The following is a 116,477-nucleotide window of genomic DNA, read 5'->3' on the forward strand; positions in this document are numbered from 1 at the left end:
TTTTTCGGGCTTCGCTTCGGGTTTCCCCGCTCGTTGCGGAAGTTTGCGCAATTTCCAAAGCGGAAATGCAATTTTCGGTTCAGCTGCATTTGTCTCGCAGTGCCACGCCCTCTGCCCGCGGTCCGCCGCCAACTTGGGCGGCTTGCCAACACATCGTATATCAAATGCAGAGTTGGCAGCCCCTGACAATGACATGCAGCGAGCGTTCAGCCAAACCAGAAAAGGCCGACAGCTTTTTGGGGGTTCGGCAGGAGGTGGGTGGTGGGTGGTCCAATAGGTGGGGCCTTCGAAGGCCGCCAAAAAAGCCAACTCCTGGAAACGGCCGTTGTAGCGTGTGTCACGCCTTTTGTGGCCAGAACGGAGAGAATATATTTCACACGCTTTTTGCTCGCTTTCTGCCAAAGCTCTTTGTGCCGAAAGTACTTTTATTTATTTGCATATAAATTATTCAATTGTTCCCTTGCTTATCTTTCTTGTTGGCTGGCTCCGCTTCTGACCCCCCGGCGGGGAGTCTATCGAATGCATTTGCAATTGCAATCGCAATTGATTTTTGATATCTGGGGGCGTGGCATTGAACAATTTTTGATTTACGATACTGAATTTGGCTAAAGTTGGCCTGAATTCACAATTGGCAGTGCAAAAATGGGTGGAGTTTAAAGAGAGAGAGAGCTCAAGTTGCTGTTGATTATTTCAAGTTTTTAGAATTTTGCTGAGTTAACTTATATTACTTGAGATTTATGGCTAGAATTATTTCACAAAACGAATAAATATGATGTTGAGCAAGGTTATAAAACTAATAACTTGATTTTAAATGATTTCAACCGCACAATATGAAAGCATATTAATAAAGGCCTAAGCACTATTAAACAATTAAAATAAGTAAGGTATCTCCTCGTTAATGAGTATTTATTTTGTTAATATAGTTTATTTTCCTTAAGAACTTGTTGAAAAAGTGGTTGAAAATTTAAAAATTACATTAAATTATCTAAGATCATAATCTACACCTCACAAATTTTTGACTAAGTTTCTTCTCTATCTTTTGGCTCCTCGAAGTCACCGATTGTCTGCCGAGTCTTGGCTTCCGTTTCCGTTCGACACGTGTGCTAAACTGTTTGTCGGCACGCCCCTCCACATTATTTTCCCGCCCGAAAGCCTTTCAAATGTCAAGTGTCAACTGCAGCCTCGCAGTTCGCAAAAACGTGCTTTTCCACTGGCTGCGCAAACATTTGCAAGGCTGTTATTTTTCGCCCTGCGAAAACACGCTTCAATAACATTCAAAACTCGAGACGTGCGAGGCCTTCGCTTGTCACCGAAAAATACTCGTATCTCCTAATATCTGCTGGGCGCTACATGTGTTGTGAATTTATTAGCTGTCATATAAATCTTTGCACTCGGGCACCCTTATGCGAAACGTGTGTGCCCTGTTCGAGGGCAGATAAGGGATTCGGGAGGAACCCTTCTACTTAAGTGCGGGCATTTTTCATTTGCATAAATGTTACTTAAGGAAATTTGTAATTTTTACGCGATGCCTAGCCCCCTAATTGGGTACAGTCTCGTCACCGGCTTAATGCCAGGGTTGCCACTGTCATTTGTTTAATTAATATTGTCCCTAAGCGGGGGCCGTATGTATTTGAGTTAAGTATTTACTTGCAGACAGCCACATGAGCACTTTTCTTGGGGGCTGCCAGCAATTTGCAAAGTGCTGCGTAGGTTAGGGTACAGATTATTTCAGACCTGCAAAGTTAAAGTTTAAAAACCCAATGCTCGCAAATTGAAATAGACATTAAATATGAAATAATACATTTTAAAACATTTTTTTTAGGGTTTTATAGTGTGTAATATAATTTTATTAAATGCATTGTTTTAAATATGTTACATAAATAGACAATAATTACTATAGCTGTATATTTTGGCACGCTTTTTCCTCTGCTCTTCTCTCTTTGCTATCGTTTTTACTGCGCCTCCGATTGTTCGGCCTGCTTGAGGGGATTCCCCTTGTCGTCGATTTCCATGGACGGCACCAGAGGGGGCTTAAATCCGTACTCCAGCTGCAGGTTGCGCCCGAAGTCGGGGCTGCGTTTAAGGGAGTGCCCGTTGCGCCATCGCTGGAACTCATCGAACTCGTTGGTCAGCGGGGCCTCCCCCTGGCCAGAGTTGCCAGATGTCGTGGCTGGAACCGGGCCAATGTACGCCTTGACCATTTGGGCGGGGGCGGAGGCGGCGGCGGTGGCCAAGTCGGCGGGCAGGGTGTTGTAGATGTAGCGGGCTCCCTGCAGCCAGGGCGATCCATGCGGTGGCGGCGGCGGTCGAAGGTCGAACTTCATGTCCGCCAAACTGAAGGTGGCCACCTTGGGCGCCTCCCCCCTCACGGGCTTCACTGGCTGCTTGACAGCCGCCACTGGTTTGCTTAACTTGACCGCCTTGGGGGACTGAGGGGTAGGGGTTTTAGCCGTGAACTGCGGCAGCAACTTCTTCAACATCCTGGTGTAGTAATTCTGCAGCACCTTCGGCGGAATGTGGGCCACCGAATGGGACCAGGGAGTCAGGGCATTAGGATGGCCATGGTGGGGGAAGGCAAGCGAGGAGTGACCCGGCGGCATGGGCATGTGAATGGCAACGGGGACATGGATCGGAATGGCCATCGGTCGGTCCACGAACTTCTCCACAATCTTCTCCACATGCACGGGCTTCTCCACGATGCGCTCCACCTCCACGGGCACGTGCTTCTCCACGATCTTCTCCACCACCCGTTCCACGGGATAGGGAACGGGGTGTTCGACAATGGTCTCCACCGGATAGGGTCGATCCACGTAGTGCTCCACATGGACGGGCACGGGCACAGGTTGTGGAACGGCATAGGGAATGGGTATGTGCTTCTCCACCACATGATGATGGTCGTGGTCCACTGGCTTTTCCACGTGATAGGCTTGCAGAGGGGAATGATCATGGTGTTCTGAATGAGGGGAATGATCGTGGTGTTCTAAGTGTGTAGAATGATCATGATGTTCTAAATGAGGTACATGATCCACCTCGTGAAGCACCTGATGATCTTGATGGATCTGATGCACCTGTTGGTCCACCTGATGCTCCTGCTGATGAATGGGTCCCGGAGCTGAAGGCTCCGTATCCAAGTGTATGGCTGCATGTGAGATGGCCACCTCCTGGGGCGAACTATCGTACTCCACGTGTATTGGGTTTTTGGCCAGCGAAGCATAACTCTTGGGAGGATCAGCCGGGGCAGCCTGCGGCAATTGATTGTGCAGATAGGGCTGGTGGTAGATGGTCTCGTGCTGTTCCACCAAACGTCCATCCTTCTCGGTGATCAGTTTGTTGTGGATGTTGACCGACTTCTGGACCTCCACAAAGGTGTAGGGACTGGATTTCTTGGGTGCCGGAGCCGGAGCCTGCTGGATGTTGTGCTGGGAGGGCTCTGCGGCAGCCTCCGCCACGTAGTTGTGTGGAGCCGGATGGTTGACGGTGATCTGGACTCCTGGCTCAAGGGGCGGATGAGCGACGGCAGGTGCTGGCGAGGAATGCGGAGGACTAGGGGTGTTCAAGGTGACAAACACCAGGCTGTTTGGAGTGGCCGATACAGGAGTGGGTCCTGCATAGCCGGAGTATTGCTGAACCTCAGGGGATGGCGATGGTGAGGAAATGGCCTTGGTGTGCAGAGTTTCCGGCTGCTGTTGTGGATTCACCTGGTTGATCTCCTGTTGGTAGGCCAACTGGGCAGCAGGTCTCACAAATAGTCCTGAATAGTCTCCACCCTTTGGCGGCTGCGACGGAGGACCCTGCACCTCGTAGTGGAAACTGCCCTTCGGAAGGGGTCCGTCGCCACTGCCCGAGACAATGGGATTGAAGCTCTTGAGGAACTGGCGCGAAGGAGCCTCGTGACTGGGATGATGCTGCTGGAACCTCTGCTCACTGTGCGCCTGGAAGTGATCCAGGGCGTGCTGGGGTGGTGGCTCCAAGCTCTTCTCCTTAGTTGCCTGGATATATAAAAAAATCATTTAAATTGGAATATCCTCCGTTATCCCTTTATATCCCATTTACCTTTCCCTTGCCCTGCTGCGGTTTTCCCAGGCTTTCATCGTGCACTATGTGCACATTGATCTCCTGATCCTGGCCAGGACCCTTCTGGTTGGCATAGCTCTCGATGCCATTAAAAGATGGAGCTGGCACTCGCTGTTGATAGGCCTCCCTGCCCACTTGCCGTGTCTCCGCGATCTGATTGTCGTTGATCTCCTGACCCTCACCCTCCTCCAGCTCGGCCTCGTGCTCGCCCAGGATCACAATGGGCGAACTTTCGGCTGCTATCAGCGTCTCGTTGTCGTCGCTCTCCGGTTGGAGCAGTACGCTGGGCAGGACAGGAGCCGCCACTGCAGCTCGATTGATCCGCAGAAGCTCATCGCGCGAAATGTGGTTGCTGCCGTCGCGGAAGCCAGGATCTCGGATCTGCTCTACCACGATCTCCGTGTGTCCTGGCCCCAATTCCCGGCGGTACTCCTTCGTAACGGTCGTTTGGTAGCTGTAGTAGGTGGCATTCGGTGGGGGTGGAGGGGGTGGTGCTTCAGTGGTTACCGTCTCGGTGGTGCTGGTCACATCCACCACTGTGGGCCGAACCACCGCCTTGTTCGTGGTAGTGGCTGAGGATGTGGTGGTGGTGGTGGAGGCCTCTGTGTTGCCACTGAAGCGGAAAATATCTGAGAATCCCTTGGGAAATAGATTGGAGAACACCTCGTTGACAGTTTCCGTTCGCGAACGCGTCACCGTCTGCTCAATTGGTCTTTGGCGACGAGCCACTTCCACTGGCAGCTCATCGTTGATCTCAAACTGGATGTAGCCGTGTCCGTTGGTGGGGCTCTCCGAATCCCTGGGAGGCAGCACAGTGGGCAGAAAGCCTGGAACACTGCACATTACATGATTAAATTAAGTAAAATATGTAATACATTTAAAACATATATAATTGCATGGTTTAATTTGAATAGTTTGAATAAAAGGAAAAAAACTTTAAATTTACTTTAAATACTTTTCATCATAAAAATAACTTTAACATTTCCATATTTACTATATTTAGTAATTTTAAAATTTTTCATTTTAAAAATATTTTAATAATATTTACATTAACTATTCAATCTTTGGTATTTCTACGTTTTGTATCAGTGTGGTAGGTTTTCAAAACGGATTTTTAAATTAAAAATTACTCTCTAGTTTTTGAATTTACAAATATGAAGACCAATAAAAAGATGTTAAATTAGCTAAGAATAAGGAAACAATTAAGAAACCTTAATTTTCAGTGGCAGCACAACATCTTTACTCTCCTGCTCTTTGGAGCCTTGACTTACCCCACGAACTCTGTTTCTTTTTCCGCGCCCTTGGCTTCCAGTTGCAGTTCCCCTTCCAGCTCCGCGTCCTCCTGCAGTTCGCCGTCCAAGCCGGGGCCTTCGATGACCTCGCGGATGAGTTGCCCGGCTGCCTGCTTATTAAGCTGTCAAAAGCGACGCTCATTGCCTGTCAAAATCTTTCACTAAACTCGGAAACTCGGACTCACCTCCTTGGCTGTCACACTGCCGTCACTCAGGGCTTCAGTTGCCGTGGCCTCGTCCGTCGAATTCTGTGGGCCGGAGGATGTGGAGGTGGCTGTGGGTGGCTCATCCGAGAGGGCTGGCTGGACGAGGATGGCCAACAGACAGCAGAGCGTGGCTGCCGCCGTTAGCAGATGTCGTTGGTGGCGGTGGGGCCACATGGAGCTATTACGGAAATGGCCAAAAGCAGAAAGAGTTAGCTTCAGCTGGGCTTTCGGTGTGCGAATGGTGGTGTGAATAACCCCGGCGAGCCACGACAAATTCCAAGCGACAAATGGAGGAGTCGTCAAGCCAGTTTGGGCCCACTCCAAAGGCCATCCACTAGCCTCCACTGCGCTCCACACTCGAATCCGAGCCACTCGACTCTACGACTCCACTCCTGACGACTATAGCCACTCACTTGTCGGGCTGTTTGATTTTAACCGATACGTCGCTGGATGATGATTTTTCCTAAGTGGCTGCCTTGGCACTTTGGCGCTTTTCTTTCTCTTTCGCCGAGAGATTTTCCCTAAAACGTTTGTCGCTTTTCCAGCCAAGTTGTTGAACTTGAGCTGCGTTTGCTTGGGGCTTATGTCATTGCTACTGGCAACGTAATGAATTATTAATTAACCCCCCTTCCCCCACCCCTTTCGCTCTTCAACCAAGGAGCCCCCTGCACCACGCATTTAATTTGGAAAATTGAAATTGATGGCGTTTAAAATGGTTCGTACGGGTTTTCACATAGTTTGGCCGCTGCCTGTATTTTGATGGGCATTAAATATGCATGCCAAAACATATTTCACCTGCAATATTCATGGCTAAGTGGCCCGGGGCGCTTTTAAGCCGGTCCCCACTGTTCGGCTGTCTTGTTGGCCAAATAGCACAAGAAAGCGAGGCTTTCGGTAGGGAAATTGTGGCTTTAATTGACTCTGGATAATGATCTGAACTGGGCTATTAAAACGGAGACAAATATCGTATTCATGGCTGCCTTAGTCCTTGCTGACTACCATTATACATTCAGGTTTGCCAGGACTTTATTGAACACCGAATCACGAACCAATTGCAGCCGCTTCTAACTCAATTTGCACATTCGAAATGGCCCAATTACGCCCACAGAGAAAATATTAATTTGCACAGTTAAATGGGCATTTAAAATATTCCGTTCGCTTTTGGCATTTACCTGCATCCATTAAGTATTGCGCGACGGGATTTTTATTCGTATCGTTCCGTAGGTTTGGGATGCAGCCAAATGAAATGAAAACACTCAATTATTTATATTGATTGCCGTCCAATTAAAGCGCACTTATAATCACTTTTCTATTCGATTAAAACAATTGTAATATGCTGAGCTGCAAATGGCACAAAGGTGGAATATCGGGTAGATATATTTTTGTATTTATATTTATTTTCTCAGGCGCTCTTCCCGGGCGAACCTGCCAGTTGCGCGTGCGCGTTGCGAATGAAAGTGAAACCGTCGGGCACTGAGCATTTCGTTTTCTTTTCATCGTCGTGGGTCGCAAGTTGCTTTCGTCGCCGATGTTGCTGTTGCTGCTGCTGATGTTGCTGATGTTGCTGCTGTTGCTGCTGATGTTGCTGCTGCTGCTGCAGCAATCCTTAAAGTGTAGCATAAAACTTGTCCAGCCGGCGATTGCGCAAGCTCCGCCGTCTCTTTCGCTCCTTCATGGCAATGACAATTTTGTTTTTATGGCTTTCTACGGCGGCAGCATTGACCCTGCCGAAAAAAAGGCTGGCGCGGGAAAACTTTGGAACTGGTTTCGCGTGGAAAGGCCAAAGGCATGTGGCTAAATCCGCTGAGAAAGCCCTTGTCATGCCTAAACGCCCTTTGCCACCTGTTTCACGATCGCCGCGGCTCGTTGACACAAATCTCTTGCCGCATTTCCTTGCCCCATAACACCTGATGCCATTATCGCATTCGTTTTACACCTGTCGGTTCGATCACCTGCGAACGCATTGTTTTCATACGCTTTTCCACCGCTTTTCCACTGCTTTTCCTCCGCCTGCCCGCAGTGTTTTCATTAATTTTTAATGAGGCGGTATTCGCGACGCCTTTTGTTGTTGCAGAGCGTTTGACGTTTTCGGCTGATTGATTAATGTGGATGCGGTTTTGCGGGCGGCGGTGGAGCGGTGCACTTGTTTTTTTTACTTCTGTCTGATTTATTAAAATGCGACTTTTTTATTTATGCTTTGGTAATTCATTTCATTTATTGCATATTTAATGATATCGTGTTTCTTTTTTCCCGTGAACGCTTTGAAGATATTTATTTTTATGGCGAAATTGTTAGAGATGCATTTAAATGGAAATACATTTTAACAATATTTCAATTTGTGAATTGCAACTATTGCAGCTAATTTAAATGGCTGAAATACAACTATTTATGATTGTTATTTGGTATTTAAAATACTTTGACTAAAATTCCTGTGCAACATAATTTGTAAATTAATGGAATTTTATTTGCTACACGCAAAATATAATTAAGATTGATTGATATTGATGATTGCCTTTTAAATGGTTAAAAAGCTAAAAAAATTCTCAAGAAATAAATAGTGCTTCTTGGACATATTGCTTCATATACTAAGTGGCCAAATGAGTTCAACCACAAAGTATCTGTCACATTAAAAAGTGGGGAAAGTGGGCGTTCTGCCACAGCTAATACTCCTATTACACACAGATATAGATCCAGCGATCATTTTGGGTGTGATTTATGCCTTCCATAATCGGTTAGCTTCTTTATCTGCTTGCATCTCATTAAAGACATGTTGCATGCCTCATGCACACACATCTGACTTTCACCATTGGCGATGGAATGGCGAGATGGAAACTGGAACTGGGACCGAGATCGCTTTTTCGGTTGGCATTTCCTCCGGCGTTTTCCGCACCAATCGCACCGAACCTCAGAGACAATTATGATGAAAAGCCAGGCAGGGAGATTGCATAAGCGAGGCGGGTCTGGCCGAGGAAATCCAAAAATCCCCAAACGAACTCCGAGGAAATGCGAGCCATAAATTGCCGTGACCAGCAACTAACTTGGCTAATTTTCGCCGGATCAGCATTTGGTAAAAGTGTAACAGAAGTCACCTGCGGTCGCTCGGTTGGCTTCCTTCCGCTGCTTGCATTGCAAAATCATCAAAAACTCGGCAAAGGAAATCGCTGGGATGCCTTGACCGCAAATGAAATGGGACAGAAAAAAGTGAAACAAAATAAATCACAGAAATTGCGGAAAAATCTATTAAAAGCAATTCGCTTAATTTCGTTACCGGACCGGCATCGCTCATATATATTTACTTATTGTACTTCCCCAAAAAGCGCAGTCAGCCGGAAAAGGCGGAAAGGGGCTGGGGCGGGGGGCGTGGCAGTCGGCTAATTAAGTGCGCAGGGCAAATGAAATATAAGAGAGGAAAAAAAGGTAATTACAATCAATGGGACCAATCGGTGCGGCGGGGCCTCAGACCAAAAGCCAATTTCATGCAACAATCAATCAAAAACAATTTTTAATTTTGCGTTAACAATTTTCAGCCCGATCTGTTTTTTTCTTCCATATTTTTCCACGCTTTTGCCTGTGTCCATTTTAACTGTGTGAAGTAAATTGGAAAATAAAGTTAAAATTAAAATGCATTAATTGAACTGTGAAATTTCGTGCAAGCGTATTGGCGGTGGGGGGAATTATTGGCGCCCAACGATGTGCAATGAAAACGATTTTAATTGTCAGCGTTTTAAGCGCGCTTAAAGTCGTCAGCGGTAAGTTGGCATGAATGGCAAAGGGAATATGACTGGCGATTAATCGACGTCTGGAGCGTACAATATATTTTACAACTTTCTTTGTGAACTTAAAAAAGTTAAATTATCTCAAGGCAGGAATAATAGACTGCAGGTGCTATCTGCTCTCCATTTGGCCACTTTTGCTTCCCCAAAGCCCAATTAGGAGATTTCTCCAACCAGTTGCGATTGCAAAACACAATCGCAGGCAAAACCCACTTATCAGGCCGTACGAACATCTATCCATACATAAACTTATCAGTCGACTCGCCCATTTTGCGACTGCATTAAGCCCGCAATTTTATGGTCATGGCCAGGCTCTGGATTTTCGGTTCCTCAACGTAGGCAAATTGAAATATGTGTGTGTGGCTTTGGCTCCAAAAGGGGTGGAGGATCCAATTGCCAGTTTTCGCAGCCGGTTTTGGGTGTTCATATTTGACTTTGGCCAAGGCAACAATTAAAGCAAAATGCGCACAGTAATGCCAATTGGCGATTGCGGATATCTCTGCAGGCCGGTCCACTAAAGGGGAAGAGGGGTTGTAAGGTGGTCCGGGGTCCGGGGTTTATCCATTAGTCGAAGCACCTTTCGCTGTGGCGCGTGCGTCGACATTAGCGACAGAGTCACCATCGCCATAACATTGCCCCTGCGACATTACAAGTTTATTCCACTCGATCACTGTTCGGGAATTTTGATTGATAAATTACACAGCGAGAATGAAGGCAGTGAAACCGCTATTTATCGGCTTCGCGATTGGCTGCAATCGAAGAGGTGAGTACCAGTTTGTTACAGCGTAATTAAATCTGAGATTCATATTTATTTTTTCTTCACTGAAGAAATGTGCTAAAAAAAAACTACATTATAATATTCAACAAAAATATTTATAAAATATATATAGATTAATTAGTGAGCTTTAAAATATATACCTCGTGGACTTTTATTTGGGGGAATTTATTTGGCGTATTCCACATTCCACATAATTTTCTTTCGGTGGCCGCGTGTTAATGCAACCATTATCCTCACTGTACGGTACGCCCCCGCTCGCTGAAATCTCGATGGCGCCTCCGAAATCGAAGGCATTTCACTGTCATTAGCGCCAAAAACCGGCCTGGTTATCGATGGTTTGTGCGGGCACATAAGGCCGCGGTTGTAGCTGTCGGCAAACAGGTTGCCCGACTCTTTAGGCCAAAAAGTGTAGCAGCCAGGTCCGCAGTGTGGCCATTTCAATCCTGCGGTGTCGATGTACTTTTGATTTCCAACTAATAAACAAGAGCCGCGCTGCTGCTGCTGTTTTGGCTGCTCTGGCTGCCTTTACTGCTAGTGTTGACAACGCAACTCTGGTACTTGGATTGGGATTGGGCCAATGCACCAAACCAAACCGAACCAAACAGTGAACCGTAAACCGGAATCTCCTTCACACAAACTGAGCCGAGCCTGCGGTCACCCAAAAGCTGCATTCGGCTGGCCTTTCCCTTTCGTTGGCCCCTGATTGATATTGATGCAACTGCCACTGAAATGCTGAGTGCCAAAAATGATTGGCATTCCATTCAGGTTGGTTGGTGTTCAGCTCGCCAACGACGGGGGAAACAAATGTTTGGTCAAAGTGCGCGGAATGGAAAGTATTCTTGGGGTTCCATCAGCTTATTGTTTTTACATGGGGGGCTTTTGAAAGAAAATTTAAGATTTAATAAATGAATATGATTTGACCCTATAATCTACCTTATTTCATATCAATAAAACGCCGATATCATGTAAATATCATTTAAAATACCAAATGAAGTATTTTTTGATCAAATAATGTAAAAAAATATAAACATAATCATCTTGATATTTTAAAAATGTGAAATTTACCAGCACATATTAATTTGATCTTTTGTCAATTTTTTTTCTGTGTAAAGACCGAATTTATAACTGTGATAAATAACTCTACAAAAGAAAATATATAATCTTTAACTAACGCAGCGGGCAATTAATTGGTTAAACCTATTTCGCGAAATAAAAACCAAAAGTCTTCCTACTTTTTGAACTGCTTAAAATTAACCAAGCTATACTTACTATTTGTATGGCTATTTAAAAAATATAAAAGTAATGCTGTTACTTAACTTTTTACGTACCTACATATTATTCACTTAAGAGTATCTGCAATGTCGACTGCTGGTGGTTTTTTCCCAAGTGATTTCCTCATTGCAACTTAATGACGGGCATAATCCCGGCTGCTGATTGATTGTGGCTCATTCCACGTGAAACGTGACAGGCCAATTTGGGTCAAATCTCAGAATCAATCGAAACTTTTTTTTCGATAGAGGATTGAAATATAAGGATCGGTTTTTATTTTTTTTTTTTTAACACTTACCGTTTATTTTTAAAAAATAATTTTCTAATTAAGCTCCGATTTTTCAGTTATGCATCACTTGAGACTCGTTTGAGTTATTTCAATATTTGGTATGCAACTTTGTGGGATATGTTCATGTCTTTCAGAAAAAAAATTTTAAAAATTTTTAATTTTAAAATTAAGTATTTTTTAACAGAATTTAAATTTTAAAAAATTCTGTACGCCGGAATACACGCGGTTTCCGAATAAAAAAATTATCCTCATATTGCTTCATCAATTCTTCACGAAGTGGTAAAATAAAATTTTTGTATTTGCAAGACCTACTAGTAAAGACAACGATTTTAGTTTAGCAACTTTGCATCAAGCAACAACAGCGCAACGTGTAAGAAGAGAACAGCAATACGAACACGGGAGAGCAGCAATAGGGCTTTCCCTTTCTTACACGTTGCGCTGTTGTTGCTCGATGCAAAGTTGCCAAACTAAAATCGTTGTCTTTACTAGTAGGTCTTGCAAATACAAAAATTTTATTTTACCACTTCGTGAAGAATTGATGAAGCAATATGAGGATAATTTTTTTATTCGGAAACCGCGTGTATTCCGGCGTACAGAATTTTTTAAAATTTAAATTCTGTTAAAAAATACTTAATTTTAAAATTAAACATTTTTAAAATTTTTTATCTGAAAGACATGAACATATCCCACAAAGTTGCATACCAAATATTGAAATAACTCAAACGAGTCTCAAGTGATGCATAACTGAAAAATCGGAGCTTAATTAGAAAATTATTTTTTAAAAATAAACGGTAAGTGTTAAAAAAAAAAAAATAAAAACCGATCCTTATATTTCAATCCTCTATCGAAAAAAAAAGTTTCGATTGATTCTGAGATTTGACCCAAATTGGCCTGTCACGTTTCACGTGGAATGAGCCTTGTGCATGTGTGCTGGTCCCTCCCTGGATGAGTTTCCCCACTTTACCAAAGCTTGGAATCTATACAGATACCCCGACGACGACCACCCAGTTAAAGTAATTTTCTTTGTTGCATTTCTCTGCTTTTAAATTTTATTTCATGTTCATTTTCATTTCTGTGTGTTGTGTGTTTGGTGTCTGCTTTGTTTGCCTTCTGTTTGCCGCTCCCCTCGTCTTTCATTTTTATCTGCATTTTATTTGCATTCTTCTCGGCTTGTGTTTTACTTTATGCTAAATTGGCTATTTTGTTTTGTTGCTTTGTCACTTAAACTTGTAAATTTCCTCGGCAGGCTGCCCTTTTGCCCCTCACCTGGCCACTTGTCCTGCGTTGCTGTGATGCTTTGTTGCCGGCTTAAATGTAACAGTTTGCTGGGTTGACCCTTGCCAAGAATTCGGAGTTATTGCATTGCTGGGCAGTGAACAGGATCGCTTAAGAGTTAGCTTTTGATTCTGTTGTGTGGGGTCGGCTTTAGGCTGCTCTGCTATCTGCCATCCGCTACTATCTTCAAGTTCCTGGCCATCTCATCTCCGAGGCTTCGTTTACGGCTAAAAGTGTTTTTCTTGTGGTTGTTGTTGTTGGTGGTGGTTGCTTACATTTCTCTTGGGCCTATGACTTATATATGTAAACCGTTTCTGCTTATTGTAACACGTATTGTTGTATCTCGTATTTGTATTCGTAGTCGTATTCGTAATTTAATGGGTTATTAGTGTCCCCCGCTGTCGTCTCGCTTATCCAAACATTTTGCACTACAGATGAACGTTCTGTCTCTCGTATCGTAATTACTCATTGGTTTAAAATTAATTTGCCACATTCGGTTTGTGTTGCACTTAGGAGCTAGTACTTTCTTTAGTTATATATGTCTGTTTGTTGTTTGTTGGCTTTGTTTCATAAATAATATTTTGTAAATATTACCAACACATTGAATCATAAATACAGTCCGCACTGTGACCATTCACTTGTTTAGTAATTTATTTGTTAGTTAACATGACGACGTGTTTGTTTGCTTGCTTTGTTCTTACAATTCGCAATTTTTTGCTGACAATAAACCCAAGGAGCGAAATCACTAAATCACTAAACTGAACTATACATAGGGTACACACATATATGCATATTCGTGTTAATGATTAATTTAATCTCAATTTAAACTTATCATTTTACAATGCTCTTCGCCAGAATTCTTGGAACTCTGCAAATTCAATTTTGCTGCGGCTTAAATTGGCGTTAGGTTCTTTTAAGTATTTCTGGTTTTTACACTGATCTCTTAGCCTAGCGATATATATTTGTATGTATTGCGCATAGGATATAGAATAATCTGAAGCTTAGATCGTCTAAGAAATAAATTACAAAAGCTTGGGCTTTGTACAAAAAATTCTGTGGCAAGCAAACGATCTTGCTGGCTCTTTGTTGATCTTCAAACTGAAATATGTTACAATAGCTGGAAATCGAACGCTGAAGTGGCTGTGTGGTCTTTTATATTACATACAATATTGTTTAATTTACTCGTGGAACTGCTACATATGATACTATAATGGCTTTACTTTTGCTTTGAAACAACATTTAACACTTTTTATATGGTATTTTTATATTTTTGGTTTCCTCATTTTTGGGTTGAGCAATTCTCTACTTGAACATTTATTTATATACAATAATCGCCTATGTGGAGGGTCTCTCATTTGTTTTCGGGGCTATAATTAGGTATGTTTACTTTTGAGTTATAAAAATATTCGTAGTAAATGGAAACGATTTGTTTTTGGTCCTTTCAAACGATTGGAAAATCATAAGAAACGATAAGGTGCGATTAAATGCTTAATAGAACCCAATTACTTTAGGTTAAAACTCTTTTGATCATTCGCTTAATTTCATTTCCCAAAATATCTTACAGTTTCTTTTGCTCGGGGGCAAACTTTTCAAATGGAAGGAATTTGTTCGTGCCTGGTAAGTATTACTTCGTCGTTCTCGTCTTCATGTACAATTTTAAACTATAGGTTCTTCTCCTCGTGCTTTTAGTTCTAAACATTTTCAAAATATTTAACAAAATCAGTCACTTTCTCGATCTCTCTTTTTTTTATCGAAAAGGAACTTAAAGTATTCGTAATAATCAACTTTTAACAATGTTTTTTCCAAAGAATTGTAAACTTTTCCTTACGATATCTGGCTTTGGCATTTAAGTTAAGCGCACACTCATACACATTGACATACAGCGATAGGGTTACAGTTACAGTTATAGTTACCGTTACATCTAGGGGTTACAGTAAAAATATTCGAAGAGCTTAGGGTTAAAGAGTCGATACCTTTTGGGGTTCTAGAAGAGTGTTTTTTTTTTGTTAGGATACTGATGGGCCTGGGATCTTAGCCTAGGGCAATTTTGATGCTTGGCTAAATCGGTTACAGATGCACATACGTATTGCTATATAGAGTAGTAGTTGTGTAGCATAGTCCACGTGGTAATGTCGAGTAATTGGGTAAATCCATACATATGCCTAGCCATAGGGGGTTAGATTACATAGAACATTCGGTGTAGTAAACGCGTCTCAGTCACTCCCAAAGAAATCATTCATTCAACTCCCTTTCGCACACACGATGCTGCCTTAATCTAATGACTGTTACTAAATATCGGGGCTAAAACCAGGGCCAAAATCAACCAGACGGGGCCCCAGCCACGCCCATTGGCGGGACTGCTATTAAAGACGGGGAAGTGGATCTGCTCTGGTCGATTCAGCTCCTCCTCCTCGTCGTCGTCGTCGATGGAGTTCGACAGCTGCCGATGGCGCTTGGTAAAGTTCACATTGAAAACGGCCTCGGCAACGCCACCTGGCGTGGAGACTACGAAGTAGAAGGTCCTCGGAACCCTCTCGTGCATGCTGACGTAGGTCAGTCGCGCCTCCTTGCAGTATGGCGTGGGCAGATCCTGCGGATGGGGGAAAGTCGATTACATTTCCGTTGCGAATTACCCCGGCGCCACCTCACTCACCTTCACCGCGTAGGCCAGCACCGTGCTGCCATACTGATTTCCGGGCGTGAAAACCCGATCTCCGTGCAACCAACGGGCGGCATGAGCCGGCGGATTGGCGCAGAACTCCACGTTGAGGTGCAGCGGCGATCCCGGGTAGGCGATGGGCGTGGCATTCAAGGCCGTTACTGTGGGGGCGCCTGAAAAGGGGAAAAAAATAAAATAGGGGGTTAACTAGGCTTTTTCATAAAAATAATAGCAATTTGAATATATTTTTTTATTTTTCCAGATTTTTTTTAATCCACTCCTAAACCGTATAATAACCTACTAATATTATCTTTGCGAGATATTTTTCTTAAACGGCATGAAAAACTACTAGGATTAGTAGGGCTGAATCGCTCTTGAAAACTTTAGTGATTTCGCTCCCCCAGTTTGGCGCTGCCTTGGCTCGTTAGCCAGGTCCCCTGCAACTTTTCGCACCGAGATTCCCTAAGCAAACTTCTGTAAGCCCTCTACGTCGCACTTCACACATGCTAAGCCAATTCCGGCGCAACTGTACCCCGATGCCAAGTTTGTTTCGCCTCGCATCAGCTGCAATTAAAGCCAGGGCGGAAAGTTTACGGCCACCGTTACCGCCACCGCCATTGCCATCAGCATTGCCATCGCCACTAATTAAAAGCGTATCACCCGACAAATGTGCCACTTACTGCCACAGAAGCCCAGCAACAGCCCTACAAGGACGATCTGCACCTATGGCAAAGTAAACGCTCGGCTTGGAGTGGGAAAAATCAAAATAAATAGAGAACAACATGTCGTGGGGGGCCAAAAGGAAAAGTTGGCCCAAGAACGCCGAAACTTCATTAAAAAGTTTGCGCCAAAGCGAATTTTGTGGAACTTATGTGGGCCGCGTGCCCAGAGTAGGGGATTATCTCTGTGAGATGCTAAAGCCTGAAGACGTTGGCCAACACTGCGACAATCCAATTAGACACATGTGCCAACCCTTTCCCCGGCGTCCACCTCTTCTGTTGTACCCCAGCATATTTAATTATCGAGAGGCTCGAAATTTTGCAATTTTCCCCATCATCGCCCTGAGACAGAAGAGACTTATAGAATGGGGCTGGCGGAGGAGGAGCAGGGTTGCCAAATAAACTTCTGCCGCAATGGCGAGCCGGGCAAACAAAATGGTCGAAAGTGTTAAGTGCAAATGAGTGTTGGGCGGACGGGCAAACGGGCAGGCGGCAGACACAAACAAAAACAAATCGAAGAACCCCGTTCGACACTCGCAAATTTATAACCAGAAAAACCCCCCATTTTTCCCTGGGACCTGGGCGACTAACTGTAAAATCAATTAAAGCAAGTGCGCCAGGGTTGTGTCTGCCTGCCAAATTATGCGTTCAACGCCATTTTGTCGAGCACCGGCTCAGCCTGCCCACCTCTTGTCCCCGAGGAAAAAGTGTAATTTATTTGACAGCCAAAAATGATTTTTGCATGAGCCTGTTACCCATTTAGCATTCCATTCAGCGGGCTCTCAAAGAGATTTAAATTCTATTTTGATTTGCAGCCAGCGAACCGTGTGCAAGCATTTTACCCCAGCGCCCAGGTGGATGGCTGTAGACGTGCCCCCAAGGTCAGTGCTTTGGTCATTGGTGCGACTTTTAATTTGATTTCCACTCGGTCCACCCGGGGGCGCCAAATAGAAATGAGTTTTAAATTGCCCGCAGTTTGGGATAGGCAATGGAGTGGGATTCGCTACAAATAATCTTTGCGTGAAATACCAATAATAACAGGGAAAAACAAGGCAGCCTTAAAAGTCTCAGTTTATTGAGGGGAACCAAGCCAAAACAATAACAAGGCGGAAACAAGGGGGAAGTAATTGCAGCTCGCGAATGAATGAAAAAATCAATTATTTTTTCAGTTGTTGTTACTTATTTTCCTGTTTTCGAGGGCACTTCCCAACACTGTCCCGTTCCCAGCGATGCAAACGCAATTTACGCAGTGACGGGGCAAAAGGACAACAGCTTTCGGCGACGAGCAATCAATGGGGTGAAGCCCTGAGCTCCAAAAAGCATCTACCACTCCTCAACCAAAGTGTTGTAAAACGTTTTCCCCTCCTGTTGTTGCCTCACCTCCTTGCAAAGTTTTCGCACAAAAGGCAACTACGAAAAATTAAGTTAACTTTTTCGGGCAGCGGGAATTGAGTAATTTTCAGCCGTAAAACTTTATTATTTTGGACTGCAGGACTTCGCTGCGTCTGCCCCCCTCTCCGTTTTCCTTTGCCCATTGTTGTTGCAACAATTGTAGAACATGCAAAGTTGCTGTTATTGTTTAAATATTTATTTTCAGCTGTTGCAGCTGTAAATGCTGGCAGGAAAAGATGTCTAGTGCCCGAAAGTGGGCAAAAACATGCAAATTTCATTGGGCCAACGAGGAAGGAGGAACCGCCAAAGCAACTCTTCGGGCAATGGACCAAAGCAACGTGTAATTACATTAAGCCAGCCGAATTTAGCAACACTTTTGAATGGTCTCAAACGCGAAAAGAGAACCAAGTGCTGGAATGCTGGAACTTGTTTCGAAAAGTGGCCTCCAAATTAGGGAATAAAATAATATTATTAACTATAACAGTCCACTCCCGTCTATTTTAAGCCATTATGTTTGCTTAGTTTCTAATCTAAATTAAAATGGTTGAGTCTAGAAGTCGTCGTAGGTAGTGGTCCTGATTTAAATCCCTGGGTATTATTTAAATGGGCAGTTGTATGTGCCAAGATGCCAAAGAAATGGCATAACGGCTCAGATTAGAGCCAGCAATTACAGGTGAGCGGCGCCAGAAGACCTAAACAGCTTGCCAAACATGCCCGGGGGGCATGGAATATCTCTCCCTCTCTCCCTCTCCATTCCGGCCCACAGTATGCAGAGCTCCATGGATAAACGCTAAGATAACAGCAATCCGACAGGCAGCAAGTGAAAATAACAATCATAATATTAAATTATGCAATGGCTGCCCGAGGAGCATTACGAACTGGACGTGGATCCGTGAGTCCGGATATGGAGGGCAGGGGCAGAAGAACAGGACTTGCTCCATGTTCTGGCCCTGAATAATTAATAAACATTGTGTGCACTTAATGCAAAAAGCTGCAAATAAAATTACCAACTGCCCGGCTCGTTGTGTACCGAAATCATTGCCGGGCGTTGAAAAAAACAAAGGAACACAAAAACAAACCGGGTCCGAGGCTCAAATTGAAATTACGTGCCCGGGCTGAGCAATCAAAGAGGGATTAGCGGGTTGTTTCTGCTTTTAGTTTGCCATTTGTCACTTGCCAATTGCACGGTAGCCACCACCTTTGGGCGCTTTTAATTGAATTTATTGTCGACGAGGCGGTTGTTGAATTATTGATGGCCGCGATGACAAGTTAACCCAGTGAAGGATGCGACTTTCAAGCAGGTCCAAGGCTTTTCGGCATTTATCTTAAGTTCGGCAACTTTTTGGGGCCCAGCATAAGCTGCTCAAAAATTAATGAGCCAGCTGGGCGGCCCCGTGTCGCTTGTATTTAGCCAAGAGGTTGAAAAACTTCACCGGGTAATCTTGTGTTTGTGCGGTTTGCTCGGCTTTTGAAAGTCGGAGCACGCGTTTTCCGGGCGATTTTAAGAACCGCTGCCCGGCGGCATTAGGAATTTTAAATGAAATGTACTCGGCTATACAGACAAAGAAACCTTTCCATGGGTTAAATTCCATTTGATTTAAAAGTGCTTTTAATTACGTTTTAAACAATTTAAGTTTGGGTTTAAAAAAATTTAAAATAAAATTTGTAAAAATATAATTATTAAATTGTTGTTTTTAATTTTGATTTTTGCTTTACTTGAATTAATGATATTTTTCTAACTTTCGACCGCTTATTTCTCTGTGTAGCCATAAGCATCTCCACCGTTCTAAGAACACCTATAGGATACTTTACTTTTCCTAATTGAAATCCCTTCAAGTATGTCGACTTCAAAGTCAATTGCTCGGGGACAACTGCACTGCTCTACAAAATCCGAGCGAGGAGAACTGGGCCATTAGGAGTGACCAAACAAACTTTGATGCTGCGATGACCTCTAAGTGGCGAGAGGACCGGACCGAGATCTAGACAGAGATTGATATACGGTGGAGGTAAAGTGCAGCTCTAGTTATATCAGGGTTATCTTTTCACTCTGCCTCTTTTCAGATCCTGTGTGTGTGCTCGTCCGCACACTCGGGTAAATATCTGTAACCCAAATCTTGGAAATTTACAAAGCGCGCTTCTATGGCTGGCAACGTTGTCAACACAAATTAAGCTAGCATGTAAAGTTGAATGGGATGGTGTGGGATGGGAAAGTATGGTATAGGATGCTTTAGGATGGAACCCCATCCCGCCGTAGTTTACGTATTTAAATATGCTCTTTCACTTTCAATATCAAATGAGTGGCTGGTTGGCAACTTTTGCCTGGCAGCAAGATTGCAACTTGCAGATACACGGATACGTAGATACTTTGGCCGGGACCGGCAAAGTTTGCCAAATACGTATGAACGTGTGAGCGCATGGAGCCGAACTTTGAATGAACAGCTTCGTATGAAACAGCAACCCAATTTGAGACAGTCCCCCCGTTTTCCGCCCCCTCCCCGGGAGCTATTGCAAATTGCACAAGTTGCCAAAAATCGCTTCACATGTGCCACTTAAAGTTTTCGGTTTTTGGCCCTGCTCTGTCCTGCAGTTTGCCAACTTGCAAGTTGCCAGGACCTTTTTCCCCCCAGCATCCGACCGCACTATTTTCCAGGCTACCTGCCACTTGTAAATTTAATAAATTTTTGCATTTTTTGTTTGCTTACGCCGGGCCGTGAAAGTGAGATGTCAGAAAAGTTTTAAGTGATGTTGGTAAACACACAGAATTATGGTTAAACAAGATGAAAGTGAAGTCAAGGGGAATGACAAAGTTTGATGGAATCGAACGTTCATTTAGAGTTGGTTTGCACAGAGTGTAACTAACTAACTAACTAATGTTTGCTAAACAATGACACAAATATAATGACATTTTTAAGTACACTAGATGAGATCCAATATATTCCTGAATATCACTTCGTTTTCGCTCTTTATAAGAACTTTTCTCGTAATTTAATCTGGAAAACTGGAAAATTTCCAGCTCAAACTGGCTAAGCACAGTTTAACCTTTCAATGACGAAAATAAGTTGTTATTTTATAACATTATAATAGTTTTTTACAATATGTATTTATGATATATACTTTGAACAGAATTTTAAAATATGTTGCTTAGAGCTCTCTTTATAGCCTTCAATACGTTCCATTCGTCTATAGACTCTAGAGTAAGACAAAATATTCCAAAAATTCCGACTGGAGAGTTGGGTTTATGAAATGGAACGTTCATTTCCGATTGTCAGCCTGAGTAACTAAGGGGTTAAAGGACCCAAGGGAGGCTTCAGACCCCGCCCGCTGGAAAATCAGCCGCACCTGGCGCCAGGACCCCTCGGTTGCCCCAATATATTTGCGTAGGCGCCTGATAAAATTGCCTGTCCAGTGGCGAACGGTGCTCCAATGTTTGCGGTTATGGCGATTGCCAACCAGACACCACGCCCCCCGCTGTACGCCCCACGCCCCCAAATGGGTGTCGCTGGATGTGCGTGGGTGTGCGTGTGGCAGGCCTATGCTTTATCGTCTGACATTTGACATTTTTATTAGCTTTGCGGCGACGGCGTTTAATTACTTTCCACACTGCGAACAATGTCCGGCATTTTTATATGCACTTCCTGCCCGGCGAAATGCAATTAAAATATGCATTTGAGTTAAACGCCAGGCCATTGACCGGCCCAAAAAACACGCGTGGACAGCTCATTATCCTATGAAAGGCGAATGGTACTAATTTTGACATCGGTAATGAGTCATTAAACTCCAGCTGACTGCTCAACCCATTAAGATCACTGCCTGGTACATATTTTCCCCTCCCCCTTATCCATTATCCACTTGAGGCTGAGTGGCAGGGGGTTGACATCGTTGTAGGGCAACTCAGCAGCCCGCTTATTAGTTTGGCGCAAAACCAGCGAATGTGGCTGCCGCTGGGCACAATTGGTGGCTGCGATTTCAGAAGGGGTTGACATCCACCCGACCAGCCAATCTCCTCCTGCTGGCAACACTCGACGTCTTGTGGCGCGGAATTTGCATGCTCGAGTGCGGAAATCAAAGGCATTTTGCTAATGTTTTCGCAAACCAAGTGTGAATCGGTCAAGTGGCGGGAATTAGTCTTGATTTTGGCCCCTGAGAGGTCACACAAATAGGGCTGTCAGTTTGTTTTACTGCCCGCATCCGGCGGGTCTGGGTTGGGTTGTTCGGCTGGACCGCTGGCGACATTGCGACGTCTGGTGGCGTCTATTTGCACAACTTTTTCAGCTCATTTCCGCTGCAGCTGCAGACAGCCCGAAATCCCCACAAAAGTTACCCACCAGTGCTGCCAGTTACCCAACTCAAAAACAATACAAATTAGTCAGATGGGATAAAAACTATGAACAGAAGAAAAAATTGATTTTATATGTTTTTATTTGCTTATTTTGTAATATTTAAAAACAAAAAAAAAGGTTATGTTTTCATATATACGTTTATTAAATACAAACAGAAAAAATGTAATAAAAACGTTTACCTAAAATTATGGCCCTTCAATAATATTTTAGAAAAAATGACGTAAAAAACTATTATTACACTAATTAAATATTTCATACAAAAAAACAAAAAAAAAAAATGAAGAAGGATTTAATAATTCCAGTAGGATATTTTCAGCCAAGTTGAAAAGGGGACATATCTGTCCGAAACACGACAAATTGGCTGAGCTGCTGCTGCTATCCCTGTCCCGTTTACACTTTGCATGTCTCACTCGCTCTCTCTGCTGGAAATGGCCAAAAATGATTTCTGCAACTGTCTGAAAAGTTTTCACATGCAGCCTTGGCAGCCATTTTTTAGCTTTCCGGGGTGTTTTTGATGACAAGTTTCTGACTTCATATTTTAACTAACGACTCCAGACAGCCACCCACACAGAGATTGGAAAAGAGCCGGCAACACATATGGAAAATTATAATTTAGTCAACAATTTTTTAGCTCCAACTGTGTGTGTGCCTGTGTGTGTTCTGTAGGAAAATTGAAGCGTAAAAATTAAGCTTGAGTGCGTTCTGTGCAAAAGACAACACACCGAAAAGGACACAAAACTGTTGACAACTTGCAGCCAGGACGACAGTAATGAGTCAGGGAAAGTTCTGGCATTGCATTCGGGCAAATGTTTTTCTTTTGCCTTTCCAGGAAAACTATTTCGAATGCACATCCCCTTTGTGAGCAGGAAACTGAGCCATTTGGCTTGCTTATAATTAGGAGAAGTTGGAATATTTACCCAGCAAATCAATCGGAAATCGAAGTGAGGGCTTTTGCCATAAAATTGCCGGGCTGAAATCAAATTATTTTCGAGTCCCAAATCGTACTTCAAAGTATTTTTCAGACGGCGGTTAAACTATTTACCAATTTATCAGGCATTCCCCTGGGTTTCCTTACCGAAAGACTTTGAAGTTTTTAATTCATTTCAACCCTCGGCCAATCCATTTCAAAATCGTTTATCTAATGCTCAAGATCGTTCTTTGGGGTGGGGCTGAGAAGCATTTAACATGCAATTTAGCGCAGCTGCTGTGAAAATTCCAGGCTGTCCTTAAAGTCTTGTCGCAGGGCGCAATAAATTGCCATTTAAATGAGGCACAAATGAAAAGCAAGGGGAGGCCAAAAAAAATTCTCATTCGCATATTTTATGAAAGGGAACACCAAAAAAAAAAAAAGAAGAGAACAAAATTGCCAACCCCGAACTCCAAACCTAATGAGTAGAAACAAAGCAATATTTGCTGGCAAACGCGCCAAATTCCGAAAGCAAATTTGCCAAGAAGAAAAATTACGCATGGAAAATGGAAAAATGCGAAAATATTTCCTCCTCATGCGTTGATCAAAAGCGAGGAACATGCATATTACAAATTAGCATGCATAAAACAGGGCCGAGAATGGAATGGCCAGAAGTGGGCGGGGCTACTCGAGTGTGCCAGGGCATAAAGCAATATTTATGTTCTCGTATCGCTTGAGGGGAGCTGCGATGGGTTGGCCCGCGTTTCTTGGTCTAAATTAAGCGTGGAATATGCGTGGAAAAGCTTTTATTAAAACAGGCCGAACTCGGGTCTCATTGTACTTCAGACAGCTCTTCCGCTTTTGGTTCCTTGGTTTCTGGGGTCTCTAATAAAAATTCCGCAAATAATCATTAAGAGCAAGCTTGGCATTAAGCAAAGGGAATGCAATAAGGTTGACAAGATGGATGCTATAATATAAGTTAATGTTGTAGTCAATGGGATTTAGAAAAAGAAAACTGGGATTAAAAGGAGTTCGTTCTTTAAAATAAGAAATACCTAATTCGGGTTGTTTATACGATCAATAGCGCTATCGATACTTTCGATAGTTATACTCGTTACTCGTAGAGTAAAAGGGTATATTAGATTCGTGCAAAAGTATGTAACAGGTAGAAGGGAGCGTTTCCGACCCTATAAACTATATATATTCTTGATCAGGATCACTAGCTGAGTCGATTTAGCCATGTCCGTCTGTCCGTCTGTCTGTCCGTCTGTCTGGCTGTATGAACGCTGAGATCTCGGAAACTACAAAAGCTAGAAGGTTGAGATTTTCCACGCATATTTTTGGGCTTCCTACGCAGCGCAAGTTTATTTCAACCGAGCGCCACGCCCCCTCTAACGCCCACAATCGCCCACTAACGATTTTAAAATGTGTCTGGCGCCCAAACCTTTAAAGATTTCCGAGAAGTATAAATGCAATTTTGTTGTGCATATTTATACCTATCGAAATGTAGAAGATATTTTTCAAATCGGACCATTCATTAAAAAGTTATACGCAATCAAAATTTCTATATCTATCTCCCTCGCACTCCCTTTAGCTGAATTTCGATTATTAGTCGGGACACCAACCCGAGTACAGCGTTTGCACTCCCGTTAGCTGAGTGACGGTATTAGATAGTCGGGACACGAACCCGACTATAGCGTTCTCTCTTGTTTTAAAATTAGAATGGCTTTGTCCCATTATCAATAGTATCGCTCAGCTTTACATTTTTTATTTAATTTAAATTTTATTTTACATGTTTTTGTTGATAACAAGACGGTATTTTACGAACGTTTTTTGAATATTTTTTTTATTTATTTTATAAAGCCAAAATGGTCGATGGTTTACACAACCCTACACCTACTCTTAGTTTATCATGGTGTCAATCTTGGGAAACGGTCGACTGCATGTCAGCTGGCTTTAATGGCAGTCCATTTATGGTTATTTCTTATTAAAATCTACTTTGCCACAACTTTTCGCAGCATTTGTTTAAATTACTTAAAATTGCAATGCATAACGGGGAGAAAAAACGCTGGCGAGCAGGCAAAGTCGACTACTGAGCTACTTTTGCCAACTGCCAGTTAACATATGCATAGCCGGCCACGCCTTCTCCGCCCACACACACACACTGTCAACAAGAAAACGCCCACATAAAGTTAACGACAGTGAACGAGGGCAAAAAGAAACCAAAAAAGATGGCGAAATTGTGAGAGAAAATTGTTATTTAATTTGTGTGAGTGCTGAACATTTTTGCAGCTGCTGTTGCTCAAGTTCTTGCTGCAAAACTTTTTGCCCAGCACACGCACTAAACTTTAACACAAGCATAAATTTGGGCGCACACAGATACTCCGTAGGGGTGTGTGTGTGTGGGTAAGTAAGTGCACTTTGCATTGGGGCCGCCGCGAATCCTTTGGCTTTCTTCAAAATTCATATGCACATTTATTTTACTCACAGCCCGCTTCTCAAGTAGCTGCATATGCAAGTAGGTGCAGGCAGCTTCGCTTCTTATTTGTTGCATAATTTCCGCCCACCGCCAGCTTTTTTCTTGGCTTAAACGAAGCGTAAAGGCAACACAGGCTGCAATTTTAAGTCACGAGTTCATTAGGAGAGCCGAGGAAAACAATAGGGGGTGCATAAAACTTTCATATGCATAATGAAGACCCCCAGACCCCCTGCAAAACGACCGCCCTGCGCTCGGACTAATCAAAAATGTCAACGAAGCAAATGATTGAGGCCGTAGTAATCCCTTTGTCATCGCTTTTTGGCCTTCTCCATTTGACTTGGTAATTATGGACAGGTAATCAGTGCAGCTCACGGGTTGAGGAGCGATTATGAGGTTCTATTGGTGGGATTCTCATGATGAAGCTAAAAGAATTCCCTTCTTTTATGATGGGTTGAAAGAAATAATTGTAGATTTATAAATTTTCAAATGTAATAAATAATTTAAAAAAATTAACAATTGATTTTAGAAAATGTTAAAAAAATTAACGAAAGCCAATATAAAGTTAACCCATCTTTAAGAATTTAAATAAAAGTACTAAGAGTATTATTGGAAGAGATTCAAAGAATACTTAAAGAATTTGTGTAAGTTTTATTTCTTGCTTTATTGAGCCCATAAAGTTCCAGTTTATCTGTAAATAGTTCCTGAACAGTTTACGATAGTAACAATTGTAAATGCTATTATTAAAAGCATAATTTTGTCCAGTGAGCTGTATAAACGACAATCGAGACATTTTTTCCTGTGCTTTTTTTTCGTTTCAAAGAAATGCGAAACTTTGCAGACAGTCGAAGACAACTTTTTCGTAGTTGCTCTTTGTATTTTGTTTAATTTTACAAGCAAACACAAATAGTGGAAGTAACTAAAGCATCCCAAGCTATCTTGGCAGACACACACAACTCCTAAATGCGGAGTACTTTCTTCGTTCTTTGCTGCTGGGCTTTGAATTTAATCTATTGTATGGCTGCCCTATCTCTGCAATTTTTTCTCTGTATTCAACCCTCTCGCTCGCTCGGCTTCTCTGTTATCCTGACGACTTTGACTGGAAGCCTGGGAAACCGTTTGCAGTCTGCCTTTTGATAAATATGACTATTTCACGCTTCCCATCGCAAAACCCCCTTCGTTGTTTATTTGCGTTAAGTGTTAGCAGCCACGCTTGCTCCATTCCGAGCACCCTTACTCACCCCCACTCACCCTCATCCCAGTTTTCCACTTTCCCGGCTGCCTGGTATTTTGTTTATCTAGCACTCAATTTCGCAGTTTTAATGACAAACTGTCTTACCTTGAAATTGCATGCGGGAGCATTATAAGTGTCTCCATTTCGTGTAGAACACAGACATCCACATCGACTATCCCACGCCCACCCACCACCGCCCCCTTTTCGGTTCTCGGGCAAGGACTTTGTTTGATTGCTTGGCTTCGCTCGTCCGGAGATCTAGGAGCCACTGTGTGAGCCGAGCTGAGCTGTTTCATGTTTGGATTGCACTCGAGGGTAAGCTTGGCCAGGTCCTCAACTCGTCCTGCTCCTGGCAGAAGCCCCTCGATCTCCATCTCTATGTCCACCTCCGAAACCCCTCGACCACTTGGCAAGTTTTATTGTCTCAATGTCCACTTGGCTTTTGCCTCAAGACAACTTAATGCGCTTTGCTGGCAGTAGACAACTGGAGGTGATGTGAAGTCAAAGCAAACGCATTTTCCTTAATTTCCGGCAGCATGATTTCCAATTTTTCTCTCAAATTCCCGTACACTCGTCTATCGTATACTTAATACATCTGGCAGGAGGCAGGAGGAAGTGCGCAAGCTGATTGGAATTGCCTTTCGCAATGTCATCAATCATGCGTCGTTTTCCACACGCCCAGGCAAAGATTTTGACAAGTGTCAATGCGACAAGAGAACGACCGATAAGCCCGACTATAAAAGAGCCCGAGAACAGAAAGCTCAGGAGCGGGGAAAGCTGAGGAAAGCGGGGGAAAACGGTGGAATCGTTGGGGAAAATCACATGCAAAGTAAAATGTCGAACTTCTGACAGCAAGAAAATAAAACTTTTCATTTGTTTTCCTTGGCTCTGCCGTGTCCCGAAACTGCTGTCAAAGTTTTTAATGTTTTTAACTCCTCGCTGTCACCTGAGCAGCCACCCATTCGGAAAAACCACCCATCGCCCACAAAAGGACCCCTCCTCGAAAAAGTCAGCCGAAACTGGGCCACACCCAATTTTCAGGAGCTGCAGCTTCACTTCGTTGATTGGACTGCCGGGTCCCTCTGGTGACCTAGGGGATTCTTAGAGAAGTGTGACTAACTCTCAGGTGACTGAAACGAATTATGAGGCCAGCTATATCTTTGATTTTAAAAAATACCAATTATATCTAGCTATTCAAATGCCTGCTTTAAACATTTATGAAGCTTTTGCCGTTCACACAACTTCAATACAAATAAAAATTAAATTTATATTTTACATCAACTACTTATTTCGCCATTTTAACGTTGACTATGAGACGTTCCAACAAGGCCCCAGTACAATCTTGATTGCAAAGCAATTCGATTCCAATATTTATCCTTAAACATATTTTGACAATATTACCACTCCTTCGGCATATGTTTATTCGAGTTAAAAACCAAGTACATAATATAATTTATCAGGCCATAGCTTAAAGAGCGTCTAAATAGCGTATTTATAAAAGAAAGAAATAGTAATATAAAATATTCGGATATGCTTTTGAAAATAAAACATCGTAAAACATCTTAGAGGCTAGATAAAACATCGTAAAACATCTTAGTGTCTAGATAGTCTCTCATTTCACTTACCCTTCACGGAGACCGTGACGCTCTGCAGGACCTCCAGCTTCTTCTTGTTGGTGGGCGATTGGCCCACACACTTGTACATGCCCGCGTCCTGGTACATGACGTCCTTCAGGGAGAACTGGCCCGTTGGCTGGCTGCTGCCATAGCCAAGGCCACGCAACCGGGCCGAAATGGGGTCCAAGTGCGACCAGCAGCCGAGGGAGCCTAAAACGAGGTAGACGGAGGGGAAGGATGAAAGCCAGGGCATAATTTAATTAATTGACTTCCAGGGTTCTCGGCACGCAAGTTTTAATTTCTTTAATTGATGCGTCACTCCCACGGACGCCGAGCCATTTGTCTATCTTCGCCATTTGGCCAAAAGTGAGCAAAGTAAATTGCACGCATAATTAATTTCCAATTGCGCTAATTAATGAAGAGGCGTTCAAAAGGCCACCACTCGTTTCGTTTCGTTTCGTTTGGATCGAACGAAAGTAAAATGTAAAATGTAATTACGGCCTAGACGCATTTGTCATTCTAAATGGGCCACGAGCTCCCGCCCAATAAGCTTGTTTCCTTTGAAGTTTTTGGCCAACGGTAAATTGGTAGTTGGCCATTCATTCTGCCTACCTTGAGGACACTGCAGGGTTACCGCTCCGCCCAACTGCACTTCCAGCTGGCCCTTGTTGGGATTGTGCGAGGCAGCTGCCACGGAAACATCCTGATCATCCGGCTCCGAGGTCACATCCACCGAATCGACTGAAAAGATAAAGGACACAAAGCAGAAGCCGTCAGTTAGGGCTGCAAACTTCAGACCACATGCGGCCTAAGCGTACACGGAGAATAATACTGATAGGTTTTAATAATGTATTATTTATGTGATTATATTTGTTATTCAAAAGTTCGTCGATTTATTGCTTATTTTGTTTTATTTTATTTTCTATTTGTATAATTCAGTTTATAAAAGAACATAAATATAATTTTCTCTTAAATTTTCATCAAAAAATATTTTAAATTGATGTATATTTCGAATATTAAATATTGAAGGCCAAACCATTGAATCGTTTATTTTCAAACCGCCATTTTGGCGCTGTGCGAATCCCAGGACTGTTGGCAATTGTCAAATGTGACAATATTTCAATGACAGAGCCAGCAACAAATTGCTGACGCGATGCGAACACCTGAGTCACTCCGCAATGAGTTGTCACTTCCGTTTTGATGCCAACTAAAAGTGAAAATCGCTGCTCAGCTAGCTGGAAAATTGCCTGCGCTGCAATCTTCTTTGCCGCAAATTCATAAATACATATATTTTATGCTCGTTTCCGGGGGCGGGAAGAGGCCATAACGATGCTCCATTCTAATTTTCAAGGAGGATGGTGAAGGGGGAGGGGGCTGGAGGACGCACACACTCGCATATTTTCCACTTTCCTTGCCGGGGGCTGGCTTTAAATTTCAGGGCGTCCTTTGTGCGGCGTACTTTATGGCGCTGTTCATGTTACGGTATAAATAACAATTTTCCCTGACATGTGCCCAAAAGTATGCGGCCAGGTAGCAGGTCCTTTGTCTGCCACCGGATATCATAACAATAAGTTGCCAAGTGGCGACCAGGCTGAAGAAAAATGCGATGATGATGGAGACAAAGGCGTTTAGCCTTACAAAGTGTAGGAAGTTCGGAGGGAAACCGGCGAACTCCTCGGGGCAAGGGCAATCGTCAAATTAGCAGACCCAAAAGTGAGCCGCACAATTAACAGAAACTACTAATTACCGGGGAGCCTCGGGTACGTTTAATCGAAGCGAGGCGAAGCCCCCGAAGTTCCGCCACTGAGATTTCAGAACGGAGACAATTAGTTGTAAGCTCCTTTCGCCCCGGAGACCCTTCATCGCGTGTCAATCAGCCGGCAGCCAACCCTCGACAGGGGTTTTATTGCTGACAAAGGCAAAAGTCCTCCCCTCGGCGGACGGGCGTGTTACTTAGTCAAAATCACGTAGTTATAAAATTTTTTATTGCCCAACACAAAGGCGGACAAAGGCGGCGTCGCTCAAATTGACAACTTCAATGGCCAGCAGGGAATCCGAAGGGGGGTTGGGTTTGAGTACCAGTACGTATTATTCGGGTGCAGCTTTGAAACGGACTGAAACAAGAACCCTCTGCGCCGGAGTCCCAGCGAAAATGTCTAATGAGCTCAGCTCGTCTCGGCTCAACTGACAGACATTTGTCATTTGCCAAAAGCTGGCGGCGTGTTTTGGGGCGATGCGATAAGAAAAGTGTCTATAAGAGTCTAAAGGGGCTGGGAAAAATTTCCGAAATTGCCCATTAATTAGAATCATATCTAGAATATGCCAGCTTCACGTTTAGAAAAGTTTAAATTGTTTTATTTCGCCAATGAAAATGATATTTTTAAGGTTTTTGGGTAAAAAAAGAAATGAGGTCACTAAACCTCGTCTTAAAAAGTCTGCAAATTGTACATTATACTTTTATCTATACAATACAATATCCTTTCATCTAGATGACATATCGGACAAAGGCCCGAGTAAAAGTATGGGTGACGGCTGTCAAAGGAACATTATTAAACGATACATTAGACGCTCGAAGTACTCGGCTTAGAAATCGATTCCTTTCCCCGAAAAACAAACTCTTCAATATTTTCCCAACTTTTCCACACACGCTCACATTCATAATTTCGGCACTTGTTTCACGCATATTTTACTGAATGGCCATTCATAAAAGAGTCCTCCCACTCCGGCTGCCATCTCGAGAAAAGGGAGGGAAAACAAATAAACAAAGGCAAACAAATGGGCATCGAGTACCGCCCATATGGCGACACTGAAGGAGATTGAGAGGCAAAGGTCCTCGAGAGCGAAGGGAGAAAGTGATTCTTGCAGCATATCTTTGTGGGACGAGGCACACTCGAATAAATCCCAACTCATAACAATGGCAAATATGAAGGGCAAACAGCAAACACTAATGCAAACAAGGCGAATCAATATGCTGGGGCAGACTGAAGACCGAGAAGAGTTGCCCGCTTCTGGCCACCAATCCATTAATCATAACGCATCATCATCAGCCACGTTGGCGTTTTGCCTTCAAGGACCTTCGCTGTTCGGTGGATGGTGTTCGCCTGTCACTTTCAGGGATCCCATGAGAACTGCCGAACCCTCGCAGAGAGCGAAGTGTATCGATGTGTCGACACATCCTATCCCCTGTCCAAGGTGTGAATATGACGGGCCGGCATGATCCATAAATCCTTCAACAAACTGCAAAGTTTCACTCTCGCTGGCATAGTGCTGTGGGTGAAAAATTAAATTCCCCAACGGGGGGGCTATTTCAGCTGCTTTTTTCGCCTGCAATTTTCATTAGCCCCCCCCCGCCAACCCGGCAGCAGGATTAATTTGCATTTTTTCCGCTGGCTCTTCATCTTCGTAGTTAGTCATGAATATGAAGGAGGCCGACGAGAGGCGGCATCATCATCATCAACTCCAGCGCAGGATACAATCAGCTTAACTTACAAGCTGCATAAACAGCCAGCGGAAGCGGCAGAGAGCGAGCTCGGGCTGCTGTGATTGCATTTGTGTCTTGGTTATAAATTTTAATTCTCCCTGCAGCCCGAGGATTTTTCAAGACTTTCAGCGAACACGCGATTAATTTGCAATGAGTTGAAATTGAAGATGATTGCACTGGATGCACTGGCTGGAGATCCCAGAAGATAATAGGTTCATTTGGGGAGGGCGGATGCAAATTGGTGGGGCGCCTTCGAAGACACTCTGTTCTGCTCCACATCCATAAAAGATAATCTCTCGACAAAATTTACGTTTATGCCAGCGAGGCGAGGAGAAAAGTTTGCGGCCATAAAAAATACTTTACTCGAAGACATTTGTCCGCAATGAGTTTTTAATATTTCCTTAAGTTGCCCGGAAAAAAGGGACCCAGTCGAAATGAGTTTCGTTTCGGTTTCATCTGAGGCAACGGCAAATAAAATTTTATTGAAAATCTTTGCACAAGGACGAGGGACTGGGACCCTCGACACATACACATACCGAAACATAATCGCCTGCTATAAAAACAAAGGCAGCAAACAAAAAACTAATAATCGTGCGCGCCGATAAACACAGAAATTCAAGTTGGCCAAAGGACAAGGAGCAGGACATGGGACATCTCTTAGAGGGGTGGGGTGGGGAAGAAAAAACAATAAAGTTAAACCGCGATAACCAGCATGACAAAGGATAAAGGATAACATCGCCAAGGACTCTGCCAATCGGCGTAAGAAATGGCTCCCAATCGAAATGCTTACGACGGCGTGGAGAATTAAATTTTATTGTAATTCGCCAGTTCGGTTAGGAAAGGCTCGAATGTCCTGAATGTCCTGTATGTCCGCTGGGACTCGTTTCACAAGATGTGTGGCCTTCTGTTTGTTTCCCTGGCGGCGGAGTGGTTGACAATGTCCCAGAGTCCTTGTGGTGAGCTGGTGGTGCATTTTCTTGACAGTTGGCTGGGCAAATTAGTTCAGTGCGAGGCGAATGCAATTTGCACATGGATTTCGGTGGCCTGGTTAGCCGCAAAAGTGACTCTTGAGAATTGGGGGCGAGTTGGGTGATTTCTCTTGTTCTGTGACTTAAACAAAACCACACGAAAATCAAAGTCTTCGATTAAGGAGTTAGCTCTTAAGGGTTTTCCCTTTTAATTGATGAAATTGGATAGGTGTGCAAGATGAAAAGGTCTAATGAAAAACGGAATAGTGTAAATTAATATCAACAAATGGATTTAAAAACGTATTAAGCTATTTGATTTTATCAGAAAATATTTATAGCCTCTACACTCGGATGATAATTTTTAGTCAAATTTAAAATTACTTCAAAATATGTAATACAAAACTTTAAATCCAATCACCTTACATTTTACTAGAGTTTAAAGGTAATTTTGCTACATTTATGCCCATTATTGCCATATTATCGGATTACACTCAAAGTCTAAGTAATAAATATGTAGTTTAAACAACTCTTGATTTTCTCCCACACACTCCATATACTCACGTTTTTGAAGCCTTGTTTTGCCATAAGGCTCGGGAAACTTTCCCTAATTGCGCATTGTTCGAGCGAACGCCGTGCAGGCCACTCAACATTAATTAGACCCAATGAGAACTTTAACTCATTAATGAGGCTGGCAAACAGAACTTTGGTCAATGGGCCTGGCTTATGTTATACCTGAACGTGGCCCACTTGCGGAACTTGGATGAGTCCTTGGCTCCCCTTCCACCTTCTCCTATACGTCACGCTCGGCGCTCCTGTTGACGTACGTGTCAAATTAGCGACGTTTCAACAAGCTCGCCTGTGTCCTGCGTCCTGACTCCTGCGACCTGAGTCCTGCGCCCTGAGCCACGGCCATCGAAGCCTCCAGACGGGCGAATCAATCACGCGAAAGTGGCCAAACCGGCGCAGAAAACTTTGAGCAACTGCGTCAAATTGCCTACTTTTGCGGGCCCTCCGCATTCCGTTTTTTTTCGCTGTTTCTGTAGCTTTTCTCTGGCCATCGCTGATTGCTTTTTCATTGCAGTTTGTCAGCGGTGTCCTCGTTGTTGTCGACAGAAAAGTTTTCCCTTACCTGTGCTCTCTGAATCTCCACCTCCATTCTGCAGCTCAATGGCGGGATTCGGAGGAGGAAACATACACTCAAAAAATTATTTTTTCTTAAATATAGAAAAAAAAATTTTTTCTGTGCTTCAAAAAAATATTCTATAAAGAGGAAAAATTTTCTAATCTTCAGAAAAATGTTCTAATCTTCAAAAAAATTCTGAATTGAACGAGTTTTTTTAGAAAATATTTTCTGAAATACAGAAAAATCAATTTTTTTCTAAATTATAAGGTTTATTTTTCTAATCATCCTTTCTTTTTTTGAGGGTTAAAATCGCCATTGATTTTAGAAAAAAAAAGACTGAACTTTTCTAAAACTAAAAAAAAATTGCCATTAAAATTATAAATATTTCTACATAATAGAAATATTGTTTTTCTAATAACAGAAAAATTTTTTGAAGATTTTTCTAACATTTTGAAAAAAATGTGTGATATTAAGAAATATTTTTCTAGAAAATAAAAAATTTAACCGTATTTGATCGATTTCCTTTCTTATAGACTTTTTAGAAAAGTTTTTTTTAGCCTAAGAAAAAATCGCTATTAATCGAAGAAAATTTCCGGGATTGGTAGCCTAGGGGTCTAACGCGTGCGTGCATGCATATGTTATTCAAGCTTGCGGCTGCAAGAGTGAGTTCAAACCCACGTCGAGACGAAAAACTCGTGGTGTCTTTTTGTTTTTTTTTTAACACTAATAGTTACATATTAATAAAAAAAATGTATTGCATTTTGTTTAAGTTTTTCAAATTTGAAACATTCAATTACTGTTACTATTGAACCATAATAAATAATAAATATATAAATATTAATATTAATCAATAAATATTTAAAAGTAAAATTAAATGATAAACTAAAAGGAATAACCAGAAGAAAGCCAGATCAATTTGAGTAAAAATAGGAGAACAAAATGTGAATAGACTTTGTACAGCGCCTCACGTGATGCTTCCGTGGCGTAGCTAGTAGAGTGCTTGACTGCAAACTGTGAGGCGCGAGCGGTTAGCGGTTCGAATCCCGCGTGCGGCGACCAAGATGTTTTTCTCAAAATAGTAAGTTATTGGGTTTTTATATTTATAATTTGTAATTTGTACACTCATTTCAGTTCCAATTTGAAACCACCCATGTGCTCAATTAAAGGAAATTAAAATAAGGTGACAAACAAGAACGAAAAAAAAAACAACACAAAGGCCGTGGCGTCACAGAAACAACCGGGTATAATTCCGAAGCCCGAAAATAGATTTTTGTATTTTCTGAATTTGAGAAATTTTTTTTTTTTTATTTAAAAAATATTTGTCTATATTTAAAAAAAACCGTATTTCTATTTTTTAGAAAACCTTTATTTCTAAATTCTAAGAAATAATTTTTTACTTTCTAGCAAAATATTTCTAAATTGAAGTCTATTTTTTTTTGATTTTTAGAAAAAACGTCTTTGATTTTAAAAACCTACTTTCTTTAATATAGACAAAATCGCCAGTAAAGCAAATTCATAGGCGATTTTCTAAAACCAAGGGCGATTTCAGTCGATTTTTTTTTTGGGTGTATCGTCAGCAATTAAGCCCGCATTCAAACGTCTGTCTGGGATTTTGGAGCAGCAGATTTCACAGCTCCCCTCACTTAAATGCGATTTATCAGTTTTTTCGACCCCCCGCCAGAACCGACTTAAATTTCGTGCCTTTCTCCCTCAAAATCTTCTCCGGCCGCCATTTATCATGGGTCGGGCAGCTGTTTTATAGTTTATGACAGGCAAGTCGTGTCTGTGCTTCTGCCATATCTTATAGGTACACATATATGCTGGGGGAAGGACGCCTGTTGTCGCAAATGGGGTTTAGATGCCGACTGCCGGCAGTTGGATTTGCCATTTCGGCAGTTTGCCCCGATGCGATCCGTTCGAGTTCGAGTTCGATAAAACGAAAACGTTTTACAAATTGATTTATGTGCTTAACATGTTGCCAGCTCAGCGTCTCTCACAATTAGATTTCGCTGGAAAATGCGGAGGAAAAGTTTGCTTTTCTTCCTCCTCCTGGCGGCGGCCCCCATCAATCATCGATAATGTCGATGGGGCGGCCGACTCCGTCACTTCTTGGCCTTTTCGTCCCATTTTTTTCGTTTTCTTTGCTATTCTTTTTTTTATTAATAAAGCATTTGTTTTCCCTATAATGAGCAACGACAGGCGGCTGTCAGGGGTGGCGAAAAAATCTCTCCCCAGGGACGATGGGCCTGCTGGCAGGGATCATACAAAAAAGTGGCAACACTTTGTCAAGTTGTTATTACCAATATTTTATTCCTCTTTTCCTTTTTGGCCATGATTGATGAGCGAGTTTGGGGCAGGACGATGGATTTTTTTAGAGCGGCAGTGCAGTTTTTCGTTTTCTCTTCTCGAATTGCATTTGCCGCCTAATGAGGCTGCAAATGAGTTTTCTCGAGACATATAATTCGATTCGGCGGTTTGATGGCTGCTTTTAGGCCGCCTGTCAGAGGCACAAATTCAATAAAAATATTTACCAGCATTAACACGCGTTGAGCGCATAAAGTGCCGAATACCTCAGACCCCTCAGCATATAAAACCCAACCCGCAAACGAGAAAATATTGACAGCAAAATGGCGCGTAAGCATAAATAGTAGAGGAAAAGCGGGGGGACACCCACTCAATGCCAATGCCAATGCCAATGAAATTTGCCACATTTTGCATATGACAGAGGGTGGCGCCACAAGGCGCCTCGCAAAGTGCCGGGAACATCCCCGAAAAAATCACACCGAATATTGTCCACAGCGCCATGTGCGAGTGTCGTAAAATGCTTGCCGATTTTTGTTCATTTTTTCGAGGGTTTTCGAGGGCTTTACAGGGTTTCGCGTGCTTTCAGGGGGTGGTGTTACACGTAATTTTACAGGCACAAACTAATGGGCAAAATATTATCACGCGCCATTTTTAAGGCAATTTCACGCATACGCGGTCTAATTTACGGCCTTACTGGCTGAAAGTTGGAAGTCTGAGTACTCACATCGCACGCTGAGGTAATAGCCAATCGACGAGTACTGAAAGTTGAGGTGCCGGGACGTGCACTTGTACCAGCCGGAATGCTCGCGCCTTATCGATGTGAAGTTGAGGAAACCATCGCCCGTTTGCGGCACCTGCAATAATCGAGAAATGGGAAATCAGAATGTTGGCGAATCACTTTGGCGGCGAAATGGGAAATGAGTTTGGCTCGTTATGCGTAAACAATTTTTGGTAATTAAGGCAAGGCAAATAGTTTCGCGCAAGTTTCGGCCTCGCCAGGTAGCGACAACTGCACGAAAATCCATTTAAAACTTGCTCCTTAGCCAAAAATACCACAAAAGGCCGAACTCCGATGGGCGGCCTACGAGTGCACGCATTTCCCACTTTTCCAGTTTTTCGCAAGTCCAAAGCACGGGAAAAAAATATTTGTAAATACTGGGAGAAGGAAAAGTACTTTAAATTTTAAATACTTACAAATATTTGATTAATTTAAACAGAAACTCTTTGTGATAAAACAAAGTTCTTTAACAAATATTTAAAACTGATTTATTAAATAATAATTACAAGTATTACAATGCAATAAATATATCTTTATAAAACCTTATAAAATATATTTTACGCTTTATTAAATAAATTAGTGTTAATAAATTATACACATATCTTATTCCTTTATTAAAATAAGACTTAAAAGTGTGCAGAATTTTTCCCGTGCACTTTTGTGATGGTCCCAAACTTACCGGCGTGTCACCGTCGTCCTTCTGCCAGCGCGGAGTGCTCGGGGGATTGGAGTCTACGTCGCACTTGAGGCTGACTTCGATGCCCTCGCGCAGCGGATAGCCGAAGCCAGGTGTGCGGGATATGGCGAAGGAGGGCGTGTCTGCAACGGGGACAGATGGTTATTTCGGCTTGACTTTTCCACAGATTTTTGGCGCTATCACAGACTAGACTGTGGCAACATCAACAAAATAGTTTTTTAATTAAAAAATTACTCAAAAGAAGGCGAACGAACTGAGGGCAAGAAAAAGAAACTTTTATAATTAAACTAAATGCAAACGGTGGGATCAGAGTCAAAGTATTGGGCCGCAAGGTAAATAAGGTTGTGTTAATTCAAATTACGAGTGGATTTCTTATTTAAAATGTTAATTACAAAAAATAACTGATAGCATATTTTGTTTTATTAAACCCGTTATACAACATTTCGAAGAAGTAAAAATTATGTTTGGATGTCCTTATTAATACCTATTGAAATTTAGAAGACTTTTTCAAATCAGATCATTCATTAAAAAGTTATGAGCAAATTAAATGAAAAAAGAAATTCAAGCAGTGCAAGCCTCACTGCATGTGTGTATGTCTTCATCTCTCTCGCTTTTCTGTTAACTGACTAACGGGTTTCTGATAGCGTTCTTTCTTGTTTTTGTGTTCTATTAATATTTTTAATATGTGATAGAAAACTAAGAACCAAACAATTAAATGCTTGCTTTTTTCGATTTGTTTAGACTATAATGCCCTGGTAATTGGCTTCCCTAATTGACTGTGAAATAGTTGCTGACTAATTAAATGTCAATTTCAAGCTGACAGCATTCAATTATCAGCGAACCACGTGTCAGTTGTTTCAGCGTTTCATTTAGATTGACCCCTGGACTTTACTTAGTTAGCGGCATTCTATTCATACTAGCATTTCCAATTTGGCGATTCTGTGCTCTTTATTTCTGCCGCCACAACTCAGTACGGTTGGCCCAAAAGTAATTCGATATGCGATTCAAAGTACAACTTCGATTTCAATCCCAAACTGCCAATCACAAATCCATTCAGTGCATGTCAAAAAGCCATCGACGAATTGTAAATCTAAATGTAAATGCAAATAATGGGATCGCTCCCGCCCAGTCGGACATGTGCACTCCCATTCAATGCATATTCATAGGCATAAATCAAATGTTTTTTAATTACTGCTGGCCATTTGGCAGGACTGCCCGAAATATGCTACCCAAATGGGCTTGCATTCATTTCAATCTTTTCAATTTTTCGGCGCACCAGTCAGTCGCCTTTTGTGGCCCTTTGTAACTAATACAATTTGATTAGGCGTCCGGAAAGTTTCAGCAGGGGCCGAGGGACAAATGAAATTTGTTTGTCGGTTGTTTGCCAAACTATTCAATTCAGCCTCGGATCCTCTTGATACACAAACATTGTGTGTCGACCAGCAGACAGCCGTCAGTCGTCAGACATCATACATATTTATGAATGGGCTGTATGTGCCGGTGGTCCATCAATTTGTTTACTCAAAGGGGGCTAGGAAATTGTTTAACTCTTTGGGCATATTGTTTTCGGGCAAAGAATCTTTTACTACTGGCCCTCTTTTAAATATGCACTTTGGCATCTTCGCAAATTGCTCAAATTAAAAGCAAAACGTTGGCCCAAAAAGCTCTAATTTAAATGGAAACCTGAATATTTGCCTTGAGTCCTTTGGAGTTCAGCTTTTTGCAGCTTAAATTGTTCAGCATTTTTCGGGCGGGCAGTGATCCCTGTCCCCATGTCCTTGATTTGCCTGTCAACTGTCTGCATAAAAATGCGCAAATTAAACGCAGCAGCAGCCATTACAGATACAGATACGGATACTGGGATGCAGGAATACTGGGATGCGGATACAATGTCTATGGCCTGGGCAAATGCTCTCATGTGTGTGCATTTTAATTTATACAGGCGCTAGAAAAAAGGGAGCGGGAATAATAAAAGGAAAAACAGGACGAATCAGGACGAACTTGTTCCTTCTTTTGTTGAACCCGGAAAACGTTGCGGTTGTTCTTGTTGCTGCTCCCGTTATTATTGTTTGAGGCCTTGTGCTGTTGTTATTGCGGTTTTTGCAATTTTCATGCCTGGCCAAAGCCAAAGCCCACACACAGAAACACACACAAGCGCACACCGACGAACACACACGCAAAACATCAAGGACTCTCTGCCATGCAAATCCCACACGGCTTTTCTATATTTTCCAATCATTTTCATGGTCTCTCCACTACCTGGGCATTTGTCAGGGCATTATGCGGCTTCACGGACATTAATAAAGCAAATAACTGTGGTCCGTCCCCGGATCCTGCGCTGATTGAGACCCTCCTCAGGGCGAGGACCCTGGCCAGGACGTGTGTGCGGCTTTTTGCTGCCAATTAGTGCTAGTCTTCCAATTGTCGCCTCGCTTCGCCTCATCCAACTCATCCAACCGGCCATTGGACCATTGGCATTGATTCCCAATTCCATGTCCGGTTGCGTCACTTTTGCGGCGTCCACAGGACTCGTATCTTTATTTCCCCGTTTTGTTGTGGCTGCTGCTGCCGGCATGCATATTGTCCACCTCAATTGGTCACGAACTTGGCAGGGTCCCATTTAAAGTGATGCTATTGTTGAGCGGTTGGCATCATCTCAGGTGGAATTCGGTTGATGGGTAAGAGGGTTAGGGGATAAACCCCTGAACGACCAGCTCACCATGAGCATTTTCTGTAATAAATTGTATTCAAGGATGTTGGGGTCACCAATCAATATCCTGAGCGGATCATAACTTGCCTTGAAATATTTCCTGGCTCTACATTATTATTTCTTGCGAACTTCAAGTAAAATAAGTTTAATGGGTTTTATGGAAATTAAAGCTCTTGTTTTCCGTCCACTTTTTTTTTGACACCTCCTTATTTTTAAGCTAATTGAGAGCCCGGCAATCCTCTGGGGCCCTGACTTTCCATTAATTCCCTTCTTTTCGCTGCTGCTTTTGTTCCCTGCATTTCAATTGTACGTAGGCGTCCCTTTCTCAACTGTCGCGCTTTTCTTTTTTTTTCGCCCTCCTTCGGCCAGTTTCATTGCAATTTGATTTCGTTTTTCACCCGCTCCCTTTTTGTGCTGTTTCAATTAATACAATTTCACCTTTGCTTTCAGTTGCTCCGTTGACTTTGTTCACTGCAGGTGCATAATAATTTTCCCTGTTGTTTTATTCTCTGCCCAACTCGCCCTCAGCTTGAAATTCTGGCCGTAGCTCTTGTCCCGGCTTGTGGCGTGTGTTAACTTTCGCAATTTAACTTTTCAATCAACATTTACTTTTGGTTTTCACTCTTATTTACATCATTCCACTCTCGTTTTTTGCCCTCCTTGGGGTAATTAAACACGGGAGATTTACGGCCTGTTTGGCATTTATTAAAAAGTTTTTGTGACCTTAGCACGATGACTCACTGAAGCATTAGTTATTTCTGGGATAAGTGTAGTTATTCCGGTCTAAAAAGTCTTGGAACTTTTTTTAAATTGGGTCTTTAAAATATGAAGTATGGGCATTTGTTAAGAAGAAGCATTTGACAAGTGCTTGTGGGATTTTTCGTTATAAAGAGATAAAAAATCTCCTTTTAATAAACGAATTCTCGTAAATTTCATTTTCCAGCGCCAATTCATACACACAAAAAAATTTGCTTGGTAAAATTTACCAACAAAGATAGTTACGTAACTATTAAAGTAGTTACGTGTATTTTGTTTTTGCTTTGGGTGTGTGTCTTTGCTAATTGTGTGTATTTTGTTGTTGTGGAATAACTATTTACTTAGTAGAGTTGACAATTTTGCTGGTTGGGGCCTGTTTGACAATTATTACAGTTGATTTTACCAAGTTTTTTTTTTGTGTGTTGACCACTACAATTTTTATCTATTCTACCATATTTCGATTAAACTTTTATTTAATGTATACAAAAATGTTGTAAGTTAAAAAAAATGCAAGAAATTATGTCAATAAGAAATTACTAAGGGAAAATAACGTTAGAAATCCTTAGGAATTGTAAAAGGCTGTACTAATGATGTACTTTAATATACTAAATACCAATCCAAAACTTACATTGCACATCCAGCAGAAGCGAGGCGTTTTGGCGAATCTTCAGCGTGGGATGTTCCATGACGCACAGGATCCGAGCGTTGTGATGGGCCCTGTAGACCGCTGGTAATCGGGCCTCGCTCTTCGCGCCACTGTTGATTTTGTAGCCGTCTTTGTCGACCTGCAGGGGAAGAGGATGGTAAGCCTGATAAAATTCGCATTCAAAATTTATGCTAAACACTGGCAAATTGGGCCAAATGACAGACAGGCGGCTGTTCGGGCGGCCAATTAGTCAGGCCTGTTATCAGCGCGACATCATTAATTTAAATTAAAGTCCAAGGGCAAGGGCGCCCACCTCATGGAGTAGTGCTCGACTCACCACCCCCCCAGAGCCGCATGGAAATTTTGTTGGCACAGTTTTCAATCAATCATCGGGGGGCCATGAGGTTGGGTTTGTGACCAGCCGAACACGCAAATTTGTGGCATTTAGGGTCCGAGCGACAAACATCTACACACAAACACACACACTCACTGTGTTTGACAGGTGGAAGTGGGGGAGGTGGAAGTGGAAGTGGGAGTTACGTACGCCGAGCTGACTAAACTGCTGCATTGCTCAACCGAAATGTCTGCTTTTCATTATGCTCGAGTGCAAGACAAACAAATTTCGGCCCAACCGCAAACTGGGCTCACTCAGTCGTCCGGAAGAGCCGTTGTTTGTGCCGGCAGCCGCTGTTGGCCACACCTAATGTGTTTGCAGGCCGGCGAAGCTGTGGTTTCTCCACTCCACCAGCAGACAGCCATTACCAATCCCAGTCGAGGTGGGACCGCCACTTGTCACTCATCGGACTCGGTGCATTACCCCGCCGGCTTACCTTCTCGCCCTTGATCTCCTCCAGCTCCAGGACCTCGGCGGACACCTTTTGGGCATGCCGGTCGACGCCGGGACTGAGCAGGACCTCCCAGGTGAGCGAGGGTCGCGGGTTGCCGCCCTCGCTCACGCAGGCCAGGTTCAGCTCGGAGTTCTCCTTGACGGGTACGAACAGGTTGCTGGCGTCCAGGCGGCGGGAGTCGATCAGCAGATACGGCGGCTTGGGGCGATCTATAATTGGGATGGAAATAAAGATCATTAGTCAGTTTGCTTTAATATACATGGCATTTCTTATCACATAATTTCGGATAAATTTTATATATTTAACAGAGGATATTAATTAAACTAATTTAATACCACTAAATAATAAGATAGTTATTAAGAAAAACATTATAGAAATATGTGATGTATTTAATTTTGTCTTAGTGCCGCAGTTAGTTTTAATTTAATATTTTGAAAATTATTTTATAAGTAATTAATGATTTAAATGAATTTACATTTATTATTTGAACTGACTCTATAGAGTAATAATTTTAAGATATCCTGAAGGATCATAGAATCTTTATTGTACGTGTTACAGTTCGTTATTATTGATTTAGAGATCAGCTTCATTTATAGAATATTTATTAGTACAGTTTTTAAATTCTACAAACATAAGAATTCTAAAATGTCATTGAGGTATTCAATTCAAAGGTTAGTGTTAAGGCTTACATAAAACATAACATATAAATTCTATGAATTCATCTTGTGATAAAAATGTAGCATAAATCTTACGAATAATTCTTAAATCAATAAACGAAGCCTAAGTCATGTACCCTCGAAAGACAAAATTTCGTTAGATTAAAAGGAGGGAATCCTGATGTTTGCCATTTCGAGAGCATGACCTTATCTTAATTTCGTGAGCGCTCCTTGCTCCCAGTGATGGCTTGGCCATAAAAGCGAGCATTTTGCCAAGAGCCAAACCATTCCCGACGTGGCCTCGTTGCCGGCTAATTTGGCAAATGGAACGACACGAAGACCCCTTAATATTTGTCTAAGCTGTTGGCCAAGTCGTGACTGGCCCAAGGAGTAGAACTGGGATCGGGATAGAGATTGGGCTGGGGGATACTCACCGAGGACGACCAGCTTGACGGGTCGCGCGTTCTCCGTGTAGCGCCTCGTGTTCTCCGCTTCGCATTGCCACTTGCCGTCGTCCTCGAGCATGACGTTGGTGATGGTTAGCGCGCCATTAGCCTCCTTAATAAAGCGGTAGTCGGTGACGCGGGCGGTGCGGTCCATGGCGTGGACCACCTGGAAGAGACAAGGAGGAGATCGCAGGGATAAGTTTGTGCGGCGTTAAGGCTAATGTCATTGGCGGAATTATGCAAAGCGCCTTTTGAAACTTTTAATGCAGCGCATTAAATGCCCATAAATTTCCCCCATTAAATGCAATCCGCCGGCCCAAAACCCACCTCCCCATCGCGCTTGGCGGGCGAAACAATTGCATTTAATGTTTTCATATCCATTTATTTACACTTAGCCATCGCGGGAATTTTATTACATTTCGTTTCAAACAAACACAATACCCGTAATGACAATTAAATGAGGACGATGCAACACCACCCCCATTGCCACACACATGTTATCCACTGGTAATGTGGCAACAATGAACTGGCGGCTTAAAAACTGTTACCAATAGTTGTTGGCCATCCCGCTGCCTGTCCGTCTGCCTCGGGCTTAATGCAAACGGAAATTTATGTGCGCATTCAAATGCTTCAGCCGCAGAGCGCGAATAAAAATTATGAAGAATGCAAAAGCAAAAAAGATATATGAATACATGTGGAAATGTTTCGCACGCTTAATGCGTTTAAGTGCCAATTAAATGCCGGGCTAAAAAGAGCGCGGTCAGCGGGCGGCGGCCATAAATGAAACACAATTTTAATTGCATTTGCAGGCAAAGAGATTAACTTTTGGGCTTGGATTAAGGCGGTCCGCGTGAAAAGAACTGTCTGAGGCTCATTAAATTGCCAGGCTATCCACTCGCTACTCAATTGTACTCAAAAACACGCCGGGATCATATCGATATGCGCATGGTAAATTTATTGTATCTCTCGGAGATTCTGTGGCTTAAATAACTAGTTTTCTCAATTCGAAATAGAGTGCGAAAGCGCTTAAAAATACATGAGTGGGACGCAGAAAGACACATCTTAAATTCCAAGTGGCTTGTGGCTTACATTTCGTGGATATCAAGTCAAAATTAATACCATATAACATCAAATTCATCATCGTTTGATATCAACTCTTTGTTGTGGGTATATTTTTTTTTAATTTTTTTTATATTTTTGTGTATATTTCTTTCTTATATATTATTTTACCATCAGCCAATAAATTATATTGACAGTTTCATAAAAAGACATATACAAATAAAACTTTCAGTGAGCTTAAAATTTTTTTTTGAAAATAAATCATTTTTTGGTGTAAATTAGCATTTAAAATAAGAATAGAAACCGAAAATTCAAGCTGGGATTTTTTTTCAGAATAAAGCCTTGCACAAAAACTGGCACTATTGACCGGGGAAAAAATTGAAAGAGGAATGGCATAGAAAATCCGTAAAAAATCTGTAAACAGAATATTTGTATGGTGCACATCCGGTTCCGTTTGTGCGTTTGAGTTTGCCATTGGCCGTTTTTGTTACAGCTTACGATTCGCTTGGTGTATATTTTTCAAATGCAGTGCAAATATTTATGCGTATATGAATTTCACTTCCCAAAAAGGGGGAATACCCGAATCCCCCTGTGGAATCGATGTGTGCGTGTGTGCGACTTCCGGCGCGCATTTGCCGCAGTCGCCGCAACGGCCATTTGCAGAAAATTTATTAACCAACGACGCATTTGACTGGCAACTGGCAAAATGGCAAACTGGCAATGGCAAACTGGCAATGGCAAACTGGCGACTGGCAAAGTGGAAACTGGATTTTGCGTGCCTGTGCAGCGGGGCATTCAGTTGGAAATTTATGAGGTCGATGGCGATCCGAGGCTTTTTGGCATCCACTGCATCCACTACCACTCCGGCTGGCGTCCAGCGTCCAGTGACCAGGCCTTTGGCACCTGGTCGTGTTGGATTTTTCTGGTTTGGCAACATGGCCGCCGGACAAAAGCGTTAAATGAGCGTGGCAAATCCTTGTTTACAGCATCGAGCGTTTCGGCCGGATTACACGCTCGATTGTTTCGGGCCTGCCCATTGTTGGCGATCCTCTGGCTGCGTTTCTGTTTTCGGGTAATTATGAATTCAGACGGTTTTGTTTTTCCACGGCAAAAGGGCGAAATGGAGTGTGTGTGGGCATCTGTGTTGTCAGCTGCCTCGATTCGCATAAATTGCTGAATATTTTGAAGGCGAGCACGCATAACTTTGCATAATTTGCGGCCACGTTATCAGTGGACAGTTGAGGGTTTTGTAATTCTCTAATTGCATTGTTGGCTAACTTTGCGCCGATTCGCGATTTACATTTAATTTTTGCTCCCCCTTCTGCATGAATAATAATGCAAATTTATATTATAAATTTTCTGTTTTAATTTGTTGGCCCTAAATTGGCATTCCTTTCTGCGAATGCGAAAAATAATAAAAGCCACTTTTGAGTGCACACTTCATTGACACCCGCTGACAATTAGCTTCAAGCTGCTGCTGAGCGAAAGGGCATTCCTTCAGCATCAACCATTCCAAACAGGCGCTTATTTCCTTCGAGTGGAGCCCAAGGAGCAGGGAGAAATGGCTACTTATATCTATCACTTGCTTGGAATTGCAAAAATCTTGTCAGCCAACATTGCTCACTGACTGTCGCGCTATCTGCCCCTCATCCCCGTCTACATCCACATCCACGTCCACATCCTTCTCCTTCCGCGACCCCGAGCCACTAACTTGAAATTGCTTTCGGCAAATATATTAGCCTCTTGATAATTTTCAACAATAAATTCCTTGGCACTCACACAAGCAGACACTAGAAGTGGGAGGCTACTGAATCCAGGAACCTGCATCCTGAATCCTGGATGGGATGAACTCCTTAGCTGTTGTTCCCGCTCGGGGACTCTAATGCATTGTGCAACGCTCTAGAAAGTACAACAAAAGTCGCTCATGTTGCAAGCTGTCAGTGCAACACTTGTCGCATGTCATTGCCGCAGTTGCAATGCAATGGTGCTTGGAGGGGAAAACGGGGGTCGGAGTGGGAAAACGAGGGAGTGGGTGGTGAGGAATGTGGGATGCCAAGGACCAAAGTCAATGGGCACATGGAGCAACTGGGGATAATCACGAAATATATATATATTTCTTAAAGCCCTCGCTTGGCTACAACTTGATATATTTTTTCTGGGGTTTCTCCTGCATCTTGCTGTTGGTGGGTTCATTTTGTATCATTTATTTCCGCTTTCTTCTAGATTTCTTCTGTTAGTTTTTATTACATTTTCTGTGTATTCTGGTTAATTTAAATTGTATTACTTTCTTGGATTTTTCAGTAAGTTTTAAAGTGGCTTTCTCAGTATGTTACTGTTGGGTTTTCTTCTGAATGTTTTTATTGTGCTTAATTTACAAGCTGTAGGGATTTTTCCAGTATGTTCCAACTTTTACGCACCAAAAAAAAACTTGATATGAAATAATGATCAATTTTATCGTTAAGCACTATCTCGCTATATTTGGAATATCCGAGGGAGAGAAATCGGTATTGCACGGTAAAAACAATATGCCAGAATTTAACCATGCGCACTTCGATTTAACCGCAACGTGTTTTTTTAGTGTGTGGATGTTCTGTGTTATATCTGAATTTATTCTTCTTTAGGAAAGAAAGGGCATTCACTAGGAGGTTAGCTGACATTTGGCTTTTTCGAATGCTTCCCAACCTGCAACACTCTTGCTCACATTGTTGCCGCATCACTGTTGTAATTGCCGCAGCCTGCTCGTTACTGTTGTTCTATCTCCCGCTCCAGGATGCCACCGCTTATCCTCGGCCTCATCCCCATCCCCATCCTCATCCTGTTCTTTGGCGCTTACACATGGCTGGCTTTTGTTTTAACACAACTAATACAATTGCACCGCTGGGAAATGTGCTGCGATGGCAGACGGAGATGCGAGATACGATGGATGCTCCGGCTGTTCCTGCTGCTCCTGCTGTTCCTGCTGCATTGGCGTTGATTTTATTTGCCATCGGAGCACTCAAAGTTGGCAGGAGCAGCCGTCGACCAGCGTCGACATTGTAACTAACTTAATAAACTTGTCAAAGGTACGGGGCAGGCGGCGTGTTAGCAACTTAAGACGCGCTTGCTCGGCTTTCCCGGCTTTTCCAACTCTGCCATCTCCCCACTAAGTGGCACCGCATTGTCGCTCATTTTCATTTGGGACTTCTGAGGCTGACTGATTAATTTGCCCCGGCTGATGTGATTTACGCTCTTAGCTGCACTTGCATCTAGGACGCCTCGGGGCTGGCAAGTTGCCCATTAATGCTGCGTCTTAAGTTCCCGCCTAATTGACTAATGGCGGCTTATCGGGGCGCAGCTAGATAGGATTTATGCCAGCCAAGCGGGTTTGTTGACCTTAAACCTGAGAGCCGGGCCATAAATAAGCTTGCCAGGGCCACAAAGTGTGCAACAAGGCAACAAGGCGGCTGCAGCCGTAAAACTCCTATTTCCGACGACTCTGTTGCCGTTGGGTTAAGGTTTATGTCTGGCAATTGTCGCCGGGCGAAAAATATGGCACTATAAAGCCAACAAATTGCCAACAACAAAGGCGAGACGACAGGAGACAAGACACCCCGCTTGGTTGGAAGCGTGGATTCGCAGTATTGGACACATTTCTCGCCAAATAAAATAGCTAATGCGAATGCAATCACACTGCAAAACGCTTCTAGCAATCCCAGGTTCAAATTGCTGACAGGCAACTTGGTGGCTTTGGCTACGGCTTCCAGCGGAATCCAATATGCATATGCAAGTAACAACAAGTAGGCAAACAATCGCAGCTTGTGGCTCTAACAATGTTAGCCAGCTTTGCCCACAAGTATGCAACTCTTTTTCACCCGCCACGCGTCGAGTTGCCGCTTGCAGGTTGCAGATTGCAAGTGCAAAGGCAACAGCAACAGCCAGTTAACTGCCACAGACAACAGCAACACCAGTGGCAGCATCAACAACATCCACAACAAATAGTTCCGACACGTACACAAAGTGCCATTGCTGCTGGCGGCTGCAACTCTGATGCTGCTGCTGTTGCCGTGTTAGTTGCAACTATTATTTGCCCATCAACAACTTGGCCTGCCAGCTTGTTGTATTTACACCTGCACAAGAGGCTCCTCGGTTGGGGCCCACATACATATTTGCACCAATGCGGAGGCCTACTAACTTGGCCAACTAACTGAGGCTTGAAAGCCAAATTGCAACGGTTCATAAAGTGAGGATCTCTTGAGAGGAATAGCTGCTGGGATTTCATATAGGTCTATACTCAAAAAGCATTGCTTAAGAATTCACGGTTTTTTGGTAAGGAGTAAAAAATAATTCCTTCGATCAACTCCAGTAATAATCTGTTAATCAATTTACCAGCCAACCATAATTTTAATTTTTAAAGTAAACTTCACAACCATAACTACTGAGGATTCCATTAGCATTACGGCATTTCCACCTCCTCTTTTTGGAATTATCTCCTTCGTAGACCATATATTTGTTTGCAAAAAGTGTATGCAAAACATTCTTAGCACTCGGCAAACTGTTATAATTGCATTACGTTGAGAGCTTTTTTGCCCCAGGAGCTTGAAACTGTTTGCGTTCGCAATTACAACTCAATAACTTTCGGCTTTGCCGGCGGCTTAACTTTTACCTCATGTTTTCAGGTTTTCCCCTTCTTTTTTTAAGCAAATTCGAGTTCAGCCATCGCTTGTAGCCAACTTGTGGGCGTTATGGCATGGTAAAAACTTGTAATTAGAAGCCCTCGTTGCTGCATAATGAGGCAATCGAGCAAAAATGCGGCCCTCGAAAGATGAGCTCTCTGTCTCTCTGAGCCCGGCGCTTTTGACATCAGAAACTATCAAATAATAACGATTATCCTATTTGCATAATGCGGCAGTTAAGCGACAAAGGACCGGAGTCAGACACAGAGCAAAAGCCCTGCCACTCGAGACGTCTCGGCCAGAATGGGAATAAAGCCAGCAGCAGTCAGACAGAGAGACAGACAAACAAAGAATAAAGAAAGAATGCAGAAGGCTAAGAATGCAATTAAAGTCAGCCAAGTTGGCGGCTCCTGACAGCTTGAGAGGCTCTTTGCAGGACCGAGGGGCAAACTGTTTAGCGACCCTGACTGCCCAACTCACCTGGCCATTCTTGTACCACATGCTGGTGGCAATGTCCAGGTCCACCTCGCACATCAGCTTGATCTCGGAGTGCTGCTCCGCGTAGACGACGGACATCTCCTCGGCCTCGTAGGGATTGGGCGGCACTGGCCGCAGGGGCAGGACCCTGGGCTCTACCGGACCCTCCTCGTCCTCCTCCTCCTGCTGCTCCGCCTCCTCGCGGCTCTTGCGGGCAATCAAGTCGCTGGTGCTGGTGCCGCTGTCGAACTCCTCCACATCGTCGATGATGATCACCGGCTCCTTGGGCTTGGGCTGCATGTCCTCGGGCGCCAAATGGAGCGTGGACCGCGGCCGCTTGGCCTTGGTTTCGTTGTGGAACGAAGAACTGCGGCCGGTGGCCAGGGAACTCGTGCTGATGGCCTGCACTGTGGTGGCCACGGCTGTGGAGGTGCTGGTCGAGCTGGCTGCGTGGAGCAGGGAGTCCAGTTCCTCCTCCTCCGTTTCGCGGCGCTGCCTTTGCCTGGCCTCCTTGTGCAACGCAGCGCGGTGGGCCTGGTGATGTGGCTTCAGCTTCAGCGCACCACGCCACTTGGCCCACTTGGCCCTGGCCTTCTGGCAGTTTTTGGCGCATTTTGCCGGCTTACCACCGCCGCGGTGGTCAACTGCATCGTTGTCGGCCAACTCGGCTGATATGCTGCTCGGCCAACTGGGACTGCTGCTGCTCCTGCTGATGGCTTCCCGACGCTCGGAGGGCTGTGTTTTCTGCACCGACTTGGCGTTGATATTCTGTGGTTGTGTGTAGGTGGTACCTGCAATCGAAAGGCATGCAAACAGAATAAGCCGATTAGGTCGATAAGTCGGAGACACACAGAAAAATATAGTAAAAGTTGTAATTAAAAAACGAATATTTTTGTGGTAAAATTTATGTTTAGTTTCACTTAAAAATAACCTACGATTTTCTATTTTTCCTTGAAAATGACAATTAGTGAGCTATTTTTATCTGTCAACATTGAAATGAATCCCATCCGGATTTGGTGACTGTGTACTTAGTTGCACTTCCAACTCCACTGGAATTTCGGGTCCCAAACGACATAAGGAGAAAAATGATTCAAGGACAACTTATGCTGAAAGGGGGGAGTATCAATTACATTGCCTTGTTCTTGTTGCATGTAGAATGCGTTCAGGGCTCATGCATTTATTTTCGAATTTACAGAAGGCAAACGGCCGGCAGCCAGCAGAATTGATTGAAAAGCTGAAGAAGGAGTCGAACGATGTGGAGCGTCCTTACGAAATGTTTTCCCTATGCATGCAAATCCTGGCCTAATCTCCTGCACTTTCAAAGCTATTTTCATGCCTAACTCTGTGCCCCTCGTTTGTTGCTCTTTGACAACTCTGCTTATTGTCTCCTTCAGATCCAGCTCCGGCTTTTCCGCCCGCTCTACTGGCATTCTTGTTGTCTTCCTGCCAGCACTCCTGTTGTTGTTGATAAATTTACACAAGTGTATGACAAGCTTTCAAATGGTAATTAATATTCATCTGAGACGAGCGGCGTGGGAGGAGGGGCTTGGGTGTGGCAACTCCCTGCGAAGGACAACTACCGAGTGTCCTCCCTGTTTCCATTCCTGGTTTGTGCGATCCGAAAGTCAACTGTAGCCGGCAGCTATCAGATCCACTGAGAAAGTAAATGTCTCGAAAATTTGCCATTCAATTGGAAATAATACAAAAATCTTAAAGCTCATTTCATGGGTAAATAGCTAAATAAACCTAAACTTACATATTATAGAATCTTCATAATTTATTGGGTTTGGAAACCACTTATAAGTAAGCCCAAAAATATGCAACAGTTTATTTTGAATCCTAAGGTCGACGTTATTTATCTTACTGCATTCTTTTGAACACCTTAATAAGTGATTTCAAAATAGTAATTAAACAAGGCTCATTCCAATTATGGCATCTGATTAAACCAGAGTTGCTTCTGATTAGTTGCACAGTAATCTAACAAATAATTGGATGGTCCCACTCGGTATGCTTTTGGTTATCGCTTTCACATGTTACGTATTTTTTTAATTTTAAATTTTATGTTTTTAATTGAAAAGTAGTAAGAGTATTTGCCAACTGTACAATAATAAATGAATTTGTGTACGAGATAGAGCTTTCGGCTATCGAAAAGGAATGATTTTTTCTCCTCGTGTCGGAATGCGAAGCCAATGTCTGTGGCTAGCTGACAAAAGCAGATCTAGCCCCGGGAATAGTCTCTGAGCCCTTTCTTCGCACTCCGTTGGCCCTCTTTCAACTTTTCCTTCCCTTCCATTTCCATTCCCACTTCCCATTCCCATGCCCTGGGACTTCTCATTGTCTGGCTGGCGCTTTTGTCTTCCAGCCCTTTTCTCGTCTGCTGGGCGTTACTCATCTCTTACTCGGCTGGCTGTTGGCTTTGTGTTTGTAGCTAAATTAAAGTTGTCATTTTTCAAGTGAACGCACAAAAGTGTGCAATGCTCCTAATAAATTTCTGCCTGGCATATCCTGTTATTCGGGCGACTCCCGAGTCCCATAGGCATAACTAAGGGGGGCCTTTGTGGGGTTAGTTATGTAGTAGTCGTAACTCCCCGTAATGCACACACACACACAGACACATATTCATGTCCCTACACATGCGAGCGCTAAAATGTTTTCGCAACAGCTTAAAAGTCGGCTACACTTTTGGCGAGTGTGTGTTTGTATTTGTTTGCATGCAGCTGTAGTAGTTGTTTGTGCTGTAACTTAAGTTGTAAATGAAGATTGCGTTGGAAATTGCACAGAACTGACGTTGGCTGGCTTCGTCTTGGTGGCCCCGCCCACTTCCCACCGCCCCGCCGCTCACGAGTTGTGCGTGCAAATTTAATGAAGCTGCCACACACACTGCACACTCGCACACCACTCACCTACACACCCACGCCTGCACTCACACTCGGGCAAACACTCGAGCATGCTCGAGCTTCAAGCTTCTCTGTGGCATACGCTGCGCCGCATAAATTTCTGGGCGGGATCGGGTGTTCTGGAGCACTTGGAGTGGGTTGTTTGACAGTTGATAAAACGCCGGTGCTTGACAACAATCAAACGTGCCTTCCACACTCAGCTCATTAGCCCCCCGAGGAGTTGGGCGACTTTTATTTGCTTAATATTGCATCAGAGTAATAAAAGGAATAGATCAGTGTTTTTCGGCCTAATAATAATTAGATCTTATCTATGTAGGGTACCAAAATCACCAAAATTCACTCTTAAGTGTCAAAATATGTGCCTAAAAGTATGCAGTGAATAACGGATAGTCGTCGTCCTGTAGGAACTCAAATCACTTTTGGATTAAAAATATATTGTTGCATACTTTTAGACACCTACTTTGAAATTTTAAAGTGCTTTCCGTGGCATTTATCCATTATTTTAATAACACACCCATTAAAAAAGATGAAATCCATTTTATCCCTCATTTATTTGCATAAATTTGGTATGTTATTTACATTCATTTTTTTGCTCCAATTTATCTATTCTCCCTTATTAGTGGAAAAAGCCTGCGCCACGTATCGTACTTAAAAATGCAGCCATAAATTAATTGCCTGCCTTGAGGCAATGTCGGCCGCTTAATTGCATTGTTTTTCAAACATTTTGCGGAATAATATTGGTTTTCGATTGCCCTCATAAATCAGGCAGTTTTACGCAATAATTGCAAATAATTTTGTGTAAAAATCGCCCCGCTTTCCAGGCCTTCGCACACATGACAATTATGGCAGTTCAATGGAGCATTACGTGCGGCCTTATCAATATGCAAAAAAGAAAAAGCCATGTACTTTTATGGACTGACAAAACGATGGAGCTACGCGCCTAAGGGCGGAACGGACAATCAAGCGCTGACATAATTACGCGTTCGTACGTGCATCTATATGCACACGTATATATATGTCAGGCCGATTATACTGCCATATCGGAGGAGTCGTGGGTCGTGGCTGCCTGTCACATTTAACTGGCAAAAATTTCATCGATTTCCCACTTTTTCCGCCCGCTCCCTTACGTTTTTTCACGTTTGTCCAGGCAAACATGCAAATGACATCGAGTTGAGTTTCATTTTGTGGCACTACAGCTTTTTTTCTCCCTACATCAACATTAATTTAATGCACTCGAATCATCGTGTTTGCGTTGTCTTTAATAATATTATTTTTTGTAAGCGCCAATCGTCCAGTTTGATAATTGAAAGGGAAAAAGTTTGCCTTAGGTAAGCATTGGTTGTACTATTGGCGTAGGCAGCATTGCCCTTCTAATTAAGTCTTGCTCTCATTGCATAAGCCTATTTGCATTTCCAAGTATTTACTTTTTCGCATGACTGTAGCACTGAGAATGAGCACTAGATTTCAAGATTTCGATTATTAATTTTGAGGAACCCAGAACAGCTGGTTTTCTGATTTATCTTAATAGGTGACTAAAAGTACGCAGCAATATATTTTGAGCCCAAAAGTGATATGAATTCATATGGGAAAACGACTAACCTTTATTCACTGCATACTGTTAGACTCTTATTTTGACTATTAAACATTTATTTCTGTTTGGATAAGGTTTTTTCGTAATAAAATTCTTTCGCATTTGATAGTTAATTTTTTTCTGTGCAAGAGTTCTCCGCCCATTTGGCTTACAAGCTCGCAACTCGTTCGGAATCACGGCCCAAACATTAAACAATAACTCGCAGGGGCAGGCAGTCAATACCCTCAGCTCAACTTAACTCGACTTGGTTCGCTTGCACTTTCCACCGACTCCCCTCGTTTTCCCACATGTTCCTCCAGTGTCAACAGACCGCCCTCGTTATGCAACCCATTCAGCCGGATCGTGTGTGTGTGTGAGTGTGAGCCTTGCACCGAGCGTTGATTAGGTTAATGTCCTTAAGGCATAAGAACAGCTGGCAATCCCCAGTCTCCATGACCAGGACTCCGGCTCCTGCTACCGCTCCTCTCACCTCCAACCGAATCCTGAGCAACTTATGGTTGTGTGGGTGGTGCAGTGGTGCAACTTGCACCTGGTGAAAATGGAGAGGCGGCTCCTGTATGCAGTCGCCTGCCTTGTGCATTGTTTAAGTTCCACAACGTCGACAACTTTGCCAACCGCCACTTAATGCAAGCGCAGAGTTCAGAGAGGTGGCATCATCGGTTGGGAGGGGAATGGGGAGGGCGGACGACTGCACTTTGCCTGGTATGCGGTGGCGGCTTTTGCGGCCAGCCAGCAAACAGCAGAGGCAACTGGCAGTGGAAGTGCAAGTGCAACTACACCCCCTCATTACAGCCATTGGAAACTAAAAGCCTTTTAATCGCTTCTGAACGTTCTCACAAAATTATTGTGTGAATCTGGGATATTTGCCAGCTCCATGCGATGCGAAATGCGAAGGTTGTCGAGAAATTAATTGACATCTTACCACATTTTGCTGGCTTCAGTGAACTTTATGGGTCCACGTTATTAACGAGAAATGCTGACGTTATCGACTAATTAGCATCTTGAAGGAAGCAATTTTCTATCTAAGGATATAAATTTGGCAGTATAGAACTTATGGAGCACTCAGAGGATAATGGTTAAGTGTACAAATATTTTTAAAAATGAAACTTCATATGCAACGATGATAAATTTGGTATTATGTGGTATCAATTTTGACTTGATATGCGGCATCTTAATTTCTAAATGGGCCACTCTGAATTTTAAATGGGTCATTCTCGCTCCCACGCATTTTTATTTTCTTTTTCGAAGTCAGACAGTCTTTGAGAGATATGCGTATAAATACCAGAAATGTACCATATGAATATCTTATAAACTTTGTTTAAGCTTTAAATTCCACTACAAATTTTTCCTTAAAAGTTCGTGAGTGATTCCTTCTTTATTATCGAATAATTTTATGCCAAGCTGCAGCTTTCAGTGGCTTGGTTAAACTTTAATACCGGCAATCAGCAAGTCAGGAATAACTCTTGAAACATTTTGTCAGTTCTTTTCGCCGGCTAAAAAGCTACGTGATGCTCTTTCCTGCCACTTTTTGACTGAGTGGTTGGGTAGCTGAGTAGTGTGTGCCACCCGCTTTTTTACGGTAATGCATGCTGGAAGAATGTGACCCTCTACGTATGTGGCTATTACGGGGAACTGCCACTTCATTGCACAGGCGGCAGGCTGCCTCATTACACACACAACCGGAATGCGAGGACAATGTCGGCGACATTTACACAATGTCAACTACGAAGGCGGTGCAATTGGTATCCTTTTGGCCAGGTGCGTTGCCGTTGCTCTCGGCCGGCTGTCCTCTGCTTTGCAATTGTGTCAAATTAATTGTCAACTGTTGTCGCTCTGCTCTACTTCAGCTTCTCCATCTCCCCTCTCTGTCTGCCACACACACTGCTCTGTGCTGTGTTGTGTGCTTTGTGCGGCTGTCTCTGTCGTCTGTTTGATAAATTGCATTTAATGGCTGCCGCCAATTAAGAGCAATTTTTGCTGCCGTTGCTGCTCCGCATTTCTGTTGCCAGTTTTTGCCAGTTTGTCCCCTTTTATTTTGCCCCTGTTTCTGGTTCTGCTGCTGCTTCTGCTCGGCAGTTGCTTTCAATTTGGCCGGGTTGCAGTTTTAAAGTGACACCGAGATGTGAGCCACAGCCTGACTTGGCCTGCAAGCGAGCGGGCCTAATAGAAATTGATAGCTGCCTCAGGACCCGGGGATCCCCATCCCCACTTCCCAGCTGCCCCACTTCCCCTCCCAGCTGACCACGTTCGCCGGCCATATTTCTCACTTCAGCACGCGCGGCATTACAAAAATTAGATAAAACATTACTGGTCCTGGTATATTAAATGCAAGAAACTCGTTGGTCGGGTCATTTAGCATCTATAAAAAAAGAGAATGGACCCTATCTGCCCGTTTCCGCGCGGCCTTTTGCCGCTTCTATTTCTGCCATCACGACTTCTTTGGTATTATTTATGTCGCCGGGCGACTCTGCCAAAAAGGTCGGCACTTTGTTCCATCAGCCTTGGCGAGGCTTTATAGTGGAGGGTATATCTGTTTTGTGGTGGGGTTTGTTGGAATATAGTAGAGAGAATATAGAAGAAAATATATAAAACTAACGATTTCTAATGTCAATGTATTAAATATTTTGATCTCTTCAGATAATCGATTCTTTTGCAAATTTTTTCTCAAAAATATATAAATATTTCACACAACTTTAAAATACATTTATGGAAAATATACACACAGCTACAGTCGCAGTGTTTTCCATTCCCGACCCAAGGAGACGATGTCCTGGCGCCATTCGCCTTGGCTGGTCATTAGGCGTAGCATACTTAGCGGCTACGTGCTGTGACCAGCGCCAACCGCAAATTAAGTATACGCCGCGTTGCGCCAGCGCCTCGAAGTAAGCTGCAGTTTCGCTCTGCCCGTGCAAACAAATGCTGAGACAACAAACAGCGAGTTCCGAGCTGCGGCGGGGCAGTCAAAATGCCAGCAGTGTCCTGGCGTTGTCTCTATGCGAACAAGAAGTTTCATTCTGTTTGTGCGTCCTTTTGGCTGTTTGTTTGTTCCTCCTCCTGCCGCCCCTCCTCCCCTCCGCCCCTCAACCCCACAGAGCATGAATTAAGCGCCAAAAAATGTGCGCGGCACGTAAATAACTCCACACAGTCGCGTTCTGGGTGCTCTTTGCGAGCAAGGTGGCACGTGACCAAATTTCGATGGCAACTTTGTTTGGGGATGCGCTCCCGACTTTATCATGTTTTCATTTCGCGGCGCTGGCTTTTTAATTTGTGCACATTTAAGGGGGCGGCTGGCGAGGGCGTGGCATTTCCTATACAATTTTTTACTTACAGATGTGAGTTCACTGTTCCTTTTTTCGCCCGACAGTACTTTTTAGTGCTGCAGCAGCAAATTAATGCAAATAAAACGACGAGTCGCGCAATAAAACGCTGTTGTTTTTGTTAATTTTTCGTTATTGCAGAAGTCTGCAGCATAATTTATTTACTTGGGCTTTGACTTTGGCGCTTTTGGTTTGCCGACTATTTTTTCAATGTTTTGCCGTTTTATGTGGCGTTGGGAAATGCGCAATTAAAATGATTATTTTCCACAGTGGCACCGCCACCGCCACTGTCAGTTTTTGGCTGCAACTGCATTTCGCACGTACAGTGAATTATAACCTGCCGCATAAAAGTAAGCTATAATTTAGCGCTTAAATGATGCGTGCTTGGGCGCTAGCTCTGCGTTTTGTGTGCTCCCCCAGTTACCATTTCCCATTTCCCTGGCCAAAGCCTGGTTGACTTTATTGCATTCCTAGCACTCGACCATTTTTTATGTGCTTTAATTAATTCGCCTGACCACTGGCCCCAAAAGGGAGCCGAGGAAGAGCTAAGCTGGAAAAAAACAAAAAGGCAAATCTTATTAACTTTGGCAGACGCCCCCCGTTCGCTTTTTCACTTGCACACAAATCCAATAAGACAGCAGGGAGAATGAGGAAGCTCACAAAAAATTCGCATTCAATAAAAATCAATAATCGGGGAAAAGGGGCTTGGGGAGCTGATGAAGAAATAGCCGTAATGCTTTGCTTATTACCTTCCAATTCATTAAACGTGCCGTCAAGCCGACCAACCACTTGAATCCTCCTCTCAGCCCGACTTTCGCCTCAAACGGGTCATCCCTTTTCACTTCCCCATCGATGAGGAAGTGGAAAAAACTCAGAGGGTTTTCGGGGCTTTTTCTGAGTGATTGAGGTAGCCGAGTGTGTGTGTACGAGTTTTGATTGTCTCTTCGGTTCAGTGATTTTTTTGGTTTAGAAAACGAAAGGTGATTACGGAGAGATAGCCCTGGAATAATGCTATTAAAACCTATCCCTTCAAATTGATAGATCGTTTTGCTAGTTTTATTATAAATATTAAATTCTTTAATACCAAAACTAGTTATAAATAAAATAACAAAAACATGTCTTAATAAAATATAATTAATTATATGGTCAGTCTTACAAGTAAGTGATATCCTCATAAAATGACTGTCACATGGTGTTATTACGTTTTTGTGATGCCCAGCTAATGTTACTTATTCTTTGGCCAGCTTCTACAGTTCCCATTTAAATCAATAAATCACTCGGGCCCCCAGTAATTCCTTAGCCTAAGCAAAAACCCCCCATTCAGAACTAAAACTGAGGCCAGACAACAAAGCGCAGGCTGAGCCATCCAATTCCGATTCCACTGGCCGGCACATTCAATCATTTTTACACCCTCCAGAGCCGGGTCCTATCAGGCGTAAATAATCAGAAACGTTGGCTAAATAATAAATACATGTGAGTGAGTATTTTGTCTGGCGCTTCCTTGGGCCCGACGGACAGTCCTCTGCTGACCAATCAACTGGCATTAATGGCCGGGCCCAGCGAGGCACTTAGACTCACTTCGAGTGGCATGAAAAATGATGCAGCCGACGGCCACCACCCACCATCAACCTTCTGCCCTCCTCAAGCAACATGAAAATAAATATTAAATAATCATTTATTTTCACAAAAAACGTGTATGGTTTACTTTTTTCATTTATTGTTTGCTTTTATGTTTGTTTGCCGTAACTTACGCACACACCTCCCCTGCTGGAACAACAGTGCGTATGCGCGTTATGCCGTAAGAGGTGGAAACGCCATTCTGCCTAACGCCTCAGTGCACTGGCTTTGAGTTGTGGGTGCGAGTCGGTAGCCCGGGGAACCAGGTCAGCCTATATTGCCAGCGGCAGGCATTATGGTTTTTTGTCCAAGGTGTTTAAGGACCATTTATGTGATTTAATAAATAAATAGTCGTTTACCTGCAATCTATACAATAATTGATTTATTGCGGAATTTTCTTTTATATATTTTGGAAAAATTTATTGATTTTATAATCCGCTAGAAATTTAAACTTTTGTTTGCCATTTCAGTTCTTAATTTCACTCTCATCGCTTGCCATGATAATTCCCATAATTTCCCACTTGCAGCATTCCTCGTGCATTCCGCTGTCAGTCGAAGCCGCAAAGTGCGGAAAACTGTGCTAAATGTTATGCGAAAATGAACAAATTACCAGCAGGTGAGCTCAGAAGCTGAGCAGCAGCGAAAAGTAGGTACTCGACAAAATAAATTTTAATAAACAGAGCGCATACATCAAACGACAGACAGACGCATACACGTGCACGTTGCCACACACACTTGTGCACGTAATTGGCGGCAAAACAATTAGTAGCATTTTACAGTTTACAGTTGCTGCACATACCATATAACCTTCTAAAATATTTTGCAGTAAACTGCGCACGAATGTGCACTAAAAAAATTTACGATTTAGAAATCCAAAGACATATTATATTTAGAAATTTTTAAATTTATAAAGCATTTGCGGATCTACGGGTGGGGATTTGGGAATAAATGAAGAAATGTGGTATTCAAAGATGTTCTGCATCGATTTTAAACTATTTAAAATACAATTTACATATCTTCAGACCCTATTTCTCGGTCGAAAACTTTGACTAGCGTGGCTGAAAATGTGATTACAAGATGTTTGCGGCCAAGAACGGTGATATTCTGGAAGCACTAAGGCGAAACTTACTGCATCATTGAGCTGCGTCTGCATTGTGTAAAATTAATTATTAATTACTCGTCTTACAATGCTCAACGATATCTTATGCGATGCAGGCTGCACATTGGAATCGATTCCTTGTCATGGGTGGACTGGTAATAGGGGTAGTAAGAAGAGGACAATAGGCCAAAATAGTTAATTTTATCTTAAGCAGCCGATCTCCGTCCCAAAATCGAAACAATAGAGCATAGTGTAAACCATTTAATTCTTTAAGGTGACTTCGTTTAAATAAAGCACTCATTTGAGGGAAGACTAATTATCAAATTATAATTTGCCTACCAGAAATATTAGCAGTTAAGACTAAGAAAAATATTTACAAGGTATAGAATGCGTGAACAGCAAAATTGTTTCTGAAAATCCCCCAACAACCAAATTACAGATCCGCCACTGGTATTTAGAAAAAATAAAAAAATGAAGACTACACCCAGAAAAATGATGGACAACATTTTAGGTCATGCATGGCCTAAAACATTTTAAATGGACTGAAAGTTCCTTTTTAGGTCATGTACTGCCTAAAAATTTAAATTTTTGGTATATTGCCCTACTATTTAGGTCCCGTATAGCCTAATATTTTAGGTCATCGTGGGCCTTAAAATTAATGCATTTTACCTAAATAAATTTGCACGGAACCCCTGATACCGTTCTAGCGACGCTATAATTCCCAACCAGTTATAGCGCGGCTTGCATGGTAACCCACTTCGATCGTTGAATAAAACAGCGATTTCACTGCTGAACAGTGAAGCCTCTTCGCTCGTTTTTGTGTGTTGGAATAATGACGACTTCTTGAAGACTAAGCCGACATTGACCTCGAGTTAGCTATAAATTTCTCTGTATTTACTTTATAATATGAAACATTTTTCAGTACAAATTTTTAGGCCAAAGAAAGCCTAAAATTTTGGATAGGGGTTTTCTCATATTTTAAGGCAGCCAATTACCCAAAATCTAGGCCAAAAATTACCCCATTTTAGGCCATTAATGGCCTAACATTTTAGGTCATACAATCCTACATTTTAGGCCATTCAAGGACTTAGCTCCAGTTTAAGGCCAATTTTACCTAAATTCTAGGCCATTTTTTGACATTTTAGGTCATTTTTTTTTCTGGGTGTACATAAAAAAAATAGGATCCAATACCCAAAATGAATAAATTCGCAGAATTTTATAAATATAGTTTTTTTTTAATATACAATGGGAAACAACAAGAATGGGAAAGTTTTTCTCCGAGTGTATGGAGCGGCAAATGCTGCAACAAAAGCTGACGAGCTGACTAAGTGGCGAATGTGATGAGCTTTTGGCCAGGAGCACAGACAGACAGTCTGAGCTGACGCACGGGTGAGGGCAACAGTTGGCAGGTGAGCCGGTGAAAGCCCGAAAAGCGTTGAAACTTTTGACACACTTGGCAATTGAAATGCATTTGAAGAAAAAAAAGGCCACCCACTTTTTGAAATAAATTACGGTAATTTAGGAGAGGCGAGACAGGCATACACAGGCATTAGCATACGTGCGCATATTGTTAAGGAGAGAAATGAGTCAAAGGAAGCTGGCAATATGTGTGTCGCAATTTCCGTTTGAAGTGCACTTCCTGCCGGCTGGAAAATGTCATGCAAGCTTTTACTCGCCTGCACACTCAGTCGAAAAACTGGTATAACTTCATCTTTTTTCATTGTCAAACTAACTGTGGATAGCAAATTAAATGCACATAAGAAATCAAACATTCAGAAATCAAAGAATTCGCAAAATACTATATTTTCAAACACAGAGACAATTTTCTCTAAGTGCAGCTAGTCGTCAAGGTTGAGTCGTTGATTGCCTGCACGAGTTCGCTTAGAAGGAAAGACTCAACTCAACTTTGGCCTAATGGAAAAGTCGCAGAGCGGAATGTATATTGCTATTAAAGCTTGCGACATCGCAGCGCTTTAGAAAATCGATATAAATATTCTGTCATAACCCAGTGCAAATAAATTCCAGAGTTTCCGCTTAATTTCGTGTGCTGGCATCCGTTCTCGGATTCAATTTTGTGGGGAAGTTGCAACAGCTGCTTGCAGTTGAAGAAAATCAAATTGAATAAAAAAGTTTCTCTCTGGCCAAGTGGCCCCTGCGGGCGGAAGTGCCAAGAGTCGGACCACATGGCGAATGCTTGATATTTCGCAAAGCGAGTTGACAGGCAGCAACTGGCCACTTGAAGTGCAACTGTTGCACATCAAACAGACATCAAAATGTGCAAACATGATGGAGAGACATCCGAGTGGACACGTCGGGAACGGCAAAGGAAAGGAAAGATGCCAGATACTAGAAACAGATTGCAACTGCGGCTGCAGTTGTCGAGTTCTTTCAAGAACTCGGAAAAGGTTAGCGCACTCTGGGCTGAATGGTATCTGTGTGTGCTGGCACAGCCAGGACAATCAAGTAAACAAACGGACCTCCAGTTCATATCCTGTGCAGCCTGTCACTCCCCTTTAAAGCCGCCTGGGGTAACAACTCGATCGGAACTTGGTCCTCGCCGTGACAATCGACGAAAGTGGGTCATTGAAATTGATCGGCAGACCCGACACTATTTGCCCGCTTAACAAGCGTGTTTCCATTCTCCGATTATGGCTTCACTGCACCTTCAGCCGAAGCCAATCTCATTTCCATTAAATTGCCCTGCCTTGCGCAATGAATCTGCTCGGAAAGCGAAAACATAATGAAAATAATTCGCCAAGGAAAGTAATAAACTGTCAGCCCTCAAGGGAGCCAAGCAAACACATGAGCACTGAGAAAAAGGGTTCGAGTTTTATAAAATAAAAATAAGTTACTCATACTGAAGGGATTTATTCCAAAACCATTGCTGCATAAAAATTTAGTTCTAAAATTCAGAAAACTTTTAAATCACTAGGATTTGGAAATGGACAAAAATGTTATATTTTTTAGAGATCCAGAAATTTTCCATATTTAAAGGTGATTTGGCCATTGAATAGGCGAGATTTTTATATTTTTTAAATACATTTTTATGAGTGTTGAATATATAAAAAATATTTATCTTCGTTATAAGTGCAAAGCAAGTAATTATAATTCAAAGTGAAATGATTTTATATCTATATCAATTTCTACTGCTTCTCTCCGTGTACATACTATATGCATGTAAACCTGGGTGTCCTGTGTGTGAGCTTACATGTGTTCGTGTCTCAATGGCGCTTTATAGTGATGTCGTTGGTCCTCGTATTTGTTTAGCCTGGCATTTTATTTTTACTGTTTATAAGCTGACAAAATTGTTTTTCCCTCGACCGGCTCCGTCCGTCCCGTCGAGGGTCGTGTGCCATAAACGGGCCAACGCTGCGGCTACGTAATAAAACGAGAGAGCCACAAACAATAATTGGCCAAGGTCCGTTTGGGGGATATTTGATGGCCTTGTCTTGTCACTGAGGCGAAATTAGTTGCCATTTGCGTGAGAGGATCGCCAAAGGCAAGCAAAATTCCATTTCCCTTCTGCTGGTTTTCCCTTTTCCATTCCTTTACCGATGCGATGCGATTCCATGCAGTCGAGTGCAAAACGCTGGCTAGCGATGATTCCATTTCCCCGCGGCCAGAATAGCTATGCGTGGTCGCATTCTTCTCTGATTAAATTTGAAGTTATGCACTCGCATCTCGTATCCGCTTCGCTGACTCTTCGCAAAAAGAATCCTGGCTATGGGTATCTAAATGCGGCCAAAAGGCATTCCGTATCTATGTCAGTAAGCCATTGTTTTCAATTTCAATTCCACTGCATTGTTTTCGGCCTCCCCGTTCCTCATGGCCCTCGCATCGGCTATTGTGGGGTCTCTCGTGGCGGATTTCTTTTGCCCCATGGCCCGTCTACGTGAAATAGGAATCCAAAAACCAAATATGAAACTCCCCTACTGTCATATTTTTCCTGTCATAATGCCATAAACCTAATTAGTGCCGAGCCGAATGGGCAATCAGATGATCCTGGCCATCCCGCCGCTTTAATTAACATGCAAAAATACCGTAGACGCAAGGTGAGCCTTTCGGTTCATCGCATTTTTTATGCCGCATTCTTGGCGTGGCAAAAAAATGCCCAGCCAGTTGGCAATACAATTTGCCGTGACAAATGCGGCCATAAACAAAAATGGCGACAACGATGCCGCCGCCGCTGCCACCGTCGCCAATCCGCCATTCAGGCATTTTCTAGTGCATCGCCGACAAAATGGCTGCCACAAGAGTCTGGATGAAAATTTCATTTCCCAAGCTGCGATGGCGGCGACCTTTTACCGTATTTATCACACGCGAAACGAAACCCGTCCGCCAGCCAACTTTCTGCTTTCTGCTTTCACCCGCTCGTTGTCGTTTTTGGTAATGAAATTTCGCTTTAGCAATTACTGGCTTCCCGGGGCTATGGCCGCGATAACTGGGGAATCGGGCGGGGGATGCTTAGCTAGCTAATAGCTTTTGAGGCTGGCTGGCTGACTGGCTGACTGGATGGATGCATAAATTATGATGGGACCTCGAGTGGTCCCCCCCTTTCAGCAGAAATCAATTTCAGGCTTCGGCAGCAAAACAAAGCGGAGCGACGCTGGGGAAAAATGCAAGAAAGCCGAGGAAAACAAAAACACAATTTATAAAAATATTTTCATGCCTTGCAGCTAAAATGTTATTAAAGTCAATAACATAAAGCCGGGACAATTCCTTCTGCGACGCTCTCCCGGGGTGAGGGTGAAACTTTGTCAAATAAAAATAGCTTACAAATAAAAACAACTCGAGGCGGAAAAATAAAAATCATTGGGCAGAGGGAGAGGGTGCGAGGCAAACAACTGACCAAGGCAATGTAATAAAAATAAATAATGGCTTTGACAAAAAATAAACGATGGCTGCGAGAAACTTTGAATATTTATGAGTTTTTTATGTGCCAACAAAGGAGGTGAGCCAAGAAAAAAGCCAGCCTCTTAAAAAGAGAGTTGTAAAGTGAAAGCCAGAATTTTTCTAGCACTGGCGATTGAAAGAATTCGCAGTCATAAATGAATGAACTTAATTATTGAGAGCAATGAGTTCATTTTTAGCTTCAGAATCTAGACTTTTCCTGAGAAAGCGATTTTAATTTCTTTAGTAGAATCGATGATATATAAAAACGAGGTTTTCACTATAGCCAATCACACTAGTATTTGAAATAAACATATCATCATTTTGAATATAAATAAAAATGTTTTTTATTTAATATACCAAAAATAATATGACCGAATTAAATAATTTGGCTGAAATGCTATCGATAGTGCCAAAACCACCCATGCTAATACCATCGATACTATCGATTTGATAATTTATAATTTACATAGCAATTAAATTAGTATGCCTTGACTTTTACTTCAAAGCAGAAAGACTCAGTAAAAAGAAGTTGTCAGATTAAGTTCGAGTTAAGAGAAAAAATTAAAAAAAAATTCTACCAACCAGCTAATCCTAAAAATGGACCCGAATTCGAAGACCCTTTCCCAGACCATGACCGTGGAGGCCATAGCGGCCATCAAGGCCAAGCGCCTGGCCATGAAGAGGGAGCTCGACGTGGAGGGGAAGCGATTGAGGATGATGCAGCGGGAACAGGAGCGTCGGGAGCAGGAGCTCCAGGCGGATGAAGTTTGCAGGCGGGCCATAGAGCGCGAGCGGCCGCATCGCACCCGCGAGGAGCAGCTGCTGGGCGAGAAGGAGCTGCACGGAGTCCTGGAGTGTGTCTCCCGTGTCTACGATTTCGAGCGTCGACGCATGAGGCCCAAGCCCTTGGATCCACCGCCTGCAATGCTACGGGAGGAGCCGGTGGTGCCGCCCCAACTGGAAACAGTGAAGCCGGCGTCCAAGTGCAAGTACAACCGCTATGGCCAGGAGAGATTCCTCAAGGGCCAGCAGGAGTTTGGCATCAATCCGCAGGGCAGCAATTTGGAGAAGGCCACGTCGTCGGGATTAAACCCAGGGAGCAGTCAGCGTGGGAAGACCAAGTCGGCGGATGTAAATACCTCGAATGGTGACCCGCGCAAGTTTCCCCGCTACTATAAGCCCCTCTCCCGGATGCCCATCATCGTGGTGCCGGCAGCACTGACCAGCCTGGTCACCCTGCACAATGCCAAGCAGCTGCTGCAGGAGATGCGCTACGTGTCCGTGGAGCAGGCTCGCCAGTCCATGAACGTTGGCCAGCATCTCGACGAGCTGATCATCGAGCACCGCTTTCAGGTGGGTCCAAAATTCGATGTTTAATTAATTCATTACTTTAACAACGAAAGAAAAGCCAACATGTATTTTGATTGCAAGTCACACAAAAGCCTACTTGATTTGTATAGCAAGCACCTAACCTTTACCTTTATTGCATTCGTAAAAAAATTATGTAACATGAAGAAGGTAGAGTTTCCGTCCTTATAAAGTATATGTTCTTATGTACTCAAAACTAGCATAGTTCGGCCTGAAAACCACTTGGAATTTATAATCCATTTATGCTTGCTTTGTGGCCTAATTACCTTTATGAAATGCAAATTTCAGGGCGAGCTGCTGAGCTATCGGGTCATCGACAACGTGACCCGCCTGACCTCCGGAGAGTGGGATCGTGTGGCCGCCGTGTTCGCCATGGGACCCCACTGGCAATTCAAGGGCTGGCCGCAGGGCGGCGACCCCGCCCTCATCTTCCACCAGGTGTGCGCCTTCCACCTGCACTTCAAGGACTCGCCGGTGTGCAAGGAGCTGCGCAACTTGCAGGTGCACCCACTGGCCCTTTCGCCGCACGAGCGGCACTCGGACTGCGGCATCCTGACGGAATTCTGGAACAAACTGGACCGCCACATGGCCGTCCATCCGCGTCAGTTTGCGTTCATCAAGCAGAAGTAGGGTGCTCAGTGAGCACTTTCCCCTTGGGCCACACAGATATGCGATAAGCGGGGAAATCAATAAATGAAATTGAATAAGCCAGAACAAAGGACGAAGGACAAAGACCAAAGGCACACACACTCACAATCACACACAAGCACACATGGGGCGGTGCTGCGTTAATAAAAAGTGAACGGGCGCATCAGAAAAATATATCACGTTTGTATAAAAATCATATAAAAACGTTGCGAAAACTGCAAACTTGGCAAGAAAATTAAGAGCACAAACAAGTCGGAAAATGAGGAAAACGGGGGGCAGGAGGGAAACTTGGCACGCGTGAGACAAAAGCTAAATGACACACAAAGGAGCAGTTGTGTGCGTGTGTGTGGAGGGAGGTGGTTGTTGGTGTACTTATGTAAGTCACTGTGCGTCCCACAAAACGTAAAGCTGTCAACGGCGTTCAGAGTGATGGCGAAAACAGAAAATGGGGTGGCAATAGAGATTGGGGACCCACCAAGAAGAGCAGTGGGCGCTATAAAAATCACTGGGAAAATGACACACACATGTGTGTGTATTTAAATAAAATGCGTGCCAAGGCATTTGCATGTGGGTGTTAGGTGGGATATGAAGCAATTGGCAGGCGATAAAGGCTGCCAACAGGAAATGCACTAAGCGATTTAACAGTGGAACGCAGAGAATGAAAAAGGTAACATCACCTTTATTTGGAAACAACTTACAAAATATAAACCCGAATATAAAAGACAAAGACCGAAAAAAAACTAAATATAAAACGATGACCAGTTTCATATTATGTGGTATCAATTTTGACTTTTAACATCGAATGTGTCTTTCTCACTCTCACTCTTGAACTTTTGCTTCTTACTCTTTTTTTCGACGTCAGAGAATGTCCGAGAGAGAAAATATAGAATGGTAAAAACGATATGCGTTTAAATACCTGAAATATACCATGCGCATATCGATTTGATCCCGTTTTATTTTTTTTAGTGTATATTTGAAAACTGTGACCCATAAATGGGTGGCTTTATCCCACTGTCTGTAATTTGCTGGGTAAGTAGCTTCACATTCTCGGCTTTCCTTCAGATAATTTTCCAACTTACGCAACAAGAAAGCTGAAGGTCTTATGCGGCCCTTGGCAATCGTCCTGCTTCTGTGGGCGTGGTCGTGTGTGGACAAATCGAGTTTCTCTGCCAATATTCAATTTTATAAATTGAAGCAAAGTGAAAGCGGAAAAAAAGTGGGAAAGAAATTGAATTCGTGCTAGAAAAATGTATAAAACTTACGTACGAGGACTTTTCCGCACGAACTTGACGCAAGGTTGATTCAAACGATAACAGCTTGGATTACATCACTGAGAGTGGGCGATTGTGGCGTTACAATTAAGAAACGACGGCTTTAAGTTAAGAACCCGCCTTTATTTATCGCATCTTTCAGCAAAGTGGGTGTGTGAAACTAATGCAAGGACAATAAATTCACGAAATGGGTTGGCAATAAATTTCCGAAATTTGCATTCGGAGAATCCACACAAAATCTGTCGCCGCTTGGCTACAAGCTGGATTCAATTGCAATTGCCATCGGCAAAGCCACCAAGTCTCTTTTGCCCTTTTCCCCAGCGAATTGGACATAATTTAGCCTCAGCTGACAGTCGCTTTACTTTGCATCCCATCTTGATATATCTCCCCTGCTAGCATTATTTTTCCGGATTAAGCTCACATTTTTTGCAGTTCATTGTAAACAAACTGCAGCCAATATTAATGAATTGACCACTTAAGAAGATTTTTGGATCGCCACTCGAAAGAAGTGAAAATTGAATCGATATCAGCTGCTGGCATTACAGTTGGCTTAAAACTGATTACACACTGACTCGCACAAGTTTATGCCCAAGTGCCCGAGCACCTACACATGTACCACGTGTACATATACATATATGTATGTACGTATATAGATATCGTACTTACGCCAGGACAAAGTTTTTACTTCACACCCAAGCGAGATTCGAGAGCTGAGAGCTGAGAACCGAGAAGCACTTTGAGCCCCCATAAATCCCTCGGTTGCTGTGAGAAAGAAAAAGAACAACAACCACAACTACGACTAAACTATGGCAAAAGTTTGCAGTTCAAATCAGTAAAAAGTCAACTTTAGCATCCGAAGAATCAGAAGAAAGAGCGGGATGGCAGAAAGCTCCGCTGCGAGCGCGTTGGCAATATGGCAGTGGAAGCCAAGTGGAAAATCAACGAAAACAACGAGGCAATCGCCCTGGCGCACAATCACACATGTTCGCATGGCGATGACAGTGGGAAAAGCGCAGCGATGACAAGGACAACAAGGACATTGTCCGCCATCTTGTTTTGCCCAGTTCTGCCTTTGTATTGGCCATTGCCTGCCAATTGACAGCCGGCGTTGAATGCATTTCCTGTCTTGCTGCCGTTTGTTTTCTTTGCTTAAAGGGACTAGTATATGATTGCAATGGCGAGGAGTGACGGAAAAGTAATACCCCTATAAAGAAATCCTGATCCACCACCGACTATAGTATTAAATGAAAAATATTTCGATGTTATAGCCAAGCATACTGATTCTAGATTTAAACAACGTGTTAAGAAGCCAAACATTTTTTTGTAAGTGTGTATGTGAATGAAAAAAATTGTAATACGCACACAGCTCGTTTTTTACACAACTCGTGCAGTATTCACAAACATCTTAATCTCACAAACATTTAATAAAATTTCCGACTTTCAAAATATTATGAAAATATTATCAGAAAAGTTAAAAGGGATATTTTTTTAAGCAATCGATATTTTTTTGTTTATTTACAAAGCTACATTCCAATTCATTTAACAGCTAAATTTATTTTATTAACTTAAATATGTTAAGGAAAAGAATGTGGAAATTAAAATTAATGCAATATTTTTCCTGTGATATTATCTTAAATATTTTAAGGAAAAGAACGTGGAATTTTAAATGAACGCGATATTATTGCTGAAATATTATCGTGAGGAATATCATGTTATCATAAGGGGAAAAAGGTAAAAGCTGGTTAATTGCAGGAAATATTATCGTAAAACTGGCGCACGCCTTTTCAAGTGGTTGGCGAGCACGCTGCCTTTATTTACATTGCATGTGGCAGGTGGGGAAAACTGTGGCACCCTCATCAGCTCACCCTCGCAAACATACATACATCCGTCCGGGAAATTCGATTTCCATGGGTTAAGCGTAAATGCTCGTCGGGCGGTCAGCGTTTGCCTTGGCTCGCCCAACTTTTCAACTTGTGCCAATCAAACAAGTTCAATAACGGTAATTAACAGTCCAACGCAAATGCAGTTGCAGTTGCTATTGCTATTGCAGTTGCAAAAAGGCGGTGGGATGGGTGCCCTGGCTGCAATTTGCGAAAAGTTCAAAGCTATTAGCATGTCGATGCCTCAACCTGAACGGATGTCGATGTCGTACCGACTGCCGTTTTTCGACGACAGAAGTTTTCCGCCTAACTCCCGCTTTTCCAGCCTAATGGTGGAGCTGCCGGCAGGCCGTCAGTTAAAGGCTATTAGCCGTGGTTCTGAAATGGCGAAAACTGCTAGTTGGCAAGGGAAATTGACGACAGGCAGTCCGTTTGGTCATTTAGGCCCACCGTACGGCTTTCTGGACCACTCGGCATGCCAGTTTTGATTGAACCTGATGGACCCGCTAACTCTCTAATCAGATTTAATTGTGAATGATGTATATGGCCACTCACAGCGCAAGAAGCCTGTAATGGGTATTAATGAAAGGGGTTTGTGGGGTGGGAGTTTGGAAGAAAGTGCGTCAAAGGCCCATCAAATAGGCACTTACACTTAAAGAGAATAAATCGGAAAATATCAAGTTACATGATAATTTAAAAAGCTTGATTTTCTAATAACCATATTGGAAAGGGGTTGTGAAAACATCGATAGTGGGCTCGAATATTATCGATACTATCGCAAATTAGAGAATAAACAAAAGAAGATAAAAACAAGAGAAAGTTCAAGGAATATTTAATTGAAAATTGATGATTGAATTATAATTAAGCATTTAAAGTAAAATAAAGTTAAACCTTAACGATAATACTGTCGCCAAAAAAAATATTAACTACAAATACCGTAAAAAAAACTGATCGATGTTACCGATATTGGGTCCAAAACAATTTCAGAGCCGTCGTTACTATTGATAGTGCTATCGATTCTTTTACCAGCCCTACGTAATACGTATAATTTAACTAAAAACCCTAAATAGGCTTAAAAATGCATTCCAATACTGTTTAATAAATCTGAAATCTATCGAATACTTTAAGCTCATAATGTGGACCAGCGCCAGAGCTCATCCATCTCGTTTTCCTGTAATGCGCTTTCCCAGGCTTTTCCTCATGTTTGCTCTAATAAACAGATAGTTGGCAATTGGCTGCTACCGGCTGTTGTTGCCAATGTGCCAGCGGATCTATCAATTTGTAACATTTTCAGGCTCCCACACCCACGAACGGCATCCGTATTCACTTACGACTTTGAAGGGGAAAAAGGAGACCATGAATCCGGCAACCTGACAGACAACTGGGTGAAAATTGTGGCACGGGCATCGCCTTGCATCTCTGCATTTTTTCTCCGCCTTTGAAGCTCCGGCTCCGGCTTCATCTCCAGCAGCCACTTTGGCCACAGAACTTGAACATGAGTGCAATCAAATGTATTACATTTTGTGCAACTTAAGCGTCGGCTGAAGTGCCGAAGACAGCTGGCGAAGAGAGTGCGGACAGGGGATGCGGACCATATACATATACATATGTAGGGTGGAAATGGGGGGCAGCCAGGCAACTGGGATATATCCGCCTTTGGGTGCAATGATTTCCTGAAAAACTCCAGTCAAGGCTGAGTCCGGATGAAAAACTAAGCGCATGAGGTGGGTGAAGAGGCAGGGCGGTGCTCATACAGTGGCGCCGTAAAGTATGCAACATGCGCCATAAAAATGGGCCAAACAAGGAAATTGCTAGAAATGCATTTTGTGGCTTATGAGCCGTGAGGAGAGGGGAGGGGGAAGGGAAAGGAAATCGGAGAGCTTGGAAAATCAATCGAGTTTGTTCGACAAATATCCGCTCAAATGGAAATTGACAGGAAAGCTCGATACAGAGATCCAGAGGTACGTGAAGAGAAGGGAAAGTGCATGGCAATTAGATGTCATCGCAGTTAAACGACTTTCGAACCATGACAAATTCACAATGTTTGCTCAATTGGCCATAATGCCCTGATTGATGACAAGCTTAAATAGGCAAAGCTGTCCACCGGGGACATGATATGATTATCCAACAATTTCCATTGCACTGTTTGCCAACTAATCAATGGAGAAGTCGGAAAAGCGGGGCGATGCAACTGCCATTTCCTGCCGCACTTTTTTGCCGCCGTCTCAATCGGCCGTCATTGTCCTTGGCGCTTGTCAAACAAAGGAAAAACTTGCTAAATTCTCCGCTCAAACAGTTGAAGCATGAAAAAATTTCGCCAGAGAGACACAAGATGGGAAAACCAGTGGGTGGTGGGTTGGCTGGCAGGGTGAACGGGTGGTTGGCAAAGTAAAGTAAAGTAAAGTAAAGCAAAGAACTTTATACCTAAAAGGGATTTATTTGATGACTTGTCTAACTCGTGCCCTTCACTCTTCACACGACCCGGCCACGCCCACCACGCCCCTTTCCGCACCACGCCCCCCGCCAGACTGTCCCGGCATGACGTAGCACTTTTACAAATGAAGTTTTATAACTTTGCCTCCGTCTGATTTGTCAAAGAGCGAAAGAGACACGGCGCCCAAAAGTGAAATGCGACAAAATGGAATGAAATTAAATGCATTTTGAAAAATGATAAAGTTCTTCTCAACAAGGAAAGGGTTTTCCCTTTGGTCTACTGTCCAACTGTAAGGCAAGTCACACAAATCAGTGGAAACAGACAATGACTTAAGGTATTTCATTTACTCACAGCTACAGCTTCCATTTGAAAAAGGGTTCAACTTACCTGCAAAAAAAGAAAAGGGTGTTGGAATTAGATTTTTTGTATAGAGAGTATGAAAATATAATTTTAAAGCATAATGGATTTTAGTTTAATTAAATGGTTGATAAAAGATCCTTTTTCTAGCTCATTGCTATATTTGGTTCGGCACGAAAATTATATAATAATATATTTGAATATTAATTGGCTATTAAAAACCTATTATGTTTATATATTCACCTTGATTGCCACTAATTATGTTTAGCCATTTCAAATGATAATTTGGTAACATGAACGCAAAGTGATATCAAATTTAATGTTAGCTCTCAAAACTGCAATTAAATTAAGCGCAACCATTTTAATTTACCAAATAGCCGACGAATATATATACTTCTTTAATGTTCCTCGTATTTCGTTGGCTAAGAGACGGATAATGATTAAAACTAACGCTGACATCGTTGTCCACAAGCTGTTGTAGCCACACAAAAGCAGAGGGAGAAAGGAAAAAACTAATTTGACAAAAGTTCTTGACCATCGGAGTCAAGGATGCCAACTGTCGAATCCTGTGTGTGTGGTTCCCCAGTCCCCCAGTCTCTTGGTCAAAACTGCAGCAGCAGTACAAACATTTGCTTTTGGCCGCTGGCTTCGACTATTTCACAAAAGCGCATAATAATTTTCACAGGATATGAAAAAACTTTGAGTTGGCTCTTCCGTTCGCTCGACAACCTGCATGTGTGAGTGCGAGGACGAGTGTTGGTGTGTCCTGCGGCATGCCATTTGAATGCCACACTTCGTCCTGCCCGTCCATTTGCCATTTTCCTCATTTCACCCCGCCGTTGTTATAGTAATTGGGCAAGTCACTGGCTAAAGTGGCGTCAGCAGCCAACTTGCGACCGACAACCAACAATGGTCCTGCAGCCAGGACGACACCACTTTTATTAACAAATGCCAGCGTGTGTGCCGTGCTGAAATTTGCTAATTGCCACTGTTGCCTTGTCGCATTTTGGCTCTCTGCCGCCGCATTTGCCCGCTATTAATTGTTTTTTTAATTAAAAAATTATTTTCAGTAGAAATAACAATTTCGGAGAGGTACGCAGAGATAAAACATTTCCCTTTGTTTGGTGGAAGGGGTTCCTGTAATAAGGAAAACAACCTTCACGTTTGAGTTCTGTATAAAAACTGATTTTATTTCATTAAGTCTTTGCTTACGTAGCTAACATGAAATTCTTATAATATACTTATCTATGGTCTACGCAGAGACCACATCTGTTTGCCTGAGCGGGAGCCTTATCAACGGCCTCCTGCAAAGCGACCCTTTGTACAGTGTGAGAACTATAATTATGGTCAGGCTCAAGTGGCCTGTACTTAAGATTACAAGTGTTAGCACTGCACCCTTGTAGGGTTTGAGTTACAGATCGTTATTTACGGCTCTAGATCAATTTACATATTGACATGTACTGAACTCGTTAAATATTAGGTTTATTATAAAAAGTGTTCTTCTTGAACATTCTGCCAAGGGCGGCAAGATGCGGTGTAGGGGTTATAATTACTTAGATTATTTTTGTTAACAATGCAAATATGAAATTAGTGGACTGTATATTTAATTCGATATATTGTATTTGCTTTTTATTTTATATGTTTAGACACCCTGCAACGGTCTTGGATTTTATTACCAAATGTATAATCATTAATTATTAAATCTTTAATTTTAACATGATACCTTTTCATGTATTCTTTTTCATTCTTTAACCGTTTAACATTTACCGTATAATTAAACAGACATAGTTTTATTGGGCACCAAATCATTTTTAAATAGCTACTACTTTGCTTCACAAATTTGTAATTATATAACTTGGCCCGAAAGTATGACTTGATTATCCTAATTGACTTAGGACTTTCTTTTATTAATTCCTTGTCTATTGACTCTTCTTCTACTAAATGAACGGTTGGAACGTCATTAACCTCAACTAATACGGATGGTGAACTAAAAAGAACCTCACCTCCAAAGTGAGGTCCTGCCGGCGGAATATCACGGCAGTGTATTTGCTCATCTTCTATTTCTTTAGAAATCGTTAAGCTACCTAACTCTTTCTCTTTTAATGGACTCGATAATGAAGCTTGTGAATCTATTATATTTGATTCTAAACTATTCTTATTTTGTTTGAATTCATTGCCACAAATTAATTCATCGAGATAATTAGAAAACTGTTTCTCTGGCAGGGTAAGAAACTCTTCTTCCCTAAGAACCCAAGGACAATATCCTTCAGTGCGGAATCTTTTCTTTATGACCGTTACTATATTTTGAACATCGAACTCCAATTCATCAATAATGCGTTCAAATTCTTTGCGTTCAAAATAACATCTAGCCTGTTCCACCACATTAAACAAATTTGTAGCTAAATAGTTAATCTTATTTCTTCTTATGTTAAGAGAATCCTTGCAGCCACTCAAATTTTTTACTGTCTCATCGAGATATTTGTTTAATTGCTCGACTTTCTCTAAGAAGGCCACCTTTGCACTAAAATAACTAATATCGGACATCGACATCGTGCTTTTTACAACTATATCAGTTACTAATATCGAACTTATCTGTTGATCACGTTGACTTAGCCCATTGATGACGATAGCGTTTTTTCAAAGATGTTGTCGACGACGTTTTTGTAGCGACGATTTTGGCGACGACTTCCCTTGGTGTCCAGGTCCTGCGGTCAGCCAGCAAGTCTTCTTCCTTCCAAAATGAAATTAAGTTATGGTGCCGAGATCGTCCTCTCGGTAGCTTGATGTATTATATTTATCCCAGTTTCGGGATGTTAAAATGCAATATTGCATCTGCAGGCTATTTGCCCAATGGTGTATATTTTCCCATAATCCAAATTAATGGAGTTGAACGCTTAATTGCGATTCAATTCAAGGCCCTTTTACAATATTTACATTTATATTGCAGGCTCTTGTTAACCATAGTCAATGCTAATGGTAATATTATTATTTATTGTGCACTTTTTCTTTAATAATAATATTTTTATTTAGTCGGATTTTTTTAATTTTATGCTTTATAGCTTCTTGGCTTTATAGCATTTGTAGGCACTTTTCACCCTTATTTTTCCAAACTTTTGGATTTTGCGCAATTTTCTCTTGTGGATTTTTTTTGTTTCCAATACAAGAGTATTTCATTTGCAATTAGGCACTTTTTGCAAATGTTATTTTGTGGGCACTTTTTTTTTTTTAATGCACTTTTCACAAAATTTTATATTTTTTATATCCGCTGTTTTGGCCACGGACACGCCTTACCAACTTATTGGTTTTAATATATATGAATCACTATATTTTTCTATATATTAATCCGATGTTAAGGCCTCGGAAACGCCCTACCGACTTTAGCAACCTTTAGCTGTTAAAAACAGAATCTTTAAGGTGCTTAAAAACAAAAAAGACTCTTTACTTGTCTTTTTGCTTTTATTTTGTTCAACACTTTTGTCTCTTACCTCTGGTGGGGGAAAACAATCGTGTGAATCTGTTTGCAACCTGTAGCTGCAAGTGTCTAGCACTTGACAGAATCTTTAAGGTGCAGAATATCTCTGAGTCTCTTACCACTGGTGGGGGAAAACTGCAGAGTAGTCTGGCCAATTGTTCCGCAAGGAATCAAAGGCTCGAATGACCAAAATGAAAGGGATTCCTGTAATAAGGAAAACAACCTTCACGTTTGAGTTCTGTATAAAAACTGATTTTATTTCATTAAGTCTTTGCTTACGTAGCTAACATGAAATTCTTATAATATACTTATCTATGGTCTACGCAGAGACCACATCTGTTTGCCTGAGCGGGAGCCTTATCAACGGCCTCCTGCAAAGCGACCCTTTGTACAGTGTGAGAACTATAATTATGGTCAGGCTCAATGGCCTGTACTTAAGATTACAAGTGTTGTAGGGTTTGAGTTACAGATCGTTATTTACGGCTCTAGATCAATTTACATATTGACATGTACTGAACTCGTTAAATATTAGGTTTATTATAAAAAGTGTTCTTCTTGAACATTTGGAAATGGGAATGTTTGAAATGGATTTATATCCCTTGTTTATGAAAGACGTTGACCTTAAAGTCCGATTATATAGTTATATTAAATTTATAAATATAAACCAATATTTTATAATTTATTTTTAATCAAACTGGTTCGCTTCTAAAATATTAAGTGATGTGACATAATCGTATTAATTTTCTCCGTGCAGCATGACTTTCAGCCATTAAACCGCAAGCTATAAATTCGACAGCTCACAATTTCTCTGCTCTAAACCAGCTCCATCAGTTGGCATTTGCGCTGGCAGCACGATAACTCCCCGGCTTTGTGTCATAAAGTATCTTTTCGGGTATCTGCTGCCTTGTACCTCTCACTGGGATAACCTCATCCTTTTTTTACGTTCGCGTAATAGCTGCAGACTCGCCAATAGAAATTTCTCAGTCACGTAGATGGAGATGATGCATCCCACCTGGCCGCAGGAGCTTTCAGCCAGGTCAACGGGGAAAGCAGTAGGGTGGCAGTGGGTGGAGTGGGCCGAAGTGGGCGCATAACTCACGCTTTTCAACGCCAAAGTGCACTCAGCTTTCCCCACAACCTTTTCTGTCCCCCCATCCCCAACTCTTCGCTAAGCCAATAATAAATTTCTGCAACAATTTTGTGCCAAAGCTGCAGTTTGTCAGCATTAGGCGGCTTGAAGCTCCCAGTCCCTTAGAGCTTCCTTGATCGATATTGAATTCTCCAGCTTTAATTTGGCCCAAGGCGACATAAATGTGTTTATAATTAACTGAAATTCCTCCCTCCCAGTGCCCGTTGCTCAAGTATGGGATGGTTATTTTGATGGGGAGGGGAGAAAACTGGAAGTTGTGAGATTACAACTTCGTTTACTGCTCTTCTTTCTGGCGTGTGTGGTATGACAAAAGTTTCTGGTAGTCAAATCTTGGCATGTTAAGTTGTAGCTAACTTTTTGTAAACTCTGGGAAATCTTTGACGGAAAAGACGGGGATTCCCGCATCGCTCTGCAGACGATTGTGTGTTTGCTGGAAAACTCTTTGAAACTCTGTGTAGAGCATTTAATTAATGCAATCAGACCAAAACAATAGACAACAGTTGGCAAACAGGGTGAATTTCATTAAATATTGTGAACGTCTTTATGATAGTTTTAGCAATTTTTAAAGCTTTATCTTTAAGAGAATTGTATCATTACAATGAACCAAAGTTTTGATATTATTAAAATTAAGTTTGACCAGTAAAAACTATGTATATGCGTATAATTACCAAAAAATTTACCATGCGAATATCGATTTGATTCAGGCACTCTTTTTTTGTGTAGATAAAACACAAACGTGTTCAGCGAAGGATTAAAGGTCACCGCAATTCATAATCGAAGTTACATAGATATGTATATATACGAATGTACGTCAGTAAGTACCTACGCACACGCAATGTTTGTCTTGGCTCAGAATAAATACAATTTCGACATCGCCTGCCCACAACGAATTATCATAATACTGGCTTCAGACAACAGCGGAATATCCGCCCACCCAGAAGGAGTACCCGTACACACCCGTCGCCTCGTCCTCATCTACATGTAATCGCACATGAACAGACATAATATTTACTGCTCTAATTAATAGTCACGTACACCGCTGGAGCAGGAGATCCATTTCGGTTTGGGGGGATTGCCGCCGGATTTAATGAGCTCGAGGCGGGGGCTTTATGAGGACAAATGTTGGTCGTTTGCCACTTGAAGTGGGAACTCATCTTGGGGATTAAGCTTTGATTTAATTTGATTTGCAAGGATATTTCCTCCCCTTAAACCTGATTTTTATTATCTTTCCTCTATTGCTTTATTCAGAGATGGTCAGCCTACCATTTGTTCCTTTATTATCTTTGCCAACCGCCAAAGAAGCGAAAACACCAAAACAACGTGACTGGTGCATCCTATTCCCGCGTCGAATCAGCAAATCCCACCATGGAATTTGCAAATTCCTGTCTGGACGGGATTTCCTATGCGAAAGCGGGGCAGCGCATAAATGCAGCCCACTGGATGGGCCATCCGCCCGATTATGCATGTCCCCCTGTTTCATATTGATGATGTTCCCAACCCGACGCAGCCCTCAAAATAAACCCCAAAAAATAGTTTCGGTCCGGGTTGCATAGTTTTGCTTTTGGCTTTGGCTGTGGGTTCAGATTTCTCGTCCGGAGTTGCAGTTTATTTTGCAGGAATTTTTTCTTGCCACTAAGGCTACCATTTTGCCAATTGGCTGCACCCATCTCCAGCATCCAGTAGCCAGTGTGCCCAGAGTCCAGTGTGCGATTGTGTGTGGGCGAGAGGAAATCCTGGCCAGCCTCGCACTGAGCCGCCAGCAGCGATTGCCATTTCGGCTCTAATCAATTTTTTTGATTGCCAAATGCAAAGTTGGCTGGCCGTGGCTTGGAACGACTTACGCAACTGGGTAGCCACAATACGGGGGAAAAAATGGTGGAAAACAAGCCTGCCACAATAGGATTGGTGGCATGGAAATGGAATTGAATCGAATCGAAAAGATGGATTCGGCCAGATGATGTTGGACCTTCGAGTTGACTCTCCCATCGAGAAGACAAAGTTTGGTATTTGCGTTTAATATTTTTATTCGCCTGCAGGCTATTTAAACTCACTTTGATTTAATTAACATCCTTGTTTGCCCCCCTTCGATCCGATTTAATTCACGTTTTTCCACTCTATTTGTTTACTCTCTTAATTTGCTACACATTTTTGCTAATTTTCTTTGTTTGCTTTGACCAACTCAGCCCCATTTCGAATACCAATGTTTTCTTCCACACTATTTATGTGTGTTTAATTGCAACTCATTAAGCATATTAATTAAATCGCCACATTTATGCAATAAAGCTGCGGTTATTCCGCTGTGGAACGAGAAGGTCGGCGAGTGTAAGAAAGGGATAAATATGCGTAAAAAGAGGTTGTCATATATTTCAATTGGCCGCAAAAAATATTCCGCACACAGACGCAAGCACAATAGCAGCAAATTAACATGGAAAAACGCAACTGGCAAAAAATAATATATTTGCATATTGCAAAACAACAAAGGAACTATAGGGACTAAACTTTAGGGCACCGACTATCAAATACCCAATTTTCAGGGGACATTTTAATACTGAATCATGAAATTCAGGCTATTTCCAGCTAATTTATCTTACTTCTAAATTCTATGTCGCTTTAATTTTCATTTTCGGAATCAAATACTATTTGTGGGGATATCATCGAATTTCAATGAATGGCAAACTATCATTTACTTATAACTCCAAAACGGCATTTTCATAATGGGATTTACTTTTGATGCGGCCTTTGCAACGGGGGTTATTATTAATACCACTGGGCTGAATAGCATTAAGTAATGCGCCAAAAATTACTGGCTTATTAAAAAATACCTGACCACAATTAAATAAGAGAAAAAGTAGAAGGACAAACGAAACGGTAAAAATTAAATTAAAAACCAGAACTGGAATTTAATTAGTTTGCACAGGCCGTAATGAGGATTTATGGCAGCACATATATTTTGGCATTTATGAGTGTAGATTTATTTATGGGTTGGCATTGGTATAAATCGCAATGCGACACGTGTTCTAGCACTTTAATTCTGTTTTAACAGACTTCGATGACTGAACACATGCAATTAGAAAACTGTCAAAGCCAATAAATGGACGCATCCCGAACCCAATCCCGTTGCCTTGTCATGCAAATTACAACCACCCAACTTGTCAGCCCGCTGACATTGAAAAGTTGTTGCAAGGGCGGGTAAAATTACCTTTATTAGCGCATCGCAGGAAGGCATGAGGTGGTGCCACGTGTTGCTTACACAATGCACAAGGGATGCTCGGATGGGGGTGTACTTTGCAGGAGATGCACAGAGAGACAACAACCGTGGGCACTCGTGATTACCGAACGGAGAAGGGGCTTTGGCCATTAAGCATAAAATTGAGTTGCACAACCCGCCGTGAAACGCCGGAGCATTTAATTTGGGGGATTTTCCGGGCTTACAGAGCAGAGATTCCAGAGTTTAGGTTGTAGTCCTAGATTCAAGACTAAAGGGATGTCACTCTGGCTTATTCACCCTTGATTTACACCCAAAAAAACCTGATATGAATGTGGTATCAACTTGTTATGCTTGAAATGTAAAAAACATCTTCTATGTAGGCCGGTTCACTCGTGTAACTTTAAGCGATATCTCACTCTATATTGAATTGAGATCATTTTTCTTCTCGCCCCCATTCAAGTAATTTATGTCGTCATGTTGCTTCTTCCTCTCTTTTTGACGTCAGAGAATCTTCAAGAGACAGAATACCAAAAAATTATATTATTTAATATCAATGCTAGCTAGTAAAAAGGATATGCGTATAAATACCAGTTATTTGACATGCGCATATTGATCCACGGGTGTTTTTTATTTGAGTGCATAAATGTCTAGGTAGAAATAATAAAATTTAGAAGAGCCTTCGCTGAAAATGTAAGTGTCTGGTTAAATTATCGAAAGTTTAAATTGGGCTTTCCAGCCCGCTCAATTTCCGATGCAAATAAAAATGTCTGCCACTGTCATTGCAGCCGTAAAAAATATTAAAATTTTCTATAAATATCTCTGTCTGGCAACAGTGCTGTGTGCATTGCTTTCCCAGCGAAATTTATAGCTTATTTATATAACAATAAAAGGAACAACATGCGGCAACCAACAATCACTGGCATAACAACACGGCAGACACAACATGAAAATGTCGCCCAACAACGACTGTCGCACCCACCAAAAAAAACAAAAAGGGGAGAAGGGTGCTGCATAAATGGGGGAAGCTCGTATAAAATATTATGCATATGCATTCGCTGTCGGTGTGGGCCCACAAATTAAACAAGACGCAATGCTGGGAGGGCCATGGTCTTTGTCTGCCTGCTGCCAACCCATTCCCCCGAGACACTCCAATTTTCTCTCAGTGCGGGGCGTGGCTGGTGCCGCCCCCTTACCTGCACCGCCTACAGTTGTAGTGTCCTCCATTAAAAAAAAACAACGACAGCTTGTGAAAAACCAAAAGAAATGGGCAGACCAATGCATTGATTTTTTATTTATAGATGAATAATGGTCCAGGACCGTTCAATGACTTCTCCGTCGATCCCGGCCTCAAAAGTTGGTAATTCAATAAAATCTTACAATTCAATTTTAAAGTTTTTAAAAAGGATTATTTATACAAAAAAAATGAATTCACTTGATTCTTTAAAAGCATAAATTTCCACAATTTCAAGAATGCCTTATGCTGGTCTCAAAGTGTAAATACAAATTGATTAAGAATTGTTTCGAGAGAAAAATCACATACAAGTGAATATCAAACTAACATGGTTGTTTGCTGGGAAAAAATAGGAAATGCCATCCGCTTCCGCGGTAATAATATTTTATTGCTCACTGCCTGTTGACAGGGCAAATAGCTAAAAAAATGGCCATTGCATGAATTATATATGCGTTCTAAATTCGCTGGAACGCTTTAATAGGAGGCATGCCACTGGTGTTTGCCGTCTCTCTGCTGATTTCACAACTTTTTGTGGTATTCTGCAGCTTTGACTCTGCTTTTGTCACATTTATTGCGCTGGCATTGTTGGCATTTTGCAAATTAAACGGATTTCCGCCAAAGGCCATTTCCGCCCGACCCCTGGTAAAAGGCATTTCAAAGCGATTGCACTTTTTACCGCCGCCTCTTTTCGATTCGATTCGTTCGATTCCCGCTTTTGTTGTCTGCTTTATTTTATTTAGTGTCTGTTTTTTAGCGTCCTGACAAATGTTTTCCTTCTTTTTTGCTGTCATTGTGGACCAATTCTTTAACGTTAATAAAAGCGTACAATACACGAAGAGGAAAGGAATGGTTGTACGATGTTCAAGATGTCAAAAATACGTATTTTTGTAGTTCCACTCATACTTTCATATTTAATATCATTTTATTTCCGATTTTGTATACTAGCGCTTGTTTGTTCCATTTTTTATTGGAATGTCTCCAACAAAAACTTGTTGATAACTGCATTACAGGACCTGAATGTGATTATTGTTTCTGATTTGACATCGCTTGCTCACGTTTTAATTTATGTTGCTTGTTAATTAAGCATATTAGACACCAATGAACTGGAAATGGCAATTAGCTGTCACGAATTGATTTACAGATGTGTCAACGAAAAAACAAACCAAATTGTCATAGAATAAAATGCTAAATAAGCCAATAGAAATGGAATAATTATGGAATAAATTTAATTACCACAAATTATGCATAAATTCCTCGATTTGCATGGAAAAAACGCCTGAATACTGATGGCACTGGGAATGGACTTATACATTCTACAGTAGTCCCAGTTGGCAGTCGGAATCGTTAACTTGTTATTCAAGCAATCGAATTCCAGCAACAAATTTAAATATCCCACGACTGCTTGGCAAAGTTCTTGTCTGACCTTCGGGAAGGGAAACATCTAACACCTGGCGACCGTTTCTCATTAACATATTGAATTTTAATATAATGTCGACTGAGTCCTGGATCCCAGCCTCAGTTATCTTCGCTTCGGCCGAAAACCACAGGAAACATCCCTCGAACGAGCCGCAAAATTCTAAACTACTTTCGTTTGGCATTTGCCAAAAGCCAAAAGAAATTACTGCGGCAAAGCCCAAACATAGAAGGAAAGCCGGGGAAAATGTGGAGGGGGGAAATGAAAAATTCGGGGGTAGACAGGAAGATCCATCTGCATATTTTTCTGCCGAGCTGCGGATAGCATGATTAAATGGCTGCCAACGCTCCCAATAATGACGTCAAAAGCATTTGCATTCAAATTGCGATGGAAAGTTCGGTGAAAAAATTCGGGAATGTACAGATGAATTTCTGATTTCGACCGGGAAATTGATTTTTAACGAGGCATGTTTAAATGATTTATGAACGGCCCAAAAAATTGTAAGTTTATTATAAATGCAGTCGGACAATCAAGGCTTTGAAGTTCCAAAATAATTTAATTTATGCTCGAGGACAGCGACTCCAGAAAATTGTGCCAATAATTTATCGATATTTGGCAGAGCCACGCCCAATCCGCTTGCAAGCATAAATCTTGGACAAACTCCACATAAATTTCGGTCGACAAGTGTCCAGTTAAACAGGCCACAAGGAAAACCGCGAGTGGGTGTTTCTCGGTTGCCCAAACCACTCCTCCAAGTACACAGAAAAATATCACATTACTTATTTTAACAATCTTGCCCTAAGTGAAGGCAATTGCCTTAAATTTGTCTTTAATTGGGTATAATCAAACAAATATTAAGAAATATAAAAGGCTGGCTATAGATGCAAATTATTGTTTTTATCAAAAATTAACAACCAAATCCGTTGGAGTCTCAAACGTTCTTGGGAAGCATCAACAAAAGTATATAAAATTTCGAAAATTGTTTTATTCTTAGTGTAGCTACAACAAGATGACACACATTTAAAAAGCGCCCAAAACTTGGCTCCACAATTTGTCACTGGGTCATTCTGCACATTAGAAATGAACTGGCGGAAAAAAGCGCTGGGAGGTGGTGTCGCTTTTTTTCCGTTCTGTAAAATAATAAATCATGTGCACATAACACAGAAGCAGTCGGAAAAGTGGTTGAATGTCTGGCGCCGGAAAAGTTCTGTTTTTCCTCAAATGTCCAAAGACCTTCTGGCGCTTCTTCTTGTGTTCTTCTGACACAGTTTTCAATTTGTGGCTGGGTTTTTTGGCACCCAACTCGGTTCTCCTGAATAATTGCCGCAAAATAGCATAAATCAAAAGTGGCTCTAATTACGGTTGCATGCCAGGTGATTAATTAGGCCGCAAAGCAGGTGCATCAGAGTGTGCCCTCGCAGGGTTAATCATTCCAATTAAATATCATAATTCTCAGCCAGCACTGCAAGTCTGTTCGCTCAGTATTAAATATCAATTAGATGGCCAAGGAAAATGGGCTTTGAGTGCAAACTGGACGAATGAATGGATGACTGAGTGTCTGAATGACTGAATGACTCACTGACCGACACAGTTGGACTGTCAGGGTCATAATTATCCCATTTGGGCTTTTGTGTGTGGCCTGTGGCCAGGAACCTGCAGGGTTAGCAGTGCGGAAATTCAATTTTAGGTAATTTCGTTGCATGTCATTAGGCGCAATTATGTAATAACAGACTGGAGCCAAGTGTTGATCGATGCACTGGTCCGAGCCGAATAACTTGTCCTGGTACAGTGCGCCCGTACCCGAATGATAATTAAGCTGGGATCCAAGGTAAGTGGGTGGCAATTAGGTGCATGCTTGCGGTCGAGCTCCGTAATGTTTGCCCTTTCATACTTTTTGACGACCAAGGGGAAATGCCTTTCGGTTTCAATAAGTAAAACAATAAATTTTCCATAAATGCAAGCCTTTGTCAGGCATTTTATATTCAATTTATTATCTCCATCTAAGCAACTCGGCTGCAAACAAAATTAATTCAATAAAAGGATACTTTTTGCCCAAGCGAAAAATCACTGACCCATTTTGGAGTGACCTCAAATTAAATTGTCCGAACTTCCTTTGCACATTTCTCAACTTATTAATTTTCCATTAAATGTTACAAGCAATTAAGCCCGAACAAGCAACCGAATCGAGGACCCGGGCAAAAATTATCAACACGTTCCGCTTATTAACTGCCGGCAAAATGTATATTCATACACTTTCGCACATAAATAAAGAAAATGTCGAGCGAGCTTCTAAGGCCGAAATCCTTTCGGAAATCTGTCGCAATTGTTTGAGTTATGCCCGGGGCGGCCGGGGATGAGTTGGGTCTGGCATCGGCGTCGGGGAAAATATTGTCGAAATATATATCCGGACAGGCATTGAAAATCAAAAACATTTTAGTTCAAATACTTGGCGAGGTTCTAGAGTCTGGTGCGTAAATTTTACGCTTTCCTGGATTTGCCACAGACTTTTGGGGGAGCAAGGATGTGTAAGGATTCATCATGATGCGTCTGATTCTCATTTGTGTTTCTTGTATTTGTGCTCTGATTTAGATTTATGCATGATGATATGCTTTAAAGCGGAAGCCAGCCAGGGGATAAAGGCAGTGGCAGTTGTATACACATATATGTGGTCCTAGAGTCCTTGGTTCAGGACATTATGCCTCAAAAAGCTGCCAGCAGCCAGCTGCGCCACTTGAAGCAATTTATGAAGCATTTTACTTACTTAGCTGCTGATTTACTCCCGTCTCTCTTTCGCCATATAAATGTATGTACACATACGTACGTCTGTATATCCCACATAGCAAGGACCTTTAGCCAAGCACATGTGTTTGCAATTTTTCTATGAATATGAAATAAGTCCCTCCTTCGCATGTGCGTAAATAAACAAACGGAGCAGCAAAAGCCGAGACACTAGTGGAAGTGCCGGAATGCCAGCAAGGATGAGTCCTCACAGAATCCGAATCCGAGTCCTGCGATCGAGTGTTTACCCAAGGCGTTGCCGGCTCCGAATGAAATACACAAAGCACACTTTACGCCTGCCAAGCAGCTAACGAAATTTAATGTGCGCTTTATGCAAAACGGGATCTTGGAAACCGGAAGAGTGGAGCTGGAAACCCACATAAATCCTTATCCGTTTCCTTATCCCACAAATAATCATCAAGGTCGGGGCTGCTACGAAATTCGATCAATTGGCAGACAACAATGATGCGATGTTTAAAATGTGCACAGGCCAAAAACTATCATCACTAAAAGTATATATTTCAAATCAAAATATTTTTTTAAATATGATTTACATCTCATTTAAATACAACATGCTTTAAAATAATAACGTTTAAGATTTAATATTATTTTTACGTTGTTATATTATTTTGTATTATTTTTGTAGAGCCTAAATTTTAAATAAAAAATTTAATTTCCATAATAATTATCTGCAGTCTGCACTGATAGATTTGATTCTATAACTATGATAAATTCGTTTTGATCGATACTTTTATGCAACCATTTCTTCTGATATTTAATATTTATTTTTCTTCGTGTATTCTGACGAAATGGTGCCGGAGAATTAATCATAATTGCTCAAAGCCAAAGGGAGGATGCCAGGACTCTCGGTTCGTTAGGGCATCAGCCGCCGTCTGGCCGCGTGTTGTTGTCTATCCGATGATTTGCCAATTTCGTCTGGCGCTGTCTGTTCGTTCGGCTTGTTTACATAAAAATATTGCCAAGATGAACACGACAGGCGATGACGATGGCTGGGGCTCGAGGAACACATAATGAGGCAGACAACAGTCCAGACGAAAATGGTGAAAAGTCGTGGGGCCAGACTTCCCCGGCTTTGCAGTTTCCGTCGAATGCAAGTGGTAGTGAAAAAAAGCCAGACAACGTGGCAAATACAAGTAAATGCGTGACTTTCACTTTGATGTCGCACGAGGGGAAAGCAGCTGAAGGGATATATATTCGAGACAAGTGTCGATTTGACCAAAGCTAGTTCTTCATTCCGGCGAAATACTGCGCTGTTTGCATAGACAGGCACGTGCCGTTTGCCGGGAATTTCCCCCTTTGAGCAGCTGCAAAAGCTGCGAAGTAAGCAATCAGACAGGTTTTTTCCCTCCGAGGTGAATTCAAGTGTGATGGGATGTCCGAAAACAAGACATTAAGGAGCTCTTTTCACAAGGAATATCACTTCAAGGAAAAAAAGGAGCAACACCTCCGGAAGGGAACCTGACCGAAGCGAACACAAATTCTACAGCTCGCTGCAGGCGAGCTCAAGTCAGATGCAGAAAGTTGTAGAAGAAGTTGGAATGCCAGTCAGGTTGCAGGTGACACACCTTGAGGTGCTGCAGAACAAGATACCGAACCAGAGACATGGAAATTTTTTGGACAGACAGGCAGGAGGAGGCTTATCATGCCGCAGGACATGTGAAGGGGGTAATCAAAGCCCAGGCTGATGTCCTGCCACTTGCACTTCGCCGCAGACAACTGCAAGATAATGAAGCGTAAACTTAAAAGAAAACTGAGCGGGCGAATATAGAAATGTTTGCCCAGACTTTGCGATAAAAGTTGGCCGAGCCAAATTGTGTGTAAATACTTAAAAAGTCGTTAGGATGGTCAAAAGAAGCGGTCAGAGACACTGAGAAGTGCTGAAAGAGGTGGGGAGCTGTCGAGTGGCAGAGTGAGCTGGAGAGGCAGCCAAGTGGAAGGCTTTTAATGAGCAGTTGACGTCATCATCATTAAAAATGTGCAAGCTGCGATTGCGATGATTGATTGGGTTCCGTTTGCTCCTTTCAGCCGCCATTAAATGCGCCTAAAAGCGCGCAGCCATAAATTTGCTTAATCAAACTATTTAGCCAGCCGGTAGAAGGTAAAAGGTAGGTGGTAGATGCCGTATGCCTTATGGTGGATGTAGATGTCACGCATCGGAAGTCAAGCTGCTGCAGCTCCATTAAGGTTGCGGGTTACGGTTACGGGTGCAGGAACACTCCAGCGTAACGAGCGCCTCACATGTGTTGCATGCTTTTAGGCGCTGCTCAGACGACACACATAATCCTAATTAATTGCCGGCATCGGCATCAGCATTCAGGCAGCAGGATCCTCCATCCAGGAGCATAGGCTCTCTGTCCCATCCCCATCCTATCCCCATTCCATCCCAGCCGCAGCGAATGCTTTCTGGCAGGTGCATGTGAGCACTTCGTGCGCGCCATTTACCCAGCGAGTGTGTGGGTGGGGCAGCCCCCTTGCTGCACTGAGAAAAATGCACCTGAAGTCAGCTGGGATTGAATCAAGCAGAGTTAATGGCTCTGCCCGCACTCTGAACACACACACAGTATAGAAGAACGATCTCCAAACATACATGAATTTAACATACGTGAGTTCCTTGGAATTATTTTAAATGAAATCAGAGCATACTTTTAGACACCTTTAAAAATGTTTTTAAAACCGAAGATATATTTTTGAATTTTTTCTGGAATGCCGAATATTAACAGATTTTAAAGTCTAAGGCATTTCTGGGTTATTTCGAGGTGAACTTTTCAAAGAGCATAGCATAACATTTAAATTGAAATTATGGCTGCGCCAGGGCCATAACTTTTTCCCAGTGTAGCTGTCATCTCCTCCGATTCCCGATACCCCTCGTTTCATGCCAGTGCGCCATTATTTCCTTTTGATTTGCTTTGGCTGCAAAAGTCGTGGCGTGTTGAATGGCGTTCTAGTGAAGGGGCAAGCGACGCATTTCATGCACTCGGCTGAGCTTTCGAGTTGCTTAACGCGTTTGATGTTTGCTACCAGCTCAGGCACCCCCTTCCTTATGGCCCTCCATCCATAAAATTTAATGCATCCTGCGAGTGTGACAGCCTGGCGGGCCTACGAATATCCCAAAGCCCACATAATCCGCAGGAGACATCCTTGCTGTGGGCACTGGAAAATGCTGTAACTTTTGAGCCAGCCAAGTGATGTGAAAACCCGTTGTCAGCCGAAGGATAATTGGGTTTCACGGACGGAATTTAATTTCTGCATCTTTAAGAACCAGACACAGCAATGTTGATATTTGAAGACCCGGAAAGCTGCAATTGAGCTGCCCGCTCATCCCCAAAGGAAACAGAAAGAAAAATTGCAAAAGTTTTCAACTCGGTCGGGGGACCATTAAACCAGCCACAATAATCGATGCCCGAGTCGAACGAACATCGAAGTCTTGGTGGTCAGGCTAATTTCCCTGTGTCGAGCGAGAAGGCTTAGGAAACCAAGCCGGGAAAAAGGGCCCCGAAGTATGCAACACAATTTTAATTAGTTTGGAAAAGTATTTTAATTTTTGCAATTTGAGTGCCAGAAAAAGAGAAATCTTGGGACTTGGACTCGCCGCCCTGCGGCTGGCAACACCCGACATATTTTGAAATTCCTCTCTTTAATGATTATTAACATTATTAGTTGTAATGAGCGTCGTCAGCGCGTTTTAAAGTTCGCCATTGAGGCGTGGCAAATGGCAACAGAAATTTGCCTGCCATTCAGAGACCAAAAAAACAACAAGAGGCGCGGCAAAAAAAAGTGCCGGCAAAACGCAGAGAAAGTTGAAAAAGTTGGAGAGAAATTTTCGCAATTATTTTTCTGTTTTAATGTAATAGTGGATTCTGCCTTTTTTATGATTATTTTTTTCTTCTCCTCTGCGCACTGCACGTTCTACGCTTTCAAACAAAAAAGTTTGTTTAAACTATGTGGCCGGCCGGCCGGACAGACGGACGGACGAACGGACGGACAGAGTCTCTAGGTCTAGCGGTTGCGTCGGGCACGCCGGGAAATATGCTTTGATTTTTGGCCCGTCCATTGCGTGGAATGCAGTGTTCGAATTGTTTGGTCCCTGGCTTTCTGTGGACTCTGCTCGCACGATATATATAAATTTTATTTTTGGATATGCCAAAGTTTTCAAATTAAAGGCTCCCGGCTTTGACCGAAAGTTTTGCGGCTGTGGGCGGCTCTCTTTACCGTGATTAGTGATTGAGTTTGGTTCTTGGACTAACGCAAAGGCAGCAAGGCACTTACCTAAAAAGAGAACAAAAAAGTACATAAAGTGTTAATTAAAGTTGGAATAATGAGGAATGTGCGGAGGTAAAAAATTGTTTAAGTCTGATTATCAGTTCCATTCTCGGCTAGAATTCCCCGGGCAACTGAAAGTCTGCTTTGGGGGCAACGGGCATGGGCATCCCGAACTTAATTACACACAACTCATTTGTCGCACACAAAAACCACTCCCCAAAAAGCGCCACATGGGACTCGGTCGTCTGGGAAATGGAAAACCCGAAACGAAACGAGACGAGAGACGACACATGACATATAGCAGAAACAGGAGAAGGAGCCAAAACAACAAGGATCCTGGGAGCCGTGCCCCCAGCACAGACTTTTGTTTATATGTCATAAAAATTACTCATACGTTAATAATTTAAACGGATGGCTGTTGATGATGAGGTCGCAGGCGTCTGCAAATTTGCTTTGGCCAAGCCAGAAAGGCCAGGACTAACTGTAAATCAATACGAAATGAAAACCAAATAGGCGTCGTCCTGTTCGTGTCTCTGATCAAACACAAGGCCATCACCTCAAGCTGCTCTGCTCTCCGTGGCCCGATGTCCGATAAGTTTGGCTATCATGTCGGAAAATTCATAACCAAGGCAATGACAGACATGGAGCATATTATCTGATGTCTGTGGGTCGGGTGTGTGCGGTGGCAAATTCATTATTTCATCAATAAAACAACACAGCAATCAATATGGTGAGCTGTCCATTTTGTTTGCTCTAGCCATTCTGGCCGAGAGATACTCGTAAGTAAATACACGGCATATATCGTAGCATGTGTGCACTCCGTATATTTATTCATGAAGCAATATTAGAAAACTGGCATCAATTTCAAATTAGTAGGCTCAAAAAAACTCTCTTAAGATATGTTTGAATTAAATTTACTAGAAGTATTTATATTTTCATTATCTCAACCGTCTTCAAATTCTGCAAGTGTTTTATTCTGTTTGTTTAAGCTATAGAGAGTTAACATACAAATTCTAATTGTATAACGTTACTCGTTGGATAATAGGGGTATATTTTTTGACCCTATAAAGTATATATTCGTGCTTATAATTGAAATCGTTTAAATTAATTATGTAAAAGATCTAGAGGTTCCTAAAATATCATGCAGATATTTGTGATGCAGTAAAAAAATATTTTAAAATGATTATACTAAAATTTATTTAAAAACAAGATTATTCCAAGTTTACGTGGGGGCAGCCGCGGGAGATTTTATTGTAAAACTAAGCAAAGTTTTTGGGTAAGTTCTTGACAGCTTGGAAGGCGATCCTTCTAGGATCCGGGTGAATTACCCAGCTACCGAAGGCCAGGCGGGCAATGATGCTGATGGCCTGGGCACCCACCAAAGCAGGACGGTCCCACGAAGACCCATATGTATGTACCAAAGGCTTTTGTCGTTTTAGTTGGCCAAGATCACGGTGGCGGTCGCAAGGACGATCGCCCAGTTGGAATCGCATCTGCTGCATCAACTGGAGGACAACCGCCTTGGCGATCGCCGTCGTCCTCTGAACCATGTGTGCCGTCCTGCCTGCGGGAAGGATATGATTCTCTGGTCTTTCTGGAGATCGCAGCTTTAACAGATTCCAATGATCTTGGATTTTATTTTTTTGAGTCACACTTTGGAGTCGATTTATTCTTTTTGTCCGCTTCTTTTTTACTTTTTTCTTTTTCCGTCTGATCAAATGAGTCACATGCTTTCAGGACTTTGTCCTCCTCACATTTTTTCTTTTGTTCCTCCTCCTCTTGTTTCTTCCTTTGTGCCTCTTTTTCCTCCAGCTCTTTTAGCTGTTTGTTCAGCTCTTGCTCTTCACACTTTAGCTCGTCGATTTTTGACATTAGTTGCTCGCATTTTTTCTTTTTAGCTTCTTCTTCGCATTTTTTCTTAAGTAGGTCCTTTTCACATTTGTCACATATTTCTTGCTCTTCGCATTTTCTCTTAATCTTTTCCTCCTCACATTTTTTGTTTAGTCTGCATTGTTTCTCAATTTCATCAGCGCAATCTTTCTGCTCATTCAACTCTTTTTTCATTTGCTCTTCGCGTTTTTTCCGTACTTCACATATTTTCTTTTGAGCTTCTTCCATGCACTTTCTTTTTACTTCCTCATCACACACTTTTTTCGTGTCCTTGCACTCGCACTTTAGCTTTTCGTCCTTTTTGCTTATATCGGACTGTTTTTTGACTAGTTCGCAGCATATTTTCTTCAAGGCTTCCGCTTCGCATTTCTTTTTTTGGGACTCCTCGGCACACTTTTTCTGCTTCTCTATTTCCTCGCACTTTCTTTTAAGCCTTGCGTCCGCACATTTCTTCATGAACGCACACTTTTCGATATCAGCTTCTAGTTCCTTGACTTCAGACTCCTTATTTTTCTCGTCCTCGTGGCATGATTTCTCCATTATTTGTTTCACTTCCTCAGTAGCTTTTTCGAAATCGAAGTCGTTCTGTTCAGTGAGATCTTGAATAAAAGGGCAAATGTCCTTCCATTTTTTCTGAACACACTTTTGGATCTTGTCACTTGCAGAGTCCTTTGATTGCGTGCATTCTTCGTCATCCTTCTGTTCGTCGCACTTAGTCGACTTCTTAGGTTCTCCAAAGGACTCGGCGCACATTTTCTTGATCACCATCATGCGGCACCTTTTCTTAACTTGTTCTCTAAGACAATTCTCAGCGGCCGCCACTTGCTTTTTATCCTTGGGATTTAGGTGCTTCTGGACCTGGCGCATATCTTCCAATTCTTCCTTAACGCACTCCTCCAACTTCTGCTCAAACGGAGACTTCGACCCGGGTTTCTCTTTATTTTTTTGACATTTATTCTTCTTTTTGGGCTCTTCTGGGCATGCCTGCTCTTCAGATTCTTTTTTGTTGTCCACTCTTGCACTCTTGTCTGCTTTTTTGGGGTTTTTCTTTTTACCATCTCTTGGAGATTCGGCTTTCTGTTTCAGCTCTTCAGCTTTGTCATTCTTTGCGTCTTGTTTTACACTCTTAGCTTTTTTATCAACTTTTTTAATATCTTTCTTCTTGGACTCGGAAGCCTTAGAATCCTTTGGACATTTAACTTCCGTTTTGCACACTTCTTTCTTCTCTTTTGGTTTCTTTTGGTCCTTAATTTCTTTCTTCTCAACTTTCTCTTTGTCCTTACATTTAGATTCCTTCGTTTTAGGAGGCTCCCCCTTACAATTATCTATTTTGGGATCTTTTTGTTCCTGTACTTTTGGTTTTGCATTGACTTTCTTTTTGGGTGATTCTTTGGGCTCTTCCTTACAACTGTCAATTACGGGATCCTTTAGTACCTTAGCTTTGGAGTCCTCTTTCTTTTTGGATGATTCTTTACTTCCTTTTACACTAATCTTCTTTTTTGGATAACCTTTGATATTCTTCGGCTTACCGTCTGATTTGTCCTTCTTGTTTTCTTTCCTTGGGGCCTCCTTGCAGTCAGACTTCTTTTGACTTTCTTTCTCCAACTCGGCTTGTAAGAGCTTGGAAGTTTCTTCTATACACTTCTTAAGCGTTTGTGATTCTTCAGCCTTTTCGTTCTTCGGTTGCCCCTTTTCGCACTGCTCCTCTTTGGGATCCTTAGTATCTTCCGATGCGCCCTCCTCTTGCTTGGCAGCACACTTCTTTATCAGCTCCTTGATCTTCTTCTCCTTTATCAGTCGCTCGTACCGGAGCTTCAGCTCCTTCTCCCTGCAGTACTTCTGCATGACCGACTTCACGCAGACTCTCTTGACGCCCGCCATCACGCAGTCCATCATCTCCCCCATGGCCTTCCGCTCCTCCGCTGTCATGCACTCCACTTTCGCCTTCAGCGCCTTCGTCTTCAGCTCGATGCACTTCTTCAACTGGCTCTTGAGGCGGTCGGCGTCCTTCTTGGTCTCCTCCTTCTTGTCAGCCGCCTTCTTCTTTTTCATTGCAAGGGCTTTTTGCTCCTTGAAGGCCTTGTAAGCCTGGCAGTCCATGAGAGGCGGATCGCAGTAGTTTCGCAGCTGCCACTTAAACGCCATGCCCATGGTTCCGCGCGTCTGAGGACCGGACAACCGCATTAGCAGACAGCCGGTGAATCTGGAGCACATTGTTAAAACCCGCGATAGGCCCCCACGATCCACAATTTAAAAAATATAAAATTTGGATTGTCGGAAGTTAAAAACGGAATTTTGACCCCGGGATCGGAAATAAAACTGCATATACAAACTACATTAGAGCGGCAATGGGAAATGAAAAGAATACTCTGTTTTTGGAAATTTTTCGAAAATACAGAGGAGGAAAAAACCAAAGAACCATTTTTTATATCTTTGCAATGGGTGTTATTTAATTAGCATACTCTAAAAGAGGGGACTTACTGCGGGGGACTGATTTTTGAAGAACAGTGCTAGCTGCCGCCCGCTAAAAGATCGATACCGTTCCTCCTTTTAAATATTCACATCAGTTAGTTACTAAACGTAAACTGTTGTGGTCTCGTTTCCTAAGTGCCACTGAAGCGGATGCATGGAGGAGTGGAAATGGTAAAATAGGAAAAGCTCGCCTTGGCGTCGTAAACAGTTTTCCAATCTTTGCACAAACCTCAGAAATGACAACAACGCCGAAGAGCCACAACCACGACGTAGTTACACACACGCACATCCCATCGAGAGGGCCAACGGCAGACAAACACTTTTGTCGAACATAAAATCGAGCACAACTTAATTAAATGTTAAAAGCGCGACCGCAGCGCGTCTGTGGCTGCCAAAGGTGTGAATACGAAGGGGTTTTTCGAGGGGGTGGGTTGGGATTTTCCGGAAGAAGGGGGGAATGCCGTTATCACACCGAAGAAGACGCTGACAGACGCTAACTTCATTTTCGGGGGACTGCTTCAAATTAGCAAACCTGTCAACTGTCAGCGTTTGTGAGTTGAAGTGTGGCCAGAAGTATGCGGGGCGGTGGTTGAAGGTGTGGGGCGAGCCGCAGGCGGAAAGGCGAAAGACAAGACAATGCGCCTCACCTGTGCTTCAACACCTTGCAGGAGACATAAACCACCCCACCCCACCCCCTCCATAAGTTGCTCTGCGAACTTTGCAGTCTATGCAGAGGCCTCCATGGTGCCATGTGGGTGGGTGGGCTGTGCGGTGAATTATGGCATGTCTACTTCCGCCATCTGGCAGCCCAGCCACCCCCCTCATTGCGTTGTTTGTAATTTGTTAATTTCCCGCATTTAGAAATTAATTTTCACTTCATGCGCCGCCAAGCAGACAACAGCAGACAGGTGAGTTCGAGTTGGCCTACCTTGGCAACACTGTAGCACACACTGGCATTACGAACTTGCACCGCAATTACGAGTGCTCCCAGCCCCACGCCACCTGAACCACCCACACCACCCCAGCCTCCCACTGAGCTCATTGCGTATTTAAATTCCTTTATGTTGTCATTAATTTCTGCAACTTGTTCGGCAGTGTCGCTGTTAATTTTTAAGCGAAAGCTCTGCCCGAGCAGACTGCCATGTGTTTGACACGTTTACATTTTAATTGCTCACATGTGTACGTTGTACGTACTGCGTACTGGGGGGAAATGCTCATTTCATTGTTGATGTGATGTGAGCAGGCGAAAATGTGAAATGGGTCTGCGGAGTGTAAAACTTTAATTGCTTTATTATGTCGGCCAGCAGGCAGGTGGGAAACCTCCCGAGAGAACCAAAATCGCAGCCTACTTTCGCGAGAAATTGGGCCAAGAAACTTTTGGCCGCTTAAGGGTTACAACGCACTGATATTAACATAATGCATGAGCTAACCAGATTGAAAATGTTAAAGCAACGGCTTTAATCAACCTGGCTCAACATAGGGGTTTTTTTTTAAATTACTCATGTTGTCTTTGTGAAATACGTAAAAATCCTCAACTTTTCATTTTAAGCCTTCGTTCTCAGCCTAACTCTTCAAAATTGGATGTTTTCAATTTTTAAAATTTCGTCTTAAGTTATGACGTCGATGGGGCGTCATCTCTCACGATCTCTCGTGTACCAGCTAAAGCAGCCCCGATGGAACCGATTCTTTATGAAGTCCCACACCAACTTGCACTCCGTATCCGTTTACCTAGGACATCCCCGAGTGTTCAGCAACAAATCCAAGGATTCGAAAAATAATCAGATTTTCGGATCAAAGGAAGTGGAAGCTTCCCACCAAACTAGTACCCAAATTCCGTGGAAAAATCAGTCACTTAAGGTGAGTCATTCGAAATCCGTTTTTAGTATGGGAAGGCGAAGGGTCCGGATCTCTTTGTCCTGGGACAAAGTCAAAGGCTGTCGGCTGCACCTTTCGCAACTTAATGTTCCTGCATCGGCCAAATCATCCGATTCCACGTACCTCAATCAACAACGATCGTTTTGCAAAAATGTCGATGGTGAGGATTGCGTTTTTGAGCCCCTACCAAAACCAGAACCTCCAAAGTGTTCAAGGATATCCAGGAAGCGCAAGCACTTACTAGACCAAAAGAATAAGGCGGCAGACACGGAAGTCGCTGTGGAAACGGAATCTGATGTGAAAAATCTGGACGAAGCCGTTGATGAGCTAAAGTTCAAATGCATGCTGGCTTCAGAGAAGAAGGACTGTGAGCGAAAGCAGTACAAGGCCCTGTGCGAACAACTGAGGTCCGAAAAGCCGCAGGGGGATGCCAAAGCTGTAGACTCTCTCCTGAAGTGCATGTTGACTGGAATTAGGAAAGCCTGCGCTGCTCACGCCCAGAAAATGGTCTGCCAGAAGAAATACGCCGAGGTGATTGCCGCTGAAGAAGCTGCCAGGAAGGAAAAAGAGAAGAGGGAGGGAAAGCCACTGGACTGTAGTAAGCCTGTTGAGGATGACGAGTTTAGCTCGTTGAATAAGGCCGATAAAAAGAAGGCTAAAGAAGAGGCCGCTCTGAAGCGCCTTCTCCAAGAAATAAAAGCCAAGTGCAAAAAGCAGCGTGAAGAAGCCGAGCGTAAAATGAAGGAAGAAGCCGAGCTCAAGAAGAAATGTGCAGAAGCCGAGTTTAAGAAGAATTGTGAAGAATTAGCGGCTAAAAAAAAATGTGAAGAGGCAGCGGCAAAAAAGAAATGTGAAGAAGAAGCGGCCAAAAAGAAATGTGAAGAAGAAGCAGCCAAAAATAAATGTGAAGCAGAAGCAGCCAAAAAGAAATGTTTAGATGCAGCATCAAAGAATAAATGTGATGAAGCAGCTGCCAAAAAAAAATGTGAGGAAGCAGCAGCCAAAAAGAAATGTGAGGAAGCAGCTGCCAAAAAGAAATGCGAGGAAGCAGCAGCCAAAAAGAAATGTGAGGAAGCAGCGGCCAAAAAAAAATGTGAGGAAGCAGCGGCCAAAAAAAAATGTGAGGAAGCCGCTGCCAAAAAGAAATGCGAAAAATCTGATCCTCAAAAGAATGGACCGGATGCAGAAGCTTTAAAAAAGTGTGATCAAGACAAAAAGAAGAAATGTGAGGAAGCCGAGAAAAAAAAGAAGACCGAGGAAGCCGCACTCAAAAAGAAATGCGATGAAGCTAAGCAAAAAAAGAAATGTGAAGCGGAAAAAAAGAAACAAAATGAAGAGTCCGAGAAAAAAAGAGATTGTGAACTGGCCGAGTTCAAAAAGAAATGTAATGAGCTGAAGAAAAAGTTGAAGGAGGACAGTTGTGACAAAAAGAACTGACGCGTAGATTGAAGAACGACGGACCCGAACGAAACAGCTTGCGAAGTCGTGGGAGATGGAGTCCCTGAATTAAGTCGAGTTGATTTTAGTATTTTTTGTTAATACTATTTTTTTCAGCATTAATAAAATTGAGTACTAAAATCAGATAGAACTTGACAGATCGCTATAGTCGAGATGGGGCTCGAGATACATTTTAAGGTCGTTTAAGGCGATCGTGGGCGGTAGAGGGGGCATGGCACCTTGACGAAACAAACTTGCGCTGCGCAGGAACTCCAAGAATCTCCATGGTTAATCTCAACCCTCTAACTTTTATAGTTTTCGAGATCTCAGCGTTCATACGGACGGACGGACAGACAGACGGACATGGCTAGATCGACTTGGCTAGTGATCCTGATCAAGAATATATATACTTTATAAGGTCGGAAACCGTTCCTTATTTCTGTTACATCCTGTTATAACCTTTTTGCTCTACGAGTAACGGGTAGAAAAACCATAGAAAGAACATTATGATCCTGGGACCTATAGTCTCCAACTCTGGACCAAACAGTCTCCAAACCAGAATCATAGATTTTTATTTCGAATGCACTTCTTAGTGCTGAAGAGCTAATATTAGTCTTTAACTCTGAAAGCATGGATGGTTTCAACACTAAAGCATTAAAGCCATTTAGGACTGGCTTCATAGTCAGCCGGATAAACCACTATTGTTTGGTCGAGGAAATGCCAACAGACCCGCTAAGTACAGACTTGTGGAGGGACAATGATGATGAAGAGTGGGCTGGGGAGGCCGGCAAACAATTGTGCCCGCTTGTCTTGTTTATTGTCATCCATCATGCCAAGGCCTCTGGTGGTAAGGGTTGCGGAGATCCGTCTTCAAGTCCCGATTTGCGGCTACCAGCGGTGGCTAGGTGGCCAAATGGCAGGTGGAGATGGAGATGGGAGCTTAACGAGTGGAAGTTTACTCATTCAGTCGGCGAGTCGAGTCTCTTCCCAGCCTCGGCCTCATTTAGACGTTTTGCTGCGCATTTGCCATTGTCAACTATCCGGCTACCCGTCTCCACTGCTCTTGTAACATTTCCACAAGGTTCTTTTTTCCGGCGCTCGTGCTGCTGCTGCTGTTGCTGCTGCTGATTGTTGCACAAGGATTTGTCAAGGATAAAACACTCGAGGGCAGTCAGTCGACATTGTCGTAGTTGTCGTCACCGACGCTGCTTCATCATGGTTACGATTATGATTATGTAGCGACAGTTGTCCTGCGCTCGACTGAAAGGCATTCTGGGTTGGGGTCCTTTCACACGTGGCGCAATGCAATGGTTATTGATTTTCCGTAAGGACTTCATCCGAATGCGATGCTAAGAGCAGTCCGTGCGGCCTTGGATATTGCGAGGACATTGCACTGGGAATTTAAGCAAGGGTGGGGAGTAACTGTGTACTCGGTTTCTTTTATGCTGCCAGCACAATCCATTATGCTAATAGAGCTTTAAGACTAAATTCTTCTTTTCTTTTACAAAGGAAAGAATTCTTTCGAATATTAATTTTCATGATTCATTGATAAAAAACACATAAACACAAAAAAAGCATGTTCCCGTAAAATCCATGTAAATTTCAGGTCTCATATCAAATTAAAGTTGATCTTAAATAATATAAAATCGATCTAAGTTTCATTGTTAAGTTTTTTTTTGGTTGTAGTAAATCCAAAGATATTATATTCAATTTAAATATTTTTCGCTTTGTTTTTCATATATTGTTATGAATGACATAAAATCGTTAAAGTATTTATGTCCAAGATCGTAGGTATAGAATATTTTCTACCTTGGTTCAATTAGGTTTCTGTATTTAATTTAAATATTTATTTGTACTTTTTTAATTATCTTATAAAGGTATTTTGTGTTTTTATACCCTTGTAGAGGGTATTATAATTTCAGTCAGATGTTTGCAACGCAGTGAAGGAGACGTTTCCGACCACATAAAGTATATATATTCTTGATCAGCACCAATAGCCGAGTCTATCTAGCCATGTCCGTCTGTCCGTCTGTCAGTCTCTCCGTCTGTCCATCTGTCCGTCTGTCCGTTTCTATGCGAACTAGTCTCTCAGTTTTAAAGCTATCGCGATGAAACTTTCCCGAAAGTCTTCTTTCTATTGCAGGTAGTACTTATGTCGGAGCGAGCCGGATCGGACCACTATATCTTAAGGCTCCCATAGGAATATTCAAACAAATATAAGAAAATTCATTGTAACTTTGTAGGAAGTAGGCGTTTTGATTCTTGACTACTTAAAAACAAAATTTAAATAAATAGAAACGCTGAATCTGGAATCCCTGGAACTGCACCGAGTGAGCATTCTTTTATCTGCAAGGGTATATAAGCTTCGGCTGGCCGAAGGTAGCTTCCTTTCTTGTTTTTCCATGAAATTGGTCCTTTGTAATTAGTGCCCAAAGAACGTGAATTCTTAAAATGATATCATTTTCGGAGGTAGGTGGTTTTTTGGAAGTTTATCCAAGCTCTTTAAACCTTTTCGCTATTTCAGCCACATCTGCAATTGCGACCTTGGAGCTTCCATGCACCATATTTGATTGCATCTATTTGCTTTGGCCGGGCTACTGTGATGCTGCTGCTTTTATTCCGTGTCCCCAATTTCTCCATTTGCGACAACCCAAATTCGTTTGGCAAACACATTTCACCCGGCAAATGCCAAATGCAAAGCAGGCAGCCAGAAACTGCGGTTGCCAAATTATATGCAGCTGCGGTGGCGTGGGCGTGGCATGCGGTTAGTTAAACAAAAGTGCCGTGCACCGAAAAAGTGGGTCAGAAGCCGGGTTGAAACTGTCACAACGCCAGACGCATTAAAGCTAAATTACTCTGCTGCAAGGAAACCCGAAAGCAAAGCACACCAGTCAAAGTTCAGCAGAGCTACATGGGATATACATACAACATGGGTACGACGACAAACAACATTGTCTCAAAAACACTCGACAAAGTTTCGGTTTCACTTTGGCTGTTGCCTCCGATTTTTGCCGTTGTCGCTGTTGTCAACTTCCGGCGGTCCCACCTGTTCCGCTTGATTGTTCTCGGGGCTCCCCGGCTTCGGCCCCGGCTCCCTCGTCATGAAAGGTTAATGACGGCTGCTGTCAGCGCCGAAGGTCACATCTAACGCCGAACGCCCACAACACCCACCCACCCTATGGGGGGTGGTCTTTGCGGGGTCAAGCGTGCAGCAGGTAAAAGTTTCGCTTCCCGGGGACAAAAACTCGGGACCTGTGCTAAATAGCAGGACTCTGGGGCGGGGACTCCGGGGGGTAGCAGAGCGTAAAAGTTAAATGAAACGAAACACGTTAATGGCCTCCGGCAGGCGGGGGGTGGTGGGTGGTTATTGGGCGGCCCCTGTAAGGTGAGAGGGTGTCCTGTTAAAGCCACGCTCCGTCGAAAGTGAAATCGCCGGCTCGGCAAGTTGGCAGTCCTGGCCAAGAGCCATGTAATAAAATGATATCGTTGGCTTAGTTAAGTAGCAATAAGCTGGAAAAGGTAGCCCGAAATTCGTTGGGCGCCACCTCTCAATCACGGCGTTTCAGGTTGATATTAAGTTATTTAGGCTATTTAGACGCCAAGTGAAGAACTCTTCGGGCTTCTCGGCTGGGTCATTAAAGCCAAATTACGGTATATTAGGTTACAGTTTGGGGTGGAAATTCTCCCATGGGAAAAGTTTGGTGCGCTTTTCAGGAATTCCACTACAGCTAATAGTGCTGCTAATTAACATCCTTGAATCTGCGGACCTTGGAAAATACCCAGCTTAAAGCGATTCGATTTTCCCTCGTTTCGCCAAAACTTGCACTCAATTGTTAAAGCACACAAAGAAAACGGCGCCGAAAAGGAGCCAGGGTCGAAGGGCCACCGACCAGCCAAAAAAAAGGGAAAAAAACGAGAAAAGTACAAAGAATTATGTATCACTTCGTTACGACTTACTTCCACTTAATTTATTTTCACTTGCTTTTACCAGCAAAGGGCGAGCAAAGGAAAAGCCGAGCGGATGGGACGGCAACTTTGTCTGAGCCTCGGAAAACGAAAGAAGTCGAAAAGCAGAAGGGAATTGCACATTATACAGTTGGTCAACAAAGTCTGCACACATCCAGGGCTTAAAACCGATGATATATATTTCATTTATGTGAGATATGCCCCGAGGATAACTTCCCAGAAATATTGGCTCTTCCGTTTTGGGCTGTGTGTTAATTGGTTTTATGCCATCTTTATTTATGGGATGATGACGATACCTTAAAACTCGTTGTATTGAAAATATTTTATTGATTACCTACTATTGATTTAACACATTATTTAGTATCTGAACTCTGTAGTATCAATTGTATAAAACATATTATAAAGGTTATGTTTCGTAGTTTAAAGTCTATGCCGTTTCAGTTCTAACACTTCCGAACGAAGTCATTTATCATTTTATCTCAGTAAACTCAATAGTTTAATTTCTAAAATTCTTTTTTTAACTTTGGGATTTAAGATCTTTTAAATTATATTTCTAACAATAAGGCTAAGGAATACTTAATTTAAGACGTTTTATAAGCATTTTATCATTTGGTTGAGATTCTCTTCGTGCTCTGATTGTAACCCTCGCTGAAAGGTTCTCAAACTTTGTGCTCCCAGTGTCCGATTTTGGCCAAAAGAAGGCAAGGCCCGCAGGCCTTGGCCAACAACTGGCAACAACTTTAGACGGGCTTCCCGTCTGACTGCAAAAAGCATTTGACTTTGCATTTGTCGGCGACTGCAGGTTGCAACGCTTTCGGCCTTCACACCTTTTGTTGGCCAAAAGCCGGCTGCTGCTCCCATTTACCGTTTGCCATTCAGCAACATCTACCATTTTCACCGCCGCTGGGGCTTCGGAAAACGCCTTTCGAGTGGCCGGCGCATTAATTCTCAGGTGTGCAATTTAGTGTGCGGCCAATTTCGGTCGGTCGGTTGGTCTGGACAGGAAGAGGAAGCCCAGGAGCGTCTGTTACGTGTTGACCACACGATGGGGTTTTTTTGGGGCTTTTTTCAAGGGGGCTGGGGATTGAGCTTGAAATGTTAGGAAATTTTAAACGGAAGTTCGCGTTTTCTGCCCTTTGCGGCTCTTATTGTTAGCTGTGTTTCCGCTTCTCTGCTATTTTTGGCCTCTCGTTCCGCGATCCGTACCCATTTCCGGCTAAAACAACAAGGCTTTAAAAGCCAGCAGCTTGCAACATTTTTTCACTCACGTCTTTAACAGAAAACTTTCGTGCAAACTTTACGCGAAACTTTTGAATGGACTACATTTGCTATGCCATGTTAAACAGCAAAAAAATGACAGCGCAGAAGGTTAAGACGAGAACTATGGACAGCAAAATGGCGCCGGCTATAATTTTCAGAGCACGACAAAAGCGGCGAGGAAAAAGAGCAAAAATAAATATATAAGAGGAGCGGACAACTTGAAAAACTTTTAATAATTGCATTTTGCGCAAGCAGCAGCATCGCATCGACTTCAACTGGCGCACATAATAAACTCCCACCACCCACCGCTCAACGCCCACCGCAAGGCCATCGAAAACCAAAGCCACCCACTGGAGCTGGTGCATCGACACCCGGGCAACAAGACAATCAGCTAAGAGATACTCTGGAGCCGGGGGAGAACAGGCGATGACTGGGCCACAAAAATAACCGAAAAGTAATTCCCCACAAAAGTAAACTTGAGCGTACAAAAGTCGAGTTTTAAAATAAACTTGCAGCCAGCTCTATTTTTCTTTCCATCGGATCGCCAAGGGATCGGCAGGAGGTTTGGGCCGGTGCATCAGTGGAGGAGTTGGTTAGCGAATAGACAAAAGTCGTGGCGGCTGGGGTGAACGGGGGCCACTTGAGGCACAAAAGGCGCATTTTCTATGAAAGAAAAGTGGCTAACTAAGTCGCCGACTTGGCAGCTTCCCTTTTCCCCATTCCCCGAAAACATCATCAGTGCCGCAGTTTCGAGAGCCTCAAGAACTGCGCCCCTCTTGTCTTCGCCGGTTTTTGTGGGCCAAGAAATATGGCTTGCGGTCGGTGCTCTTGGAAAATCGGTAGTAACAGAAATTTAAGCAGCTAAGAAAAAACAATTGCAGCCTGGGATAAGTTCTGGGTAAATTTGGGCTACTTCATGAAGTATATTAAGTAAGGGAAGAGCTTGTTAATCATTTAAGTATACAGAAACAAAACACGATATGCGGATGGTATATACATATCGTTTTTAACGAAATCTTGTTCCTTACATAACATGAAATCGATGATATTAAGTTTTTTTTGGGTGTAGAATGTTTAATAAAAATATTTAATTAAAGTGCTACCAACATTTTTCTGTAGTTTTCTAGTGCCCATAAGCTTTAATTTAATGATGCCATTTTATTCGAAGAGATTTCTGTGGATTGTTAATATTTAAGAGCTTGCAGCGTACAGTCTGCTCCAAAGCACCCGATAAAAAATTCCATAAAACAACATGGCGCACGACTAATAACCTACAAGTGCCCATGAAACAGGTCAATAATCCACGGAATGTGGCAGATCATCATCTGATTTCATCATCGCACCTCCCTCCACCACCCCCTTAATAAAATGCGACCCACTTTATTAAATATGAAATATGCTCCATCGCTGCTGTCGCCTCGTACTCGCAATGGCAAAAGGAGTCGAGGGTCCTTTTGGCATGGCCAGCACGTAGCAAACGCAGTACGCTTAAATACATGAGATAAAATGCCGGACATTAAGTCCCCTGGGAGGGGCGTCGTTCAAAGCATTTGGTATCCTATCCAAGGTAAAATGCCAAAAAAGTATACCATACTCTACGTATCTCGCAAAATTTCATGCTCAACTTGCGTGTGTCAAAAATGCGAAATTGAAATGCTTTAAAATTTAACATTTCTCCCCGGCTAACATCAAAGTGCGGGTAAGATGCAGCTGCCAGGATGCGGCAAGGACTCCGGCTCCGACTCCGATCCGTGTTGGTGGGCAAACATTTTTATGCAAAAATATTTTGCATGTCACTCCCATCTGCCTCGCCGTTGTTGTTGTAGCCAGGGTCTGTGTATTTGCCACAGACTTTTGCATGCATAACAAGTCAGCGAAGCGGACGGACGGACAAGCAAACAGAGCAAAAAATGGCCAAAAGGATGGGAAATCGGGGATAGGGGAAGGAAAAGCCACGCACACATACACACAGCGAGACAAGAAGGAAAAGGCAGTGCCGGCAGCAGGAAGCGCATACAAAACTTTAGCGGCAACCGGTCGCATTTCGTAATCTTTGCAAATAAACGCGTGAAATTCCAAGGCGCACCACAGTGGGGCATGTGGTGGATGGTGGATGGTAGATGGTGGCAGTGGATTGGGGGGGTGGTCGGGTGGTTGGGTGACTGGTAGTCGCCAGTTGGCCGACATGTGCGCGCCATTTTTGGCATACAGCTCACACGCGAAATTGCGCATGCAGATTAAAATTCTTGAACGCGCATTTCCGTTTCCGTTCGCTGTGTGCAAACTGTCGGGGAAAATGCCGGGCATTTTCTTCGCCTCGCCAACGGGGGAGTGCTTGAATTTCCACTTCAGTTCGGTTTTCGCTCTCTGTTTGCAGTGCTGATTGCAACCTTGAAGTGACCCCATGGCGAATGAAGTTGTGAACGCTGGGGAATACTCAATAAAATTTGTATCGAATGCGACATCTTTTTTGGGATTTCAGGAGGATTTTGCGACGATTTGATTAGAGACCTAAACGTCGCTTGCCAAAATTGATTACATGGGTAAAACGTTGCTCACTACAGTTGAAAGTAAATTTCCATTTCACATATTGCTAAATTTATTTCCATTTCAAAGGAAACTCTAATTATGGTTTTTAGAATTTACAAAGTACAATATTAATTTGCCATTAGAAAATTTCGCAATCAGGCCAAGTGACAGCCGCTGATGGCGCACTAATTGAGAGAACTTCCGTGATGTTAGCTGTGAAACACAATAACGTTAAGTTGGAAAAATATGTAAGCCCCCGCATGAACGTAATAGACATAATGAGTAAGCCATGTCACTAATTTTCAAATTTATTTCCATTCAAGCATTTTAAAAACTGAATTTCTAATTAGAGTTGTTTCGGACCTACAAAATCGAATATTTATTTCCTATCATACATATTCGCAAAATCCGCCACGTGACAGCCGCATTTTAGCTGTGAAAAAGAATACCGTTTAGCCGACAAAAATAAGTAAGCCCCCCTGAAAATAAATCACATTGTCGCATATTACTCATACGCCGCATGGACGTAAAAGACATTGGCAATGGCATATTACTCATTGCATTACAGAGAACGAGAGTGAGGGGCTAAATTCGCTTATTTACAGACCATTGCCATTGATATGCAGGACCTGTTTTTGCCGGCCTGTATGAAGCCAGAAACCAGAAATCGCCCAGGGTCAGCTTTCTTCGGCTTCGTTCCTACATTTTGGCCCCGAAAAACGCACATCAAATAAAAGAAATGGCTTTGTTTGCTGCATGTGGCATAGAATATCAAGCTGAACCGGGGGATGAGAAGCGGATCCCAAGGATGTGTGGGCAAGGATGAGGATGAGAATGAGGATGTTGGTGTGCTGGCGCATAAATAATGTGACCTGCCTGACTGCGATTATCTGTGAACTATTTTTCACACGTTGCCGGCATACAAAGTGGTCCATTCTCTCGGCCCCGGCAATATATGAGCTCCTTGGCCTGCTGAGGCCACTTGGCCCATTCATTTTCACATCCTGCACACACACACTCTCACTCACTTGGGCATAAAAAACATATGTGAGAGGGGGAATTTGGTATAGTTTTTTCGGCTCTTGGCTACTTACATTGTACTGAAATAATGAACAATAATATCCAGAGGCGTCGATCGAATGTCGGTCTCATGACTTCATCACTTGTCCAGGGATTCGTTGGTATGGATTTTCCTGTTCGACGCTTTTTCCGTCCGAAACCGCTCAGCTTTCAGGTTGGCACATGTGTGTACTATTTGTCGAGGAATCTGCAAAGCGGAGATTTAATTAGAATGGAAGGCAGCAAACATTTTTTATGACAATTAAACAGTAGGTGGGTAAGGAGAAAAGGTGAAACGGAAAATCTAACGACTGTTTGCACATGAAATTAATTAATTTTCCACAAAAACTTTGTTGCATAACGTTAGGCGGATTAACTGGATGGAGGACACGGGATAGAGACATCAGCCGGCCACATTTTCGACGGCATTTTGTCTGCAGTGTTTGGAGTGCAGAGCAAACAAAGGGAGGAAAACGAGTGGGGGATGGGATGATGTGGCACTCGGACTCCACAAAGCGTGCGCATACTTTCCACCAGCACTGTGACTGGCTGCCCGGGTTTGGGTAGCGACACAAGGCAAACAAAATTAGCAGCAAAGCTGACGGAGCTGTTAACGAATTGACGTTGCCAGGGTTGCCAGGATTTCCCAGACCCACCAGGCATCGCCCTCACTCATAACTGACTAGTGACGACGACGGGCGAGCCTCGATTATGCATATGTGAATCTGGCAAAGGACTGAAGAAGTGCATAGCTGGGAACCGGAGTCCAATCAAAAGTGCCTTACAAAGTTGTCCAACAAGGGCTTACCAATTTTGAGTTGTTATGTCTCGGCTTTGGTATTTGCCGGGCACAAAGGTTTCGATTTACATCGAAAGCAATTTCGAGTACAAAATGTTCAAAGGGGGCCCACCACCGTACACAGTGCAGTGTAAACTAATGCAACACCGAATATAGTATGCTTGTGGGGCAGCCAACAGTGGGTGCAACAACTGTGCGGCCACTTCGGCACAACAATGACAGCATTGGGCAAACATATCACGCGATCAATTTGTCAAACAAGCTGCAGCAGCAACATCAGCTGCAGCAACAGCAGTAAAATCAGCAATAAGAGCAGCGACAGCAACAACAGTTGACCCCTGAGCAACATAAATGAAGCAACCGCTGCCATGGGGAAAACACTGACAAGCAAGCGGAGCGGAAAAAGGGAAAGGGCAGGGGAAGCCCCAGCCCCCCTCCATTGTGGGCCACAAAATTGACAGCAACAGCAGCGACATTTGACGCACATCATCAATATGCGACTCTGCATATGGCCACCCACTGCCCCTCGTATCCTGGTATCCCCCGTATCCTGGTATCCCATGACATGTCGCACAGCTGTCATTATGCCGGGCCAACAACAAAACCCAGGGACAAACTATTACACGACTATTGTATGTTAACAGAAGCTTGAAGGTTGACCGAAGGCGGCTGGTAGCCAAGTTATCGGACAACAGGAGATGCATTGAGAGTCCCTCGACCTTTTTTTGTCGCATAAATCAAGCATATGGTGGGAAATCCATTAAGGGCAGGTGCTGTCGAGAGGAAGCGGCCACTAGTTCGCCACATTTGCTGCACGTTTCCCCAGCGAAATACTTAAATGCCGGTGCGCCCTCTTATTTATGGTCAAAATGTGGAGTGGCCTTTTGTTTATGGGCTTAAAAATGGACCGCGATGAGGGCGAGAAAACGAAAGTAATTCTTTAAAAAGAAAATCTTTAAAAGAAAATTTAAAACTCTGAAATACAAGAAAGAACGCTATAGTCCAATACCATAGGAAGTGCGAGAGAGATGGAGATATGCATGCAGCAAAGCAACTGCTTGAATTCCATTATTTGCTCAAAACATTTTAATGAATGATCCTATTTAAAAAATTTCTTCTACATTTTGTTAGGTTTTAATAAGAAGCACAAACTGTACGAGTAACAGGTATAAAAATGTATTATTGTTATTTTATTTTATCCACCTTCTTTCAACATTAAGCAAAGTGATAAACAAAAGTTTAAAGGTCAGTAATCGAGCTAATAAAAAGGAAAATAACTTTCGAAACTTTCTCTACATTTTCTTAACCATTTTCTAAGCCCCTGAATGAGCAATTCATTGACTTACTTTCGGCTCACTGAACAAATCAATAATCGAGCATCGCAAAAGCACTGATAAACTGTTGAATAATTAGAAAATGCCAATTATAAGTGTTATTTTGAGGTTTGGGAAAACCAATTAAAATAAAAGCAAGACTGAAAGCAAAGAGGTTTTACATTTTAATCGGACCCATTTTAAAGCCATCATCAGCAAGCTCATGATGATGCCAGCGATACATAAACAATAAAAGCCAATGGTATGTAAATTTTACCAATTTACCGCAACAATGCAAACGATCCCGGGAAATTGTTAGACAGGAGAGACTACGGGGCAATTTCGGATGAAATCATTTCGTCTAGCATTGTATGTTTGCAACACGGCAAATGTGTTGCAGACGAACATTTTTGGTTGACCGCAAAACATCAGGCAATAGAGGCGAGAGCGTCAGGAGAAACCAGTTGGGCAAACGCAAATTAAATTTACAAAACCGAAAAACTGAACCATTCATTGGCAAGTTCATTTGCAGCCTGGCTTTTTAGTTCCGTTCGAGCGTGCCTTGAAAAATCATTTCATTGACAAGTCGTCCGATAATTGACAGGGTGAATAACAATTAAACAGTGTGACAGTGCTAGCCTGTCGTTCAGTCCTCTCCAGCCGTAGTTTTCACACCTTAAATTCTTGATTTATCGAACAAAAAGCCAACAGAATGTGTGACGAAGAAGTTGCTGCTCTGGTCGTGGACAACGGCTCTGGGATGTGCAAGGCGGGATTTGCAGGCGATGACGCACCGCGTGCCGTCTTCCCATCGATTGTGGGACGTCCCCGTCACCAGGGCGTCATGGTGGGCATGGGCCAGAAGGACTCGTATGTCGGCGATGAGGCCCAGTCGAAACGAGGCATCCTTACCCTGAAGTACCCCATCGAGCATGGCATCGTGACCAACTGGGATGATATGGAGAAGATCTGGCACCACACCTTTTACAACGAGCTGCGCGTGGCCCCCGAGGAGCACCCGGTACTCTTGACAGAGGCCCCGCTTAATCCCAAGGCCAATCGCGAGAAGATGACCCAGATCATGTTCGAGACATTCAACACACCGGCCATGTACGTGGCCATCCAGGCGGTGCTCTCGCTCTACGCCTCTGGTCGCACCACTGGGATTGTTTTGGATTCTGGCGATGGTGTCTCCCACACCGTGCCCATCTACGAGGGCTATGCCCTGCCCCATGCCATCCTGCGCCTGGACTTGGCCGGTCGCGATCTTACCGACTACCTGATGAAGATCCTGACGGAGCGCGGCTACTCCTTTACCACCACCGCCGAGCGTGAGATTGTCCGCGACATCAAGGAGAAGCTCTGCTATGTGGCCCTGGACTTTGAGCAGGAGATGGCCACCGCCGCCAGTAGCTCCTCGCTGGAGAAGTCCTACGAGCTGCCCGACGGACAGGTGATCACCATCGGCAACGAGCGCTTCCGCTGCCCCGAGTCGCTGTTCCAGCCCTCGTTTCTGGGCATGGAGGCATGTGGCATTCACGAGACCACCTACAACTCGATCATGAAGTGCGATGTGGATATTCGCAAGGATCTGTATGCCAACACTGTGCTGTCGGGGGGAACTACCATGTATCCAGGTGAGTACTTCCTTCGGACTTTTCTGTTATTTTAAAAATTATTTCATGAATCATTATGTACTTAATACCAACATAAAGTTTTCATGTATTGTTCGTTAGTTTTTAATGTAGATTGACAAACAATTATCATTTAAAAACTATATAAATTTATATGCATTCTATTTCCGACTTCCTCAGGCATCGCCGATCGCATGCAGAAGGAGATCACCGCTCTGGCCCCGTCGACCATGAAGATTAAGATCGTAGCCCCTCCAGAGCGCAAGTACTCGGTTTGGATTGGAGGCTCCATCCTGGCTTCGCTCTCCACCTTCCAGCAGATGTGGATCTCCAAGCAGGAATACGACGAGTCTGGGCCATCCATTGTGCACCGCAAGTGCTTCTAAGAGGGATCATCGGGGGGAGGAGGATCGGAACTTCTTCATTCTGGATCAGGAGGGCGAGCAGTGAAACTGGAGAAAGTTTGGAGTGCAGCACCATAAAAATATCAACCACAAGATGAAAGACCTTAACCTCCTGCACACCATCATCATTATAATCATCGTTTTTGGCATATTAATATGTATATATATTTCCAGCATATTAATTTAATAAATGTACTCCACTTGAGTCACGATATGATGTAGCTTTTATTGGGCAAATGAATTGCCAGTGGAAGGAGATAAAAATAAATAAGAACAAACCGCTGGTGGCGGGAGAATAATCTTAATTTTCCACTCCGCCATGGCTGAATTAATATGCGTAATTAAATTTTTCGGTCCTTGTATTTGCTTTCAATTTCGAAACTTTTAATTGCATTTGCGCTGGACAAACATAAAGCGAATCTAATGCATTCCATTATTGCAGATTATTCCGATTTATGGTGATTTTTATTCGAGCCGAACAACAACGGAAAAAAAGCGAAGGGAAACTTTAAAAGCCTCGTCAAATAAACTTTAAATTGCCAGTTAAATCTTCGTGATTTCCCACCTGAGAATCGACACCTGGATCCTTTTCACTCGCCCAGCTGACACTTGTAGGTGGCCTTAATCAAAGGCTACACTAAGCTGCTGCTCAGGGTAATGGGAAATGGGGAAAAGGGGAAGGGGAAGGACGAAGGATGAAGGTCGATAGGGAGCGGGAGCCAGGACAAACCCGGACAAATGCAAAGTTAAACAACTTCGACAGTGTTGCCGCACAGTTCATTGTTCGGGCGAAAAAGGGAGCAGGGAGCAGCCATCATCCTCCTTTCACTATCACAATTTCCACATCGACGCGCTGCGCTTTCCCTTCGAACCACTTGTACAAATTTTTCTTTGTCTTTTGCATGCCCTTCCCCATTTCCATTTTCCGCCCCTCTCCGCCACCGACAACATGACTTATGTGGCTTAGGGCGAAACAAATGTGGAAAGCACAAAAGTCAACATATTGAATAATGATTGGTAGGCGAAAAACGAGCCCCCCTCTCGAAAAGGGAAAGAAAGTTAGAAATGGGGTTCCCCACCTTTTCCCTTTGTTCCCTGTCTCTTTTTCCCCCCTTCATAATCATAGGCGATAAATTCTTGCTGCAAAAAAATTAATGATGCGAATTTCGTTGTTGCTTTTACGGGTTTTCTTGAATTTTAATCGAATTTTTTAGAGATCCACATGCGCTGTCGATAAGCTCGACCGGTAAATACGTCCTAACAATTGATTGATAATGCTAAGCTTCTTAAAGGCTCCCTCTTTTTCAAAAAGGCATTCGTAATTAATGGGATTAAGGCATAGAAATTTATCCGAACTCAGGAGCAGCTTTAATTTCACTTCCGATTGGGTTCTAACAAAGGCAGATGAATGCCAAGTCAAAACAAGTTAGACAGGCCAGCCCAAGACAATGGCTAGCAGGCAGCTGGCAAGTTGCCATGTGGGTTACCTGGAGACTGGAAGACCCGGTCTGGAAAAAATGCCATTCGATTACGGCGGAGTGGCATGGAAGCCCCATTCAGGCGATGGCATATGGCCGAGAGGCCGAGGCCGTAGACGGAAGCCAAAGAAGCGTCGAAAAACAATCAAGCGGGTAAATTGAAGTCAACAACTAGTTGCAGACAAGTTTCCAGAAAATAACATACGAAGAAAATGTGAAAGTTCAAAGAGAATTGACGAATAACTGAAAAGGTATTCAATTTTTAATGGCTTAAAATTTGTAAATTCTTAGAAAATAGTTAAAGAAAAATATTGTATTACCTATCTGTGTGACAACATAAAAAATTATATTTAATTTAAAATAATTTAATTTTATTTAAATTTAATTTCATTACCTTTTAATATTATTTAAGCAGTTTATCTTCTATGCCTTTAAAAAATAAATTAGGGCATTGAATAACTGCCTCGTAAACTCTCAATAAATAATTGAGCCGTAAAAAAAATCCATTTCACTTGTAAACCTGCAATAAATAGTTAAGGCAGCCGATAAACCCCTTGATGATATCCCAATATCTCCTTCATATTTATGCATTCAATCATATCAACTTCTCTTAACGACTCTGCGTAAACTTAAATGTGGGCCAGCTGCTTTCATCTGCGGGCCAGGCCTGAATAAACTCGAAAGGCTCGATCGAAAATCAAATTAAAATTTCATGCTTTAACATTGTGTTCCAATTACTGTCGCAAACAATTTATACGCATGCCGTGGAGGGGGTCCCCAGAACCCAGGACCCAGAATCCCGAACCCAGGCCAAGAGCCATTTTTCAACCCAAAAACTTTGCCCGTCGCCGGGAGGATGGAATATGGAATATGGGAGTATAGGCAATGGGTATTGGGAGGATGGCAACCCAATTCAGGCTGCCAATGCCAAACGGGTCGTTGTTATGTCATGAAAAATGCATTTTTCAGTACACAATAATAATATATGTAACACAATAAATTGCGAAACGCAAAAAACCGAAGCGAGGGTAAAGAGAGTGAGTCTGGGAGAAAATGTTATAAAATTGTTATCGAGCGCATAATAGCAAATGTTGCAAAATAACTTTTGACAAAGTGCACTCAATATCACACAAGAGGCAGCTGAAGGACCTCCAACAAGAGGGTGAGAGTGTGTGTGCTACTGACTGGCACAATGAAAAATCACAGAATGCTAAGGCAGCAAAAACTGCAGGGGCGATAGTTTGATAGTTTGCATTAGGAGAGAAATAAAAGCAATGGCCACTGGGGATATTGGCAAATAAATTGACACAGTTTGATGAAAAGTCAAGGCGATCATTGGATTCGTTTAGCTTGAAAATGATACCCCACAACCAATAAAAAAAATGCAGGAAAAACTCAAATCAAACTCCCACTCCGCCAACATTCCTCGTCATCGCATTTTCCCCATTTTCCTCAGTCTTCCTGCCGCCTGTCAAGTTGTGGGCGTGTAAACCAAATTACGGCAACACATGTGCCGCAAAATATGCAACAATTTGGAGCAGCAAGGCGAAAAGAGGAAAAGGGAAAAAGGAAATTCCCAGGCGAACATTTTTTCGCGGCTGGTGTGGGGATGTGGGTTAAAAAAAAAAATTCAGTGCATAACTTTGGGCATTTTCCTGCAACTTTAAGCCACGGCGCTCCGGGGGCGGGCGTGGCATGTCTGTTGCATGCCTCTTTGCGCCCGAAACAATGGCCTGCATATGTGGCGCCTGCAGTTCGATGGCTCGAGGGGGGCAGATGTTAACCCTTGTGTGAGCGCTAGAATGTAGCTATTAGTTTCACATAGCCGGGCAGCGGCGACAAATTCCTGCCTAGTCACTAGGCCATTGTGTTGACAAGCCCGAAAATCGGGTCAGTAGTAAATCAACAAAACAACTCGCCCGGCGGCCAACAATGGCAATCATTGTTCTGCGGCTGTGTGAAAAATGCATGCTGCATAGTTTTAGCCCCCCTTGATTGCCACCCGGCCATCGAAAATGTGCATGCATACACGCGAGCGCGGAAATTTCGCATTTATTTTTCGGTTTGGCGAGTGGAAAGCCAAATGTAATGAATCGATGAGCGCCAAAGCCAATCGTCGAAAATAAACGAAAAGCAATATGAAATCATATCCGGGCATCCATGCAATCCCTTGCGAGGTTGTGAAACAATTGCCGTTTAATAATGCAATAACATTTGCTAGCAAAATTTCGGATTACTTAATGGGAGTAGCATTAAAATCAGGGAACGTAACTGTTATAAGTTTTATTTTAAAAATCACACTTTAACAGTTATTTTCTGATTTGTAAAGTAAAACTCAAAGAATAACTGTTATTTTTTGAGTTTTATAATAAAAGTTGACAAATAACAGTTATTCGTCATGATCAAAAATAAAACTCAAACTTGATTTATGGCGATTTTGTGGGTAAACAAAATTTTAAAAAAATATAGGCATAAAATATGCGCGGTTGCCTTTCTTAACAAATTTTTAGTAAGTTATAAAAAGCACGGGGATCATGTTTTTTTTAATTATTTCATTTTTTCAAAAATTTCAAGGGAATAACTGTTATTCATAAAAATCAAAAAATAACAGTTATTTTTGAGTTTTATTATAAAAATCAAAAAATAAAAATCATTACGGATTTGTAAACTACAATGGCTAATCAAAATTGTGGTGTATTTAAAAAATTTTTAGGACCCTTCTAAGTGCGTGATTTTTTTGTATGAAAAATTTACAATAACAGTTATTTTCGTTCCCTGATTAAAATACATTTAATGGTATGCCCAATGAATTGTTTTCAAGTCTTGAAATTCCATTGCATATTATAAAACAATAAGTATAAACAAATACCTGTTAATGAGAGATATGCAAGTGGCGCCATCTATCGGTAAATGCATTCTTTGCTCATAACTTTTAATAAATGTCCCGATTTAAAAATTTTCTTTTACATTTCGTTAGGTATTAATAAACACTAAAAATTGGCATTTACACTTTTGCAACATTTGTAAAAATGTTTGACTCTCCGAGAAATGGGTATTAATATGAAAAACAGTTAATGCACATTTTATGGTATGCCCAATGAATTGTTTTCGAATCTTAACATTCCATTGCATATTGTAAAAATATGAAAAAGTGTTAATGTTCAATTTCATGGCTTTTTTATATTGTTAAGTTTTCGTTTAAGGGCTGTAGGAATTTCTGGAAAACCACATTATGGCAACACAGCTATTTCATATCCTGTTAAATACCTCGCCGCATTCCACTTAATTCCGCAATCGGTGCCTTTTCACGAGATATGAAAGCATTTTTGAGTAACTTTTTATGGAGTCGAACATCGCGGACGTTAATGGGTTAACTTAAGTGCTGCCTTAAAGCCCCACATGCCAACATCAGCTATCAGCGCTTCCGTGCACACTTGAATGCACACACAAAAAGAGGGGTCTGATTGAACGCGTCGGGGGTCGGAGGTTGAGGGTCAGACAGCATTGCTCTCGGCGGAGAAGCCCCGACTGGCGATTAATCAATAACCACTCAGC

General features: G+C 42.7%; 6 protein-coding genes and 2 long non-coding RNA genes across 10 annotated transcripts; 5 read left to right on the forward strand and 3 right to left on the reverse strand.

Annotated features, from left to right (window-relative positions):
- Positions 1–1,846: 1,846 nt before the first annotated feature.
- LOC108061476 (uncharacterized) lies at positions 1,847–6,983 on the reverse strand. Its single transcript, XM_017147706.3, has 5 exons — positions 6,745–6,983; positions 5,552–5,750; positions 5,346–5,488; positions 4,054–4,909; positions 1,847–3,989 (listed from the first exon to the last, which is right to left on the reverse strand). The coding sequence occupies exons 2-5, from the start codon at positions 5,744–5,746 to the stop codon at positions 1,953–1,955; spliced, it is 3,231 nt and encodes a 1,076-aa protein (XP_017003195.3). The 5' UTR covers positions 5,747–5,750; positions 6,745–6,983; the 3' UTR covers positions 1,847–1,952.
- A 5,723-nt stretch (positions 6,984–12,706) lies between these two features.
- tei (teiresias) lies at positions 12,707–107,412 on the reverse strand. Its single transcript, XM_044392702.2, has 11 exons — positions 107,330–107,412; positions 49,904–50,691; positions 43,701–43,878; positions 42,593–42,819; positions 41,745–41,901; positions 37,633–37,772; positions 36,900–37,029; positions 28,912–29,040; positions 28,309–28,509; positions 15,610–15,788; positions 12,707–15,546 (listed from the first exon to the last, which is right to left on the reverse strand). Exons 1-11 carry the CDS (start codon positions 107,385–107,387, stop codon positions 15,232–15,234), a joined length of 2,502 nt encoding a protein of 833 aa, XP_044248637.1. The 5' UTR covers positions 107,388–107,412; the 3' UTR covers positions 12,707–15,231.
- On the forward strand, positions 34,066–35,170 carry LOC138912410 (uncharacterized). The gene is made up of 2 exons (XR_011417948.1): positions 34,066–34,949; positions 35,003–35,170. It is a non-coding gene; the product is annotated as an uncharacterized lncRNA (long non-coding RNA).
- On the forward strand, positions 65,827–67,504 carry LOC138912697 (parafibromin). Its single transcript, XM_070213951.1, has 2 exons — positions 65,827–66,667; positions 66,971–67,504. Exons 1-2 carry the CDS (start codon positions 65,912–65,914, stop codon positions 67,310–67,312), a joined length of 1,098 nt encoding a protein of 365 aa, XP_070070052.1. The 5' UTR covers positions 65,827–65,911; the 3' UTR covers positions 67,313–67,504.
- LOC108061520 (axoneme-associated protein mst101(2)) lies at positions 91,979–95,029 on the reverse strand. The gene has a single exon (XM_070213111.1). The coding sequence runs from the start codon at positions 94,908–94,910 to the stop codon at positions 92,442–92,444; it is 2,469 nt and encodes an 822-aa protein (XP_070069212.1). The 5' UTR covers positions 94,911–95,029; the 3' UTR covers positions 91,979–92,441.
- Positions 96,680–98,594, forward strand: LOC108061523 (axoneme-associated protein mst101(2)). The gene has a single exon (XM_017147772.3). It carries the CDS (start codon positions 96,783–96,785, stop codon positions 98,478–98,480), a length of 1,698 nt encoding a protein of 565 aa, XP_017003261.3. The 5' UTR covers positions 96,680–96,782; the 3' UTR covers positions 98,481–98,594.
- On the forward strand, positions 106,468–109,074 carry LOC138912403 (uncharacterized). Of its 3 annotated transcripts, XR_011417938.1 has the most exons (5): positions 106,468–106,483; positions 106,559–106,704; positions 106,841–107,299; positions 107,362–107,567; positions 107,662–109,074. It is a non-coding gene; the product is annotated as an uncharacterized lncRNA (long non-coding RNA). The 3 variants fall into 3 exon arrangements; XR_011417937.1 differs by having other exon boundaries at positions 106,841–107,584; positions 107,662–109,071; XR_011417936.1 differs by having other exon boundaries at positions 106,469–106,483; positions 106,841–107,567; positions 107,662–109,070.
- Positions 109,075–109,988: 914 nt separating this feature from the next.
- Positions 109,989–111,658, forward strand: LOC108061524 (actin-42A). The gene is made up of 2 exons (XM_017147773.3): positions 109,989–111,043; positions 111,221–111,658. Exons 1-2 carry the CDS (start codon positions 110,119–110,121, stop codon positions 111,424–111,426), a joined length of 1,131 nt encoding a protein of 376 aa, XP_017003262.1. The 5' UTR covers positions 109,989–110,118; the 3' UTR covers positions 111,427–111,658.
- Positions 111,659–116,477: the final 4,819 nt, after the last annotated feature.

The sequence above is a fragment of the Drosophila takahashii genome, chromosome 2R (assembly GCF_030179915.1).
Source record: "Drosophila takahashii strain IR98-3 E-12201 chromosome 2R, DtakHiC1v2, whole genome shotgun sequence".
In the NCBI taxonomy this organism is placed as follows: domain Eukaryota; kingdom Metazoa; phylum Arthropoda; class Insecta; order Diptera; family Drosophilidae; genus Drosophila; species Drosophila takahashii.

What these genes read in the sequence shown, in the direction of transcription:
- LOC108061476 (XM_017147706.3), bottom strand. Translation starts at nt 5,746, where the DNA reads ATGTGGCCCCACCGCCACCAACGACATCTGCTAACGGCGGCAGCCACG. An exon ending in GCAGTGTGACAGCCAAGGAG is followed by an intron (nt 5,489 to 5,551) that starts GTGAGTCCGAGT and finishes CGCTTTTGACAG; the next exon opens with CTTAATAAGCAGGCAGCCGG. An exon ending in CGCAGCAGGGCAAGGGAAAG is followed by an intron (nt 3,990 to 4,053) that starts GTAAATGGGATA and finishes TTATATATCCAG; the next exon opens with GCAACTAAGGAGAAGAGCTT.
- LOC138912697 (XM_070213951.1), top strand. Translation starts at nt 65,912, where the DNA reads ATGGACCCGAATTCGAAGACCCTTTCCCAGACCATGACCGTGGAGGCC. An exon ending in TCATCGAGCACCGCTTTCAG is followed by an intron (nt 66,668 to 66,970) that starts GTGGGTCCAAAA and finishes TGCAAATTTCAG; the next exon opens with GGCGAGCTGCTGAGCTATCG.
- LOC108061520 (XM_070213111.1), bottom strand. Translation starts at nt 94,910, where the DNA reads ATGTGCTCCAGATTCACCGGCTGTCTGCTAATGCGGTTGTCCGGTCCT.
- LOC108061523 (XM_017147772.3), top strand. Translation starts at nt 96,783, where the DNA reads ATGACGTCGATGGGGCGTCATCTCTCACGATCTCTCGTGTACCAGCTA.
- tei (XM_044392702.2), bottom strand. Translation starts at nt 107,387, where the DNA reads ATGAGACCGACATTCGATCGACGCCTCTGGATATTATTGTTCATTATT. An exon ending in AGGAGATCAAGGGCGAGAAG is followed by an intron (nt 41,902 to 42,592) that starts GTAAGCCGGCGG and finishes CTTCCCCTGCAG; the next exon opens with GTCGACAAAGACGGCTACAA. An exon ending in CGTCACGGTCTCCGTGAAGG is followed by an intron (nt 15,789 to 28,308) that starts GTAAGTGAAATG and finishes TCCCCTTTTCAG; the next exon opens with GCGCCCCCACAGTAACGGCC.
- LOC108061524 (XM_017147773.3), top strand. Translation starts at nt 110,119, where the DNA reads ATGTGTGACGAAGAAGTTGCTGCTCTGGTCGTGGACAACGGCTCTGGG. An exon ending in GGGAACTACCATGTATCCAG is followed by an intron (nt 111,044 to 111,220) that starts GTGAGTACTTCC and finishes CGACTTCCTCAG; the next exon opens with GCATCGCCGATCGCATGCAG.